Here is a 144,179-nt window from a genome sequence, read left to right as displayed (position 1 = left end):
CACATTATACTGCATCTGCCATGCATTAGCCTCCTCACTCAACTTGTCCAAATCACCCTGAAGCCTCTCTGCATCCTCCTCACAACTCACCCTCCCACCCAGTTTTGTGTCATTTGCAAAATTGGAGATATTGCATTTAGTTCCCTCATCTAAATCATTAATGTATATTGTGAATAGCTGGGGTCGTAGCAACGATCCCTGCGGTACCCAACTAGTCACTGCCTGCCATTCGGAAAAAGACCCATTTATCCCTACTCTTTGTTTCCTGTCCGCCAACCAATTTTCTATCCATCGCAATACACTACCCCCAATCCCATGCGCTTTAATTTTACATGCTAATCTCTTATGTGGGACTTTGTCGAAAACCTTCTGAAAGTCCAAATAAACCACATTCACTGGCTCCCCCTCATCAACTCTACTAGTTGCATCCTGGAAGAATTCTAGTAGATTTGTCAAGCATGATTTCCCTTTCGTAAATCCATACTGACTCTGCCTGATTCTACCACTGTTCTCCAAGTGCTCTGCTATAAAATCTTTGATAATGGACTCTAGAATTTTCCCCACTACCCACCTCAGGCTGACTGGTCTATAATTACCTGCTTTCTCTCTACCTCCCTTTTTAAATAGTGTGGTTACATTAGCTACCCTGCAATCTGTAGGAACTGTTCCAGTGTCTATAGAATCTTAGAAGATGACCACCTATGCATCCACTATTTCTAGGGCCACTTCCTTAAGTACTCTGCGATGCATACCATCAGGCCCTGGGGATTTATTGGCCTTCAATCCCATCAATTTCCCCAACTCCATTTCTCTACTAATACTGATTTCTTTCAGTTCCTCTCTCTCACTAGGCCCTGTGTTCCTCAACATTTCTGGTATGATATTTGTGTCCTCCTTTGTGAAGACAGAAACAAGATATGCATTTAGTTGGTCAGCCATTTCTTTATTCCCCATAATAAATACCCCTGTTCCTTACTGTAAGGGACCTACAATTGTCTTCACCAATCTTTTTCTCTTCACATACGTATAGAAACTTTTACAGTCAGTTTTTATGTTCCCTGCAAGCTTGCTCTCGTATTCTATTTTCCCCTTCTTAATCAATCCCTTGGTCCTCCTTTGCTGAATTCTAAACTGCTCCCAATCCTCAGGTCTGTTGTTTTTCCTGGCAAATTTATATGCCTCTTCCTTGGATCAAATGCTATCTCTAATTTCCCTTGTAAACCATGGTTTGGCTACCTTTCCTGTTTTACTTTTGCGCCAGACAGGGATAAACAATTGTTGCAGTTCATCCATGCGCTCTTTAAATGTTTGCCATTGCCTATCCACCGTCATCCCTTTAAGTAACTTTTCCCAATCCGTCATGGCCAACTTGCGCCTCATACCTTCGTAGTTTCCTTTACTAAGATTCAGGACCCTTGTCTCAGAATCAACTATGTCACTCTCCATCTTGATGAAAAATTCTATCATATTATGGTCGCTCGTCTCCAAGGGGTCTCGCACCACTAGATTGTCAATTATTCCTCTCTCATTACACAATACCCAATCTAGGATGGCCTGTTCAGTATTTATCAACCTTATTTACTTGCATTGCTGTATATATGCTTTAAGTGGTTATTGCTGCTGTTGTTTCAAAAGGTAACATACCCATGGACAAAAAAGTAGCATTCAGAGGAGTTTGTAGCCCACCCAATACAAATAAAATTTAAAGGGAACATTGCCTAGATATGGACAATAGGCCTGTGTTGTCAATGTTGCCCCCATTTTAAGAACATTAAGACAATTTCTTACCCATTCCCAAATTTTAATCTTCCGTTTAAATTTTAAACAATAGCCTTTTGTGCAGAGCGACTTCAAATGTGTTTTGAACGTCAAGGAATACTATGCCAACACCACCTGGCATGTCACTTCCTCTAAAACGTCAAGTGGGTTAGACAGAATCTTTCCCTTCTGAATTCATGTTGGCTGTTCTTTAAATAATTTTTCATCAGCTTGTATTAAAAAGAGCCCAGAAACTATTCAAAAATAAAAACAGTTTTTTTTGGTGTTACAAATGGTGCCAAAGTAGATGTTGAAAACAACCAGAGAAAGCAACAAAAGACGAAGAATCACAGTCAGTAAAAAAAAACAAAAATAAATGAGTAAAGTGCAATATTGCCAACTTTACCTAGAACACAAAATGTGCAATTCTATTTGTCACAGATGAAGGACAAAAGGAAAAAAGAAAATTGCAGAGAAAGTGTGGAACACAACATAAACTTCCAGGTTGCCAACTTGGGAAGGCACACATAAAATGTTGCAAAATATACTAAGCCAGATGTGACAAACTACAGAACTGGCAAAATTGACTACGCAAGCCACTTGAGAAATTTTATCTGCAATAATCAGTTAAAAGAGTAGTTTACCAGTATAGAGTACTGGTAAGTTGCTTGTCCAACTGAAATTGCCTTACCTGTTAGGGTAATGGTTAGAGTGGGTTGAATTCTGGGCTCCAATGATGGATCTGCCTCTTATCAGTAAGCCAGACTTGTTGGTTAAGCATCAATAGACCCCTGGAGTTATGAAGATCTGCCTGATTCAATTATTGAGTTACTGAGTCCAAATGAATTCAAACCTTCAATCAGCAGGCATGTCAACTTGCAGTGACTTCAATTCCAAAGAGACCCTACTTACTTTCCCTACAAGGAGGATAGTCACTAATCACTAGTTAGACAATTGCCAAGTGATGGTTGGAGAAACATCATTTATAGGCATGATCTCAGCTGTCATATGTATGATTACTGCACCTGGTTTTATTTCTCTGTTACCATCCTGCACTTTATGACTTTCACTGTATTGACCAACTGATTAGCCAATATTTCAATCCTCAATGACCAAGGACTTCCTTTATCTCAACATTAGCAAGACAAAACCCATCCTGTTCAGCTTCCTCCAAGAATGATGCACTTTAACATCTGACTATCATCTAGTGTCATGATGTGTAGCCTTGTTGATCCTTTTGAATCTGAGCTAAGCCTCAAACCCAATGTCCTAGCCAGTGCCAAGCCTGCTGATTTCTACCTCCACAATATTGACATTGTTTCTTATTCCCACAGCCCTTATCTATGTGTCAAGCCTTGATTATCCCCAAATTATTTTTCCTGTCCTCCCAGGTTCTGTCCTTCACTTGTTGCAACTTGCCCAAAATTCTGATGGACAAATCCTGCAGTACTATAACTCCTGCTCCCCTATCATCACTGTGCTCATCGACCTTCATTGACTATCTATTTTCCTACACATTGATTTGGAAACTCTTGTCCTCATTTAGCGATCTTTCTAAGGACTTGGTCCTCCTTCCCTCTGCAATCTCATTCAGCATCAAGTTTCCCGCCTCTGCCCTCTGCACTTCCTACTCTGGCCTTCTTTGCAACCTCCGTTCTCAGCAGCAACCCATTGGCCACAGAGCTTTCAGCTATTCAACACCACACTCTGAGACCTGTCTCTCTTATATACCACTGCATGCTACCTCTCCCTGCTCCTTTAAAAACATCTTTGAAACACATTTATTTGATCTCACCTTTAGTCACCGCCGCAACCTGTCTCTTACAACTGCTTGGTGTTGGTTTATTTTCATTTCTGTGCACCATTTTATGATGCTGAACTATATAAGTACAAGTTAGAATCATAGAATCATAGGATACAGCATAGAAGGAGGGCGTTTGGCCTATCATGTCCGGATGCTGGCCCTCCACAAAAGCAAGTCACCTAGTCCCACTCCCCCACCTTTTCTCCGTAGCCCTGCTTATTTTTTCCCTTCAGATACTTATCCAATTCCTTTTTGAAAGCCACAGGTAAATCTTCCTCCACCACATTCTCAGGGAGTGTATTCCAGATTCTAACTACTTGCTGCATAAAAAAGATTTTCCTCATATCGCTGTTGCTTCTTTTGCCATTCACCTTATATTGGTGTCCTCTGGTTCTCGTCCCTTCTGCCAATGGGAACAGTTTCTTTCTATCTACTCTGTCTAGAGTCCTCATTATTTTGAACACATCTATCAAATTTCCTCTCAACCTTAAAATAAAAGCAAAATACTGCGGATGCTGGAAATCTGAAACAAAAACAAGAAATGCTGGATTCACTCAGCAGGTCTGGCAGCATCTGTGGAAAGAGAAGCAGAGTTAACGTTTCGGGTCAGTGACCCTTCTTCGGAAGGGTCTTCCGAAGAAGGGTCACTGACCCGAAACGTTAACTCTGCTTCTCTTTCCACAGATGCTGCCAGACCTGCTGAGTGAATCCAGCATTTCTTGTTTTTGTTCCTCTCAACCTTCTTCTCTCTCAGGAGACCGACTCCAGTTTCTTCAATCTATCCACATAACTGAAAACCCTCATCCCTGGAACCATTCTCGTAAATCTTTTCTGCACCTTCTCTAATGCCTTCACATCCTTACTAAAGTGTGGTGCCCAGAACGGGACACAATACTCCAGTTGAGGCTGAACCAGTGTTTTATTCAAGCTCATCATAACTTCCTTGCTTTTGTAATCTATGCCTCTATTTAGAAAGCCCAGAATCCCATCCGCCTTTTTAACCATTTTCTCAACCTGCCCTGCCTCCTTCAATGATTTGTGCACCCTGGTCCCTCTGCTCCTGTACCCACTTTAGAATTGTATTCTTTATTTTATATTGCCCCTCCTTGTTCTTCCTTCTTCCTACCAAAATGTATCACTTTGTACTTCTGTGCTGTAAATTGCATCTGCCATGTGTCCACCCATTCCACCTTCCTGTCTATGTCCTCTTGGACTCTATCACTATCCTCCTCACCGTTCTTAATACTTCCACATTTGTGACATCTCCAACTTTTGAAACTGTGCCCTGTATACCCAAGTCTAGGTCATTAATATATATTAAAGAAAGGCAGTGATCCTTGTACTGAACCCTGGGGAACCCCAGTGAATACCTTCCTCCAGTCTGAAAAACAACTGTTCATCACTATTCCCTGCTTCCTGTCACTCAGCCAACTTTGTATCCATGCTGCCACTGTTCCTTTTATTCCATCGGCTTCAATTTTGTGTTATGAACGCTGGACTTTGTAACATGATCATGTTTTAAAACCAGTGATTTTTAAAAGTTTAAGATGGTGTCTGACAAGTCAGGTGACTTCGCTTCCTCTCTGCTAAAGAACAAGACAGAAATCGTGGTTACCAGGACAACAGAGAACACAGATCAAAGACATTTTTTGAAAAACAGAGACTGCAGGGGGTAACACCTGAAAACAATGGGTTTCACCCTCCCAGACTTTCAGATCACAAACACGGAATCAGTGATTCTGAGGATACAAATGTACCAGGCAGTTGTTAACACCGGGAAACAATGGAAGGCCCAGGTGGCTCTTTTGGAAGACAGACATTTGGACTTTGCATATTGGAAAAGGACAATGAGATATTGACGTTTGGTTCTGGATAATTTTAACAGATTTTCTGAAGGGTTGCAGGCTGTAAGGAAGACAGCCAGTGGTGCCAGCCTTGAGAGCGAGAGAGAGGGAACACCTGCTAATTCAGCAAAAAGCTGCGCAGACCTGAACCTGTTTTGAAAGTTGAAGTTTGCGGAGAAATAAAAGCCAAACAGGATCACCAGGAATTGCCTGCAGCTTGAACGTGCTTGGAGAAGTGAGTGTAGAGGACATTGATTTTGAAAAGGTCTGGGAGATCCAACCCATGGGCCAGATGGGATTTATCCTAGGATTCTCTGGGAAGCTAGGGAGGAGATTGCAGAGCCTTTGTCCTTGATCTTTATGTCGTCATTGTCGACAGGAATAGTGCCGGAAGACTGGAGGATAGCAAATGTTGTACCCTTGTTCAAGAAGGGGAGTAGAGACAGCCCTGGTAATTATAGACCTGTGAGCCTTACTTCGGTTGTGGATAAAATGTTGGAAAAGGTTATAAGAGACAGGATTTATAATCATCTTGAAAAGAATAAGTTCATTAGCGATAGTCAGCACGGTTTTGTGACGGGTAGGTCGTGCCTCACAAACCTTATTGAGTTTTTCGAGAAGGTGACCAAACAGGTGGATGAGGGTAAAGCAGTGGATGTGGTGTATATGGATTTCAGTAAGGCGTTTGATAAGGTTCCCCACGGTAGGCTATTGCAGAAAATACGGAAGTATGGGGTTGAAGGTGATTTAGAGCTTTGGATCAGAAATTGGCTAGCTGAAAGAAGACAGAGGGTGGTGGTTGATGGCAAATGTTCATCCTGGAGTTTAGTTACTAGTGGTGTACCGCAAGGATCTGGTTTGGGGCCACTGCTGTTTGTCATTTTTATAAATGACCTGGAAGAGGGTGTAGAAGGGTGGGTTAGTAAATTTGCGGATGACACTAAGGTCGGTGGAGTTGTGGATAGTGCCGAAGGATGTTGTAGGGTACAGAGGGACATAGATAGGCTGCAGAGCTGGGCTGAGAGATGGCAAATGGAGTTTAATGCAGAAAAGTGCGAGGTGATTCACTTTGGAAGGAGTAACAGGAATGCAGAGTACTGGGCTAATGGGAAGATTCTTGGTAGTGTAGATGAACAGAGAGATCTTGGTGTCCAGGTGCATAAATCGCTGAAGGTTGCTACCCAGGTTAATAGGGCTGTTAAGAAGGCATATGGTGTGTTAGCTTTTATTAGTAGGGGGATCGAGTTTCGGAGCCACGAGGTCATGCTGCAGCTGTACAAAACTCTGGTGAGACTGCACCTGGAGTATTGCGTGCAGTTCTGGTCACCGCATTATAGGAAGGATGTGGAAGCTATGGAAAGGGTGCAGAGGAGATTTACTAGGATGTTGCCTGGTATGGAGGGAAGGTCTTACGAGGATAGGCTGAGGGACTTGAGGTTGTTTTCGTTAGAGAGAAGGAGGAGGAGAGGTGACTTAATAGAGACATATAAGATAATCAGAGGGTTAGATAGGGTGGATAGTGAGAGTCTTTTTCCTCGGATGGTGATGGCAAACACGAGGGGACATAGCTTTAAGTTGAGAGGTGATAGATATAGGACAGATGTCAGATGTAGTTTCTTTACTCAGAGAGTAGTAGGGGCGTGGAACGCCCTGCCTGCAGCAGTAGTAGACTCGCCAACTTTAAGGGCATTTAAATGGTCATTGGATAGACATATGGATGAAAATGGAATAGTGTAGGTCAGATGGTTTCACAGGTCGGCGCAACATTGAGGGCCGAAGGGCCTGTACTGCGCTGTAATGTTCTAATTCTAAAAAAAAAATTCTAATTCCATTGCAATCAGGCGGAGTTTGGGACTTTTAACCTTAAAGATTTCACCATCAAGGGGGACTGTTTAATGTATAAGTGTAGTGTGAGGTTTTCAAGTATCTTAATAAGTAAAGAAAATAGCTTTCTTTGTAAATTGGGGTAACAACTACATTACAAAATATTATTTAGTTGATAGGGATTTCTTTTAGGTTAGTTGTAATAAAAGTCTGAAAACATGAAATCTTGTTGGCCACTGCTGGGATTGCACCCAGCCGAAAAAGAACCATGGACGCTGGCACCAAAAGGTAAGTGCGGTTATGGGCCTCGTCGGGGACAATACACAGGGCTCTGGTGAGGAGATTGGGGTCGATTGAGAAGGCGGGGGAGGTGCTTCAGCGGGGGTACAAAGTGCCTGACCAGGAGGGCTCCCCCCAGCCTGCAAGGAGGCGGCCAGGTTTTACTGGGCGGCCTCCCCAGGTGGCGAAGTGCCTGCCACCGCTGGTGAGATACCAGCGGCAGCAGGAGGAGGCCTTTAAGTGGCAATTGATTGGTCAGTTCAGGGCCTCAATTAGCCTGGGGCGGGTGGGCCATTTTCAACCTGCCCCACTGCTGGTAAAATGGCATCGGAGGTGGGTAGGTGATGGGAATGGCACCCAGCGCCTTCCACTCGATTTTATGCCATCCTCCTCAACCTCCCAGCCCGCTCCTGGGAGGTGGGGGCGGGGCCGTAAAATTCTGGCCATCATTTCTAAAAGCTTTCCCACCACCGAAGTTAAATTGACTGGCCTGTAGTTTTTGCTGTTTTTCTTACTGTGCGCAACATATGCGTATATGTGGATAATTTTGTTTTTGCAAATATTTGCAAAATTAGTAATGAATACTGCAATTGCTGAGCCTGAACAGCAGTAATTCTGTAGAATATTAACAGTCCAAAATTCTTGTCTGACCCAACTTTGGGGAACAGGCTTGTCTAGCTTTTTTTAAATTTCCAAAATATACTTTATTCATAAAAATCTGTAAAAAATACATTACCAAACAGTTTCAAACAGCACCAAGTCAAAAAATACAAACAGTGCAAAGGAGGTCAGTTTCCTTCAATACAATCATGAGTTGCCTCACAACCCTTCCATTTCATTTGTCATGTCATATACATTTTTACATTTTACAGCAAACGAAAATTTTCCCGATACAGTTCGAGGGGTTTCCCATGGTTCCAGCCCCTCCGTTCAACTTGGTGGGGGAACCTTACACTGTAGTCTTTCCCCATTGAGCCTTTGCTGCGGCTGCCCCAAGCTTTAGTGCGTCCCTCAGCACGTAGTCCTGGACCTTGGAATGTGCCAGTCTGCAACATTCGGTCATGGACAACTCTTTGCGCTGGAAGACCAGCAAGTTTCGGGCAGACCAAAGGGCGTCTTTCACCGAATTGATAGTCCTCCAGCAGCAGTTGATGTTTGTCTCGGTGTGTGTCCCTGGGAACAGCCCATAGAGCACAGACTCCTGTGTTACACAGCTGCTTGGGATGAACCGCAACAAAAACCACTGCATCTCTTTCCACACCTGCTTTGCAAAGACACATTCCAGAAGGAGGTGGGCAACCGTCTCTTCCCCACCACAGCCACCGTGAGGGCATTGTGCGGAGGGGGTGAGACTTCGGGCGTGCAGGAAGGATCTGACGGGGAGGGCTCTTCTCACCACCAGCCAAGCTACGTCTTGGTGCTTGTTTGAAAGTTCTGGTGATGAGGCATTCTGCCAAATGACTTTGGCAGTCTGCTCGGGGAACCATCCGACAGGATCCACCGTCTCCTTTTCCTGTAGGGCCTTGAGGACATTCCGTGCAGACCATTGCCTAATGGATTGGTGGTCAAAGGTGTTTTTCCGCAGAAACTGCTCCACGACGGATAGGTGGTACGGCACAGTCCAACTGGATTGAGTGTTCCGCGGCAATGTGACCAGGCCCATCCTTCGCAACACTGGGGACAGATAGAACCTCAGCACATAGTGACACTTGGAGTTTGCGTACTGGAGGTCTACACACAGCTTGATGCAGTGCACATGAAGGTAGTCATCAGGATGAGGGTGACGTTGGTACATTTTTCCCACCCTTATCCAGAGGTTTGAACATCGTGTCCCTCCGGACCCGGTCCATTTTGGATCCCCAGATGAAGCGGAAAATGGCTCGGGTGACCGCCACAGCGCAGGAGTGGGGTATGGGCCAGACCTGCGCCACGTACAGCAACAACGTGAGCGCCTCGCACCTGATGACCAGGTTCTTACCCACAATGGAGAGAGATTGCTGCTCCCACATGCTCAGCTTGTGTTGTACCTTGGCTACTCGATCCTCCATTGTTTTGGTGCACACCCCGGCCCTTCCGAACTATATCCCCAGCACCTTCAGGTAGTCTGACCTGATGGTGACGGTGAAGGGGCCAAAGGATCGGTCAGCCCAGTTCCCAAAGAACATGGCCTCACTCTTGCTGTGGTTAACTTTGGCTCCTGAGGCCAGTTCGAACTGGTCGCAGATGCTCATCAGTCTGCGCACAGACAGTGGATCCATACAGAAGATGGCAACCATGTACAGGGAGGTTTTAACCTGCGTGCCTCCACTGCCTGGGATTGTCACCCCTCTTATGCTCGCATCCTTCCTAATAGACTCAGCAAAGGGTTCAATACAGCAAACAAACAAAACAGGGGAGAGAGGACAGCCCTGTCTGACTCCAGATTGGATCGGGAAACTTTGGGAGGCAGATTGTCTAGCTGCAGACATAATTTTGGATAGAACTTGATTTTACTGACATGCTGCTGCTTTTTTTTTTAGGTTAACGTTTGTCTCCCACATCATGGAGAAGTTCCTGAGCTATCCCAGGAATTATGCCCTGTACGTTCTTATAAAACATCAGTAGAACTCTCTCCAGCTGAGAGCTGGCATGATCACATTGAAGTCTTCTGAATAGTTCCAAACCTAAGATAATTGATTTCAGAGAGGTCCAATTAGCATAAATTCCTTACACTAAGGTTACCTTTGGAGCTGCAGACATTTTTAGTCTTTGGCCCCTGAGAAAGCTTCTGATGCACCTCAGTGGAGTGACTTTCATTTATTCACCCTTGCAAGTGTCTTATCTGCCTCAACTATATATATCTTCCTCACAATTTGGGAGAGGGTTTAAGCTTCAGGTATAGGTACCTTCTCGCCTGCTCTGCCACACTTCCACTGGCAGAGTGGGTTGGTTAAAATTTTGGCTCCACGCTTGTTTTAAGTAAAATGTTTATAATACTTTTAACATTCACATAATTAGCAGACTGGCTGTAGGGGCCCTCATTGGTATGTTTTAAACCAGTCATGCTGATGCGAACAATAGTCATATAAAATGGATGTGAAATAATAATACATTTAATACAGTTCCTGTTTTAATGGTGGAGCGATTAAAATTGGGGTGCTCAAGAGGCCAGAATTGGAGGAGCACAGATATCTCAGAGGCTTGTGGGGATGGAGGAGATTACAGAGATAGGGAGGTTCAAGGCCTTAGAGGGATTTGAAAACAACGATGAGAATTTTAAAATCAAGATGTTGCTTGACCGGGAGCCAATGTTGGTCAGGGAGCACAGGGGTGACAGGTGAATGGAACTTTGTGCGCGTTAAGACACAGGCAGCAGAGCTTTGGATGACCTCAAGTCTGCAGTGGGAAGCATGTGAGAGACCAGCCAGAAATGCACTGGAATAGTCAAATTTAGAGGTAACAAAGGCATAAATGAGAGTTTCATCAGCAAATGAGTTGAGACGAGGCAAAGTTGTGCGATGTTACGGAGGTGGAATAGGTGGTCTTAATGATGGTGCGAATATGCAGATGGAAGCTCATCTTCAGGTCAAATATGACATCAAGGTTGCAAGCAGACTGGTTTATTGTCGGACTGTTGCTAAAGACAGGGTTGGAGTCGGTGGCTAAGGGCACTGAATTTGGAGAGGGGACCAACAACAATGGCTTCACTCTTCCCAATATTTAGTTGAAGGAAATTTCTGCTCATCCAGTGCTGGATGTTGGATAAGCAGTCTGATAATTTAGCAGTGGAGGAGTCGAGAGAGGTGGTGGTGAGATAGAGCTGCATCTTGTCAGCGTACATGTGAAACTAATGCTGTGCATTTGGATGATTTTGTCGAGGGGCAGCATGTCGATGACAAATAGGAGGAGGCCAAGAATAGATCCCTGGAGGACACCAGAGGTTACGGTGTGGGTGCTGGAAGAGAAGCCATTGCAAGTGATTCTCTGGCTCTGATTAGATAGATAAGAATGGAACCAAGTGAAAGCAGTTCCACCCAGCTAGATGACAGTGGAGAGGCGCTGGAGGAAGATGGTGTGGTCAACTAAGTCAAAGACTGCAGTCAGGTCAAGAAGGATGAGGAGAGAATGTCATTTGGACTATGATAATAGCTGTGGCAGCAGCAGAAACCTGATTGGAGGGATTCAAATATGGATATACTGTAAAATCTTCTATGTAAAAAGGAAATGTTTGGTTAAGACAAATGTGGGTCCATTACAGGCAGAGTCAGGAGAACTTTTTGGGGGGAATAGAGAAATGGCAGAGTAGCTAAATGATTACTTTGTGTTTGTCTTGACTGAGGAAGATACAAGAAATCTCCCAGAATTAGAGATCCAAGGGACTAGGGAGAATGAGGAATTGAAGGAAATTAGTATTAGTAAGAAGGTTGTATTGGAGAAACTAATGGAGCTGAAGGTTGATAAGTCTCTGGGGCCTGATATTCTACATCCCAAAGTGTTGAAAGAGGTAGCGATGGAGATGGAGGATGCATTGGTGATCATCTTCCAAAATTCTATAGATTCTGAAATAGTTCCTGCAGATTGGAAGGTAGCAAATGTCACCCCACTATTTAAGAAGGGAAGGAGAGAGAAAACAGGGAACTACAGACCTGTTAGCCTTAGAATCAGTTGTAGGGAAAATGCTAGAATCTATTCTAAAGGATATGATAAATGGATACTTGGATAATGAATTGATGAATGGGAAATCATGTTTGATGAACCTGTTAGAGTTTTTTGAGGATGTTACTAATAGAATTGATACAGGGGAGTCAGTGGATGTAGTATACTTGGATTTTCAGAAGGCTTTTGATAAAGTCCTTGAACGCAGAAGTCCTCGAGGCAGCTAACATCCCCAGCATAAACACCCTACTGAGCCAGCGGTGCTTGAGATGGCTTGGCCATGTGATCCGCATGGAAGATGGCAGGATCCCCAAGGCCACATTGTACAGCGAGCTCGTCACTGGTATCAGACCCACCGGCCGTCCATGTCTCCACTTCAAAGATGTCTGCAAACGCGACATGAGGTCCTGTGACATTGATCACAAGTCGTGGGAGTCAGTTGCCAGTGATCGCCAGAGCTGTTGGACAGCCATAAAGGCAGGGCTAAAGAGTGGCGAGTCGAAGAGACTTAGCTGTTGGCAGGAAAAAAGACAGAAGCGCAAGGGGAGAGCCAACTGTGTAACAGCCCCGACAACCAATTTTATCTGCAGCACCTGTGGAAGAGTCTGTCACTTTAGAATTGGCCTTTATAGCCACTCCAGGCGCTTCTTCACAGACCACTGACCACCTCCAGGCGCTTACCCATTGTCTCTCGAGACAAGGAGGCCAAAGAAGAAGAAGACTAATAGAATTGATAAAGGGGAGTCGATGGATGTAGTATACTTGGATTTTCAGAAGGCTTTTGATAAAGTCCCCCACAGGTGGTTGGTTAGCAGAATTAAAGCACATGGGATAGGAAGTAATATACTGGCATGGATTAAGAATTAGTTAACAGGCAGAAAACAGAGAGTAGGAATAAATGAGTCATTTTTCATGTTGGCAGGCTCTGACTAGTGGGGTACCGCAAGGATCAGTACTTGGGCCCCAGCTGTTCACAATATATATCAATGATTTGGATGTGGGGACCAAATGTAATATTTCCAAGTTCGCAGATAACACAAAACTAGGTGGGAATGTGTGTTGTGAGGAAGATGCAAAGCGGCTTCAAGGGGATTTGGACACGCTAAGTGAGTGGGCAAGAATGTGGCAGATGGAATATAATGTGGAAAAATGTGAGGTTATCCATTTTGGTAGGAGGAATCGATGGGCAGAGTATTTCTTAAATGGTAAGAGATTAGAAAGTGTAGTTCTACAAAGGGACCTGGGTGTCCTCATCAATAAGTCACTGAAAGCTAACATGTAGGTGCAGCAAGCAATTCGGAATGCTAATGGTATGATAGCCTTTATCACAAGAGGATTTGAGTACAGGAGTAGTGAAGTCTGCTTCAATTGTATAGAACCTTGGTTAGATCACACTTGGAGTACTGTGTGCAGTTTTGGTCTCCTTGCCTTAGGAAGGATATTATTGCCATAGAGGGAATGCAACAAAGGTTCACCAGACTTGTGCCTGGGATGATGAGATTGTCCTATGAAGAGAGATTGGGGAAACTGGGCCTGTATTCTCCAGAGTTTCGAAGAATGAGAGGTGATCTCATTGAAACCTAAAAAATATTTAAAGGGATAGACAGGGTAGATGCAGGTAAGATGTTTCCCCTGGTTGGAGAGTCTAGATCCAGGGATCATAATTTCAAAATAAGGGGCAGACTACTTAGGACAGAGATGAGGAGAAATTTCTTTACCCAGAGAGTTGTGACTCTTTGGAATTCTCTACCCTAGAGGGCTGTGGAAGCTCAGTCATTGAGTATGTTTCAAGAAGAAATTGACAGATTTCTAAATACCAATGACCTAAAGGAATTTGGGGATAACGTGGGAAAAAGGCATTGAAGTGGATGATCAGCCATGATTGTGTTGAATGGCAGAGCAGGCTCAATGGGCTGAATGGCCTACTCCTGACCCTATGTTCCTATGTATCTAAAGAGGCTCAACACCTGAAGAGAAACAGCCATTAACAATATTGGCTAACATGGGTGGTCAGCAGTTTATTGGGAATAGAGTCGAGGGAGCAGGAAGTGGGCATGAGGGGACAAGCTAGAGAAAGATGCAAGTTTAGGGCTAAGGTAGGGGAGCATTAGAGGAAGTTTGGCCAGATGGGCTAGTGAAAGGGAGGGATGTGGCAGAGGCAAATGATCGGATGGTCTCAATCTTAGTGACAAAGAAGTCCATGAGCTCTTTACACTTATTGTTGGAGGTGAGGGCAGAGGGGATGGGGAGAGGGGTTTAAGAAGACAGTCTGCAGTAGAGAAAAGAAGCCTGGGATTATCTTTGCATTGCAGAATGGTCCTGGAATAGTGAGCAATTTTAACAGACGAAAGCAGGTCCCAATCGTGTTTTATGTGGTCCTGCTGGATATGGAGGTAGATGGCCAAACCAGCTGTCCACCATATCCTTTCAAGTCTGTGCCCCTTGGACTTATGGGAGCGGAGAAGAGGGCTGCACCAAGGAAGAGTGATTTTTAAATCCACATCTTACCACTCCACTGCACAATGCATTAATACACTATGCAACCAAGTGCCTACTTTAACAATACTAAACATTATTGTTTCTTCACAGATGACCAACTGTAAGGCAGCCTCTCCTGTGGCTCCACTTTTTCCCTGGCAGGATGTAACACTCTGTCCCTCACCCTTTTTTTATAACCAGGTTTATATAAACCACTGGTAATGTGTTTAAAAGAGAAAAGTTGTTTATAAAGCCAAGCACAACAACAGGTAAAATAATACAATACAGTAGCTCAGCTACATGCAGAAGCAGGAGCGTTCCTTTGGGCCTCACAAGGAAATCTTATGCCTCCCCTGTTGCAAACTCCCCTCACTTTTCTGATTGCGAGACTCGTGAGGGACAGCCTAACCTCCTACCTACCTGAAGGAACAGGTGGGAAGTCCACCTGTCTGAGCTAACTGAGGTCTTGGAGTTCAACACCCGAGGACTAATTTCTGGAGCTGTGGGTGAGTTTCTAATATATATTGCTGGACACCTGCCAAGACTGGCCTGGAGTTAAAATATGGGCAATTTTCGAACTACATACATTACGCCCACTTGCAAGCCAGTTTATACTTTGGTCTCTAAACTGCACAAAACTCCCATAGAAATCAAATTAAGTTTTAGAATTAGAATTAGAACATTACAGCGTAGTACAGGCCCTTCGGCCCTCGATGTTGTGCCGACCTGTGAAAGTAAAGTCTTCATAGTTGCCTCAAATAGAGATTTAAGCTATTGGAGTGCATCTTTATATCCACAGTCCTGTTTGAAAGGTTATCTTTCCTCTGTTTTCTGATCTGAATTCCAAAAGTCCTTCTAATGGCAGAAAATATTGCTGTTAAAATCATTGCAATTGAACAGTTTTCAAACTCATAATATTTTCCAAGTCTTCATTCCCCCTGAATCCCATTGTTTTGAATTTGGATATGTAAAGCACAAAGCCATATTACAAAATTCTATTTCCATATCTATGATCTTAAGAATTACACTTACAGCAATTGTATACAAAAAATAGTAACTTAGAAAAGACTGAAAATTGTTTCTTCGATAGTTATTTTGGAAACTGTTTTGTATTTTCAGGAGCAGCTTTAAAAAACAACAGTTGGGATTTTTCTTAAATCTGCCAGCAACTTCATTAGAATCTTAAGACAACATCTGAACAGAGAGAACTCAAAGGGTTTGTGTTTTTTTTTAATTAATGTCTGGACTAAAACCATGTGGTACATCACCTCAGATATCCAGATTTAACTGCATCACTGACAAAGTTCTGGAGCCACAAATCTAAGCTATCTTTTGGAAAATTTTGTCAGAAAGCCAAGTCATCATTTTGGATTGCAATCCATTGATAGCCTTGGTTACTTCCTGGAGACGGATTTCAGATCCAAACATGATACTGGCTGACTCATTGAGCAGAATTATCCCGGCCTGGGGTGGCTGCCTTGGAGGTGGGAAGGGTCGGGAAAATAGCGGGGAGCTGCATTGGGATGGCTTCCCAATACGTTCTCGCCACTGGGGAACAGGACCGGCTGCCTGCTGAACTGAGGCTGGCAGCCAACTAGCAGATGTAAGGCCCCAAATGGGGCGATTTTGATGGCGCACTGGCATTTTCATGGAGTGGCCACCCCCCACCACCCCACCCTAACTGCATGCGGAGGCTGCAGCTCCATGGAGATGGCCTCCCTGTGGCAGTCTAGTCGGGGGGGGAGGGGTTGGGGGCATCAGAGCCAGAGGCTCCAGGCCCCAACGAGAGGGCCGCAGGCAGAGAAGGCCTCTCCTGCCATCTGGAGGTGTTTCCCCTCCGATTCAAGGAGCCTGCCTGCTTGCACCCACTGAATTTTTATTTTAAACTTACCCCTATGAGGGCATCTCCATTTTGAATTGCCATCGTGGTCTCTGAGCTGCCTCAGCATTGGCCACTTCTCCTGGCTGCCCAGGCTTCAGAGCTGCCCGTCCTCTGACTGAGTGACCTCCTCACCACCCCACCGCCCCCTGTCGTCCGGAATCAGACGGCGAGCTCAGAGTGGGCCATTTAGGAGGCTGCCTCCGTGAATATCCCTATGCCAGTCTGGCTTCCGGCAAGTGCGGCTCGGGACCCCTATTTGGTCTTGCTGTTGGAGTCCTGAAGCTCACGGGAAAATTCAGACCTTTCCGTTTCTAGGCACTAAGCTCTTCACCTCTACTTCCTTTAGGACGCTGCTTAAAACCTCGCATTTTCACAAAGCACTTGATCACCTGTTCTAATGTCTCCTTTTTTGACTCGGTGTCAGTTTTTGTTTGATAATGCTCCTGTGAAGCCCCTTGGGACACTTTACTATGTTCAACATGCTATATAAATTCAAGTTATTGTTGTTGAAAGCCGAGGTCCCCTCCACTCTTTGGAAATGGAGTGAGGTCTTGTAAAGAACTTCAAAGAAATGAGCAAAAGCTCGGTTAACACACTCCTTGTGGAAAGTCTCCCTCCCTAATTGAAATGACAAAGCAGTCTTACTCTTATTTACAGTGCAGGAATCCTATGAAGTGGCATGTCTCCTGCTCACAATCCTTTGTAAGCTCTAACTGTCTAACTCACTAACTGATAGTCTAACTCACTGAGGAAATGGAAAATATTACCATTGCACTATAGAGTGTTGTTTAGCAGACCTACCAAACTCCGTGTTCAGCAGGAGACTTGCTGTCTCCTCTTCTCCTGCTTTAGGATTATGTGTTCATGTTTGTCTACAACATGGCAGTAATTGCTGGTGTTGACTCTTGCTTTCTCCACTGGACAACAAATAAATGGGGGGAAATGCAACTGAAGGGTGTGGTTCTCCCATTTATTCATGGTGGTAATGAAAGCCCTTTATTATAAGTATAGTTTTAATGGAGCTCTTCTACTACTGTTATAGAGGTTGGAATAGCTCCATATTTTACAAACCATATGTTTTCTTTTATTCATTTTCCAGTGACAGTAAGCAAGATAAACACTTGCAAATCCCACACTCAGATTGGCTGTAATTGGAAGAAAGGGACAAATAATAAATAAAAGGAAAAATAAAGAGAGAGGAGTGGGGATAAATGTCAAGGATGCTTTTATTAGAGAACTGAATAATCTCTGGTTTCTTTGAAACTTGGGGCAGGATTTTCCATTGTGGGTGGAACTCCGACATTGGAACCATTTCCAGCTCCTGACCCTGCTCTGGGTGGGGGAAGTAGTCACAGTCTGCGATTTTCCCTTGGGCTGGCAGTTAATTGGCTGGAGGGTGGATTTGGAGGCCAATTAGCAGCAGCGGAAGTGGGATGGAGGTGGGACTCTGAAAGTGTGGACCCGATTTAAAGGCATGACAGCAGCCATTAAAGTGGCAGCTGTCATGCAAATCAATGGAAGGCAGAAGTGAGGAGGAGGAGAGGCAGAGGCCTAGCACCCATGGTAGGGCTGCCCTACAGTTTACTGCCGTAGACCTTGAGGTGATGTTGGAGGCAGTATGTGAGAGGTAAGGGGTCTTGTTCCCACCCAAACTGAGCAGGCCTGGATGAAGGTGGCAGAACATGTAAGCAACGCAGAGTCATCCGGAGGACCTGGGTGCAGTGCTTCAAAAGGTTTAACGATCTTCTTCATTCTGGCAAAGTGAGTGCAACTCGACACCCAGGCCTCCATGTGCATGGTGCTCCTGAACATGGGTGAAATGTGTGTCCAGGGTAATTACTGACCCATCAGCAAGGCTCAGTGCCCCAGTGCTGTTGAGGACCTGGCAACACTGATATACGCAGCTTCTTATTTAAATAAGCTGCTGCCATTGGTGAGAGAGCAGCATTGCCTTATCTCTCTCTCGTTTTTCCTTGCAGGAGAAGAGGGTGCAGAATGCAACGAAGAGGGTGCACACAGGAGGAGGAGTGTCCTAGCTTGCCATCCTGACTGCTATGGAGGAGGTGGCAATGAGCATCACGAGGGTGGCGTCGCATGAAGAAGTAGGCGATGGAGAGCTGGGAATACCTGGAGGAGAGGGCGAAAAGATATTGAATTCTGTAGATGTAGGGGATGGAGTGCACTCCTCCCCATCTGACAGCATGCCAAAGCCTCAGCTGCATTGGGAAGCCTCAGCTCTGCAGAAGCATGTGATGTCAGAGGTGATTTCACATGATTGCCTTCTTATGTCTCCCACAGGGCCAGTCGTGGAGGGGGAGCTTGCCAATGATGCTGCAGCATCACCGGGGGACTCTGACGAAACAAAACCAATGGACCCAGCACCATCTCATCATTCAAGCGCACCCTCCACCAGCGCAGATACACTCACATTGGTGGGTCCTCACACACGATTAGAAAGGGTGGCACTGGGTGAGGGGCACATCACGAGTGAGCAGGAGGAGATGACAGAGGCAGAGAGCAGCAGTGGGCAGCCCTCTCAGAGGATGGGAGACAGACACATCTATGCTCAGCTGGGGCGCAGATGCAGGGCCTTGGAAGTCACAAGCAAGGCGGCTGTACTTTGACCAGCAGCGTGAAATGTGTACCCACATGTGTGAGTTCCCTGAGGCAATGTGGGGTCAGGGGCTGAGAATGGAGGTGTCCATTCAGCTTATGTGCACCACCATGGCTCAGGGCTTTGGAAACATGAGCTCCTCCATTGAGAGAATGGCCAACCTCATAGAGAGCCATAAGCCATATGTTGCAGCACTCTGAGTGTACTGACTTGCACAGAATGCATGCAACCAAGTGACACTGATGTTGCTAAGATGCATGGCATGAATGCCAGTTGTGCCTCAGTTGATAGTGCCCTTCAGTGATCCAGAGCGCCATCAAAAGGCTGAGGCAGCCACCGAAGAGAATAAGGTGCCACCCCTCACGGGGCACCATCATCATCATTGGTCTCCTTGGCCCCTCTGACTCAGAGACCATCTATCCAACAAGACCCTGTCACAGAGGCTGCTCCTGCATTGACGCGGGTGCAGCAGCCTATGGAGGTGCCCCAAGTGGCGCCTCTGGAGGTTCCCCCAATGGCACCTCCATGACGAAGATGACTGCCACCGGCATCTCAGCTGAGCAGGCTGCCTCCACCTCACCTGAGGATACAAGGGGAGCATCATGTAGAAGTGGCCGAGAGCGGAGGCCACAGGGTCAGTCATAGCACTGAGTGGTTTAATTGGATTAATTTCACTTGTGGGTGTGTACATTATCAATTATTAATAATATTAGCGATATTGAGCCATGATCCCAGACGTGTGAGCTTACATTCTATAATAATAGGACAAGAGGAAAGAAGTGGTGAAGGGAAGTAGTGTTCTTTGAACGGGGACACTGAGACCGCTGCAGAGATGTGCACTATACAATGTCGGTAAGAGTGGATCTATTCAAGGTTGTGTGTTTAATGGATGTTTTCTCACAGGCAGATCAAAGTGCGTTCCAGAGCATGCAGTCCTGCTGGATGAGTCGCGGGTCAGGTGAAACGTGCCTTGATCAGATGTGCCCTGGCATCCACGCCATCTTGATGAGACCTTTGACTCCTGAGATGGCCCAGCCACCTCCCTGCACAGCATGCACACTGTTCTGCTCTGCATCTTCCTCCTCCTCCTCCTCCTCCTCCTCTTCCTCCTCTGATGAACAGTGTCAATCTCGTACTTCACCCTCTTCAAGGCCCACACCTCTCTGGAGGGTCATGTCATGGAGAGTGCAGCAGACCACCGCAATGTGTGAGACCCTCACGGGAGAACACTACTGGTTGCCATCTGACCGGTCCAGGCACTGGAGCCACATCATCAGAAGCCCGATGGTGATCCTTGTGAGCAGATGCCTTCGGTTGTAGCGCCTCTGTGTCTCCATCTCAGTGTCATGTAAAGGTGCAAGCAGCCATTTCTTCAAGGGATATCTCTTGTCCCCTAGAATCCATCCATGGAGTTTCGGTGGTGACAGGAAGAGCTGTGGCACCCTGGACTGCTGGAGGATGAAGGCATCATGGCAACTGCCAGGATAGCGATGTACACATGGATAAACTTCTTGTTGTGGTTGAATACCAGCTAAACATTGAGGGAATGGAAGCCCTTCTCATTGGCTGCTTTCCAGTGGTACACTTGATGCTGAGGGTATGGCCTTCGTTGCCTTCCTGCCCCTTGTTTCTCCCCTCCATCCTTCAAATGCCTGGGGCTCTGCATCTGTTCCTGAGGATGTTGCTTCTCCTTGCTACTTGTCCCTATCTCCGAGTACCTTAATCCCACATGCGGCTGTTGCTTTGTTTGTGGTCAGCTGCACTCACATTGCTTACTGGAACCCGCCCTCTGATAGCCCCACGATCCCCGGATGGTCATGATCCCATTCAGTGACCAAGCACGCACAGACCACTTGCTCCACTAACTTTGCTCATCTGAAGACAACAGTTTGCCGATGGCTGAGTGTCCTTCTCAGACATGCATCCTTTTATGGAATTGTGCGGCCATGACTGGCCTCCCACAGTGTTGCCACCTCCTTCTATTTGGATTGTTCCAGATCCTTTGTGTAACCTATGCCCCGCAAACCCCCACCCCCAACAAAAATAGCAAACTGGCCCTTGATGAGCTAACAACCAGCTTGTTGTTACGACCAGATGAGAAAGGTGTCCAGGGTTCCCTCTCAGCTTTCACCTGGTCTTGCCATAACAGGGTTTAATTTTTAACACACTGTGTTTTTAGCTCCCCCTTGGTGAATCCTTGTTCACCGCTTTCCAATTATAAGGCAAATTATTTAGCACAAACCGGTTTTCTTAGATTTAAAGAGAAAAGTTGAAATTTATTAAACTTGAATTTAAACTCTAATTCGGTTGACACCTACAGATACACGACACTCCCACGCTAGCATGCATACATGATACACACATGCAAATAGAGACAGGAAACAGCAAAAGAAAAATAAAATGGAAAAGTTTGAGGCAATATCTGAAGAGTTTTTGTTACGGTTCTTGGAGCTCACGTCCTTGATTGTAGGTAGGTCTTGCTTTTCCTTGGGGCCCAGTATTCTTCTTAAACTTTGTTAGTTGTAGGAGACTTTTCTCTCTTGGGGTTCATGTGTCTTCAGTGGACTCAGAAGCTTGTGAGAAAGAGATAGGAGAAGACAGGAGAGAGATCTTCTCAGCCCAGGTGCAAACAGTCACTCAGAGTTCAAACTGTATAATTCAGAAAAAAACAGGTTGCCAAGCAGCTTAGTCATGTGACTATCTGGTCTGACCACATCTTGGATCGTATCACCTTAGCGGTTTCTGGAATGCTTCTCTTACACACGATACCTGGTGATCAAGGTCCATTGTGGGTTGAATGGGTCAGTGAGTGGTCCTTTGTCCTTCCAAGCACTGTCTGTTTATATGAAAATGTCTTTTCCAACCATGGTTGATCTGTTTAACAAGTCTTTTCTTCACTCCAGTAACAATTTGAAATCAATGTTCATGACAAAATTAATGTGCCTCATTCTTGGCAGGTGGGGGCCCAGCATGACACTCGTTAACAAGCTTAATTGGCCTTTGAACCAAATCGGGCAGATTGCCGTGTTCTGACATTCCTCACCCTTAGCAAATTCACTGACAATCAGAAAGGCAATGGCAAAACGGCAGGATGGTCGGAGGTGTGACATTATGTGTCCGCCTGCCTCTGTTCCTGCCCCAATATCGGGTTGAAAATTACTCCCATAATTTCTGTTATGCAAAAGCTCAGCAGTTAAAGTGTGGAGATTAATGTACCACGTTGTGTCAGATTGGCTTAGTGGAAATATTCTCAGTTTAGAGTCATAAAGTGCATAATCCAGTTTCATACTTCTGCATTGTACTGAGGAAATACTTCATACTGTTGAATGAAGGTGTGGTAGTGTTGTGGTTATGTTACTGGGCATTCAAAGGTTTAGGCCAACAATTTGGAGAATATGAGTTCAAATTCTACCATAGCAATTTAAGAATTTGAATTCAGTTTTTAAAAAAGTCTGGAAATAAGAAACTGCTATCTGTAGCTGTTGAATTGTCATTAAAACCTTGACTGGTTCACCAATGTCTTTTAGGGAAGGAAACCTGCTGTCTTTACCTTGTCTGGTCTATGCGTGATTTCAGTCCCACATGGTTCACTCTTAACTGTCCTCTGAAGTGGTCTCCCAGGCCGCTCCCCTGCATCATATAGACTCTAGTGGTTCAAGGTGGTTTACCAAAACCATCTGAGGGCAATGAGGGATTGGCTATAAATCAAACAGCACAAAAGCAAAACACTGCAGATTCTGAAAATCCAAAACAAAAACAGAAAATGTTGGAAATACTCAGCAGGTCTGGCAGCATCTGTGGAGAGAAAAACAGAGTTAACGTTTCAGGTCTATGTGACCTTTCAATATTGCCAACAATGCCCACTTTTTCAGAATAGAAAGAAGAACTAGTTTTAATAGATTTCTGTAACTCTACAATCCCAGAAGAATATTAAAAAGGAAACAAATAATGGAACACCCAAGGCTTGCAGCAGCCATTCTTTTTTGTCTCCTCCCATGATGGCTCCCTGGTGGAGTTGGGAATTCCTTTGGGAGCCTGCTTAAGCTGCGATAATCTTAGGAATTTAGTCCAAGGTCAGGAGTGGACCATTGGCTGAGATTTTGCAAAAGATATGCTGGGATTCTGCTGAAGTAGAAAATCTCAGCCAATTTATCTTGAGTGGTTTGTAGTCTGAAAACTACTTTGGAAATTAATTCGTGGCACTGCAAGACCCAATATGGTGTGCTATGCGCATTCTGCCCAAGGAGTGCACCACAACCATAGTGTAGTCATCCAGGCACCTGCTTGAAATTGGTGTTAGCCCCACTGCTTATGAAAATCTGGGGCATAATGCCCTTTCCAGGCCCCTTGGTAAAATTTGTTTGTGAGTGACTGCAGCAAACACTGTGCTATATTATGTCCAGTTTACCCAGCAGCCAACCCAGAGATCCTTAAAGGGACTGTTGGAGTCTGCCACCTGAAAGGTAGGTTCACGTACCTCAAAGTAGTGCAGGAATGCTCAGGATAACGGATGTTGGGCCACTGTTCACATTGGACAGTTCTGGGTTTTTAGTATCGACATTTCAGTTACCGAGAAAAAATAGCAATTGATATTTTTCCAAAAAGCACTTTGAATGATTCGATTTTTTCATCAAGGTGGTTACAGTAAAATGTTCACATGTTGATATAAAGTTTGCCCACTATAAGTGTTGACATGTTCCTTTAGGGGTTTTCCATTATAAATGATTACATAGGCAGTTTTAATATTAAATGTTGATATTGAAAGCATGATTCAAGATGTAAGGCTTGTGGACAGGACGTCCATACTTCACACAAGTTTATTAATAGTATATAGATGTGAACATTTTTGGAACACAGGCCTAGAAATTGGATCACGCCCAGATAGGGTGCGATCCCAATGCAGCATTAAGTGCACACACCTAATGAGATGATCAACAATGTTTGTTATCAGAAGCACCTTTGGCCAGGTTTTAAACAAAATTTTAAAAATGCATAATTCACAATAACATAATTAAATTTATGATCTGAAGTATTTTTGTGTCTTTTAATATCTTCATTAAGGCTTTTACTTCAAGGTCTCAGCCTGCTTCAAAAACACTGAACTCACAACTTTCAACCACATCTGTGCTTTCTCAGCATATGCAGACTACTGTCCCAGCACACGATCAAGGTATGTCCCCTCATCCTGGATGCATTTTGTTGCTTTTTCCAAAAGACATTGTAAGAAACTGGAGGCTGAATTCTCAAAGCTTCACTTCAAGCAAGTGAAAACATTCTTTAACAACCGCTGATGAACTGCTCAGGCAAGCAATCAGCAACACCTGCTATCAGGAGCAACTCTGATCAAAAGCATCTTTGATCTTGCTGTCTTTGTTAGTGCACAAAAGAAGGCAAAGATTATTTATCGCAAATGGATTTCTCTTTTTGTCATTCACTTCTTTAGTTATTTAGTTTATAAAAAAACTTGAAAACTGTATGTATAAAGGATGAACTTTTGAGTATTTACAAGGTAATTTTTATTTATGGAAATTTGTTTATTAAATACTATATAGACAAACAAACTTGTGAAATATGCACAAAGCATTTTCTGCATCTGTATTCCTGGTGTCTACTAGGAGTTCATATCTGGAAAGCATACACCCTCAGCTTAAGATTTTCTTGTCCATTAATTTTATGACGTTGAGAATTTGCCATCAAATTCTTTAAAGTGCGAATATCAATAGAGGAACTTTGGGCCAGTGTTCACTTTGGAAAGCTCAATGCAAAAGATCCAGAAAGAATGAGCTGTATTGATGAAGTGAATAAGTAAAAGAAAAACACAGAAAGGTAAGTGATGAGAAGGAGAAAAACAAGCTGAGAGTGTTAAATAAAAGCAGAAATAGAAGTCAGAGAGATGAGTTTCACAAAGTCAGCACATTTAGAAAGAAAGAGAAAAAAAGCAGCATAAGTAGATGATAAACTAAAAGGGAAAAAGGAATGGTGAAATGGATAAAATGATAGCTATAAACTATTGCTGCAAAAACAATTTGTATTAGTTTAATGCAATGTAGTTCAGTGCTTTGCTTAGTTGATATACTGAGCACTCATGTTAACTTGCACGTAAATTTATTTTACTTTTTGTGTCAGCCGTAGTTTAATCAGTAACACTGCTGCCTCTGAGTCAGATGGTTGTGGGTTCAAGTCTCATTCTAGGACTTGAGCATAAAAATCAAGGCTGATACTCCGGTGCAATACCGAGGGAGAGCTTCACTGTTGGAAGTGCTGTCTTTTGGATGAGACATTAAACTGAGGCTCTGTCTGCTTTCTCAGGTGGATGTAAAAGATCCCGTGGCACTATTTCAAAGAAGAGCAGGGGAGTTATCCCTGGTGTCCTGGCCAATATTTATCTCTCAATCAACACCACAAAAACAGATTATCTGGTCATTATCACATTGTTGTTTGTGAGAGTTTGCTGTGACATAAATTGGCTGCTGCATTTCAGACATTATAACAGTGACTACACCTCAACAGTACTTTATTAGCTGTAAAGCACCTTGGGATGTCCTGTGGCCATGAAAAGCACTATATTCACGGAAGTGTTTCCTTTATTTCTTGCACTGAACACTCAACAGATTTATTGCAAGATACGCTTGAAAATCCAGGCAAACATAACGCTTGGCAAATAGACTTGACAGCTTTGAAGAATTGTTTCTTTTGAATATTAGAGCACCTTTTGGCACAGGTGTTGCACACGAAACATTGAGATTAAGCATCTTTTATTGGAAATTATTCAGGTGTATTTATGGAAATAAATCAGAAAGTTTTAAAGGGGAGGCAGCCTGTTTATGTAATGCAATATTCAGTTGTAACTGTTTTACAGAGTGGTAGTTTTGAGTCCAGGTCTGTAATTTCTTATATGGTGTTTTCGCCAAACATTCTTCATACATAAACAAGGGAAATGACTAGTGAGGTGGAGTACAAATGAGATCATTAGGCAAGCATCTGGATCTAGTGAACTAAGTAACAGTGACAGGTCATGGCAGATGACAGAGTGGGATAGTGCAGACTGTAGAAAGTTTGTGATCGTTAGGAACTTTTTCACATAAAGATACTTCCCACTCTCACCCAGAACATTAGGACAGGGGTTCCGAGAACTGTCAATATTTGCAGGGTTCCTTGAAGCTTGGTTAATACTTCCAGGGGAATCCCCATGCAGAAAAATTGAAAACTACACAGTTCGAGGAAGTAAAAGCAAAATACTGCGGATGCTGGAAATATGAAATAAAAACAAGAAATGCTGGAAATACTCAGCAGGTCTGGCAGCATCTGTGGAGAGAGAAGCAGAGTTAACGTTTCAGGTCAGTGACCCTTCTTCAGAACGAGCACATATTAGAAATGTGAAAGGTTTTAAGCAAGTAAAGTGGGGGTGGGACAAGAGATAACAAAGGAGAAGGTGTAGATAGGACAAGGTCACAGAGAATAACCGACCAGAAGGTCATGGAGCAAAGGCAAACATTATGTTAATGGTGTGTTGAAAGACAAAGCATTAGTACAGATAGGATGTTAATGGACTGAAAACTGAACAGCCACAAGCACAAACATGAAAAAAACAGTGGGTAGGCAAACTGAACAAACTGAGATAAAATAAAAGAAACACAAAAAATATATAAAAAAAGAAAAAAGAACTAAAAATAAAAGTAAAATGGGGGGCCCGTCATGCTCTGAAATTATTGAACTCAATGTTCAGTCCGGGAGTCTGTAGTGTGCCTAATCGGTAAAGAGATGCTGTTCCTCGAGCTTGCGTTGATGTTCTTGGAACACTGCAGCAATCCCAGGACAGAGATGTGAGCATGAGAGCAGGGGTTAGTTTTGAAATGGCAAGCAACCAGAAGCTCGGGGTCATGCTTTCGGACTCTTCACGCCCTGCCTCCTGTAAGGACTCCATTCCATTCTCCCAGTTTCTCTGTCTCCGACGCATCTGCTCTGATGATGCTACCTTCCATGACAGCGCTTCCGATATGTCTTCCTTTTTCCTCAACTGAGGATTCCCCCCCACTGTAGTTGACAGGGTCCTCAACCGTGTCCGGCCCATTTCCCGCACCTCTACCCTCACCCCTTCCCCTCCCTCCCAGAACCGCGACAGGGTTCCCCTTGTCCTCACTTTCTACCCCATCAGCCTCCATATCCAAAGGACCATCCTCTGCCATTTCCACCACCTCCAGCGTGATGCCACTACCAAACGCATCTTCCCCTCCCTTCCCCGTCAGCATTCCGAAGGGATCGTTCCCTCCGCAACACCCTGGTCCATTCCTCCATTACCCCCACCGCCTCGTCCCCGTCCCATGGCACCTTCCCCTGCAATCGCAGGAGGTGTAATACCTGCCCATTTACCTCCTCTCTCCTCACTATCCCAGGCCCCAAACACTCCTTTCAGGTGAAGCAGCGGTTTACTTGTACTTCTTTCAATGTAGTATACTGTATTCGCTGCTCACAATGTGGTCTCCTCTTGTTTTTATTTCAGATTTCCAGCATCCACAGTATTTTGCTTTTATTATATGGGGAAAGATTGGATAGGCTAGGGTTGTTTTCCTTGGAACAGAGGAGGCTGAGGGGTGACTTAATTGAGGTGTGCAGAATTATGAGGGGTCTAGATAGAGTAGACAGGAAGGACCTGTTTCCCCTGGCAGAGAGGTCAATTACCAGGGGCACAGATTTAAGGTGATTGATAGAAGGATTAGAGGTGACAATAGAAAAACTTCTTCTCCCAGAGGATGGTGGGTGTCTGGAATTCACTGCCAGGAATGGTGGTGGAGACAGAAACTCTCAACTCATTTAAAAGGTACCTGGACATGTACCTGAAGTGCTGTAACGTGCAAGGCTGTGGATCAGCTGCTGGAAGGTGGGATTAAATTGGGTGGCTAGATTTTTCAGCCGGCGCAGACGCAATGGGCTGAATGGCCTCCATTTGTGTCATAATTTTTCTATGGTTCTAAAATAGAAATACTGCATTTGCTGGAAATCTAAAATAGAAACAGAAAATACTGGAAATATTCAGCAGGTCAGGCAGCATGTGTGGAGAGAGGAAAACAAAGTTCAAGTTTCAGGTTAATGACATTTGTATGGAATATTGGATGGTTTGATTGATAAAGTTGGTTTGGAATTTTTATTTGTGGTGGTTTTTATTTCAGCATTGTGGCCAAGAGGACGCTGTGATGGTCAGTAACAAATGGCAGGTAACGTGTGTGACTGTTGGTGAATGGGGAACTTGCGTTGCGTTCGCTGGTATCGCAATCAGATGAACCCATCACCAATGGCCTGGCTGGAAAGGAAATGTGTTGGTTGCCTCCTCCCTTCATCCATCTCCTCCTCAGCTGCTTGCCGTATTCCTTGTGGCAGGTGCTGTGCCCTTATGATAGTGAGGTTGTGCAGACCACAACGAATTGTGACATGCACTCTGAAGAGTACTGCAGGGCTCCTCCAGAGTGGTCCAGGCAGCAAAAGTGTTACATAAGCACCCCAATAGTCTGCTCAATGATATTACATGTGGCAGCATGACTCTGGCTATACGCATGTTGCCCATGTGTGTGTGAGTTGCACACCAGAGTCATGAGTCAGGTGTCCAACCGATAGCCCTTGTGGCCCAGTAGCCACCCTTTTGTTTCTTATGCTGGCTCAAATGCTGATACTACAGCAGACTGGTGGCCAATAAGGGCTTCATATGACTGCTGGCAGTCTACCAGGCATTGATAAGCATGAAGCACTGAATATTGGCTGTACACTAGCTGGACATTGAGGAAGCAGAACCATTTGCAGTTGTGGTACATCTCTGAATTTACATGCAGCGCCCACAAAGCAAAGTGTGTGTTGTCATTGGCACCCTGCAACACAGATGATGAATGTATTCATCAGAGCAACTGCACCAGCTCTGCAACATGACTGGAGTTTTCTTGCCTTGTAAGAAGCTAATCTCCACCTGCTACTTATAAGATAAAATTCATCCAGGGCCGAGGTGTGGGGTGTGTGGAGGAGCAGTTGGTGGTCGTGCTGTGCGTGTGGAACTGGACCATGGACTCCCTACATCAGGAGTTACTGCTTCCACACCTCATTTGGGACCAAGTGTAATTCTAGAAGATGGTATTCCCAGTGAGATGATGCATACTGGTCTTCAGGTGGGTGCATGGCCCCATCAAGGGGACCTGGACTAGGTAACTGATCTGGACTACACCACACCCCTCCACCTACCTCGAAGATTATTTTTGGATCAGCCCCCTATAAAGGGACCAAAAGAGACATGGCTAGTCTTGGGGGTGGTCTAAATGAACACATTTATTGGTGGGCAGATACCAAATTTTCCACTAAATGGGGCAGAATGGTGCAGATTAGATGCCTTCCTATTGTCCCCAACATTCTGCTGGAGCTATTGCTGGAAGACATCAGCAGGGATGATCCTGGAGTAATCATTGGAGAGCACCTTTTGTAGCTGTTCCTCCCCACTACACCTGACAATGTGGCTATGGATGTGGTGGAAGCTGTATTTACCCTTCATTTATATGTGACTTTAATGGTAGACTGCAACATCTCATTTATTGGGTAACAAATTGAAACAAATGCCAAGTTTTGCATCTGAGTTTATGCTTCTGTTAATCTTTAATATTGTTTGAACAGGTTTAGAAAAACAATAATTAAATGATTGAGAAGCAGCCACTTTCTTTATTCTTCTTCTTTCTTTCTTTCTTTTGGGCCTCCTTATCTCGAGAGACAATGGATACGCGCCTGGAGGTGGTCAGTGGTTTGTATGGAGTGACCTCTCCATGGCGCATGCCTGGGCAAATTTATGGAGGTTGAGAGTTGCCCAGTCGTCAAAACCCCCCTCTCGGCCTTTCTGGTGGGGTCCAAAGGAGTGCAGGACACGACGTTTGGCACCAGTATGGCTGCAGGAACTGCCGGAAACATGCCAAAGGTGACACATGACCGCCTACGGGGTTCCGCTCCGGATTTTCTGTTAGGGTTTACTCCCTTAGCCTTGGTCTCTCCCGAGACGCCCACAAGGCAGTGGGGTTGTTGAGGCCCCTACACAGGTGTAGGATGGTGCCGGTGGGAGGAGGGGATGCAAGGGGGAGGGGTAGAGGGAGGGGGTGGGGGGGGGGTGCAGGGGAAGGGGGTGCGGGGTGAAGATGGTGCGGGGGGGGGCGGGCTGGGACGGGGTTGTGAGGGGGTGAGCTGAGAGGGTGGAGCAGGGAAGGGGACGGGGGTGGGGGGGGGTGGAAGGGGGGTAAAGGGGGGGGGGGGGGGAGTGGAATCTGGTGCAGGTAATAAGCCATTTCCTCAGTGCCCACCATCGACGTCCGGAAAGCTCATCTACGTCCTTCGGGAGGTGAAGCATCATTTGGCAGACTTAGAGGTGGTTACATTTGCTAAGGGTTTTTTTTGCAGTGGTTTAAATAAAGGCATGCAGCATTGCCGACAGTGCGCTGCAGATGCTCTCTGAGCCATCTCCCGCGGGCGCTTTGAAGTTGCGGCCGGGGGGGCCGTTCGTGGATGTTTTGGGTGTTCGGGGCACCTTTTCACAGGACTTCTCTCGGGTCCCGCAGCTCCTTCTTCACCTCAATGGACTTACCGCATGCCGTGGCTGCAGACACTCTGGACTGTGAAGACAGCAGGATCGGAGATTAAAGTATCGACAGCTGTGCTCGTCAGTTTCATCCGGATCAATTTCATTGAGAAAACAAAGAGCAGGTGTGGCTGGGGGAGGGCAGTGGGCCCAGGTAACATACACTAAACTAACTGTTAACTTTTAGATAGGGCTAAAATGAACTGATTTAAAGAGCCAGGAGAATTTAAACAGTTTAAGAGGGCAGATTGGGGGAGAAAACGTTAGGGATGGGAGCAGATGGCCATGGATAGAGTTGATCAGCAAGGGAGCTTCCTAGGGAGCTTCCAGCCCAGGAGCCATCTTGGAATAACCTTTCTTTATTAGCACAACTACAATGAGCTACATTTCTCTGTTTTGCCACCAGTTTTCAGGAGTACTCAGGGCAGCCGGGAGTGCTGGTCGCCACGCCGAAGATCGCGGCGGACCCTCAAGATCTAAGGTAAGTGTATGTAGCTTCAGATTCGGGAGTGGGAAAGGGGCGTTAGAAATTTGTTGATTTAATTTTGGGGGTGTAGGACTTTAAAAATTTAAATTGAGCGGCAGGGCTGGCTGCCCTTTAAAAATGGCGCCAGTATCTGCGCATAGGCAACTGTCATCATTGCCGGGGACGGACAACCCGACCCTCCACGAGATTTGGGGGAAGAGGGTGGGGTGGGCCGCCCCGGATATTTAAATGAGCCACCGTGCTTAAGATCGCGGCGGCTCTTTGGAGTGCGGCCCACCCGAGATCGGCAGTGGGCTCTTAAAATCCAGCCCCATTCGACCATGACGGCACGGTTCTGAAGCCCAAGGGGAAACTCCTGCCCCAAGTTTTCAATTTTTTTAATCTAGTTGTCATAGTGAAGGAAATATATAAGAGGATTGTCCTGCATTTGCTGAATGAAGAATTCTCTGATCCCTGTCCCAACATGCAACATGGTCCTGAATTACAGAGCACCTTTATCCCTGATCATTGGAGCAGATATATTTAAGAAATCTCTCCAAATGAATGTGTGCCGCACATTTTTGAGAGAAAGAATTGCTTTTATGCACAACCTTTGCACATTTGGGATCCATTATCGTGGAAACCAGCAGCTTATGCAAATGAGTGGGGCTGGGCCTAGTTTAGATACCATGCAGTTATCCAAAAATGAAGCCACTGCCCAAAAAATAAAAAAAAGTTTCGGATATAATGGGTAAAGCAATACATTAACTGTACGTTAAAACTGAATGACATTTAGTTCATCTTCCTGTATTTCTTTTATTTTTTTTCTCACCTAATAACATTTTTAGTCAGAAATTAAAATGTTTTTAATTACTTTGTTGTAGAAGAATGAATTTCCTACAACTTAGTGAGCTTAAAATGCCATACAGGTTGACCACCCTGAAAAAGAATTAACACAATAGCTAACTAATCATCAGTTTAACAGCATTCTGGTTAAGATAAACCGTGTAGTTTATTTAATCTGCTAGCTGTCATTCATCCCAGTATTTCCTGAACAACATGACCCTACAAGACAAAGACGACAAGGAGGTGATCAATGAGTCAATGTGAATGAACATTGCTTTGACTGTTTAGTTATTGTAGTTTATTTTTGAGAAAGCAGGAATTCTCTGGTGTGTGCTTCCTATGCCGTTGCTCAGCAAGAACATTTACGGTTTTGGTGCTTAGAATGCTTTTTTAATGCTCATTGCACCTGTATAAACAACAATTTCTGCAATGTGCAAACCCTTGTGCACTGTCTCTCACATAATAAAGTTTATAAATAGGGTCAGAAAAGTCAAGTCTGCAGACATATCCATGGACTCAGTCAATGTCCTTGTTTGTTGATCTGCTCAAAAGGCACGCTTGATCAATTTGCGAAAGAATGATTCCCAGCATGTTTTATCTCATCCAGATGACCCAGCTGAGGTTAGAAGCCTGGCCCACTATGGGAACTCAAGCTGTTTTTATAACTGTTCTTTTCAGCAGGCTGAAGTCCCTTCTTAGCGTAACTATTCTTAACTGGTGTTAGTTCTTTGAGGCCTTGAAATGACATATTGGGCAGAATTCCCAGGAAAGCTTGGGAACTCCTCCAGCTACATCCCCTTGATATAGGAGGCAGACGATACATTTGCCCATGACATCCACCATTAGATTTTTTTTCTAAAGATGTAAATGGGCAGTATCCCATTGGTTCTAGGTTCTGCCACATTGTTCAGTCCCCCGATCATCCTGCTTATGCCTTGACCCCGATTGGAATTTCAGGGTCCAGATTCTGAAATCTGTTAGAACATTATAAAAACAGCTCAGATTCAAACTAACTTTCCTTGTCACAAATTTGGGACGTTTTGCTATGTTGAAGGCACTATACAAATGCAAGCAATTGTTGTTGGACTGGTTCTCACATCATAAAGTCCAGTTTTAACACTTAGTTTTAATGGTGCTTCTGAAAAGCTGTGCTTTTTTTTAAAAGTGTTAATTGTGAGCAATTTCTGATGCTAACAGATAATTCAGTCCGATTGTGCTTGTGTTTTGGTGACCTTCAGTTTTGTGTCTTCTTTAAACTTCGTACTTTAAAAAAAAAAGTCACTCCTAGAAATACCATTGCAGATGCTAAAGGAAAATTTGTGAATTGGTAATTTCCTGGCCAGCCTTGACACAGAACAGACTCCTACAGTGATATGCAGCGATACCACAGATTTCTCGCACATAATAGTCTCCATGATAAACCACACTGCAAATAGTATAGTCACAACCAAGCACTATGGGATTAAAATGTTGTGCATTTGGCTATTGTCTATTTGACTTCCTATCTGTTTACCACCATGCCTCTATGTATGTATGCATCTATTTATTTATCTAACTCTATCCCTCTATATGTCCTTCTTCCTCCATCACTTTTCTTGAATCACAACAACAGTTTAAATTTATATAGTACCTTTAAGGTAACAAAATGCCCCAAGGCGCTTCACAAGAGTGTTATCAAGCAAAATTTGACACTGAGCCACATAAGGAAATAGTAGAGCAAATGACAAAAGCTTGATTAAAGAATTAAGTTTTAATGAGGGTCTTAAAAGAGGAAAGAGAGGCAGAGAGGTTTATGGAGGACATTCCGGAGCTTAGCGCCTTGTTATTAGCTATTACGATATTGAACCAGAATTACTTTAGAATATATTCACTCTTAGCTTTTATTAGCTTATACCAGTTACAGATTAAGTATTACCAATCTCTTATGCAATTCAGTAACACATCAAATGGTATAGCAGTTAAAGAGAAGCTAGATATGTACATGAGGAAGAAAGGAACGGAAGGACATGCTGATAGAGTTAGATGGAATAGAGTGGAGGATAAACACTGTCATAGACCTGCTGTGCCAAATAGCCTGTTTCTGTGCTGTATGCTCTATGTAATTCTGTGTGAGTTCAATATTCATGCACCTGAGTTACCAGCTGTATGTAACAATGTGCAGCAGTTATTGACGAGGGTAATCAAGTGTCAGGATGCATCTCAAAGAGTTACGAAAGGGGAGGAAATGGCTTTTTCCTTATGGAGGCCCCGCTGCAAAGCTCTGGTTAGGGGCCCCCATACTAGATAATGATACTTAATACTACTTACTTAATCTGGTGTTAAATCCACATGCATACAGTCGTGTAAAGGCATATTTTCAATAGGTATTATAAAAATGATAAGGGATGAGCTACCACCTATTGCATAGGTGGCCTTTCAATGGATCAGCTTGGGGCTCTTAACTGGCTCATGACCACGTACAATTTCACGGGTTGCATGTTCCAAACAAGGCCGTTGGGAAAGGGTCCATCCAAGATTCACTACAATGACACTGGGAGTGAAAGGTTATAGCTACAAAAGACTGAAAGGCTGTAGTTTTTTTCATAAACTGGATCTAATAGAGGTTTTCAAAATTATGTATGGCTTTGAGGGGGGAGATAAAGATTGTTTCTATTGTTTAATGAATTGCTAATAAGAGGACATAAATTAGGATTATCACAAGAACAAAGGGGGAAGTTGAATGAAATGTGTTTACACAAAGGATTATTTGATTATGGACTGCTGAGTAACAATTGAGGCAGAGGCTATGACATCAGTTCAAAGGTAACTGGATAATTTTAAAAATGAAAATTATAAAGGGATTTGGAGAAAGGGCCAGGAGAAGTGATTGGAATTCAAGATTTAGCACTGGCTCGGTACAATGGACAAAATGGTTTCTTCCATATTATAAATGCTATCTCTCAACACTGAAAGCTGCTGTTACTTCACTCAACAATACAAATCTCAGGAGCACTCTCCTTTTCCTATTTTTATCTAATTTCTTATTCCATCCCATGTCCTACCCTGGATTTACACACCAGTTTTATTTATAATCCCTCTTTATCGAAGGTCACTTAAATTCCAAGTAATCATAGAAAATTCCACTATTTACTCAATTTGTAATGAAAATCTACTTTATTTCCCACAGAGTAAGTAGCATGTGGAATAGACTCACAGTAAAAGCAATAAACTCTTCATTGATTATCACTCTAAAACACTGGATAAATAATAGAAATGGGTTTGAAGTTTGTAGAGATAATCAATTAATCAGGTACTCAAAGACATCACCACGGTGGTTATTTGTGCTGCCGGAATGGAATTGTCATCTGTGGATAGCAACCAGCCAGGGTTAAACATGGGTTGTGGAAATTAACAGATATTTTGGAGTCTTGCTGGATTAACCTTGAGGATAGGAAAAAATTATGCAGAACTTTTGCTCAAGGGTTAGAGTGGGTTAGAGTGCATGAATGTTGTGGCCATTTCGGAGACATGGGTAGAGCAGGGACAGGAATGGATGTTGCAGGTTCCGGGATTTAGATGTTTCAGTAAGAACAGAGAAGATGGTAAAAGAGGGGGGGTGTGGCATTGTTAATCAAGGAGAGTATTACGGCGGCAGAAAGGACGTTTGAGGACTCGTCTACTGAGGTAGTATGGGCCGAGGTTAGAAACAGGAGCGGAGAGGTCACCCTGTTGGGAGATTTCTATAGACCTCCGAATAGTTCCAGAGATGTAGAGGAAAGGATAGCGAAGATGATTCTCGACAGGAGCGAGAGTAACAGGGTAGTTGTTATGGGGGACTTTAACTTTCCAAATATTGACTGGAAATAGTATAGTTCGAGTACTTTAGATGGGTCAGTTTTTGTCCAGTGTGTGCAGGAGGGTTTTCTGACACAGTATGTAGACAGGCCAACCAGGGGCGATGCCACATTGGATTTGGTACTGGGTAATGAACCCGGCCAGGTGTTAGATTTAGATGTAGGTGAGCACTTTGGTGATAGTGATCACAATTCGGTTAGGTTTACCTTAGCGATGGGCAGGGACAGGTATATACCGCAGGGCAAGAATTATAGCTGGGGGAAAGGAAATTATGATGCGATTAGGCAAGATTTAGGATGCATAGGGTGGGGAAGGAAACTGCAGGGGATGGGCACAATCGAAATGTGGAGCTTATTCAAGGAGCAGCTACTGCGTGTCCTTGATAAGTATGTACCTGTGAGGCAGGGAGGAAATTGTCGAGCGAGGGAGCCGTGGTTTACTAAAGAAGTTGAAGCGCTTGTCAAGAGGAAGAAGAAGGCTTATGTTAGGATGAGACGTGAAGGCTCAGTTAGGGCGCTTGAGAGTTACAAGCTAGCCAGGAAGGATCTAAAGGGAGAGCTAAGAAGAGCGAGGAGAGGACACGAGAAGTCATTGGCGGATAGGACCAAGGCCCTAAGGCTTTCTATAGATATATCAGGAATAAAAGAATGACTAGAATTAGATTAGGGCCAATCAAGGATAGTAGTGGGAAGTTGTGTGTGGAATCAGAGGAGATAGGGGAAGCGTTAAATGAATATTTTTCGTCAGTATTTACAGTAGAGAAAGAAAATGTTGTCGAGGAGAATACTGAGATACAGACTACTAGGCTAGATGGGATTGAGGTTCACAAGGAGGAGGTGTTATCAATTTTGGAAAGTGTGAAAATAGATAAGTCCCCTGGGCCAGATGGGATTTATCCTAGGATTCTCTGGGAAGCTAGGGAGGAGATTGCAGAGCCTTTGTCCTTGATCTTTATGTCATCATTGTCGACAGGAATAGTGCCGGAAGACTGGAGGATAGCAAATGTTGTCCTCTTGTTCAAGAAGGGGAGTAGAGACAGCCCTGGTAATTATAGACCTGTGAGCCTTATTTCAGTTGTGGGTAAAATGTTGGAAAAGGTTATAAGAGCTAGGATTTATAATCATCTTGAAAAGAATAAGTTCATTAGCGATAGTCAGCACGGTTTTGTGAAGGGTAGGTCGTGCCTCACAAACCTTATTGAGTTTTTTGAGAAGGTGACCAAACAGGTGGATGAGGGTAAAGCCGTGGATGTGGTGTATATGGATTTCAGTAAGGTGTTTGATAAGGTTCCCCACGGTAGGCTATTGCAGAAAATACGGAAGTATGGGATTGAAGGTGATTTAGTGCTTTGGATCAGAAATTGGCTAGCTGAAAGAAGACAGAGGGTGGTGGTTGATGGCAAATGTTCATCCTGGAGTTTAGTTACTAGTGGTGTACCACAAGGATCTGTTTTGGGGCCACTGCTGTTTGTCATTTTTATAAATGACCTGGAAGAGGGTGTAGAAGGGTGGGTTAGTAAATTTGCGGATGACACTAAGGTCGGTGGAGTTGTGGATAGTGCCGAAGGATGTTGTAGGTTACAGAGGGACATAGATAGGCTGCAGAGCTGGGCTGAGAGATGGCAAATGGAGTTTAATACGGAAAAGTGTGAGGTGATTCACTTTGGAAGGAGTAACAGGAATGCAGAGTACTGGGCTAATGGGAAGATTCTTGGTAGTGTAGATGAGCAGAGAGATCTTGGTGTCCAGGTACATAAATCCCTGAAAGTTGCCACCCAGGTTAATAGGGCTGTTAAGAAGGCATATGGTGTGTTAGCTTTTATTAGTAGGGGGATTGAGTTTCGGAGCCACGAGGTCATGCTGCAGCTGTACAAAACTCTGGTGCGGCCGCACCTGGAGTATTGCGTGCAGTTCTGGAGTAGGATATTATTAGTTACTATTGCGTCAATGAGTACTTAGTAAATATTTAGTTCTTGCATTCTGTTAAGAATGATTACTTCCTGTTGTGTTCAAGAAGAAAATACTTATTTTTAGTATCAAGCAACTTTGAATTAGCATATAGCATATCATGACATTTAACTGGTTTCTAAACAAAAAAACCAGGGTTGAATTTTAAGCATTTTGTGCTTTCTACCATGAAGCGACCTAATTTGGAGTCAAGCATTAATAATGATTTTGAGTTGTCCCAAGGGATTACAGCCAGGAATTTATGATTCCTTATGGATAAATTGCCTGTTCATTTTCAATAGTTGTCGCCCTTGTGAACTCCTTGCTGGTCCAGTTTCCTAACATTCCTAAGAACATTAGTACATTTTGAATTTTTAACTCAATTTTTGTCATATTTTCATTTCATTTGTAACTTTCTAATGTTCTATATATCTCATATCCATTATTAGAAGTGATCAACCAACCCGAAAGATGAAAGAACTTGTATTTATATAGTGCCTTTCATATCCCAAAGTGCATTACAATCAATGAGCTAATTTTAAAATGGAGCCACTGTTGTAACGTAGGAAACATGGGGTCAGGAATCCGACGCCTGGATAATGTCCGGGTCCTGACCCCGCGCTGCCATTGCGTCACTTACGTGACTCTATCTTTTAAATGTAAATGCTCTAATTGGGATGAAGGTGAGATCAGCACCCAATTAGTGGTGCCGTGTGTCACCAGGAAGAGGGAACTGACTGCAGAGAGCGAGTGGCACAGGCGGACGGCAGCCATGATGGGGCCTGCTGCTGCTTTTCTGAACAGGGCAGGCAGCACTTCAGACGGCCAGCAACCTCAACGAGCAAAAAAGTAGCCAGACAGTCACATGGAAGACCAAGTGCAAGACCCTGCGCTAGAGCTCCCAGTTCCCAAAAACTTTCATCACCAATAAAAAATTTTAACTTCTGCTCGCTTTGATCCCGACAGCTGTGCACTAATGTGCACCAGATTGTTCGGGTTCAGCGTTCCAACCTGTGAAAATTGCCTTCTTGCCCTTCCCTGCCCGTTAACAAGCTCTTCAAGAAGCTTAATGAGCCATTAATTGGAGGTGAGCAGGTTCCCTGGTTCCTCCCTCCCCCCACCCTCCCTTTGAAAATTGCCTTGTATTCCGGAGGTGGTGGGATCCAGTGCCTCTCTCTGGGAACCCGATTTTCAAATTGCGGCCGCACCCCTTCTCGACCTCACCGACAATTGAAAACCCCAGCCGGGTTAACCAATTGACATACAGCAGGCTCCTGCAAACAACAATGAAAATAATGTGTTTTTAGTGGTGTTGATTGAGGGATAATTATTGGCCAGGACCCTGAATGAGCTTTCCTGCTGTTCTTCAAATCGTGCCGTGGAATCCTTTATGACCACGTTAGAGGACAGGCAGGGATTCGGTTTAACATCTCCTCTGAAAAATGACCCATCTGAAAGTCTCTGGAGTGGGACTTGAATACACAACTTACTGACTCAGGGTTGGAAGTGCGAACGTTGAGTCAAATCTGACATATAGGACAAGATCAAATCCAGGTCCTGATCCCGCACTATATTGGGAATAGTCCCTGGACATGATTTTCCAAAGAATGACCAATTAATGTCCCGAGGGCGTGCTCACCATCCAATTAAGGATGATGAGCGGGCTTCCAATGGCGGAAGGCCAATAGAAGGCCCTCTGAGAGAGTGGTAGCCTGCCGATGCAGGTAAGTGAGAGAGGGGGCACCTCAAGATGGAGGTGTCCTCTCAGCACTTCTAAAAGTTTTGAAAATTAAAATGGCCACAGCTGCCAGACCGCCATTGTGGACGGGGGAGCCCCTTTACAGAGTGGCCTGTGGTCACAGCTGTGGCCATCTTTCTGCACTAGCAGCGGGGGGGTCAGGGGGGTGCTTTAAATTATTCTGGAACACTGGACCCTGTTCTGCCGCTGAGAGGCTGCCTCCTTTCACTGGCTTTGTTTTGGCCACTGCGGGGGCCCTCCTACCAAATGGAAAATTCTAGTTGCTTCAGGACACTGGCCTTAATTGCTTTAATTGGCTACTCACCGCTTGTGGGCACCATTGCACATCCGACACAGGGGCGGCACAGTGGCGCAGTGGTTAGCACCGCAGCCTCACAGCTCCAGCGACCCGGGTTCAATTCTGGGTACTGCCTGTGTGGAGTTTGCAAGTTCTCGCTGTGTCTGCGTGGGTTTCCTCCGGGTGCTCCGGTTTCCTCCCACATGCCAAAGACTTGCAGGTTGATAGCTTAATTGGCCATTATAAATTGCTCCTAGTATAGTTAGGTGGTAGGGAAATATAGGGACAGGTGGGGATGTGGTAGGAATATGGAATTAGTGTAGGATTAGTATAAGTGGGTGGTTGATGGTCGGCACAGACTCGGTGGGCCGAAGGGCCTGTTTCAGTGCTGTATCTCTAAACTAAAACTAAAAGACCCGGCCCGGCCTCCTTGAAAATGGCCTGGATGCAGGAAGGTGCTGGCAAAACAAATGAAAGTGGGTCAGATCAAGTGTGGGACTGATTTAGAAGCCCTACAGCAGCCATCACTGAGGCTGCTGGCTGTTCTGAAGAAGACAACTGTGCATCATACTAAAGCTTTCCACTGATACCAGGGGAGGTAATGTCCTCAATTCATTGATATGGACCTGAATCTCATTTTGGAGGCTGTGAGGGATAGAAGAGCGGTCCTTTTCCTGGAGGATGGCTCGAAGAGGCCACCAGCTGAAACCAAGTAGGCCAGGCTCCAGATTGCTGCTGCTGTGAGCATCAGAAGTGAAACAAGTAGAACCTAGATCCAGTGCCAAAAAAAGTTCAGCGACCTTGTATGTTCTAACAAGGTGAGTGAAACCCCCAACCCTCCGGACAGGTCTCAGAGCTTGCAAGCTCCAGCAGACACACAACCTGAGGAGCCTCAGGATGCAGGCTGCTCCTGAGCATGGGAGGGGTGTATGCCCAGGCCACTTACTGACCCCTCAGAATGACTCACAGTCAGAGTTCTTCTGCGAACCTGTCACCACTGAGACATGCAACTCCTAATGCATAGGGCCAGATGACACTGGACGCAGATGGCATCAGTGCCTTATCTTGCTCTATTTTGTTCTTGCAGGAGAAACACGTGCATAATTTTAGGAAGAGGGCCCAGACAGGAGGAGGGGTGTCCTTCTTCTAACAAATAACACACATGGAGCAGACAGCAATGGAGGTAGCAGGATAGTGGGAGAGGAAGCAGCCGAGCCTGGCGAAATGGGAGTGCCTGCTGCACCTGCTGATTACAGAGGGCAAAGTGGTCATGAAGGGGGAGCAGTGCACTTCATCCTGCCCGATAGTTACACTGAGTAACATTGGGTGACCTCAGCACTACAGAGGTTTCTACTCTACTCATCCAGCTTTCATCATCTCTTCTTGTGTTGCTCACAGTTGCAGATGTCCAACCCAAGGTATGTTCTCCCTCTACCTCCGCAGGCCCTGAGCTGCACCAGGAAGAAGTAGCATGAAGTTCAGCTCGACAGAGTACTGCTTCGACAGAGTGGTTAACTCAGGGAATTTGGTGAATGAGGGAATTTTAAGGATTTAGCTCTTTCTAAAATCTAGTCAAGTTTTGCATTTAACATTTAACTTAACTTTAACCTTAACTTTTAGTTTCTTTCACAGAGTTTCTTAATGGTAAACAAGCTGCCTGCTGGTGGCAACTGCACAGTTAGTTAGATGGCTAGTTAGAACTGATTACCTGGTCAGCAGGGACTGACTCAGGTCTTTGGAATTTTTGCTAGAATAAATACAGAAGGCTTTTGCTTCCGCATGAAGTAAGTAACATGGCGTCCAGCTCAATGGAGTACTGCTTTGACCAAATACTTAACTGAAGAAATTTGGCGCAGTGAGAGAATTGACGTAGTTCTGGTCTTTTGCAAAACAGGGAGCCTCCCGAGTGAGGGATGGGGAGACAGAGGCACCTGACCTGGGGGGAGACTGAATGCAGCGACTGAGGAGTTAAAGCAGGGAAAGAGCCTTTAGCAAAATCACTAACAACAAAAGCAACATCTGTAAAACAGCTATAGTGATGTCCCAACCACAGAAGGAGCCAATTGGTGAGTAGCTGGTAAGTGATTCCAGATAATAGTTGAGAAGGTAAAGGCATTGCAGGGAACCTAAGTCCCATAGAATGCACATCCTGTGGGAAATCTTAGACTCGTCAGCTAGAGCAGCTCAAGCTCTGGATTTTGGAGCTTGAGTGGTGGCTGGAGTCTCCATGGGGCATTTGCGAGGCTGAGAACTTGGTGGATGGCATGTTTCTGGAGGTGGTCATGCCATAGCTTAAAAACATGCCGGCAGAGAGGGAATGGGTGACCATCAGAAAGACGAAGAGGACCAGATAGGCAGGGATCCCAAGAGTGCATCTCGCTCTCCAACCGGTATTCAGTTCCGAGTACTGGTGAGATTGATGGTTCCAACATAGGAACCTACGAATTAGGAGCAGGAGTAGGTTACTCGTCCCCTCGAGCCTGCTCTGCCATTCAATAAGATTATGGCTGATCTGATTGTAACTTCAACTCCACATTCCCGCCTGCCTCTGATAACCTTTCCACCCCCTTGCTTATTAAGAATCTGTCTACCTCTGCCTTAAAAATATTTAAAGACTCTACTTCCACTGCCTTTTGAGGAAGAGAGTTCTAAAGACTTATGACCCTCTGAGAGAAAGAGATTTCTCCTCATCTCTGTCTTAAATGGGAGATCCCTTATTTTTAAATAATGCCCCTAGTTCTAGATTCCCCCACAAGGGAAACATCCTTTCCACATCAACGCTATCAAGACCCCTCAGGATCTTATATGTTTCAATCAAGTTGCCTCTTACTCTTCTAAACACCTCATGAGACAACCCACCAATTCCAGTTATTAATCTAGTAAACCTTCTCCGAACTGTGTTATGGTCAAGTGAGGAGGGGTTGAAGGGCTTCCCTCTTTTCCCTCTTCTTGTTTGACCACAACAGGTTTAATTCTTTCTTAAAGTGGATGGACTGGCCAATTCAGTAGGTGTTGGATTACTTACTTGCCATGATCATAACAAGAACCAATCCGACAGGTTTTCTTGAGTTAACAAAGGAAGAGGTTAACTTTATTGTAGCTGAACCGTACTACTAAAATAATAAACAACGCGCCAACTTGCACTCGCCAATGCACACTAGATGTTTACACACACACAAATAGGTTACAGAGTGGGGAAAGGTAGCTTGGTTGAGTTAGAGTCCATAAAAATAAAAAGGTATGCAGTCTGTGAAGTTTGGTGATTCACCTGGCATTTGGCTAAATTCAGTGGTCCTGAGGCTTTTAGTTTGAAGAGATAGATGACTAGTTCGGCGAGTGATGTGGTTGATTTCCTCCAAAGGGGTTTCTGGTTGTAGCTGGAATATGCAAAAGTGGTCAATCAACAAGCAGAATTTGAAAGCTTTCAAGCTGGAATGGAAAGAGAGAGAGGGACCCCCATTTAGGGTCTGCTCATGTCAGAGTCCAGTTGCTTCTCACCAGCTTAAAACCACAGATGGGGAGGGGTTTGTCACATGCCAGCCACTCATTGATTCAAATGTAGCAGTGAGCAGTATTTCTCTGCTTGCTGAAAAGAACAGATGGTTCTTTTTAACTTACTGAGTCTTGGTTCTTGCTGGGAAATACACAGACATTTTGGCCCCCTCCTCACAGTCCTTTGCGATGTAGGTTACAGTGTTGCGAACTATGTGATCATCTTAAGCTGTCAGCAGTTATCCCTTTTGAAAATGTTCTTTTCAAATTAAAAAAATATATAAATTCAGATCGCCAGTCAGTGGACCAAAGAAAATTATCATTCAACAAAACATTTTGGTGTAACAACAGCTTCCAATTCATTTATATTGTCCCTTAAATAAGGAGACCAATACTGTACACGATACTCTAGATATGGTCTCACCAATGCCTTGTATAACTGAAGCATAACCTCCCTATTTTTTTATTCAATTCCCCTTGCCAGAAACAATAATATTCTATCAGCTTTCTTAATTATTTGCTGTACCTGCATACTAACCTTTTGCGATTCATGCACTAGAACATCCAGATCCCTCTGCATCTCAGAGATCTACAATCTCTCACCATTTAGATAATATGCTTCTTTTTTATTCTTCCTGCCAAAATGGACAGTCACATTTTTCCACATTATACTCCATTTGCCAGATCTTTGCCCATTCACCTATCCTATTTATATCCCTTTGTAGCCTCCTTACGTCCTCTTCACAACTTACTTTCCTATCTATCTTTGTGTCATCAGCAAGCTTAGCAACCATACCATTGGTCCCTTCATCCAAGACATTTATATAAATTGTAAAAAGTTGAGGCCCTAGCACAGATGCCTGTGACACACCACTCGTTACCATCTTGCCAACCAGAAAATGACCCATTTATGCCTACTCTCTGTTTCCTGTTAGCTAGCCAATCTTCTATCCATGCCAATATGTTAACCCCGGACAGCATAAGTTTTTATTTTCTGCAATAACCTTTGATGTGGCACCTTATCAAATGCCTTCTGGAAATCTAAGTACAGTACATCCACTGGTTCCCCTTTATCGACAGCACATGTTCCTTCTTCAAAGAACTCCAATAAATTTCTTAAACATGATTTCCCTTTCCCAAAACCATGTTGACTCTGCCTGATTACCTTGAATTTTTCTAAGTGTCCTGCTATAATATCTTTAATCATAGCTTCTGACATTTTCCCTAAGACAGATGTTAAGGTAACTGGCCTGTACTTTTCTGTTTTCTGTCTCCCTCCCTTTTTGAATAAAGGTGTTACATTCGCTATTTTCCAATTTAACGGTGCCTTCCCTGAATCTAGGGAATTTGGAAAGTTAAAACCTACACATAAACGATCTCACTTGCCACTTCTTTTAGGACCCTAGGATGAAATCCATCAGGACCCAGGGACTTGTCAGCCTGCAGCTCCAACAATTTGCTCAGTACTGCTTCCCTAGTGATTGTAATTTTCTTGTGTTCCTCCCTCCCTTCAATTTCCTTATTTACAGCTATGTTACTTGTATCCTCTATAGTGAAGACCAATGCAAAATACCTGTTCAATTCATCTGCCATCTCCTTATTTTCCATGATTAATTCCCCAGCCTCACTTTCTATAGGACCAATGCTCACTTTGTTAACTCTTTTCCTTTTTAAATATCTATAGAAACTCTTACTACCTGTTTTTATATTTCTAACTAGCTTTCTCGCATACTCCAATCTTTTCCTCATCAATATTTTAGTCATTCTTTGCTGTTTTTTGTATTCTGTCCAATCTTCTGACCTGCCATCCATCTTTGCGTAATTATATGCTTTTTCTTTAAGTTTGATAGGAAGGCGAATGGTATGTTGGCCTTCATTGCCAGAGGAGCAAGGATGTCTTACTGCAGTTATACAGGGCCTTGGTGAGACCACATCTGGAGTATTGTTTCTCCGTCTCCGACGCATCTGCTCTGATGATGCTACCTTCCATGACGGTGCTTCTGATATGACTTCCTTTTTCCTCAACCGAGGATTTCCCCCCACTGTGGTTGACAGGGCCCTCAACCGTGTCCGGCCCATTCCCCGCACCTCTACCCTCACCCTTTCCCCTCCCTCCCAGAACCGTGACAGGGTTCCCCTTGTCCTCACTTTTCACCCCATCAGCCTCCATATCCAAAGGATCATCCTCCGCCATTTCCGCCACCTCCGGCGTGATGCCACTACCAGTCGTATCTTCCCCTCCCTTCCCCTGTCAGCATTCCGAAGGGATTGTTCCCTCCGCGACACCCTGGTCCACTCCTCCATTACCCCCACCACCTCGTCCCCGTCCCATGGCACCTTCCCCTGCAATCGCAGGAGGTGTAATACCTGCCCATTTACCTCCTCTCTCCTCACTATCCCAGGCCCCAAACACTCCTTTCAGGTGAAGCAGCGATTTACTTGTACTTCTTTCAATGTAGTATACTGTATTCGCTGCTCACAGTGTGGTCTGCTCTACATTGGGGAGACCAAGCGCAGACTGGGTGACAGCTTTGCGGAACATCTCCGCTCAGTCCGCAAGCAGGACCCTGAGCTTCCGGTTGCTTGCCATTTCAACACTCCCCCCTGCTCTCATGCTCACATCTCTGTCCTGGGATTGCTGCAGTGTTCCAGTGAACATCAACGCAAGCTCGAGGAACAGCATCTCATCTACCGATTAGGCACACTACAGCCTGCCGGACTGAACATTGAGTTCAATAATTTCAGAGCATGACAGCCCCCCATTTTACTTTCATTTTTAGTTATTTTTTCTTCCCTTTTTTTTTTACATTCTTTTTTACATTTTTTACAATCTTTTTTTTTGCATTTATTTCATTTCATCTTAGTTTGTTCAGTTTGCTTACCCACTTTTTTTTTCAGGTTTGCACTTGCTGCTGTTCAATATTCAGTGTATTAACACTTAATCTGTACTAATGCTTTGTCTTTCAACACACCATTAACATATTGTTTGCCTTTGCTCCGTGACCTTTTGGTCAGCTATGTGGCCTGGTCCAATCTCGACCTCCTTTGTTATCTCTTGCCCCACCCCCACCTCACCTACTTATAACCTGTGACTTTTCTAATATTTGTCAGTTCCGAAGAAGGGTCACTGACCCGAAACGTTAACTCTGCTTCTCTTTTCACAGATGCTGCCAGACCTGCTGAGTGGTTCCAGCATTTCTTGTTTTTATTCTGGAGTATTGTGTGCAGTTTTGGTCTCCTTATCTGAGGAAGGATGTTCTTGCCATGGAAGGAGTGCAAAGAAGATTTACTAATTTACTAGGCTGATTCCTGGGATGGCAGGATTGACGTATGAGGAGAGATTGGGTCGACTAGGCCTATATTCACTAGACTTTAGAAGAATGAGAGGGGATCTCATAGAAACCTATAAAATTCTAAAATGACTAGACAGGCTAGATGCAGGGAGGATGCTCCCAATGGCTGGGGAGTCCAGAACCAGGGATCACAGTCTCAGGATACAGGGTATGCCATTTAGAACCGAGATGAGGAGAAATTTCTTCACTCAGAGGGTGGTGAACCTATGGAATTCTCTGCCGCAGAAGGCAATGGAGGCCATGTCACTAAATATATTCAAGAAGGAGATAGATATACTTCTTAATGCCAAAGGGATCAAGGGATATGGGGAGAAAGCAGGAACAGGGTACTGAATTAGACGATCAGCCATGATTTTATTTTGAATGGCAGAGCAGGCCCGAAGGGCCGAATGGCCTACTCCTGCTCCTATTTTCTATGTTTCTATTTATCCCTGGGGAGTGCAGGCACAGCCAAGTCCATAGTACCATTGGTGGCTCAGTTACACAGTGCGGGAGGAAGAAGAGTGGAAAAGCAATAGTGATAGGGGATTCGATAGTGAAGGGAAAAGACAAGCGCTTCTGCAGCTTCAGAAGTGACTCCAGGATGGAATATTGCCTCGCTGGTGCCAGAGTCAAGATGTCAGTGAGCAGCTGCAGGATATTCTGAGGGGGGAGGGTGAACTGCCACAGGTTGTGGTCCATATCGGCACCAATGACATAGACAGAAAATGGGATGAAGTCCTAAAGGCAGAGTTTAGGGAGGTAGGAGAAAGATTGAAAAGCAGGACCTCTAAGGTAATAATTTCCGTATTACTCCCGATGTCACGTGTTAGTGAGTACAGAAATAGGAAGATAGAACTGATGAATACGTGGCTGGAGAGTTGGTGCAGGAGGGAGGGCTTTAGATTCTTGAGGCATTGGGATCGCTTCTGCAGGAGGTGGGACCTATATCAGCCAGATGGGTTGCACCTTAGCTCATGCTATTGAGGAGGGTTTAAACTAGCCTGGCAGGGGTATGGGAACCTGACAGTAGATTCAGAAGGCAGAAAAGAAAAGTTGGAGTATTGGAAGACAGAATATTAGTAAGCATATTTGGAAGGCAGAGGAAACAAAGGAGAGAAAATCAACAACAAGGGAGTTTGACAGTGCTAAATGGTATATACTTCAATGCAAGAAGCCTGGGGATTAAGGCAGACTAACTGAGAACACAGATTGACATGTGGGAGTATTTTTTTAAAATTTGTTTGTGGGATGTGGGCATGGCTGGCTAGGGCAGCATTTATTGCCCATCCCAAATTGCCCTTCAACTGAATGGCTTGCTAGGCCATTTCAGAGGGCATTTAAGAGTCTGGTGTCACATGTAAGGATGGCAGATTTCCTTCCCTAAAGGACATTAGTGAACAGATGTGTTTCTGGAACAATCAACAATGGTTTCATGGTCACCATTAGACTAGCTTTTCTTTTAGTTCTAGATTTAATAATTAAACTCAAATTTTACCCCCATCTGTCGTGGTGGGATTCAAACCCATGTCCCCAGAGCATTAGCCTGGGCTCTTGACTACTAGTCCAGTGACATTATGACTACGTCACTGCTTCCCCACATGATGTTATAGCTATTACTGAAACATGGCTGAAAGAAGGCAGGAATGGTAACTCAACATGCCTGGTTGTAGGGTTTTCAGATGCGATAGAGAGGGTGATAAAAAAGGAGGGGGGTCGTAATATTGATTAGATAAACAATTATAGCTCTGAGGAGGGATGATATGGTAGAAGGATCATCAAATGAGGCCATATGGGTTGAACTGAAGAACAGAAAAGGGGCAGTCACACTACTCAGAGTGTATTATGGAGCCCCCAAACAGTCAGAGGGAAACAAAAGAGCAAATATGTAGACAAATCTCTTCGAGGTGCAAAAGAAATAGGGCAGTCATAGTGGAGGATTTCAACCACCTCAATTTTAACTGGGAACGATTGATTGTGAAAGGCACAGAGGGATTCACAGGACGAATTCTTAAAATGCATTCAGGAGAACCTTTTTAGCTGGTATGTGACGAGTCCAACAAGAGAGGGAGTGGTTCTGCACTTAGTTTTAGAGATCCTGCACTTAGTTTTAGAGAATGAAGCTGGGCAGGTGGAAGGGGGATCAGTTGGGGAGCATTTTCATGGAAGTGATCATAATTCAGTTAGATTTAGCCCAGTTATGGAAAAGGACAAAGAAAAACCAAGAATAAAAGTTCTCAATTGGGGAAAAGCTAATTTTACTAAGCTGAGATTTGATTTAGAGAAGATGGACTGGAAACAGCTACTTGGTTCCAGGAATGAGAGATTTTAACTACAAGGTTAGGTTGGAGATGCTGGGGTTGTTTACCTTAGTGCAAAGGAGATTGTGGGATGATTTGATATAGGTATACAAGATTATGACACATTTGGATAGGATAGACAAAGAAAAGCTGTTCCTATGAGCTGATGATGCAGGCAGCAGTATTTTATCCTGCCCTTGGAGACATGAACAGAGATGGTGGGGGGTGTGGGGTGGGGTGCAAACAAAATGGCCTGATGTTGCCCTGGTCCCCTGCCATTTTGTCCAGTGCAAGGAAGGCTGAGGAGGGCCTTCCCACCCCAGTCCAATTGAGCCCCTTAAGTGGCCGCTTAATGGAGAGGCGGTGGCATCATGGTAATGTCACTGCACTAGTAATCCAGAGGCCCAGGCAAATGCACTGGGGAAATGGATTCAGATCCCACTACGACAGCTGGTGGAATTTAAATGCAATTAATTAATAAAAATCTGGAATTGAAAACTAGTCTCAGTAATGGTGCCATGAAACCATTATCGATTGTTGTAAAAACCCATCTGGTTCACCAATGTCCTTCAGGGAAAGAAATCTGCCGTCCTTACCTGGTCTGGCCTACATGTGACTCCAGACACACAGGAATGTGGTTGACTCTTAACTGCCCTCTGAAATGGCCTAGCAAGTCACAGTTCAAGGGCAATTAGAGATGGGCAGCAAATGCTGGCTTTGCCAGCGACACTCACATCCCATGGACGAATAAAATAAACTGAAGGGCAACCTCCTGCCTCATTCCAATTTTGTGGAAGACTGTTGCATGGAGGCACTTCCAGGTGAGACCTGGCAGCCTCCTAGTGGGGATGGGGCGGTCCCTCCTTTACGAGAAATCCATGGTTCTTGGAGGGCCTAGCCCTGGCAATGATGGCCACCCCCTCGCCCGGAAAGATCTCTCCTACCCTCACCAACCACCCCCTGCCTGACTGGCCCCAGTGACCCTTGACCTCACTCACCTGACTCCTGGGATCTCTGACATCTTTAGCACTGCAGGCCACTGCTTCCGGTGGCCCTGCCGGTACTGAAAGGGAAGTCGTCCCTGACAACTGGCGGTTAAGTTGGCTGACCACTGTTAAATTGCAAAGGAGGTCCAATGGAGAGCCAAGCTGGGTTCTCCCCCAGTCTTATGGCCCACTGCCAGGACCCCTGTTGCCGGAATAAAATCCGGACCAAGGATAATGGGACACAGGCAAGAGGTGCAGGGGGATGCGAGGAAGAACTTTTTTGTGCAGCGGGTGGTAATGACCTGGAACTTGCTGCTGACGAGGGTGGTGGGAGCAGGGATGATGAATGATTTCAAAAGGAAATTGGATGAGCACTTGAGCGAAATAAACTTACAGGGTTATGTGGTAGAGCCGGGGATTGGGACTGATTGGATTGCTCTACAAAGAGCCGGCATGGAATCGATGGGCTGAATGGCCTCCTTCTGTGTGCTTATGACTCCATGGAACACCGAGGGCTCAATACTGCAGAGGAGTATAACTACTGAAGGGATGAATTTAAAAAGGAAATTAGGAAAGCAGAGAGAGGGCATGAAAAAATATTGGCATGTAAAATCAAGGAAACCCAAAAACCTTTTACAAATCCATAAAGAGCAAGAGGATAACTAAAGAAAGAGTAGGACCTATTAGGGACCATAAGGGTAACTTGTGTGTGGAGGCAGAAGATGTTGATATAGTTCTTAATGAATATTTTGCATCTGTTTTCACAAAAGAGAGGGATGATACATACATTGTTTTTTTTCTTTGTTCTGGGATGTGGGCATCGCTGGCTAGGCCAACATTTATTCCCAATCCCTAAATGCCCTTGAGAAGGTGATGGTGAGCTGCCTTCTTGAACCGCTGCAGTCCATGTGGGGTAGGTACACCCACAGTGCTGTTAGGAAGGGAGTTCCAGGATTTTGATCCAGTGACAGTGAAGGAATGGCGATATAGTTCCAAGTCAGGATGGTGTGTGGCTTGGAGGGGAACTTGCAGGTGGAGGTGTTCCCGTGCATCTGCTGCCCTTGGCATTCGAGGTGGTAGAGGTCGTGGGTATGGAAGGTGTTGTCTAAGGAGCCTTGGTGCGTTGCTGTAGTTCATTTTGTAGATGGTACACACTGTTGCCACTGTGCATCGGTGGTGAAGGGAGTGAATGTTTGTGGATGGGGTGCCAATAAAGCTGGCTGCTTTTTCCTGGATGGTGTCGAGCTTCTTGAATGTTGTTGGAGCTGCACCCATCCACATAAGTGGAGAGTATTCCATCACACTCCTGACTTGTGCCTTGTAGATGGTGGACAGGCTTTGGGGAGTCAGAAGGTGAGTTACTCGCCACAAGATTCCTAGCCTCTGACCTGCTTTTGTAGCCACAGTATTTATATGGCTACTCCAGTTCAGTTTCTATTCAATGGTTGCCCCCAGGATGTTGTTAGTGCGGGATTCAGTGATGGTAATGCCATTGAATGTCAAGAGGAGATGGTTAGATTCTCTCTTGTTGCAGATGGTCATTGCCTGGCACTTGTGTGACGCGAATGTTACTTGCCACTTTTCAGCCCAAGCCTGGATATTGTCCAGGTCTTGCTGCATTTCTACACAGACTGCTTCAGTATCTGAGGAGTGTCGAATGGTGCTGAACATTGTGCAAACATCAGCGACCATCTTCACTTCTGATGTTATGATTGAAGGAAGGTCATTGATGAAGCAGCTGAAGATGGTTGGGCCTAGAACACTACCCTAAGGAACTCCTGCAGTGATGTCCTGGAGCTCAGATGATTGATCTCCAACAACCACAACCATCTTCCTTTGTGCTAGGTACGACTCCAACCAGCGGAGAGCTTTCCCCCTGTTTCCTATTGACTCCAGTTTTGCTCGGGCTCCTTGATGCCATACTTGGCCAAATGCTGCCTTGATGTCAAGGAAAGTCACTCTCACCTCACCTCTTGAGTTCAGCTCTTTTGTCCATGTTTGAACCAAGGCTGTAATGAGGTCAGCAGCTGAGTGGCCCTGGTGGAACATCGTGAGGGAAGAAGTATTAAGAGGTTTAACATTTTTGAAAGTGGATCAATCCCCAGGCCCAGATGAAATGTATCCTCGGCTGTTAAGGGAAACAATCGAGAAGAAATCGAGACGCTGACCATCATTTTACAATCCTCTCTGGCTTCAGGTGCAGTGCCAGAGGACTAGAGGATAGCTTACCTTGTACCATTGTTTAAAAAGGGAGAGAGGGATAGTAATTACAAGCCAGTCATCCTAACCTCTGTGGTGGGAAAATTATTGGAAAAAATTCTGAGGGAAGGACAAATCTTCATTTAGAAAGACACAGATTAATCGAAGACAGTGAGCACGGTTTTGTCTGACTAACGTGATTGAAATTTTTTGAGGAGGTAACAAGGATGGTGGATGAAGGTAGTGCATTTGATGCAGTCTATATTGATTTTAGCACAACTTTTGATCAGGTCCCATGTGGTAGGCTGGGCACGAAAGCAAAAACCCATGGAATCAAAGGCAAAGTGACAAGTTGGATACAAATTTGGCTCAGGCAGAAAACAAAGGAAAATGGTTGATGGGTATTTTTGTGACTGGAAGTCTGTTTCCAGTGGGGTTCTGCACGGCTCAGTGCTGGGTCTCTTGCTTTTTATGATATATATCAATGATTTGGACTTGATTATAGGGGATCATGATTAAGAAGTTTGCAGAAGATACAAAAATTGGCTGTGTGATTGATAATAAAGAAGAAAACTGCAAGAAGGTATCAATGGACTAGTCAAGTGGGTGGAACAGTGGTAAATGGTGTTCAATCCGGAGAAATGTGAGGTAATGCATTTAGGGAACGCTAACAAGGCAAGGGAATACAAAATAAATGGTAGGATACTGAAAAGTGTAGAGGAACAGAAGGACCTTGGAGGGCATGTCCACAGATTATTGAAGATGACTAGACAAGTAGATAAGATGCAAGAGGGCATATGGGATACTTGCCTTTATTAGCAGATGCATAGAATATAAGAGCTGGGGAGTTATGCTGGAACAGTATAAAACACTATTCAGGCCACAGCTGGAGTATTACATACAGTTCTGGTCATTGCTCTATAGGAAAGATGTGTTTGCCTTTTGCGGCCTCCTAGGACAGGCAGTCATAGGACATGCTGCTCTCATGGCATGAGCACCAATCAGCCCTGTGCAAATAAGGTGACCTCCCAATGACCCATCATACTCCAGTGGGGTCAGTGATGGAGGTCATTGATGAACACGTTCCCAACATAACTTCTGGCATGTGTCGCTATGGAAATTTGACCCAATGACTCAATGAAAGCTTTGAACTACTTCAATTGCTGACAGACAGAACCCCACACTTCCCAAACAGGGTTGATATCTTGTTTAAAATTTGTCAAGGAATGTGGTTGTTTACAAATCTGTTTCAGTTTTACGTAACCACAAAATGAGCTTCCCACATTTATCATTAAAGTAAAAATGTATGTCTTCTTCTTCTTTGGCCTCCTTGTCTCGAGAGACAATGGGTAAGCGCCTGGAGGTGGTCAGTGGTGTGTGGAGCAGCGCCTGGAGTGGCTATAAAGGCCAATTCTAGAGTGACAGGCTCTTCCACAGGTGCTGCAGAAAAATTTGTTTGTCGGGGCTGTTACACAGTTGGCTCTCTCCTTGCGCCTCTGTCTTTTTTCCTCCCAACTGCTAAGTCTCTTCGACTCGCCACACTTTAGCCCCCCCTTTATGGCTGCCCGCCAGCTCTGGCGAACGCTGGCAACTGACTCCCACGACTTGTGATCAATGTCACAGGACTTCATGTCGCGTTTGCAGACGTCTTTAAAGCGGAGACATGGACGGCCGGTGGGTCTGATACCAGTGGTGAGCTCGCTGTACAATGTGTCTTTGGGGATCCTGCCATCTTCCATGCGGCTCACATGGCCAAGCCATCTCAAGCGCCGCTGACTCAGTAGTGTGTATAAGCTGGGGATGTTGGCCGCCTCCAGGACCTCTGTGTTGGATATACGGTCCTGCCACCTGATGCCAAGTATTCTCCGGAGGCAGCGAAGATGGGATGATTTGAGACGTCGCCCTTGGCTGACATACGTTGTCCAGGCCTCGCTGCCATAGAGCAAGGTACTGAGAACATAGGCTTGATACACTCGGACTTTTGTGTTCCGTTTCAGTGCGCCATTTTCCCACACTCTCTTGGCCAGTCTGGACATAGCATGTCTGTATTATGTGCTAAACACCAGCAGTTAAAGTCATAAACCCTGCACCTTCTGCAGGTTTTACTTCAGTGTTTGGTGTTACAAAACATTTTTTAAGTCTTTATGTGGCAGACATCAAACTTCAGGAAAGAATGGTTTGTTTACAGGAAGTTTTGACACTTTCTTGGCTCTGTGCTTTATAGCATATTGGTGACAAACAGCAAAGGTCAGTGAAACAAATTGTGGTTGTAGATTTATCGCTATGTCCGAAATGAAAAACAAATCCCTTTGTAGCATTTCAAAGTTTGTTTTGGGGTAAATACTAAAAGTTGAAAATGAGACATCTTGTAGTTAAAGGTGGAAGCTATAATAAAAAAGCAAACATCTCTGTCCTGAAAATCTGTAGGCTGGAATCCCTGTCACATCTGTCACTGCTCAGCAGCACGAACACATGTTGCTGCTATATTTGCTAGGCTCCTCTTGTAACTCTTTCATGTCCATATCAGCTGACCCTTTTTCTCAGTGCTCTATTCTATTGCTGTTGTCTAGACCTCCCCAGTGAGACCCATTTGTATCCATCTGGAGGCTGCAAAGCCTTATCTTATTTATTCAGCCTTCCATAATAAATTAAGTTGCTAGTGAGCTGGAGAAGTGGACCTCTTGGTGTGGGGAGTCTTTACCTCTTGGGGTTGCCCCTTGTTGGAACCAACCTTGTAAGGGGTGCATGGAGGTCCTGTCCCTTACAAGATTGCTTGGGATATCTGGGAAACTGCAGTCCTTGTTCTTTCCAGAAGTGTTTTTCCAGACTTTCACCTGACATATGGCAGTCTAATGGAACCCGTAAGGAAACCATAATGTGCATTTGATCATCTGTGAGCATGTTTTTTTTTGTAAAAATACCAAACTTAAAGAACAACCTAACAGCCAACTTGAGCATTCATCAAAAGATTGTCCACAGCTTCCTGTCTCCTGACTTGCCTTCAGTGGGTGAGTTTTGTCACCCATATGAAAGTGAGGTGTTCTATGTAAGCATTGTCGGGGAACAGGAGGAGAGGGAAAATGGAGAAGGGTATGGGACTGATTTGATTGGTTTGCCCTACTCAAGTCTTGCCTCCTGCTGACAGAGTCAGCACTGATGAGGTCCTGTGTGAGTCTGCGTGTTCCTTTCCTGCCAGTTGGAGCATAAAACCAAAAATTCGACGGGTTGGATTGTGGGTGCAAGGATCGCGATGTGTGATTACCCCATGCCCGATTGAAGTGATGCAGGCAGCAGGCAAACTTTGCACTTTCTGCCCAGAGTTAAAACACTCTGCTGACTGGCTGCATGCTCAGCAGAGGGCCCAGGTACAAGGCTGGCACCAGTTAAATGGAGCCTGAGCATCTTAAAGCCAGCCACAGGGATCCAGCCAGCAGCAACCTCATAGCTAGCTGCAGGCAACCTCAGGGTGGGGAAATGGGACAAGACTGCAGGGGGGCCCGCGATCGAGTTCCAGTGCAAAGAAGAAGGTACCCTGTAGCAAGGGAGTACAGATAGAGGATGAGCTACCCCCAGATGTCGGAGCAGCAGTGTCATTGAAGCCTATGCTTTTCCAGAGAGGCCTTCACACATCTTTGTGCCATGATGACAGATGAACCCCATTGGTATTGGTGGTCACCTGGTGCCAGTGCTGGTGAACATTACCATGGCCCTTAACGTCTCCCCCTCCGGTTCATTCCAGGGACCCACTGGACACATGTGTGGCATCTCCTAATCAGCAGCACATCATTGCACCAAGGTGGTGACCGATGCCCTCTTCAGGAGGCTCAGCCAATATATTCATTATCACACTGACCTGGACAGTCAGTCTGAGAGAGCCAAAGGATTCGGAGCCATCGCTGGATTTCTCCCAGGTACAAGGTGTGATAGACTGCAGGCATGTGGCCATCAAAGCTCCCACAGCACAGCCAATGGCCTTCACTAACAGGAAGGAATTCCATTCCATTAGCTTCCAACTGGTCTGCGTCCACTGCCAACGGATCCTGCAGGCGTGTGCTTGGTACTCTGGAAACAGCAACAAAGCCTACGTACTCAGGCACTCCCAGGTGCCTGAACTTTTCTCCCTCTAAGTTTTTTTTTATTCATTCATGGGATGTGGGCGTCACTGGCTATGCCAGCATTTATTGCCCATCCCTAATTGTCCTTGAGAAGGTGGTGGTGAGCTGCCTTCTTGAACCGCTGCAGTCCATGTGACGTAGGTACACCCACAGTGCTGTTCGGAAGGGAGTTCCAGGATTTTGACCAAGCGACAGTGAAGGAACGGTGATATAGTTCCAAGTCAGGATGGTGTGTGACTTGGATGGGAACTTGCAGGTGGTGATGTTCCCATGCTCCTGTCCTTTGAGGTGGTAGAGGTCGCGGATTTGGAAGGTGCTGTCTAAGGAGCCTTGGCGCATTGCTGCTGTGCATCTTGTAGATAATACACACTGCTGCCACTGTGCGTCGGTGGTGGAGGGAGTGAATGTTTGTGAATGGTGTGCCAATCAAGCGGGCTGCTTTGTCCTGGATAGTGTTGAGCTTCTTGAGTGTTGTTGGAGCTGCACCCATCCAGGCAAGTGAAGAGTATTCCATCACACTCCTGACTTGTGCCTTGTAGATGGTGGAGAGGCTTTGGGGTGTCAGGAGGTGAGTTACTCGCCACAGGATTCCTAGCCTCTGACCTGCTCATGTAGCCACGGTATTTATATGGCTACTCCTGTTCAGTTTCTGGTCAATGGTAGCCCCTAGGATGTTGATAGTGCGGGATTCAGCAATGGTAATGCCATTGAATGTCAAGGGAAGATGGTTAGATTCTCTCTAGTTGCAGATGGTCATTGCCTGGCACTGATGTGGTGCAAACGTTACTTGCCACTTATCAGCCCAAGCTTGGATATTGTCCAGGTCTTGCTGCATTTCTACATGGACTGCTTCAGTATTTGAGGAGTCGCGAATGGTGCTGAACATTGTGCAATCATCAGCAACCATCCCCACTTCTGATCTTATGATTGAAGGAAGGTCAGTGATGAAGCAGCTGAAGATGGTTGGGCCTTGGACACTACCCTGAGGTACTCCTGCAGTGATGTCCTGGAGCTCAGATGATTGACCTCCAACAACCTCAGCTATCATCCTTTGTGCTAGGTATGACTCTAACCAGCAGAGGGTTTTCCCCCTGATTCCCATTGACTCCAGTTTTTGCTACGGCTCCTTGAGGCCATACTCGGTCAAATGCTGCCTTGATGTCAAGGGCAGTCACTCTCACCTCGCCTCTTGAGTTCAGCTCTTTTGTCCATGTTTGAACCAAGGCTGTAATGAGGTCAGCAGCTGAGTGGCCCTGTCGGTACCCAAACTGGGTATCACTGAGCAGGTTATTGCTAAGTAAGTGCTGCTTGATAGCACTGTTGATGACACCTTCCATCACTTAGCTGATGATTGAGAGTAGACTGATGGGGTGGTAATTGGCCGGGTTGGACTTGTCCTGCTTTTTGTGTATAGGACAGACCTGGACAATTTTCCACATTGCCGGGTAGATGCCAGTGTTGTAGCTATACTGGAACAGCTTGGCTAGAGGTGCGCCAAGTTCTGGAGCACAGGTCTTCAGTACTATTGTCGGAATATTGTCAGAGCCCATAACCTTTGCTGTATCCAGTGCCTTCAGTCGTTTCTTGATATCACGTGGAGTGAATCGAATTGGCCGAAGACTGGCATTTGTGATGCTGGGGACTTCAGGAGGGGGCCGAGATGGATCATCAACTTGGCACTTCTGGCTGAAGATTGTTGCAAATGCTTCTGCCTTATCTTCAAGGTTGGATTCTTGGCAATAAGGGCAGTCCATTAAAGAGATGCCTCTTAACTCCAGTGAGGAGCTCTCGGATGGAAGAAGAAAAGAAAGACAACACCAGCCATGCAGCAACCTGAGCCCCCATCGAACTGACTATAGATCTCCTGAAGATGAGATTCAGGTGCCTGGATTGTTCCAGTGGGGCCCTTCAATTTTCCCTGTTAGGGTCTCCCAGATTGTGGTGGTCTGCTGTGCTTTGCACTTGGCTTGGTGCTGCAGAGGGGTAAGGCCCTGGCCAATGAGAATATAGTGAAGCGCAAGGCATCCTCGGATGAGGAGGATGATGAAGAACCTGGTGACCAGCTGCAGCATCCTGAAAGACATGTGGAACCGCATGGAAGGTGCAATGACATCGCTGCCAGGGAGTCTCAGAAGGTGCTGGTACATACATGTTGATGACCCTTCCAATCAAATAAAGTTCCATCTTCACTCTCCGCTGTTGCCATTTACCTCAGTTAAAAGCCTAGTCTCCTGTGCCCAGTGTCACCTTGCAATTCTGCATGGTCAATTCGGCGACCATTGGTGCTATGGTCCCTCCCAAACACCCTTGTGGAGAGCCAGGGTTCTCCTGCACTTCCAGAGGGCTTCCAGTAATAGATGGAAATGTCGACATAACGCAGAACACCTTTTATTACAAACATAAGCAGACACAAGCAGTAACTCCGAGACCATCTATTCACCCATGAAGCCCAAATGGGTTTTCTTAACTCTTTTATGAGTGCTCCTTCGTGGTGCTCTCCCTGCGCTGTCAGCTGTGGTGGAGGCAGGATGCTGACCTTTCTGCCCCTTGGCTTGGGATGACCTTGGTGGCCGTCCGCTGGCTGCCTGAGACTGGAGGACTCCAGCATTCTGAGGGACCCTCCTCTGTTGTCTCGACAATTTGAGGCACTGGTGTCACTGACAGAGGGGCTGAGGAGCTGCTGTCTGCACTTGGAGCCCCCTGATGTGGAAGGCAGCCACTCCTCCTCCCTCGCAAGACACACTGTGCATCCTTGTTGACTGAGATGGGTGAGGAGCTGATGGACACTCCACTGGTGCATTGTTGGCATGCAGGTCCCCGTGCATCTCCAGCACCATGACTGGTCTTTTTGGTTTGGCTCTCCATAAGAGCTGCCAGTTTCTTGAATGAGGAGGCAAATTGCACAAAAAGAGAGGGAAATGGCAGCAGTCATAGCTTGGCTGGAATTCTACACTGTCCTGAGCCAGGATGCGCATACCCTGTGGAACCTCCACCAGATCTTCATGCACCTCATGCTGTACATCCAGCATCTGCTTCCTTACTGACAACTCCTGAGGCATGTCATCGGCCTGGAGCTCAGCATGGGCCTGGTCTCCCACAGTCCTCTGAGTGTCGGTGACCTTGGCTGTCAAGCCTCTGACAGCTGGTCAGGAGCATATGTGGTGCTCTCACCAGGTCATGACCCCGAATCTTATTGCGAACGCATTCCCTCCTATATTAGAGTATCTGTGCTGGTGGAGGGTGTGGGGCATGATGTGAGGCTGCACCCTCTGAGGTACCCTCCTCCTCCTCTGAAGTGGATGGCTGTCCCCTGGAGATGGCAATCTCTGTTCTTGTTGATGATCTGTATGACAGAACAGAAAGTTCAAAGTGTTTTGCCTTTCCAAATGAGAGCCTTAGCCTTAGCTGGTGTTCAGGTCGATGTATATACAGAGCACAAGAGCACCATCCTTCATGCTTACCTAGGGCTCCCTTGTGCCCCATCACGAGGCTACTCACCCTCGCTCCCTCACTCCTGCCTCATTGTCTGTGATGGAGTGACTGCCATGCTGCCCTGCCAATTCCAGAGCCTCCTCTTCTATGGGTGTGAGGATGGTGAGAAATGGCATCCTGCCCCAGGTCTGGGTCCTTTCTTTGGTATTGTGGGCTCTCTTCTCCTGCAGGAGCAAAGAAGAGAAATGTTAGTTGCCCGACAATATCAGGCACACACCTAAGTGGGTGGCAGCCTAGCTGTCCAGTTTAGGGGCACTCGAATGCGTCTGGCATTCGGCCACTCTGGAGCAACCTTGCAAGGGTTGCCACTGACAGATGAGCTCCCATTGATCAAGCTGCATGCACTCCTTTTGTAGGAGCTGATCCGGCTTGACTCCATTGCCACTGACTGGGTGGGCTGTTCCTCCCTAACAACTGCACCCTCACACGTAGCCATTTGTAAACCCCTAAGGAAACTGAGGTGTGGTGTACTTACCTTGGTGGAATGAATAAGGCCATTCACGCGCTTGCGGTACTGCTACCAGGTTCTGTGGACAACTCAATGGTTCCCAATCTCCTCTGCGATCTCTGTCCAAGCTTGCTTGGTAAGGCAGTGAGATCTCCCCTGCCTGTCTCTGGGGAAGAGGACCACCCGCCTTTTCCAAGTAACCTGGAGGAGAACCTGCAGGGAGTCATCACCGAACTGTTCCAACAAGCGTCCTGTTCCTCCGGCCCTCATAATGCCTGCTTTGCCGACCAGTAGACAGGCCTGGACGGCTGGCTGGGTCTTCAGGGAATTCTTCACCTGCATTCCGGAAATGCTGGCAGCCCTTTAAAAATGTCGCCAGCACATCCATCAGTGTCACCTGATGCCATGGCTGCTGCCTCAATGCCCACCTCCATCCTCAGAATGGTTGGCCCCCTGCCTGCCATCAGTTAATTAACCATCCAGAGCAAGAAAGTGGTGCGTCAGGGATCGGATCATGAGTGCCAGCAGCACCCACCTCCCGTCCCGGCGGCCGCCCCTTGGCTTTCCATATAAAATCCTGGCCAAGATGTTTTCTTCTGATAATGCCACTGCATCATTTACATCCATCTGAGATGGCAGATAGCATCTTGCTATAAGATCTCATCTGAAAGACAGTACTTCCATCAGCACAGTGCTTAAACATCAGCCTAGATTGTAAGCTCAAGGGCAGGAATTTACGCCCCCACTGCAGCCGGGACAGGAGGTGGGCAGATGCTAAAAACAGTCCCACTGGCCAGCGTGCTGGCTTCCAGCTCCATCTCACCCCGTGCCATTTTTACAGAGGCATGATGAGGGGATGGACAGCAGGGTTGCCTACCCACCTGCAGCAGGTAGCTGACAAGCCTCATTAAGAAACTCGTGAGACCAATTAAAGGAGGCCGACTGGAAAAGTCAGCCTCCAGGTCTGCACAGGCAGCAGAGGCCAGTTTAAATGGTTGGAGCCCTGTAGGCCCTCCATGCCTCCCTGGGTATAGCAGCATCAAGCCCCCCACACCACCACCCCTCCTCCCCACAGTAGTGGTGGCTTGGCTACAAGATCCTTTTTTTAATTTAAGTTTATAAAAGCAGACGAGCGGGCACCTCCATCTTGAAGCCTCCTCTCCCTTACTTACCCTCTATTGCAGCCTGCTGCTCCTTCCATGTTCCTCTTATTGGTCCTCCGGCTTTGAGAGCCCTGTCTGCCATCCTTCATTGTATGGGGAGCCCATCTCTAGGCCAATTAAGGGGGCGTACCTGTGAAAATCACAATGTGTGACTGTTCCCCCCCGGAGTGGGTTCAGGACCCAGAAACAGTCCCGACATCTGTTTCCCGCCCCTGGAGGGAAAATCCTGCTCCGTGTCTCTGGAGTGGAGCCTGAACAATGAACACACAATCTCCTGACTCAGAGGTAAGGGTGACGTCATAGTAAAACAGTGGCCTGATTTCTGTCAGCAAATGTTGACATGCTAACAGGGCCCCCGAAACACTGGCTGCCAGTATGAAATGCTGATGATCAGCTTGTATGAAGCCAAATTTCCAAGCAGCCTTTCTGATGTCTTCATTTTGTTCCAGTCTTTCAGTCCATCTGAGCATAGTGAAGGGCTGGCTCCAGGGGAGGAGGCTCAGGAGGATGAAGAAGCTCAGGAGACTTCCCCACAAAACTGTTTATCAGTTGCCAGGGAGATTAGTCAGCTACTAATTCAGGTTTTCCATGAACAGCAGAAGAATCCTTGTCTTCCCACTCCAAAGACAACCTCTAATTTCAACTCCTCTGCTGCTGCATAAATCAGACCCTGGATATTTTAACTCCCAGGGCTCATTAGCATACCACTGGTCTACTTTCTGCCCAAAATGACGAGAAGCAGCTGTCTGCCTGTGGAGAATCGGGCAGCCATGTGGGGGTGGGGAGAAAGGGTTTTCGGAGGATTCCACAGAAAGGAAGTTGGGGTGGAGTTTGGGGCAGAGAACGTCTAAACTTTCCTCATGGGGCCCAGAGGAGCACTCCTGCAGGAGGAGAGACATCCTGTTCCCCTCTGTGCTGGTGGTGAGGTGGAGGTGGGGTCAGAAAGCGCCCACAGCAACACCTCCACCATCAGTGGGAAGAGGTTTGAGGAGTAGATCAATACTAGAAGCTTAGGTGTCAGGAGATGGTTGCGATGCAGAACAAAGTTTAATGACCTCACCAGAATTCTTAACGTAATAATCTTATTTCTCACCTCAACTACTCTCTTGTTGTTACTTATTGTAACCCTCACTTCTCCACATCTCACATCTTCCACACAAAATACAAACTATTCACATACAACAGGCACATTCTGCCTCCTGAGGCAGCCACTAACACTCGCTTTCTTGCAGGAGAAAGTCACGCACAATATAAGGCAGGCGGGCGTCGAACAGATGAGTCAGAGCCCACCTGCATCCACTTACCACTCTGGAACAAGGTCTGCTGGCCTTCATAGTTGGGGTAGACTCATGACTGTGATGAGTGGCAATACTGGAGGAGATGTTTTGCAGAGTTTTTCTCACCTTTTCCTCTTTTTCCCCATCTAATCCTACAGACTCTGCTTGAAAAATTACAGCTACTTTTACTCTCTCTCTATAGTCTCTCTTTTTTCTAAAAGCTAACCCTTGTCCCTCTCCTTTTTTTCAGGTCCTGGAAAGATAAATGCCTTTATGCAACATCAGGAAGTTGTCATGCTCTGAAGAAGTCGTGATGAAATAAACAATGAAATTGAGAAATTATGAAATAAAAAATTAACTGTTAAACTGAACCACAAGAAAATGGTCTCATTTGTACCACAGACAAAATGGAGTAGAGGTCAGGTGACCCCTCCTGTACTCTCAATAAACAAGCCTGTCTGCAAAGATGAAACTCATTAACTGCATCTGAATTAACTCTGGGAAAAACCCATTGAAATTGAAAAGAGCCCATTAAACGTTGATGACTCCTATCTACAGGAATGAACTAACAGAGGTTCTGTAGACAGGCTGACTTCACAGCCCAAACCAAGATGAATAGGTGTGAAGTAGCACCATTGTAACAGAATGCTCACCATCCAGATTTCAACAGATAGCAATTGTTTCCATATCCTAGACTATTGTGTGGTTACACCAGGGGAGAGTGTCCTATGTCACTTGACAGAGACTCAAATGTGATGGATTTTTACCTGAAAAGGTAGCCCTCTGGAGAGAGAAGGAAGATCAAGCAAAGCCAACAGCAAGCCAGTTCCAGCCAAAGGCTGTGAGATTGGACCAACTAAGGAAGAAGCCCTGCTGCTGATACTATACTTCAACTTGCTGTAGCAGAAAGCTTAATAAGTGACCACCGCTTCTGGACTGAGGTTTTATCCACCAGAAATCTACAACAACTCAATAAGTTTACGACTACAAACATCCAGGCCTGCACCTCTGAAAAGACTTTCCTCCTTAGAAGATTCAATAGGTTTCTACGAATCACAAACTCTTACATCACTTGGGACTTTAACTGCATCTTACCATTTGCCTTCCATCTATCTATCTTTATGTGTGCATGTGTATGTGAATGCATGAGTGGGTGAAGGTTGCGAATAATTCGGGTTTTGCTGTTTAATTAAAAATTTAACCTTCCTTTTTCTAAACCTGTCAGAAAACCTGTTGTTTGTTTATATATTTGACCCTAAAAACACTCAGGTACTGACACACCATTTTTAGCAAAATACTATCTGCTCTCAGTTGGGAAGTGAAAAGTGAAAGCCACCCACACCACTTACCACCTGTCCATAATAAAGTGTAAGTGAGCCTTCCTGCAGATTTAGAATAACTTGACCTGGTCCAAGCAAACACCAAGTCAGAGACTGGCACCATTTGTAATTTAGAGGTTAGGTGAGTTGATGGGTGTTCACATCGTGAATTAAAGGCCACAAGGATGGAGGAGCTAGGGCAGGGGTATAGGATGCCCCAGGTACTAGCTCACTGGAGGGTGAAATACTAGCTCTGTTGTAGAGGACTCAGTTGCTGACTAAGGGTCTAGTCTACCTTCATCTTGTTATTCCGCTTAGGGTCACATTTGTTCAATTACTAGCCTTTGGTATTTATTCTATAACCTGTGAGCTTTGGAGTATGTCCTTAAATGAATTCCATTTATCCTCAACTGTTAAAAATGTCATTGCCTCTTTTTCCTTGCCTCCATCCGACTAGGATGGCCACCAGCCCTTTCCAACCTGTTATATGTAAAATACAACAGGGAGGCAGGGTGCAGCTAACTTGCTGCATTTCTCTGTCTTCTGCTGAAGCCCCTTTTAGAGGGAGAAGTCTCAGTAGAGGGCAGCTCCCTTGGCCAGTAGGCCTCATCTTCGCCTGAAACTGATAGGCCCTCTTGGATCTCTGAGCTCCTCTGCTTCTTTAAATGTTCCTGCTTGGCAGCAGTGGCCTCCCTCTTGCTGGAGGAATCCCACTAGCAGAGCTAATGACCCCAACCCAGGAAAATATTTCGGAGTCATGGCAAGGTTGGGGCAATATCCAAAAACCCTCCTGGGTAGATCACGGAAAATCAAACCCACTCTTTTCCCTTCTAACTTTACTGATAGTAAGGTCACCTTGAATATGCCAATCTTATTTAACTTTAGATTTCTTAGGCAATCCCAGTTGCTTACACAGCAGCTTCTCGAACATGGATGGCCGTCTGACATTCCTTGAAATATATGCTGCTCTTTCTTGAATGAGGTATGAATCTTTGAAGATCCTCATGTAAGACAGATTAATCAAAAATAATGGTACCTGGGGGCTAAACAATGTTCAGTTATTTAACTTTCTGTTGTTTAACCTTTCCTGAAATATGAGCGGTGTAATTATCTTTACTGCTGAGGTTAATGAGTGTGGATGTGGGGAGGGGGTGGACTGCAATGTGCTGGGGCCAGTGTGTTACTGGTAACACCATGATGGAGCAGCTCAGTCTAGGCCTGTAGAACTGCAGCAGCATGCCTTTCTGAAATGTATTTGATCATGTCTGTCTGTATTAATTCTTATAGTCGTCAGTGCTTTTCACAAGCTTTTATTTCATAAATCCATTAACTAGATATTAACTACTTTAGCTTTGAGTACATTCCTTATTGTCACAATTTTGTATGGGAAAAATAATCTAATCTCTAGCTTTGCTTGAAGCTTGTTAATTTTATATTTTGTCTAGATTTGCGTAAATAGTCTGCTTGCATCTATCTTATCCATGCCATCCAGCAAGTCTTGAATCATGTCTCTCTCAGCTTTATCTCCAGTAATAACAAGTTGAGTTTTGAGATTTAAAAATTTTTTTTTATTACTTCTCTTAACTCTCCCTACTGCACCAATATCGATTTGAAGGCAGGAATCATGTAAAAACACTCAAATATTTGTCATTTTGCATTTTGTTAATCATACACACCTTGGGCTGGATTTTACCAAGCCCACGACGTCGAGCTCTGTGGGTGGGGAGTCTGGAAGACGGTTGTGGCAGCAGTCCACCACGGAGGCTGATGCCAGAAAGGCCCGGCCCGATCCTCCCAGTGGTGGCGAGGCTCTGTGTCGGCACCCGCCCCCCCTCACCCGCTGCTGGGCAACGGGACCTGGATTTAAATATTTAAATTACTGACATGCATAAATTTAAATAAACTTATTTTAAATCTACTGGGTCCGCTGCAATCTTAGGCGCGGCGACCAGCACTCCTGCGCCTTCAATTCCCTGTCTGGGGAAAGCCGGCGTGACACTGGTATGTAGGGGGGAGGGGTTAAGATTTTCAGTGTGGGGACGGGGGGGTGACATCAAATAAACGTAATGGGTGTAGGGGATATTGGGAAGGGGTGTACTTTAAACTTTGTGCAGTCTGGGAGGGGGAAGGTCAGATTTAAAAGGTAAGTGGTTTGGGGGGGGAAGGGCAAATAGTTAGTGTAATTGTTATTGGGGGGTGGGAAACAGGCGTTAGAAATGTATTTGATAACTTTGGGGGGTGGTGTAGCTTAAAAAATTTAAATATGCCGGCAGGGCTGGCTGCCCTTTAAAAATGGCGCCAACACCTGCGCACAGGCAGCTAACGCCAATGCTGAGGACAGACAGCCTGCCCCCTCCACAAGATTGGGGGAAGGGGCGGGTTGCCCTGGGAATTTAAATGAGACATTAAGCGGGAGATTGTGGCGGCTCTTTGGCGTGTGGCCAACACATGCGGGCCGCCAATTTTTGAGCTTGCCGCCGACATCAGCGGCAGGGTCTTAAAATGCAGCCCCTCATGTTTCCTTTTCCAATGTATATTATAGCTACATTAAGTTCATCTGTCATATTTAATCCATTCACATAATTGGTTAAGATCGCTTTAATATTCACAACCTGCAGACATAGCAGGGTGTCATAATGACATTTTTAGAACATTAGTGATCTCTCACGGTTTTGTCATGATTAACCAGGTGATATGCTGTTTTATAACCATTGAGGTGTTATGACATGCAATGCACAATATTATTATCCAGGTGAGGTTACTGATTTTTTGATGATGGGTGGTCCTGGGTTTGGTAAAACTAAGGTGAAGGATCTGGAGTTTAACAGCATGGCAGTGGTCTTCAGCTTCTGCAGCACTGAGAAGAGATATTGGAGTTTGGGAAACGTTTTGGAGTTTAGGAGCATTCTGGAGGGGGAACCTTAGCGTGGCAGATCGTGGGGAATGTTAGCTTTATAGGAATTTAGGAATGTAAAGACCATTTTAATCCATAGCCCCAGAATTCAAAGGTAAAACACACAATTTACTCAGTTAATTTTCTCACCAAGTGCTTGTCCAACTCTTGAAATTGCTGAAGTTGTCAGCATTGTTTATCTTCCTGAGCAGTGCATTCCAAATTTATAACACTTTCACATGGGGCTGTTGAATATGACCAGTCCACCTTGCTGATTTTGAATTGGATTGCAGAGGAAAATCCCCACAAAAGAATTTTAACATATTATTTAGATGGAAACTATTATAGCAGAATCCAGATTTTGAAAAGACAACAGGCTGCTGTGCCTTCCCATAGCATTGGTGAGTCTTCTGATTTTGATAAACTCCTTGTGCGTGAGAACTGGGTGCAGGAAATCTGTTCAGTAGTGTGATTGGTGGAGGGGGAAATCCAGCAAGGAAACAGATCTCAAAGGGCTTAAATGGGGTGGTGAGTTTTGTATATAAGGACTTTTGTGACCATTGATTTTAACAACAACACCAACTTATATTTATATAGCGCCATTTAACATAATACAATGTCCCAAGGTGCTTCACAAGAGCATTATAAAACAAAGTATGACACTGAACCACAAAAGGAGATATTAGGTCAGATGACCAAAAGCTTGGTCAAAAAGGTAGGTTTTAAGGAGTGTCTTAAAGGAGGAAAATAAGGCGGAGTAGTGTAGGGAGTGTATTCCAGAGCTTGGGGCATAAGCAACTGAAGGCGTGGCCACCAATGGTGGAATGATTAAAATCAGGGATGCGCAAGAGGTCAGAATTAGAGCAGTGCAGTTATCTTGGAGCGTTGTGGGGCTGGAGGAGATTACAGAGATAGGGAGGAATGAGGCCATGGAGGGATTTGAAAACAAGGATGAGAATTTTAAATTCAAGACATTACTTGACCGGGAGCCAATGTAGGTCAGCGAGCACAGGGCTGAATGGGACTTGGTGCAAAATAAGACATGGGCAGCAGAGTTTTGGATGACCTCAAGTTTATGGAGGGTAGAATGTGGGAGACCAGCCAGGAGTGCATTGGAATAGTCAAGTCTAGAGGTAACAAAGGCATGACAGGGCAAAGTCAGATGTTATGGAGGTGGAAATAGGCGGTCTTAGTGATGGCGCAAATATGAGGTCGGAAGCTCATCTCAGGTCAAATGTGACACCAAGGTTTCGAACAGACTGGTTTAATCTCAGACTGCTGCCGGGGAGAGGGATGGAGTCAGTATCTGGGGAACGGAGTTTGGAGCAGGTTCCAAAAACAATGGCTTCAGTATTCCCAATATTTAATATTTCTATACTGAGAACCTTATTAATATAATCTGCATATTTTAATGAGGTCTGTGTGTGATGACTCATGAGGATGCATGTGCACACATCCTCAAAGTCTCAATTTAACTGCTAGTTGAAAAAATTACAAGCAATGTTGGTTAGTTTAATGGAAAAATGCTAAAGCAGTGTGATTTCTTTGTAATTATCAATACTTTTCAATGACATTTCACATTGCTGAATGTAAGCCACTCTATGGCTTTCGTGTCATTTCTGTAATCTTTTTCTTTTTTCTTTCTTTTGGGCCTCCTTATCTCGAGAGACAATGGATACGCGCCTGGAGGTGGTCAGTGGTTTGTGAAGCAGCGCCTGGAGTGGCTATAAAGGCCAATTCTGGAGTGACAGGCTCTTCCACAGGTGCTGCAGAGAAATTTGTTTGTTGGGGCTGTTGCACAGTTGGCTCTCCCCTTGCGCCTCTGTCTTTTTTCCTGCCAACTACTAAGTCTCTTCGACTCGCCACAATTTAGCCCTGTCTTTATGGCTGCCCGCCAGCTCTGGCGAATGCTGGCAACTGACTCCCACGACTTGTGATCAATGTCACACGATTTCATGTCGCGTTTGCAGACGTCTTTATAACGGAGACATGGACGGCCGGTGGGTCTGATACCAGTGGCGAGCTCGCTGTACAATGTGTCTTTGGGGATCCTGTCATCTTCCATGCGGCTCACATGGCCAAGCCATCTCAAGCGCCGCTGACTCAGTAGTGTGTATAAGCTGGGGATGTTGGCCGCTTCAAGGACTTCTGTGTTGGAGATATAGTCCTGCCACCTGATGCCAAGTATTCTCCGAAGGCAGCGAAGATGGAATGAATGAATAGGGTGCCCAAAACTGCAGCCGGTACTCCAACTGTGGCCTAACCGATAGTTTGCATGAATTCATGATGATACAATCCAAAATTGTATTAATTTTTTAAATAGCTTTATCTATTTTACATTTTCAGGGAGTTATGGGCTAGAAATTGGCAGCCCAGTCGCATTGTTCGGAAGCCACGTGATGCAGCCAGCCTGCTTTTCTTAAAGGCAGGCTCTCCCACTTAAAGGGAAGCTGCATTGAAGAATATTGCTGCAATATTTACATAAGCCCAAATTATTCTACCAAGATACCTCCGAACACATTCTGAAAATCCATATTGTTACAAGAGTTTTGTTTTGGCATTGAAAACTTAGAATTATATGTGTGTTTAAAAACTGTGGAAAGGATTTTTTCTGTGAACATTGCTGAACTGAGTGAAATGCACAGACCACAAGGCACCTGTTTCCAAACAACACAGCAGGGGAATGACAGGTCAAGATTTATGATTGTCATATGACTTGATTGTTGAAGTTAGTTTCACTTTTGGATTGGGAAAAGCCAATGAGTTGGACAGGGAGCAGGCAGTTTGAAATCTGTCTGTAGCCTGGAGACTGGGGTAAAAGACCTCTCTCTGGAAAGGAAGATTTGCATCTCTTGAAAAGAAATCCTACATTGGAAATGTGGCTGTGATCTGCCTGGAGAGAGAAAAAATACCCAGGAGAAAAAAAAGAGTTACTAGAGGTAGCAGATTCCTATTGTCTCCAGTCTTTGAAGAATCCCTGCTTCAAGAGTGGTTCCTGTTGTCTCCTGTGTTTTGGGAGATCCTGAAACCTCAAGAAAGCTTCCACTGCTAAACTGCTGCTTTCAAACCCAAGCAGACCTGTTTCTACACCATTGTTGAAAGACCTGTGTGATGCCTTCTGTAGACAAATTGCCTTGAATGCCTACCCATCACAGACTGTTCATCAACCTCGCCTGGAGAAACTTTGAGTGGCATCTGAATATTCGACACTGGGATATCTCACTGTAGCGGAAATATTCTACCAGAACATGATAAACTCCATCATTTTATTTTTTCCTTTCTACTCCTAGGAAACAGCTGTAAACCAAAAAATCCTTTCCCCCCTGTTAACCGTTTTTAAAAAATGTATGTGTATGTGCATGAGGGTTAAGGAAATAAGGAGTTTTTCATATTGTGACGGAAACCACATTGGCCAAATGGAAACATATTAATTTCGTCATGTAGAATGCTGCTTGAACCCTTTTTACTGGACGTTGAATATGACTTGTTTAAAAGGACCACAGAGCTGAACAGCTAAAACATGGTTGCACATTTGCATTCTGAGAGACAGTTGCATAGAGAGACAATGGGAGTGGCTCCCTGATTCAATTAGTGAGATGGGTTTTGTCGATAGTGATGATCAAAAGACATTGAGAACCACTGACTTCGTAAGAGACAAATCTCCACACTCCCCACCCCACCACTGAATGTGGCTGGAGAACTTTTGAAATCAACAATCCTCGCAGACGATGCTGCTTCAAACAAAGAGCTGCTCTAATGATGAAACTACTGGACAACCTGAGGACGTCTTGAATTGTGCCATACAGAAAGGGCAGACTGCAATTCAAAGATCAAAGAGAAGGAAGGCTCCTCTCTCTCTCCCTGTCTGTCTTTGAAGCAAAGTCCCGGGGACCCACGGAAGCAGTTTAAGCCTCAAGACAGAGGACCTGTTCAGCCTTCTGGTACCAGTGAAACAAGTTTGAAAGTATGCACTGGGCCCCAGCGAGAACTGCAAGATTTAACTCCAATCAAGGACTTTACATCCAAACTAAAGACCGTAACTGAATTCCATTTACTACTCCAAATCCCCCCCCTTATTCTTTCTCCCCCTCAGTTTGTGTGTGTGTTTATCTCGTATGCATGCTAGCATGGTTCCGTCGCGTATTTTAGTAATTTTAACTGAGTTAGAGTGATAAGGTTAATAAAAGTACATCTTTCTTGTTTAAACATAAGAAAGACTGTCTGATTGGTTCATTTACAATTACAATTAGAGAGCAGTGAGCAAGAACTGACTGTGGTGAAGCAAAAACACGGTGTTTTAAAAAGTTATACCCTGTTATGGTCAAACCAGGAAAAGGGCAAGAGGAGAGCCTGAGACCCCTTCCTCACCTAGTCGCAACAATGTATAGAGATTTGTCTCATTAGTAGTTAAGACTTATTATTTATTTTCTAATAAATAGTTAATGTTATTGCTTAAATAAATCTGGTTTGATGTGCTTTATTCTGGGGGACAAATCAAGTTTTTAATTTGGCTATTCTTTGGGAGGTGGGAAACTTTATTTGATATGCTATGGCCTGTGGAGTAGTGGGACTGAATTAACAGTGCATTTCTCCCGCCTTGGTTGTAACAATATATATTACACTTGTTTTATTCATTCATGGGATGTGGGCATTGCTGGCAATGCAATTTTATTGCCCATCCCTAATTACCCTTGAGAAGGTGGTGGTGAGCTACCTTCTTGAACAGTTTAGTCCTTGTGTAGGTATACCCACAGTGCTGTTAGGTAAGGAATTCTGGGATTTTGACCCAGTAACGATAAAAGAAATGGGATATATTTCCAAGTTGGGATGGTGTGTGACTTGGAAGGGAATTTGCAGGTTCCCATGTGCCAGCCGCTCTTGTTCTTCCAGGCAGTAGAGGTCGCAGGTTTGGAAGGTGCTGTTGAAGAAGCCATAATGAGTTTCTGCAGTGCATCATGTAAATGGTACACTTGGTAGTTTTGGTGCACTGTTTTCTCTGGATGTTTTTGTTTGTTTCCACTTAAAGATCAGCCATGAACGTTATCATCATGAACAGTGAAGACAAAAATGGCAGGAAAATGTCAACCTGGTGAACAAAACTCATATATTTTGCACATTATCTCTATTGACCATTCACTTATAACCTTCAAAACCTCTGTAAGAGGCATTAAATATGATAAGTGGATTTTACTGTTTGTATCTGTATATGTTTGTGTAAGGTACACTTGACTCCTAAGGATTCCCGGCTTCACCATCACAAATTATAAGGACGGGATAATTTGTGAAATCCTGATATTTTTGGGTCACCTTCCTCCAACTATCTTAAGTTTTAATGGGGCAAGCTCAATAATTGGATTTCAAAAAATAGATAGAATAAGTTTTATTTCCAAAAGTATTGTTCAGTGTAGTTTGTTTCCCCTAACTATACCTGCTAGGTTGCAGGCCCTTACAGTCCTCATATTAAGGTCTTGCTCTACCTCGATGTTCTGATACCTGTGTGTTTGCAGCTGACTCAATGGCTGGAATTTTACGCCCCCCAAACGAGCGGGCTGCAATTTTATGCAGGGGCGGCAGTGGCAAGAAGCGGCCCACCCGTCCCAGGTCAATCAAAGCCCTTAAGTGGCCAATTAACTAGCATTTAAGGGCCTCCACCCGCCACCGTGGGTATTTTGCCCTTGGTGGCCGGACGGCAGAAGCTTCAAAAACCCGTCTGGTGAAACCAGGCACCCTTCGTATGGGCTGGTAGGAGGCCCTCCTGATCGTGTACCCCATGGAGGACCTCCCCCAAAGCCACAACCACCCCCAACACACCCCTTGCCCCTCCCCCAACCAACCTCCCTTGCCTCGCCGGGGCCCGACCGAGTGTCCCTGGCAAGGCCCTAAAAACCTACCTTAGTTCCTGGGCCATCCTTCATCTTACTTGCAATGGCTGGGTGTAGTCCCAGCAGTTGCCACCGCACCCAGTGGCTCTGCTGGGTCTAAAAGCTGCTGGCCCGCTGATTGGCCAGCAGCTCCATTAGGTGGGACTTCCTGCCTCAAGGAGCTGGAAGGAAGCACAAGACCAATTAAAGGCCTGGGGAGTGAAAAATCCCGGTCTGCCTCCTCAGGCGGATGCGGCTCGCCACCGACTTTTCAGCCGGTGAACAGGGCTTCCCGCCCAACGAAAAATTCCGGTCAATGTTTGCTTCCAATCTCCAAAACCTATGAGCAGCTTCAGCCTAATGTCTATATAGCCCACAGCATTTGCAAGAACTTAACTGGTGTGCCTCAATATTTTCTTGACCCTGTACAGTACAATGTAGATCCTGTTATGCTCTTCCAATTTCAGAACCTCAGTAACATGCTGGGCCTTCCCAATTTCTTTAATCCCTTGTTCTCTCCTTTTCTATTCCCATAGCTCCTGTCTGCTGGGCGCTCCTTGCAGACCTACAAGTCCATATACAGAGAGAAATGTGTATACTCTCTCCAAATAACTGAGGGGTTAGGCTTCTGGCCTGTAGTGCACCCAACTGTTTATGTTTCAGGGCTGATCCAATGAGCTGTGCACAGTTAGTCCTTAGGTAGGCGGCAAAAGCTATTAGAAACTCTTGGCATTAAAAGCCCCCCGTCAAAGCAATTTTGCTCCAATGATGGAGAAAAATGCTGTCCCTTTCCATTGGCTGGTCTCAATTGTATAAACAAGCTCAGTTCACTAATCCTAATAACATTGCGTAACCACCAAAGCATAGATATACCATTTTACTTTTGAGATAAGGAAGCTGGTTTTAATAATCTAAGAAGAAAGAATTGGTCCTCTGCATTTGTTGAGTCATTTGCTCCATAGAAAAATGAAGCTCGGCATATCAACAGAAAACTCTCCAGTCTGAATATAAAGATTTTACACTCTGCAAACAGAACATGGTTCAAGCATTTTTTTAATTCATTGGATGTGGGAATCATTGGCTAGGCTAGCATTTATTGCCCACCCCTAATTGCCCTTCAACTGAGTATCCATTTCAGACAGCATTGTCAACCACATTGCTGTGGGTCTAGAGTCATATGTGGACAAGCAGATTTCCTTCCCCAAAGAACATTAGTGAACCAGAGGGGTTTTTACAACAATTGACAATGGTTTTATGGTCACAATTAGACTAGCTTTTTAATTCCAAATTTTTATCAATGGAATTCAAATTTCACCATCTGCTGTGGTTGGATTTGAAACCACATTCCCAAAGGATTAGGTGTGATTAGTAGTTTAATGACACTACCACTATGCCACTGTCTCCCCTAAACCCTTGAATGTTCCTGATGTGGGATCCTCCAACTGTGAGACAGGAATCCACATATCACAAAAAAAATGGATATTTTTGTCCTTAGAATAGAATCATTGAATGGTTACAGCACAGAAGGAGGCCATTCGACCTGTTGTGACCATGCTGTTTCTCTAGAGCAATTTAGTTAGTCCCACTCTCCCACCCTTTCCCCCTGTCCCTGTAAATCTTTTCCCTTCAGATGCTTATCCAATTCCCTTTTGAAAGCCATGATTAAATCTGCCTTCACCACACATTCAGGCAGTGCATTCCAGATCCTAACCACTCGCTGTGTAAAAACATTTTTCCTCTTGCAACTTTTGGTTCTTTGCCAATCACTTTAAATCTGTGTCCTCTGGTTCTCAACCCTTCCATCAATGGGAACAGTTTTATCTACTCTGTCTCCACTCCTCATGATTTTGAACACCTCCATCAATTCTCCTCTCAACCTTCTCTTCTCCAAGGAGAACATTCCCAGCTTCTCCAATCTATCCACATAACTGAAGTTTCTCATCCCTGGAACCATTCTCCAAAATTTTCCCATCGCCTTTTCTAAAGTCTTCACGTGGTTGCTAGAGTGTGGTGCCCAGCATTGGACGCAATACACCAGTTGAGGCTGAACCAGTATTTTATGAAGGTCCAGCATAACTTCCTTGCTTAATTTAAGAATTTCCTCTTTGTATTGCATTTTTAGCTGAAAAGCGCATTTTGCAGATACTATCCTTAAAATAACATGCAATTGCATGCTGGGTAATCAGCTTCTAGTCTTTTGACTCTACATTAACGATATTTGGAAGAAGCCAGTGAAGCCTATACTATTGATTCTATTTCCAGATGTACACACATGCTAGCAATCACTGGGCTAATAAATCACAACAAAATCTGATCAAGACAGTTTCAGCACGATCAGCACCTGTCACACACCATGGGGGAGATATTAACTCACAGCCATAGTAACAGTAAAATGGATGCTGGGCCTCTGAATTTTGTGTGGTGATCTAACGCCTAATGTCTGCCAAAAGTACCCTCAACACCACCTGGATGCGATGTAAATGAATCCTGACCATTAAAATGGCCTGGGACTCCCACTGCAGTTCCTGAATTGGTGTCCCATGTGCCCCAACTGCCTTAAAACTCATGATTGAAACTATATTGAATAGTGTGTTGATTATACACAATAATAGGGGGAATATGAAGAAGCATTTTTTTACGCAGCGGGTGGTAATGACCTGCAACTCGCTGCCCACAAGGGTGGTGGAAGCGGAGTCAATCAATGACTTCAAGAGGAAGTTGGATGGCCACTTGAGGGAAATAGACTTGCAGGGCTACGGGGATTGAGCAGGGGTGTGGGACTCACTGGACAGCTCCACGCAGAGCTGGCATGGACTCAATGGACCAAATTCAGAGCAGAGAACGGGAGGCAGAAAATTAGCGAGTGACTCTGAAAGACAGAAGAAGCAAAGGCTAAAAAGTGTGCAGCACAGGAATTTGGCATTGTTAAAAGGTACTTATTTAAATGCAAGGAGTATAGCAAATATGAGCTGATGGCATAGATAGACATATGGCAGCATGATATCATTGCTATAACGGAAACTTGGCTTAAAGATGGCCAAAAATGGCAGCTCAGCATTCCTGGATATAGAGTTTTCAGGCAGGATAAAAAAGGGAGTAATAAGGGAGGGGGTGTAGCATTATTGGCTAAAGAATCTATAACAGCTGTGAGGAGGCGTGATATGCTAAATGAGTCATCAAATGAAGCCACGTGTGTTGAGCTCAGAAATAAAAAAGGTGCAGCCACACTACTAGGGGCTGAATTTTACCGGCCCCTCAATGCCACGGTTCATGGTGCGGGAGCTGGTAAAATTCTGCAGGGAGAGGCCCGCCTCAACCCACGACGTCGAGTAGGGCCCACTGCAAATTACCGGCAGCAGGGGGACCTCGGTGCAGGCCCCTGCTACATGGCAGCGGCACCCCTATTAGAATATGTTAAATGGCACTTACCTCTGCAGATTATGCAGCCCGTCGCATCTACATGGACACTTCCTGATTTTTCGCTGAACGGGCAGCTGTCATATGCCGTCCTGTTCACGATTTGAAAAGCTGGCGGGTCCTCAGAGGCAGAAGTTGTCGCCAGTGAAGGTAAGTTCTGGAATTCAGGGGTCTCACTCTGCATTACTGAAGGGAGGAGGGAGGGGGGACATTCAGTGGTTTTACTCTGCATTACTGAAGTGAGCTACTGAGATTCTGCCCTCCGTAATGGTTGGCAGCTCTGTACTATTGACTGTTTCTGTCATTGAAGGAGCAATGGCACTCAAGTCACCCTGTATGTGGGGAGAGTGCTCGAGACGGTAGGTGTGTGAAGCTTATATGTCTTGTGGGCCAATCGATGCAGCTTGTTCAATCTTTATGTGGTCGTGTGGTGCCACTGTTAGTGGGAGCTAAGATAGGCAATGTCATGACATACCACACAGCTGCTGCATTAAAACACCTGATGTACCACTCAACATCAATCTCTGCCCTGTCAGGAACCTTTGAAGAATTGAAGGAACCGAGTTGAATTGCAACTTGAAGATGAGGATGATTCACCCTATATTCATTGATGCGCTTCTTGAGAGGATCCATATGCGCTGCAGGCAAAACTAACAGGCAGTTGCAGCACACACAGAGGCCCCGGGTTGTGAGCAGCAGCACCCTTTGAGAGCTCGCCACTACAGATCGTCGCGCATCTACAGGTCCCACATGACATACCTGCAGACATCAGAGCGCCAGTGTCAGAGGTGACTGCGGATGTCGAGAGAGGCGGTGACATATCTCTGTGTCCTGCTGAATGATGATCTGCAGCCCAGGGGATTCAGGGGACATCTTATGCCTGTGGCCCTCAAAGTGACAGCAGCTCTCAATTGTTATGCCACTGCATCATTTCAGGAGCCCACTGGAGACCTATGTGGGGTCACACAGTCAGCAGTGCACCGCTGCATCAGGGAGGTCACCGATGCCCTGTTCCGGAGGGCTGGTGATTATATCCACTTCACGATGGACCCTGAAAGCCAGGCCCAGAGGGCCACCGGTTTCAGCTCCATCGCGGGATTCCCACAGGTGCAAGGGGTCATAGATTACACCCACGTGGCCATCAAGGTTACCGCCGGACAATCAGCTGAATACATAAACTGTAAGGGCTTCCACTCACTGGAAAAGCTGCATGCAAACCTGTGTCCGCTTTCCAGGCAGCTGCCATGATGCCTTCATCCTACGCCAGTCGCAGTTGCCATTGCTGTTCTCTGAAATGGCTCAGATGGAGGGGTGGCTTCTTGGAGACAAGGGCTACCCCTTGCATACATGGTTCCTGACACTGGTGAGACATCCAGTACTGCTGCAGAATAGAGATACAACGCCAGCCACGGAGCTACAAGAGCCACCATTGAGCAGGCGATGGGCATGCTGAAAACGTGATTCCGCTGCCTCGATAGATCAGATGGTGTCCTGCAGTACAGGCCAGAAAGGGTAGCTCGCAGCGTTGCTGTTTGCTGTGCTCTGCACAACTACAAAGTCAATGGGGGGAGGCCTTGCAGGATGAGGAGAGACATGAGCAGGACCAATCCTCGGACGATGAAGATGCTGAGGTCTTACAGCAGGGAAAGCACATGGGAGGACAGAGAACATCCAGGCACCGCATGCAGGGCGAGCAGTGAGATAGGGATGCAAGGCAGCTCCTCATTGATCAAAGGTTCTCCACACCATAGGAATCACCATGGGCTCTACATGCCACACAGTACCCTCATTCACCTGTTGAGCAGCAGTCTGCATCTGCAACATCTTTGCGTCCACCATTACTGGCAGCAGAATACTGGGCCATTGTCCATATTACTGCATCCGTGGAGATACTGGCATGGCAATGATGCTATTCCATACATTGGCAGTTCTGGAAGGCCAATGATGTAATGGGAGGAGCCACGATCAGTTCATGCTGGCACACTTCATTCACACAGTAAAAGCAACGTAATGTTAGTGAAGACGATTTTGTTTCCGGCTTTTCTAGAGTATTGTGTCACCCATGCAGACCCATCTGTGTCAGGATGCTTTTTGGAAATGCTTGCAGATTCTCCAACACAGTGCCACGTCTGCACTAGCAGCCTGGCTGTTGGAAGGCTGCTGCTATGATTGCCCTTTGGCTGTGGATGAGTTTGGCAGTTGTACCCTGTGCGCATGAGGCCTAGAGGGCTCCAGCTTGCTGGGAGAGTTATCGTTCATCCCCTTCCGGTATTGGACATCTTGACGCCAGATACCACCATGGCTACTCACCTTCTCTGCCACCTCCAGCCTGACTGCCTTGTTCAGGCGGGAGGGCCTCTTCTTACCATCGCTGGTGAAAAGGACCTTCCGCTTTGCCCACACAGCCTGGAGGAGAGTGAGCAGGGAGACTTTGCTATACTGTGGGGCCATCCTAGAGCACCCCTCTGCCACCCTCAGCTTTTGGTGTGGTCCTTTAAATCCAAAGGTGATACCGCCGTGTAACTGCTCTGACTTCTGCCTGCAAGGTTTGTCTTGCACCTGTTTGAAGATCTATGCAGGACTAATGAGGAAATCTGTGCTGTTGTCATGGTTTTTCAACTATTACACATTGACGCATGTTCACGAACATTTGCTTCTGCAGCAGCTGATCATATTTATTGGTGTAATACTATTAGTTGGCAATACACCTAGAATATGAAGAATATGAACATATTTTCTTGTTTTTTTAACACAGATTGTTTAATTGCAGTTGCATGCATTTTCACATAACAGTTGGCAGTGAAGTGAATACAGATTCCAAATGCATATTAGTCTGTGGCTTTTCAGAGTCAGATGATTAGAAGCCCATAGTATGTAAATAGTCTTCAATTATGGTTTTATTTCTGTCGTGTATTTGCATTTTGTGGTAGATTTAAGTCTCACGTCCTGGAATGTACAAAATTAAGATTATTCACCCAGGTGCAGCATGCCTACAAGAAGCAATGTAACACTCAAATGGAAGAGGAGGATCGCAACTTCACAGGACACTGGGACAGAGCAGGGAATGTGGTAGCAAAGCAGCAAGTGCTGGAGAAACTCAGCAGGTCAGGCAGCATCTGTGGAGAGAGAAGCAGAGTTAACTTTCAGGTCTGTGGACTTGGTCAAGTTAACTCTGCTTCTCTCTCCACAGATGCTGCCTGACCTGTTGGGTTTCTCCAGCACTTTCTGCTTTGATGCCAGTTTGACAGCAGCCCCACTCTTCAGCAGTGAGGTGAGTATTTCTTTGACAGCTATCGGGAAGCAGGTGCTGGGGCGCTTTAAATAGGGCCCCAGCACCTGCTCCACAGCTGTCAAAGGGTTCCTCACTGCGCCGAATGTCCCACCTCTTCCCAAGTAATATTGGGCAGGGGCTCGGCACAGTGATATCAATGAACCCCTGCGCGTAATATCGCGGGGGCTCTGTTCCGGCCGCTAAAAGCGGACACCCTGCTGAGTTTAAAGGGCACTGCCGTGAAGCATGGTGCCCAGATAAAATTCAGCCCTAGGAATGTACTATCGACCCCCAAATAGTGAAAGAGAAATAGAAGAACAAATATGTAGGCAAATTTCTGAGTGCAAAAACAATAGGGCAATAATAGTTGGGGATTTCAACTACGCTAATATCAACTGGGATACAAACAGTGTGAAGGGCACAGAGGGCACAAAATTCTTGAATTGCATTCAAAATAACTTTTTTGGCAAGCATGTAACAAGCCCAATAAAAGGGGACACAATTCTAGATTTAGACTTAGGAAATGCAGCTGGGCAAGTGAATTAGAATTAGAACATTACAGCGCAGTACAGGCACTTCGGCCCTCGATGTTGCGCCGACCTGTGAAACCATCTGACCTACACTATTCCATTTTCATCCATATGTCTATCCAATGACCACTTAAATGCCCTTAAAGTTGGCGAGTCTACTACTGTTGCAGGCAGGGCGTTCCACGCCCCTACTACTCTCTGAGTAAAGAAACTACCTCTGACATCTGTCCTATATCTATCACCCCTCAACTTAAAGCTATGTCCCCTCGTGTTTGCCATCACCATCCGAGGAAAAAGACTCTCACTATCCACCCTATCTAACCCTCTGATTATCTTATATGTCTCTATTAAGGCACCTCTCCTCCTCCTTCTCTCCAACGAAAACAACCTCAAGTCCCTCAGCCTTTCCTCGTAAGACCTTCCCTCCATACCAGGCAACATCCTAGTAAATCTCCTCTGCACCCTTTCCAAAGCTTACACATCCTTCCGATAATGCGGTGACCAGAACTGCACGCAATACTCCAGGTGCAGTCTCACCAGAGTTTTGTACAGCTGCAGCATGACCTCGTGGCTCCGAAACTCGATCCCCCTACTAATAAAAGCTAACACACCATATGCCTTCTTAACAAACCTAATTACCTGGGTAGCAACCTTCAGGGATTTATGTACCTGGACACCAAGATCTCTCTGTTCATCTACACTACCAAGAATCTTCCCATTAGCCCAGTACTCTGCATTCCTGTTACTCCTTCCAAAGTGAATCACCTCACACTTTTCCGTATTAAACTCCATTTGCCATCTCTCACCCCAGCTCTGCAGCCTATCTATGTCCCTCTGTACCCTACAACATCCTTCGGCACTATCCACAACTCCACCGACCTTAGTGTCATCCGCAAATTTACTAACCCACCCTTCTACACCCTCTTCCAGGTCATTTATAAAAATGACAAACAGCAGTGGCCCCAAAACAGATCCTTGCGGTACACCACTAGTAACTAAACTCCAGGATGAACATTTGCCATCAACCACCACCCTCTGTCTTCTTTCAGCTAGCCAATTTCTGATCCAAAGCTCTAAATCACCTTCAACCCCATACTTCCGTATTTTTTGCAATAGCTTACCGTGGGGAACCTTATCAAACGCCTTACTGAAATCCATATACACCACATCCACTGCTTTACCCTCATCCACCTGTTTGGTCACCTTCTTGAAAAACTCAATAAGGTTTGTGAGGCACGACCTACCCTTCACAAAACCGTGCTGACTATCTCTAATGAACTTATTCTTTTCAAGATGATTATAAATCCTGTCTCTTATAACCTTTTCCAACATTTTACCCACAGCCGAAGTAAGGCTCACAGGTCTATAATTACCAGGGCTGTCTCTACTCCCCTTCTTGAACAAGGGGACAACATTTGCTATCCTCCAGTCTTCCGGCACTATTCCTGTCGACAATGACGACATAAAGATCAAGGACAAAGGCTCTGCAATCTCCTCCCTAGCTTCCCAGAGAATCCTAGGATAAATCCCATCTGGCCCAGGGGACTTATCTATTTTCACACTTTCCAAAATTGATAACACCTCCTCCTTGTGAACCTCAATCCCATCTAGCCTAGTAGTCTGTATCTCAGTATTCTCCTCGACAACATTTTCTTCCTCTACTGTAAATACTGATGCAAAATATTCATTTAACACTTCCCCTACCTCCTCTGATTCCACACACAACTTCCCACTACTATCCTTGATTGGCCCTAATCTAACTCTAGTCATTCTTTTATTCCTGATATACCTATAGAAAGCCTTAGGGTTTTCCCTGATCCTATCCGCCAATGACTTCTCGTGTCCTCTCCTTGCTCTTCTTAGCTCTCCCTTTAGATCCTTCCTGGCTAGCTTGTACCTCTCAAGCGCCCTAACTGAGCCTTCACGTCTCATCCTAACATAAGCCTTCTTCTTCCTCTTGACAAGCGCTTCAACTTCTTTAGTAAACCACGGCTCCCTCGCTCGACAACTTCCTCCCTGCCTCACAGGTACATACTTATCAAGTAGTAGCTGCTCCTTGAATAAGCTCCACATTTCGATTGTGCCCATCCCCTGCAGTTTCCTTCCCCACCCTATGCATCCTAAATCTTGCCTAATGGCATCATAATTTCCTTTCCCCCAGCTATAATTCTTGCCCTGCGGTATATACCTGTCCCTGCCCATCGCTAAGGTAAACCTAACCGAATTGTGATCACTATCACCAAAGTGCTCACCTACATCTAAATCTAACACCTGGCCGGGTTCATTACCCAGTACCAAATCCAATGTGGCATCGCCCCTGGTTGGCCTGTCTACATACTGTGTCAGAAAACCCTCCTGCACACACTGGACAAAAACTGACCCATCTAAAGTACTCGAACGATAGTATTTCCAGTCGATATTTGGAAAGTTAAAGTCCCACATAACAACTACCCTGTTACTCTCGCCCCTGTCGAGAATCATCTTCACTATCCTTTCCTCTACATCTCTGGAACTATTTGGAGGTCTATAAAAGACTCCCAACAGGGTGACCTCACCTCTCCTGTTTCTAACCTCGGCCCATACTACCTCCGTAGACGAGTCCTCAAACGTCCTTTCTGTCGCTGTAATACTCTCCTTGATTAACAATGCCACACCACCCCCTCTTTTACCATCTTCTCTGTTTTTACTGAAACATCTAAATCCCGGAACCTGCAACATCCATTCCTGCCCCTGCTCTACCCATGTCTCCGAAATGGCCACTACATCGAGATCCCAGGTACCAACCCATGCTGCAAGCTCACCCACCTTATTCCGGATGCTCCTGGCGTTGAAGTAGACACACTTTAAACCATGTTCTTGTTTGCCAGTGCCCTCTTGCATCCTTGTAACCTTATCCCTGACCTCACTACTCTCAACATCCTGTACACTGGCACTACATTTTAGGTTCCCATTTCCCTGCTGAATTAGTTTAAACCCCCCTGAAGAGCACTCGCAAATCTCCCCCCCAGGATATTGGTACCCCTCTGGTTCAGGTGAAGACCATCCTGTTTGTAGAGGTCCCACCTACCCCAGAAAGAGCCCCAATTATCCAGGAAACCAAAACCCTCCCTCCTGCACCATCCCTGCAGCCACGTGCTCAACTTCTCTCTCTCCCTATTCCTCGCTTCGCTATCACGTGGCACGGGCAACAACCCAGAGATAACAACTCTGTTTATTCTCGCTCTAAGCTTCCACCCTAGCTCCCTGAATTTCTGTCTTAAATCCCTATCTCTCTTCCTACCTATGTCGTTGGTGCCTATGTGGACCACGACTTGGGGCTGCTCCCCCTCCCCCTTAAGGATCCCAAAAACACTATCCGAGACATCACGAACCCTGGCACCTGGGAGGCAACATACCAACCGTGAGTCTCTCTCGTTCCCACAGAACCTCCTATCTGTTCCCCTAACTATGGAGTCCCCAATGACTAATGCTCTGCTCCTCTTCCCCCTTCCCTTCTGAGCAACAGGGATAGACTCTGTGCCAGATAGCTGTACCCCATTGCTTACCCCTGGTAAGTTGTCCCCCGCAACAGTATCCAAAATGGTATACCTGTTGTTGAGGGAAACGGCCACAGGGGATCCCTGCACTGCCTGCTGGTTCCCTCTCCTTCCCCTGACGGTAACCCATCTACCTACTTCTTTTACCTGAGGTGTGACTACCTCCCCATAACTCCTCTCAATAACCCCCTCCGCCTCCCGAATGATCCGAAGTTCATCCAGCTCCAGCTCCAGTTCCCTAACGCGGTTCTCGAGGAGCTGGAGTTGGGTGCACTTCCCGCAGATGCAGTCAGCAGGGACACTCTTGGCGACCCTTACCTCCCACTTTCTGCAGGAGGAATATACAACTGCCTTAACTTCCATTCCCTCTATTCTAAATTCCCAACAAATCTACTGAAAAACCAAAAAAATGTCAAAACTTGTAAGATTAGCAATCCAACGGACAGAACTTCTTAAATAAAAAGCTTACCTTATCAACACAACAGAGTCCTTTTTTTTTGGTTAGAGGAGGAGGGTGGGTGGGAGACACCACCCAAATATATAGTTTTTACTTACCCAGCAGTCCCTGGTCCTCTGAAAACAAAAGGGAATTAACTTTTAAACTTCCACTGAAATTGACTTCCCAGCTGTAAGCTCGCTCTCGCACCTTCGCTACTGTCAAAGCTGCAGTCACCAAAACTAAAAGAAAGAGATTTTAACCCACCCAAATATATAGTTTTTACTTACCCAGCAGTGAATGAAGTAACAGTGGGTGACCATTTTGGAGATGGTGACCATAATAATAATTTAGCATTATTATGGAAAAAGACAAAGATAGAGCAGGAATAAAAGTTCTAAATTGGGGGAAGGCAAATTTTATGAAGCTGAGATGTTAGAGCAGGAATAAAAGTTCTAAATTGGGGGAAGGCAAATTTTATGAAGCTGAGATGTAATATGGCGCAAGTGGACTGGATACAGCTACTTGAAGGAAAATCAATGGCAAACCAGTGGCATTCAAAAGTGAGATTCTACAGTGTAGACATGTCCCCACAAAGAGAAAGGGTGGTACTGCCAAATCTAGAGCCCCCTGATTATCTAGAAGCATACAGGGTAAGAAAAAGCAGAAAAAGAAAGCTTATGACAGTGTTATGGTCCTGTAGTTTCTTTTTCCTGGAAGAATGTGGTGTGCCTTTAAGGCTGGAAAAGGAGCAGTACTGCTTTAAGGCAACAAGCTCCAGAGACTGAGTCAAAGAATGCATTCTCATTGCCTCGGGATGCAGCCACTCAGAGACTGTGATTCAAAGAGTGCATTCTGGTAAAGCCACTCAGAGACTGAGGATCGCGAGATACATTGTTGCCGATTGTCATTTGAAACTAGTTGAAAAACTGGCTTTTGAGACACAGTTAACAGACAGACACAAACTGTCAGCCAGCATATACTGAAAGAAAAGAGAGTTCTCTCTCAGTTTATTTAAACCCTATTTATTATACTCTTAGAATTCTGATGTCAAGCCAGATTAATTTCTTAAAAGAAAATAATCAATTCCTTTAACTATTGAACTGTAATTGTTGAAATTCATCGCTGGAAAAGAAGAGCTTCAATTCAACTGCTGAACTAGACTACGGACTGTTCTACTGTTGAAGAACCATTTTTTTCTCCATTGGATGGCTGTGAGGACTTCAAGCAACCTTGAACTATTCCACATTGAAAGATTTCACTTTGGCAGGAATGTAAATATGCAAGGACACTAATTTTTTCTATTTTAAATGTTGTTTATATCTTAGTAGTGTTTAAGACTTTAGTTTTTCTAATTAAACAGTTAATTTGTTGATCTAAAGACACCTGGTTTGATTAGTCTCATTCAGTGGTTAATAGATGGTACAATTTGGCTGAGTTTTTCTTTAATTTGGAAAGTTTAAAAATTATATGTTAGGTGATCTGTGGAGGGACAGGACTGACTCAACAGTATGTTTCTCCCACCAGAATCAGAATCGTATATTTGATTGGGGGCTTTGACTTGAGTGATCGGTTGTAACAACAGTCACAAAAAACTTTTAATAACTTTAGAAAGCCTCGAGGAGTATATAAAGTGCAGGGGTGAAGTAAAAAATGAAACTAGGAAAACAAAGAGAGGACATGAAAAAATATTGGCAAGTAAAATCAAGGTAAACCCAAAGATGATTTATCAGTACATTAAGAGTAAGAGGATAACTAAGGAAAGGGTAGGGCCAGAGAGGTACAATGTAACTTATGTGTGGATGCAGAAGATGTGGACAGGGTTCTGAATGAGTACTTTGTCTCTGTCTTCACAAAGGAGCAGGACGATTCAGACATTGTAGTTAAAGAGGAGGAGGGTGAAATATTAGATACAATAAGCATAATGAGAGAGGAAGTACTAAAGGGTCTGACATAGATTTGGCAGATGGAGTTTAACGTGGATAAGTGTGAGGTTATCCACTTTGGTCAGAAGAATACAAAGGCAAATTATTATCTAAATGGAGAGAAACTTCAGAATGCTTCGGTGCAGAGGGATCTGGGTATCCTCGTGAATGAATCACAGAAAGCTAGTATGCAGGTGCAGCAGGTAATAAGGAAGGCAAATGGAATTTTGGCATTTATTGCTAAAGGAATAGAATATAAAAGTAGGGAAGTGCTGCTGCAACTGTACAAGGCATTAGTGAGACTGCACCTGGAGTATTGCGTACAGTTTTGGTCCCCTTACTTGAGCAGGGATGTAGTTGCATTGGAGGCAGTTCAGAGGAGGTTCACTAGATTGATTCCAGGGATGAGGGGTTTGTCTTATGAAGAGAGATTGAGCAGTTTAGGCCTTTACTCTCTAGAGTTTAGAAGAATGAGAGGAGATCTAATTAAGGTATATAAGATGATTAAGGGGATTGACAAAGTAGACGTAGAGAGGATGTTTCCTCCGGTGGGGCAATCTAGAACGAGAAATCATAGTTTTAGGATAAGGGGTAGCAGATTTAAAACAGAGATGAGGAGAAATTACTTCTCTCAAAGGGTAGTGAGTCTGTGGAATTCACTACCCCAGAGTGCAGTGGATGCCGGGGCATTGAGCAAATTTAAGGAAGTGATAGACAGATTTTTAATTAGTAAAGGGTTGAAGGGTTATGGAGAATGGGCAGGAAAGTGGAGTTGAGGCCGAGATGAGATCAACCATGATCGTATTGACTGGCGGAGCAGGCTCAAGGGGCTGAATTGCCTACTCCCGCTCCTAGTTCTTATGACCTTATGACATCCTTGAAAGTGGATAAATCACCAGGGCCAGATGGATTGTATCCCAGGCTGTTAAAGGAAGCCAGGGAGGAAATAACGGATGCTCTGAGGATCATCTTCAAATCCTCACTAGATGCAAGTGAGGTACCAGAGGATTGGAGGTCTGAAAATCATGTACCATTGTTTAAAAAGGGTGTGAGGGATAGGCCAAATAATTATAGGCTGGTCAGTCTAACTTCAGTGGTGGGCAAATTATTAAAATCAATTTTGAGAGATAGGATAAACTGTCACCTAGAAAGGCATGGATTAATCAGGGATAATCAGCATAGATTTGTTAAGGGAAGGTCGTGTCTTCCTAACTTAATTGAATTTTTTGAGGAAGTAACAAGGAGGATTGATGAGGGTAGTGCAGTGGTCGTTGTCTACATGGATTTTAGTGAAGCATTTGAAAAGGTCCCTCATGGCAGACTGGTTAGAAAAGTAAAAGCCCATGGGATACAGGGGAATGTGGCGAGTCAGATCCAAAATTGGCTCAGTGACAGGAAACAAAGGGTAATGGGTGATGCATGTTTTTGCGAATGGTAGGCGGTTTCCAGTAGTGTTCCACAGGGCTCAGTGTTGGGTCCCTTGCTGTTTGTGGTATATATTAATGATTTGGACTTAAATATGGTAGGCATGATTGGGAAATTTGCTGATGGCACATAATTTGGCTGTGTGATTGATAGTGAAGAAGATAGCTGTAGACTCCAGAATGATATCAATGGTTTGGTTGAGTGGGCGGAAAAGTGGCAAATGGAATTCAATCCTGAGAAGTGTGAGGTAATGCATTTGGGGAGGACAAACAAAGCAAGGAAATGCACAATAAAAAGGAAGATATTTGGAGGGGTTGAGGAAGTGAGAGACCTGGAAGTGCATGCCCACAGGTCCCTGAAGGTGGCAAGATTGGTAGATAAAGTGGTGAAGAAGGCATATGGAATGTTATCCTTTATTGGCCGAGGTATAGAATATAAAAGCAGGGATGTAATGCTGGAACTGTATAAAATGCTGGTAAGGTCACAGCTGGAGTACTGCGAACAGTTCTGGTCACCACATTTCAGGAAGGACATAATTGTTCTGGAGAGAGTACAGAGGAAATTTACAAGAATGTTGCCAGGGCTTGAACGTTGAAGCTATGAGGAAAGATTGAATAGGCTAGGGTTGTTTACCTTAGAACAGAGGAGGCTGAGGGGGTGACTTAACTGAGGTGTACAAAAGTATGAAGGGACTAGATAGACAGGAAGTACCTGTTTCCCCTAGTGGAGAGGTCAATTCCCAGGAGGCACAGATTTAAGGTGATTGGTCGAAGGATTAGAAGGGACATGAGGAAAAATGTTTTCACCCAGAGAGTGGTGTGTGTCTGGAATCCACTGCCCAGATCGGTGGTGGAGGCAGAAACCCTCAACTCATTTAAAAGGTACCTGGACATGCACCTGAAGTATTGTAACCTGCAAGGCTACAGATCAGGTGCTGGAAGGTGGGATTAGATTGGGCGGCTAGTTTTTTCAGCCGACGCAGACATGATGGGCTGAATGGCCTCTTTCTGTGCCGTAACTTGTCTATGGTTCTTTTCTATGGTTCTATGGAATGGCATCCTTCTGCGCCGTTAATGCCTCTATGACTGTATGACATATTTATTTAATGATCGATAACAATATAGATGCATATTTTTGCACACTGCCAACTGTGGATCAAATATCTTTGCTTAATTTTGCACTATTCATATTACCTGCCTGGAAACAATGAGGGAGAGTGAGGAAGAGATGCCACCATTCCTTTACATCCTTCCCAATCAGACTGCCAGCCTTTTAACCCTCATTGCTCTAAGCCTTCCCCACAGGAAGTGGGCCAGAATTCACCTGTATCCTTATCCTAGGCCATTCCTAGGCTAACCCCCTCATATCAATGATGACTGCATATGAGTCTGATAAGTGAATCCAAATGACCATATCCAGCATATATGCCAAATTTTTATGCAACATAGTGACTGATCCAAGGACTGTGGTGAGCTTCTCACACAGCAACGCAGGCTTCTGTTCCATCCGAGTTGACATATTTCTGAGACAATGTTTGTAATAACTTGTTATATCCAGCAATCTGTAACAATATTCTCTGCCCAATCAATCATAGAATAGAATCATAGAAAGTTTAAGGCACAGAAAGAGGCCACTTGGCCCATTGTGTCTGTGCCGGCCGAAAAACGATCCACCTATTCTAATCCTACCTTCCAGCATTTGGTCCACAGTCCCACAGATTACAGCACTTGAGGTACATATCCAGACTCCTTTTGAATGAGTTAAGGGTTTCTGCCTCAACTACCCTTTCAGGTAGTGAGTTCCAGATCCACAATCGTTAATTCATTAATTAATTAACAATCATTGGTCTACTAGTCCATTTATCTGTCATTTGGGCTCTTGTTCTTCATTGCAGCAGGCTTAAGGATTTGTACAATTGTCCTGTGTAGTGGCGTAAATGCAGTTGTGAAGAGTTTGGCCACTAAGCAGACTGCTAAGTACCCAAGTTCCGAAGAAGGGTCACTGACCCGAAACGTTAACTCTGCTTCTCTTTTCACAGATGCTGCCAGACCTGCTGAGTGGTTCCAGCATTTCTTGTTTTTATTTCAGATTTCCAGCATCCGCAGTATTTTGCCTTTATGCCAAGTACCCAATATGGCAGACAGGAAGCATGTGCACATATTACTACAGGAGGTTACACAGGTTGCAGGAATGCTAAGTAAAGAATAATTTATTTAAAATATTGCTTCATGCAGGTTGTGTCTTCCATTTTTGACCCCCTCCCCACAAGTGTTTCATTTGATGTTTGCTGACCTTATACAGTGCAACATGGCACTAACTGGCAGGAAGCACAGTTTAAAGAACTTGTAGGTTAGTTGCTGCTTTAGTATTGGTAGCTATGGCTTGACTTTTAGGCATGTTTTGATGCGCTGTGGCACTCGGGAAAGTTTACTTTGTCTGTACAGAGAGAAATGTTTTACTACTGTTGTACTGTTGTTGCTCTTTGCTTCACAAAGAGTCTGACTGCTGATATAGGTGGTCTCACCTTTGGGCTGGAGGTTGAGAATGAATAGCAAGGCAGATATCACAGAGCAGGAGAAGGCCCAGAAGAGCCCAGAGGATGAGGGCATTGAATAGGAAGACATATCCACAGAGGCTCTTCTGGGAGCACCTCTCCTTTATTGGCTGCCACTGAGCTGTGTCACTGCTGCAGCTACAACTACGGCATCAAACCAGGGCAGAGATAACATTTATGCCACAGACTCCTTTCAGGCTGCAGTAAGTGGTATCAGCAACATCTCACAGTTCACAGTACACTGATGTATCAGGGAGGTCACCAAGGCTCTCTACACCAAGAGAAATGCTAACATTTCCTTTTGAATTGACAGAACAAAGCAGGACGAGAGAGCACCAGGTTTAACATGCATGGCAGCCTTTCCCAGGGTATAGGGTGTGCTTCCTATCAGCACCCTGGCATCTTTTATCAATCAAAAGGGGTTTCACTCCCTCAATGTAAGAACTGGTTTGTGATCACAGGCAGGCGTCAGTGATTTGATGCAGTGGTGTATGGACGTCTGATTGCCACCAGTGGTGACTTGAAATGAACTCTAGCATGAGAATTCAATGTGGCAGCGATGCTGACCCCAACAAGCAGAACTGGCTTTGTGCTGGAGGTAGTTGGCAGGTCACATTGCAGTAGACAACTCAGTGACTGCATTCCTCCTGAGTCATAGACGGCAAAAGCAAATCTCTTCCAGTCAGCCTAAGTAGTTGTGCCTGGGGCACATTATCTAAGCTTCGGTTTGGGTTGCATGAGAGTTGAGAGATGTCAGATGCCTGACATGCAAAAGCATCTGCCATTCCTCTCTCTGCTTTAATTCCCCTTCTTTTCCAAATTCAGGATACCCAAATCTTACAGCTGAGGGTGGCAACTGGTGCAACACAAATGCTGCTGTGTGAGATTTGCACCAGAGGAGTGCTGTCATGCAGAAAATCAGTGGTAATCAGCAGAAAATTGAATATAGCAGTTTGAGGGCACAATGTAATGTTAGTCAAGGTAAAAACAATAGGCTAAATGCAACCCTCATAAAGGTGAAACTGTAGTTTGAAGTATTGGTATTCTGGATCAAATAGCATGTAGACTTTCCACTGCTTGTTTCTTTTGGGTTCTCACCAGCTGAGAAGCTTTGCTGCAGAACTTTACAGAGAACTTGTGAGACCCATTATAATGCAATTAGAAAATTTTGCCAAGTCTGATGAGGCCAACGCATACATGTATTGCTGCCTTAAAAAAAAATTGTCCCATGCAATGGGGAATTTAACATCAAATGCACTGAGGCCAAGCTACCCTCGTGTGATCTCTAAACTCAGCATCATATTTACTGGAATAATCTAAATCATTATTTAGGCACCACATCAAAGAATTGCAGTAGGTTTGCAAAGCTTTACTTCTCAAACCATGTTGGTAGCTCCTTCTGGTACCTGTGCTCTATAAAGCATTGTTTATAAACAACAACTTGCATTTATACCTTTCACATAGTAAAACATCAAAGGAGCGCTCTCAGACAAACATTGACAAGAAGCCAAAGGAGGAGATATTTGGACAGATGATCAAACACTTGGTCAAAGAGGTAGGTGTTTAACAGCATCTTAAAGGAGGAAAGATGGATGAAAGGTACGCTGATGCTTAGGGCCTAGACAATGAATGCAGGTAATTTTAAACCCCTCCCACATGGGAGAGGAGGGTTGGACTGGCAATGAAGCTGACCACAACCTGCTGAAAACGTGTACCTCCGGTTTAATTGCAGCAGGGTCATCCGAGTTACCCGATCTGGAAAGGTGGGTCAGTAATTATAATATTTAAATGAGGCTCTGTGCCTCAGGTTTGGGAGCTATTTGCATTTAATGGCTGAGGGCTGGGTTTCCCAAGTCTCAGGGAAACATGGCAACTAATGGAAGGTGGAAACTTCCAGATCCAACAAGTAAATGCTTTTCCAGCACTACTTGTGGACCGGAGTGCACCCCCGGCCCACCCACCCCGGGTCTCTCAAGCAAGCCTGCTGCTGCTATCACTTCCGCCTGCAATCTCTGCCCCGACTCATTTGATCTCCCCTTGCTGTTTCTCCTGCCACTTGCCATCTCTCCTGCTCCCTGTCTCTTTTCCCCCTGCCGTCTCTGTTCCCCCCCACCATCTCTCTTTCCCTCCCACAGACTCTCTTTCCCCCATCATCTCACTCCCATCTGTTGTCACACTTTTCCCCCGCCGACTCTCTCTACCCCACCCATCTTGCTCCCCTCCGCTATCTGTCTTTGCCCGCCATCTCTCTCTATCCCCCACCGTCTCTCTTCCTCCTGCCATTTTCCCCCCCCTCGCTCTTCCCTTACCATCCCGGCTCTCTCCCTGCCATTGCCCAGTCTCCACGCTATCACCTGCTCTCCCAATTCTCAACCTCTCGCTCACTCTTTGTCCTCAACATCTCATTCTTTCCTCCTCCCTGACCTTTCGTTCTCTCTCCCTTCCTGACCTTTTGCTCTCTCTCCCTCTCTGACCTGTCGCTTCCCCTTTTGGCACTCAATATGGCAGGCTGCTTCGCAGGAAACAGAGCATAAAATTCTAATGAAAAAATCATGGCATCATAAAATGGTTACAGCACAGAAGGAGGCTATTTGGCCTGTCATGTCTGTGCTGGCTCTCTGCAAGTTCAACTCCCCTAGGCCCACTTGCCTGCTCTTTCCCCATAGCCCTGCAAATTTTTCTCTTCAAATAATTATCCCAATTCCCTTTTGAAAACTGAATCTGCTTCCACCACACTCTCAGGCAGTGCATTCCAGATCCTAAGGCACTCGCTGCATAAAAGGTTTTTCCTCATGCCTCCGTTGCTTTTTTGCCAATCACCTTAAATCAGTTTCCTCCGGTTCTTGATTGTTCCACCAATGGGAACAGTTTCTCCCTGGCTACACTGTCGAGACCTCTCATGATTTTGAACACCTCTATCAAGTCTCTTCTTAAACTTTTCTTCTCCAAGTAGAACAGCCTTATCCATGCAACTGAAGTTCCTCATCTTTTCAGCACCCTCCCTAATGCCTTCCCATCCTTCCTAAAGTGTGGTGCCTGGAACTGGACGTAATACTCCAGTTGCAACTGAACCAATTTTTTAAATACAGGTTGATCAAAACTTCCTTTTGTATACTATTCTCCTTTTATAAAGTCCAGGATCCTGAATGCTTTATTAATGACTCACTCAACTTGCCCTGCCAACTTCAATGATTTGTGCGCATATATCCCCAGGTCCCTCTGCTCCTGCAACTCCTTTAGAATTGTACCCTTTAATTTACATTGCCTCTCCTCGTTTGTCCTACCAAAATGAATCACTTCACACTTCTCTGCATTAAATTCCATCTGCCACTCCTCTGCCCATTCCCCCAGCCTGTCTCTGTCCTTTGAAGTTTAACACTATCCTCCTCACAGTTCACAATACTTCCACGTTTTGTGTCACCCGCAAATTTTGAAATTGTGCCCCTATACACCCAAGCCTTCTTCTTTGGCCTCCTTATCTCAAGAGACAATGGGTAAGCGCCTGGAGGTGGTCAGTGGTGTGTGGAGCAGCGCCTGGAGTGGCTATAAAGGCCAATTCTAGAGTGACAGACTCTTCCACAGGTGCTGCAGAAAAATTTGTTTGTCGGGGCTGTTACACAGTTGGCTCTCCCCTTGCGCCTCTATCTTTTTTCCTGCCAACTGCTAAGTCTCTTCGACTCGCCACACTTTAGCCCCGCCTTTATGGCTGCCCGCCAGCTCTGGCGAACGCTGGCAACTGACTCCCACGACTTGTGATCAATGTCACAGGACTTCATGTCGCGTTTGCAGACGTCTTTAAAGCGGAGACATGGACGGCCGGTGGGTCTGATACCAGTGGTGAGCTCGCTGTACAATGTGTCTTTGGGGATCCTGCCATCTTCCATGCGGCTCACATGGCCAAGCCATCTCAAGCGCCGCTGACTCAGTAGTGTGAATAAGCTGGGGATGTTGGCCGCTTTGAGGACTTCTGTGTTGGAGATACGGTCTTGCCACCTGATGCCAAGGATTCTCCGGAGGCAGCGAAGATGGAATGAATTGAAACGTCGCTCTTGGCTGACATCCAGGCCTTGCTGCCATACAGCAAGGTACTGAGGACACAGGCCTGATACACTCGGACTTTTGTGTTCCGTGTCAGTGCGCCATTTTCCCACACTCTCTTGGCCAGTCTGGACATAGCAGTGGAAGCCTTTCCCATGTGCTTGTTGATTTCTGCATCTAGAGACAGGTTACTGGTGATAGTTGAGCCTAGGTAGGTGAACTCTTGAACCACTTCCAGAGCGTGGTCGCCAATATTGATGGATGGAGCATTTCTGACGTCCTGCCCCATGATGTTCGTTTTCTTGAGGCTGATGGTTAGGCCAAATTCATTGTAGGCAGCCGCAAACCTGTCGATGAGACTCTGCAGACATTCTTCAGTGTGAGATGTTAAAGCAGCATCGTCAGCAAAGAGGAGTTCCCTGATGAGGACTTTCCGTACTTTGGACTTTGCTCTTAGACGGGCAAGGTTGAACAACCTGCCCCCTGATCTTGTGTGGAGGAAAATTCCTTCTTCAGAAGAATTGAACGCATGTGAAAGCAGCAGGGAGAAGAAAATCCCAAAAAGTGTGGGTGCGAGAACCCTGTTTCACGCCACTCAGGATAGGAAAGGGTAGGTCATTAATATATATCCAGAAGAGCAAATGTCCTCCGAAAAACAACTGTTCACCAGTACTCTCTGTTTCCTGTCACACAGCCAATTTCGTATCCAAGCTGCTTCTGTCCCTGTCATTCCACGAGCTGTCACTTTGTTCACAAGTCAGTTATGTGGCGCTTTATCAAATGCCTTTTGGAAGTCCATGTTAACCACATTAACCACATTACCCTCATCCACCCTCTCTGTTACCTCATCAAAAACTCAAGAAAGTCAGATAAACATGATTTTCCCTTAACAAATCTGTACTGAATTTCTTTAATTAATTCACATTTGCCATGTGACTGTTAATTTTGTCCTGAATTGTCATTTCTAAAAGCTTTTCCATCACTGAGATTAAACTGACTGGCCTGTAGTTGCTGGGCTTTTCCTTACACCCTTTTTCGTCAAGGGTGTAACATTTGCAATTCTCCAGTCTTCCGGCACCACCCATGTATCTAAGAAGGATTGGAAAATTATGGCTCGAGCTTTGCAATTTCCACCCTTACTTCCCTCAGTATCCTTGGATGCATCTCATCCAGTCCTGGTGACTTATCAACTTTAAGTACAGCCAGTCTATCTAGTACCTCCTCTTTAGCAATTATTAGCCCATCAAGTGTCTCAACTACCTCCTCTTTCATTATGATATGGGCAGTATCTTCTTCCTTAGTAAAGATAGATGCAATGTATTCATTTAGTACCTCAGTCATGCCCTCTCTCTCCATGCATAAATACCCTTTTAGGTCCCTAATTGGCACCACGCCTCCTTTTACCACCGTTTTACTATTTATATGCCTGCAGAAGACTTTTGGATTTCCTTTTATGTTAGCTGCCAGTCTCTTCTCAGACTCTCTCTTTGATTCTTTTATTTGTTTTTTCATTTCCCCTCTAAACCTCCTATAGTGAGCCTGGTTCTAAATTGTATTATCCACCTGACATCTGTCATATGCACCCTTTTTCTGCTTCATCTTACTCTCTATCTCTTTCGTCATCCAGAGAGCTCTGGATTTATTTGCCCTACCTTTCACCCTTGTGGGAATGTACCTTGACTGTACCTGAATTATCTCCTTTGTAATGGCAGCCATTCTGGTTTTGCCTGCCAATCTTTGACTTCAATTTATCTGGGCCAGATCTGTTCTCACCACATTGAAGTTGGTCCTCTCCCAATTATTTATTCTTACTCTGGATTGTTCTGTGTCTTTTACCACAGCCAACATAAATCTGATGATACTATGATTACTGACCCTTAAATGATCCCCTAATAACACTTGATCCATTTGACTCATCTCGTTCCCCAGAACCAGATCCAGCAGTGCCTCCTTCATCATTGGACTGGAAACATACCGATGTAGAAAATTCTCCAGAACATAGTCTAGAAACTCTTGCCTCTCTCTGCCCTTTACACCAATGCTATCCCAGTCTATATTAAGATAATTAAAGTCCCCCATTATAACTACCCTATAATTCTTACACCTCGCTGTAATTTCCTTGCAATTTGTTCCTCTATAGAATACACCCAGTATTATAATGATACCTCTATTGTTTCTTAACTCTAACCAAATAGATTCTGTCCTTGACCCCACTGGGACATCCTCTCTCTCTGTAATGTTCTTCTTAATCAATACTACTACTCCTCCTCCATTCTTTCCTATCCTACCTTTTCTGAACACCTTGTTTCCAGGAATAAAAACAAGAAATGCTGGAAATACTCAGTTGGTCTGGCAGCATCTGTGGAGAGAGAAGCAGGGTAAACGTTTCAGGTCAGTGACCCTTCATCAGAACTGGCAAAGATTAGAAATGTAATAGGTTTTAAGCAAATAAAGTGGGGGTGGGGCAAGAGATAACAAAAGGGAAGGTGTTGATAGGACAGGGTCATGGGAAATAACTGACCAGGAGGTCATGGAGCAAAGGCAAATGGTATGTTAATGGTGTGCTGAAAGACAAAGCATTAGTGCAGAGACAGAAAAATGAACAGCCCTGGGCCAAAGCACAAACATGAAAAAAACAGCTGGCAGGCACATGGCAAAAAAAAAAATGATGAATCAAACTAAAATAAAATAAACAAATAAAAAATAATAAAAAAGAAAAAAATAACTGAAAATAAAAAGTGAGGCTTTTTCATGCTCTGAAATTATTGAACTCAATGTTCAGTCCGGAAGGCTGTAGCGTGCCTAATCGGTAAATGAGATGCACACCATTAACATACCATTTGCCCTTGCTCCGTGACCTTCTGGTCAGTTATTCTCTGTGAGGCTATCCTACCAACACCATCCCTTTTGTTATCTCTTGCTCCACCCCTGCTTTATTTGCTTAAAACCTATTACATTTCTAATCTTTGCCAGTTCTGATGAAGGGTCACTGACCTGAAACATTAACTCAGCTTCTCTCTCCACAGATGCTGCCAGACCTGTTGAGTATTTCCAGCATTTCTTGTTTTTATTTCAGATTTCCAGCATTTGCAGTATTTTGCTTTTATTTTATTGTATCCAGGAATATTTAGTATACTGTCCTGCCCTTCTTTAAGCCACAACATCAAATTTCCATATGGCCACCTATGCCTAGAGTTCACCAACCTTATTTACCACATTCCACGCATTAACATACATGCATAGTAAATCTAATTTAACCCTCATTACATTCCCTCTTACTCTGAGCTCATCTAATACTTTACTATTTCCTACTCTGGTGGTATCTGTCTCTCCCAATTCTCTGTGCACTTTGGTTTTCCTCTCTAATATTACCTCCTGGTTCCCACACCCCTGCCACATTAGTTTAAACTCTGCCCAATAGTACTAGCAAATAGCGCCTCAAGGAAATTGGTCCCGGCTCTGTTCAGGTGCAACTGATTGGACCTGAACAGCTCCCATCTCCCCAGAATGGGTCCCAATCTCCCAGAAATATAAAGCCCTCCCTCCTGCATCATCTCTCCAGCCACACATTCATCCGCTTTATCCTCCTGTTTCTATACTAGCGTGTGGTACTGGGAGTAATGTGGAGATGTCTACCTTTCAGGTCCAACTTACTAGTTTCCTTCCTAGGGCCCTAAACTATGCCTGCAGGACCTCATCCCTCTTTCTACCTACGTTGTTGGTATTGGCATGAACCATGACTGCTGGCTGTTCACCCCCTGCTCCCCTGCCAGAGTGTTCTGACATCCTGCTGTTAAATCCAGCTGGGCCTCTACCTTCCTGTCCCTCCCTACCTCCCTTTAGGGGGGGGCCATCAGGGAATCAGACAGTATCATGCTTGGAACTGAAATATGAACATACAAACATACGAATTAAGAGCAGAAGTAGGCCACTCGGCCCCTCGAGCCTGCTCTCCCATTCAATAATATCATGGCTGATCTGATTACTCCACATTCCCGCCTACCCCCGTTAACCTTTCACCCCATTGCTTATCAAGAATCTATTTACCTCTGTCTTAAAAATATTTGGATTCTGCTTCCACTGACTTTTGGGGAAGAGAGTTCCAAGGACTCAGGACCCTCTGAGAGAAAAGAATTCTCCTCATCTCTGTCTTAAATGTGTGACCCCTTATTTTTAAACAGTGAACCCTAGTTCTAGATTCTCCCTCAAGTGGAAACATATTTTCCACATCCACCCTGTCAAGACCCCTCAGGAACTTATATGTTTCAATCAAGTTGCACCTTACTCTTCTAAACTCCAGCGGATACAAGCCTAGCCTGCCCAACCTTTCCTCATGAGACAACCCGCCAATTCCAGTTATTAGTCTAGTAAACCTTCTCCAAACTGTGTTATGGTCAAGTGAGGAGGGGTTGAAGGGCTTCCCTCTTTTCCCTCTTCTTGTTTGACCACAACAGGCTTAATTCTTTCTTAAAGTGGATGGACTGGCCAATTCAGTAGGTGTTGGATTACTTACTTGCTATGATCATAACAAGAAACAATCCGACAGGTTTTCTTGAGTTAACAAAGAAAGTTAACTTTATTGTAGCTAAACCGTACTACTAAAATAATAAACAAGACAACCTTCTCATTCCAGGTATTAGTCTTCTCTGATCTGCTTCCATTGCATTTACATCCTTCCTTGAATAAGGAGACTAATACTGTACACAGTACTCCAGATATGGTCTCTCCAATGCCCTGTATAACTGAAGCATAACCTCCATACTTTTGTATTCAATTCCCCTCGTGATAAACTATAACATTCTATTAGCTTTCCTAATTATGTGCTATAACTGCATACTAACCTTTTGCGATTCATGCACTAGAACACCCAGATCCCTCTGCATCTCAGAGTGCTGCAATCTCTCACCATTTAGATAATATGCTTCCTTTTTATTCTTCCTGCCAAAATGGACAATTGCACATTTTCCTACCTTATACTCCATTTGCCAGATTTTTGCCCACTCACTTAACCTATCTATATCCCTTTGTAGCCTCCTTATGTCCTCTTCACAACTTACTTTCCAACCTATCTTTGTGTCATCAGCAAATTTAGCAACCATACCTTCAGTCCCTTCATCCAAGTCATTTATATAAATTGTAAAAAGTTGAGGCCCCAGCAATGATCCATGCGACAAACCACTCGCTACATCTTGCCAACCAGAAAATGACCCATTTATGCCTACTCTGTTTCCTGCTAACTAACCAATCTTCTACACCATGAGCTTTTATTTTCCACAATACCCTTTGATGTGGCACCTTACCAAATGCCTCCTCCTCCTAATTCGTATGTTTGTATGTTCTGGAAAGCTAAGTACAGTACATCCACTGGTTCCCCTTTATCTACAGCACATGTTATTTCAGGGAGTAACCAATGCAAACAATGGATTGTAATCTAAAAAAGGTGCCTGGGTGGCTTGGCTTTCTCAAAATATCTCAGATTTATGGCTCCAGAACGTTGCCAGCAATGCAATTACATCAGGGAATCAGGAGCACTACTGGATGTACCATATGGCTTTAGACAAGTCATTAATAAAAAGCCACAAACCTTTTGATTTATATCTGTTCAGATGCAATCATATGATTCTAGCAAAGTTGCTGATCAGAGAAAAACTATTTGCACTGTCTGGCAGTCTTACTGAGAAATCTGCAGTAACACATATCTATAATCTCAACGATTCTTCATCTGCTTTCTATAATTCGAGACATCCATGACTCTTAGGCACTTGTCCAGCTTCATTTTGAAAGACTAATGAAACCATACTTGCCATGTGTTTAGGTGATCAATAACTCTCTTTGAAAATAAATATTTCCTGGCATCTAACCTAATTCTTTGCTTTCATATATTATACTCATGTCCCTTAGTTCCCCCATCAGATCCAAACATTTATGTCGAAAGAATCAAATCTCTTCATTTTAAAAGCCTCAATCATATCATCTCAAAACCTACACTTCTGCAATGACAAACACCCCAATTTCTCAAACCTATTCTGAAAGCTAGGAGCCCTAAGACTAGGGGCTGAAATTTCCCAGCCCATTGGGGTTAGACTGAGAGGCGGGACGGGTCGCAATATCAGGACAGAAGGTGTTGGGACGGAAGCCTGATGTCCTCACGTCGTAATCGGATATTCCGTGGGGCAGCCGGCATGCTGAGAGGACCTTGCGCTCACAGACACGAGAAGGTAATTAAGTCTGTTAAACAGGCAATTAACAGTAATTTCCCCGGGGGTTTTCAGCTTTTTCCAGGACTGCACGGGAATCACGGGGCTTCAGAGCCTCACCAGGTATAAGGAGGCGGTGAGTTAGCAGGAGGTCAGTTCTGGGCTGCAGACGGCAGCCATCGTGAATCCCAGCATGCCTTGGCAGGGAGGGTAGGACAGTGTGGGCATTGGCACTGTCAGTCAGGAGAAGGGGAAAAGTTGCCAGAACTGTGGGGGCATACCACCAGAGTGCCATCTCAGAGCTGGCACTTGTGTGTATAAAGCAGGTGGGGAGAAGAGGTCCTGGAGACTGAGTTCATCTACCTGCCATGGGCCTCATTCACTCATGTTTCAACTCCTCCAGTAAGGAGGAGCATCAGAGCAAGAGAGAGCTGCAGTCAAAGGCATTGGGATAGCAGCCGCTAGAGAGACAGCAGGAGCACCAGCACCGGGGTGGGGCATGGGGTGCAGAGGGGCACACAACCAGCCTCCAGTCCCCCCACAGAGGGACTACTGACCGAGGCTCAGCTGCCTTCAAATATCGGAACAGCAGTGTCTCCGAAGACTTCACCTCTCCAGGGAGACTGTCACAGAGCTGTGTGCCATGATGGAGGGCTGTCTTCTTGGTGTACCAGTCTATGATTCCCAAATGATTACCATGTGTCCAATGTGAAAATCCAGTTAAAGTTAAGGTGCCTGCTCGAGCACCTCTGCTCTATCACTCTAATTGGTACATTTTTGAGGTTCATTTAACCCAAAGATGGCAACCCTACTTTTTTAATATTCATTCTTGGGATCTGTGCATTTATTGCCTATCCCTCACCTGGAGTACTGTGTGCAGTTTTAGTCCCTTTACATTCAGAAGGATATTATTACCATAGAGGGAGTGCAACGAAGGTTCACCAGACTTGTTCCTGGGATGGCGGGACTGTCTAAGACGAGAGATTGGGAAAACTGGGTCTGCATTCTCTAGAATTTCGAAGAATGAGAGGTGATCTCATTGAAACCTACAAAATACTTAAGATGTTTCCCCTGGTTGGGGAGTCTAGAACCAGGCGACACAATTTCAAAATAAGGGGGAAGCCACTTAGGACAGAGATGAGGAGAAATTTCTTTTCTCAGAGGGTTGTGAATCTTTGGAATTCTCTACCCCAGAGGGCTGTAGAAGTACAGTCATTGAGTATATTTAACGCAGAGATTGACAGATTTCTAAATACAAATGGCATAAGGGGATATGAGGATAATGTGGGAAAAAGGCATTGAAGTGGATGATCAGCCATGATTGTGTTGAATGGCGGAGGAGGCTCGATGGGCTGAATGGCCTACTCCTGCTCCTATGTTCCTATCTCTTGTTGCCCTGAGAAGTTGGTGGTGGTTGGCTGTCTTCTTCAATTGCTGCAGTCCGTGTGGTAAAGGTATTCCCCCAATAATGTTAGATAGGAAGTTCCAGGATTTTGACTTAGTGTCAATGAAAGAACAGCAATTTGCATCCATGTGAGGATGGTGTGTGTCTACGTGGGGAATTTGGAAATGGTGGTGTTCTCATGCAACTGCTGCCATTGTGCTAGGTGGTGGAAGTTGGGGGTTTGCAAGGCACTGCCAAGGTAGCCACTGCATTTATGTGGCTGCTCCAGTTAAATTTGTGGTCACTGGTGACCCGCAGAATATTGATGGAGATGGTCATTGTCTGGCACTTGTACAATGCAAATATTACCAACCACTTATCAGTCCAAGCCTGGATGATGCTTACATCCTGCTGCATGCAGGCACGGACTGCTTCACTGCCTGAGGATTTGCAAATGGAACTGCATGCACACTGTTCAATTATCAATGAAAAGACCCACTTCTGACCTTATGATGTTGGGAAGGTCATTGATGAAACAAATGAAGATAGCTGGGATAGGTGAGTTCTGATGAAAGGTCACAGACCTGAAACATGAACTCTGTTTCTCTCTCCACAAATGCTGCCAGATTTGCTGAGCATTTCCAACATTTTCTGTTTTTATTATTATTGAAGATAGATGGGCCTTGGAAACTGACCTGAAGAACTCGTGCAGCAATGTCTTGAGTCTGAGATAATTGGCCTCCAACAACCATAGCTATATTTCTTTGAACCACGTCTGACTCCAGCCACTGGCGAGTTTTCCTTTGATTCTAACTGATCCGCAACTGATCTGTGTTAGCCACAGCTCAATTGGTAGCGCTTTTGACTTTGAGTTAGAAGATTGTGGGTTCAAGTCCCATTCCAATAACTTGAGCATGTAAGCAAAACTGACACTTCAGAACATTACTGAGGGAGTGCTGCACTGCCAGAGGTGATGTCTTTCAGATGCGATGTTTAACTGAGGTCGTCTGCCCTCTCAAGTGGATGCAAAAGCTCCCATGGCTCTATTTTGAAGGAGAGTGGGGCTCTCTTCCTGGTGTACTCGCCAATATTAATCCCTCAACCAACATTACTAAAATGTACCATCCTCAGTGAGGGTGAAATTGGGCTTTGTAGTGGTCCTTTTTCGGGCGCTACTAGGCCCCTTAAACATTGAAAATGGCATCCACGCCACACTCTCACACTTCCAATGGGAAGTGCACCTGATGCCATCTTCGTAGAAAATGGAGGCTGACAGGAAAAGAGGTGGAAGATCAGGATGCAAATCAATTTGCACTATTGATTAGATGCAAGCACTGCCGACCACTTTGGAGCTGTGTGCTCCAGCCTATGCCCTCTCTTAACCTGCCACATGCGTTTAACAGCATGAAGGACCCCATCCCCCACCAGTGCTATTTAAAGGGATCATCAAATACTTATAGGTTGGGGGGTTGCTGGATTTTTTTTCTGGCTGTTGCAGCAATTCTACATGTTTGGGTGCTTTTCTATTGTCCTGCAAACACCCACCTGCCAAAAATGCAGCATATTAATTTTGTCATATGAACATTGATTTTAAACTGTTGCTGGAGTGAAAAAAGGACTTGTTAAAAAAAAAATCACCAGACACTTGGCTGGAAAAAGATTTGCATACTAACAGACAGTGCTCGGAGAGATAAAGGACTATTCCTTGGTCCACTTAACCCAAAATGGACTGTGATCACCAGATATTGAAGGTGAGGGCGCTCACGTTCCAGGATGACTGCTAAGATGGCAGAATCCACAAACAGAAGTGCTCAAAACAGCTAGTCACATGATTAACCTGCTGGGCAACCTGGGGTTTTTTGACACAAAAACAAGAAATGCTGGATTCACTCAGCAGGTCTGGCAGCATCTGTGGAAAGAGAAGCAGAGTTAACGTTTCGGGTCAGTGACCCTTCTTCGGATTTGTGCCACAGAGAAAGAGGCTGAAGGCTGTTTGACCTGGAAGCTGGAACAAGGAATGCTCCCTCTCTCTCTCTCACTTTTTCCAAGCCACTGGACCCACGGAAGACATGTAAACCTTAAGAGAGAAAAGACTCCAATCTTGAAACAATTTGAAGCGTGCACTGGGCCCCAACGGATTGCAAGTCTGACCAGCACCAAAGACTTCACAGCAAACTCAAAGCACAGTAAATAGAAACCCATCTATTGCCTCAAACTTTTCCCCTTTATTCTTTTCTACTTTTCTGTCTCTATCTGCGTGTGTGTTTACCACGTATGCATGCTAGCGTGGTCGCGTCGCATATTCGTAGTCGTTATCCGAGTTAGAGTTTAAGATTAATAAACTTCTACTCCTCTTGTTTAAAATCTTAGAAAATCTGTCTGAATTGATTTCTTTGCCTTACAATTGGAGCAGTGAACAAGGATTCACTGAAGGGAAGCTAAAAACACCGTGTTTTTAAAAATTAAACCCTGTTACGGTTAAACCAGGCAAAAGCTGAGAGGGAACCCCTAGACTCGTTCTCACCTGTTCATAACATCCATACTTATTAAAAGTTTCAGTAGTCTGACTTCTGACTTTATCGGCTTGTGAACAATCTAGTTGCTTCCAGAAATGGGTGCCCTCGTAGGCCTTCCTCTTAGCATTGAACATGGCTGGGAGAATGAACAGAGGCCATGTGGAGAAGGACAAGCTGCTATAAGGGGGACAAAGGGGAGAAGGGAACACAGCAGAAGGCCAAATCTGCAGAAGTTCTTTCGGGAACCGATCTGTTGGAGAACAGTTGCTAGACTGCTGTAAGGCCCTGGAAGCTCCTTTCTAAATTGATATCCAGAGCCACAATAGTAGCAGACTGAACTTCTATGGTGGCAAGCTGAGATGGCATGAGAGCAGTCTGAGTTTCCACTGCGGCACCCAGACCTTGGTGGATGTTGATTGTGCCGCAATGGAAGCTGAGACATTGACCATTAGATAATACATCATGATTGTTTCCATGGGTTTGCTGCTGGAGGTAGCCGCCCATTCCATCTTAGAAAGGCTGGGCTCCAAGCTCTGCACAAAGCCCTGTGCCAAGTTGGTGCTGGACTCTTCTATACTCCCTGGCATTGAACGCAAGCTTTCTAGCAGGCTTTCCAGTGCTCCAAGCATTTGGGTGTGTACACCCATCATCCTTCCTCTGTAGCCTGGCCCATCAAAGGCATCATCTGAGTCCTCTACAGAAGAAATAGTATGCGACCTTGCCAACCTATGAACTTGCACTTGTGCTCTCCTTTCTCCCTGCCCTGCCTGCAGCACACATGGGTCCAGTGTCTTGCTATGTGCAGATCGTGCTGCTATCTTGCCCGCTAAATTACGTGCAGTGCCAGTATCTGAGCTGGTGATTGTGACTCTGTAATTGAGTGACAGTGTGTTTTATTTTCACTGTCTTCTGCTCTTCCTCCACTGCCTGGACAAGTTGCAGTTATTGGGTATTTGAAAGGAGAAAGGGACAAGGGCAGGGTTGTGGTGAAGGGGGAGGTGAAAGTAAGAAGTGTATGCTTACACCATGAGCAGCTTCCCAGTCAGAGGAGATTGTGGGATGACAGGTGGATTAGGTATATGGATACCACATCTTCAACCACTTCAGCCCCACCAATGGTCACAGCCTCAGCAATGGCCCTTCCCTAGTGGCCAGCACCACCTTCTCCATGGGGTTTAGCACATGCAGGTGCACCTCTTCCCCTTCATTTAGTTCCTGCTGCCTCCGGATGTGTGTTACTTTCTTCTGCAAGAGAGAGGGAAGTGTTCCAGGGAATGTCATGTTTTGATGATGTGGCTGTCATTGTTGAATAACTGCCAGTGTGTGCAAGCTCTGAGATGTGGGTTTGAGACTTGCAACAGTTATAAATGCGTGAGGATAATGTGAAGCATACAAATATTCGGTATAGGTCCTGGTTGATGGAGATTGTTGTTAGGTAAGTAACTGAGGTGTGGTGAATTAAGCATTGTCTGAGGCTAATGGTGCAGGTGGTAGGATGTGGCATTTGAAGAGGCATTCACAGACCTTGACCACATGTGTGAGATCCTTAAACTGAAGCAGCCTGTGTCTATATGCAGCAGGACCTGGACAACATCCAGGCTTGGGCTATTAGTGGTAAGTAACATTCGCACCACACAAGTGCCAGGCAATGACCATCTCAAACAAAAGAGAATCTAACCATCTCCCCTTGACGTTCAATGGCATTACCATCGCTGAACCCCTCACTATCAATGTCCTGGAGGTTACCATTGACCAGAAACTGAACTGGACCAACCAAATAAATGCTGTGGCTACAAGAGCAGGTCACAGACTGAGAATTCTGTGGCGGGTAACTCACCTCCTGACTCCCCAATACCTGTCCATCATCTACAAGACACAAGTCAGTAGTGTGATGGAATGCTCTCCACTTGCCTGGATGGGTGCAGCTCCAACACTCAACAAGCTCAACACCATCCAAGACAAAGCAGCCTGCTTGATTGGCACCCCATCCACCACCTTCAACATTCTTTCCCTTCACCACAGTGGCAGCAATGTGTACCATCTACAAGATGCACTGCAACAACTCACCAAGGCTCCTTTAACAGCACCTTCCAAACCCATGACCTCTACCACCTATAAGGAAAAGGGCAGCAGATGTATGGAAACAACACCACTTGCAAGTTCCCCTCCAAGCCACACACCATCCTGACATGGAACTATATTGCCGATCCGTCACTGCCGCTGGTCAAAATCCTGGAACTCCCTTCCTAACAGCACTGTGGGTGTACCTACACCCCAAGGACTGCAGTGGTTCAAGAAGGCAGCTCACCACCACCTCCTCAAGGACAATTAGGGATGGGGAATAAATGCTGGCCTATCCAGCGACGCCCACATCCCATGAACGAATAAAAAAAAGCCCCTAAGGAAGTTCTGTTTCATTGGAGATTCCAGCCTTCAGTTGAGCCATGAAACCAAGGGTATTTGTCTGTTCAAGTACCCATTAAAGATCAGTGACACTACTTGCAGAAACATCGGGAGTTCTCCTGATGTCCTGACCCATTTCTCCTCAACCGGCACCAGTAAAAACTGAGTACTGGTCATGACTGGCTGTTTGTAGAATTCTGCTGTTTGCTTTTAGGACAACAGTGAATGCACTTCAAAGTGGTTCACTGTATGTCGTGCACTTTGGGATTTCCAGAGAGATGTGATAAAGTGCCATGTAAATGCAAGATCTTTCTTCAGACAATAATACAGTGAAAGTTGAGTGAGAATGTAACATCTGATTTGGCTAGTGAATGGTATAGTTAAAAGGAAAAAGCATTTCAAATATAAAATTCAGAAAACTATTAAATCTTTTAAAATTTAAAATAGTTCAATAACCATTTCCAAAACCTCTAACTAATAACAGATAGTTAAATCCCTTATGTAGCAGTTTTTTGTAAGTGAGGCGAACAGAGCACTCTTTAATTGCAGGGGCCAATTCCAAATACGTGTAGCAAATAAACACCCTCTTTTTTTCTCTCAGTGTTTAATGTAAGGCAGATGACAATTTTTATTTGTTGCGACATGTGTTCATTTGATCCATTACTGGAGGTTTAATAAGGTATTCATAAGGTATCAGCACATGCCATTCCACACTATACAATTTGTGGAACCATAGCAAAGAATGAGGCTTAACGCAATCTTCAAGTGATACACTATTATCTGCAACTTTGACTGCAAATGGATCATTATTGTTTAGTTTAAGTTGCATTGTTTCCTTCATATGACTTTGCTGTTACAAATAAGCTATTGTGGCTGACTTGGCTCCTTACTAATGTATGGCAAATGGAATTTGGCAAAGTAGGTGGCTCTCTCAAATGATTTCAATACACAATGTTTAAACACCTGTATTATGTTGTCAATAAAGTCCAGCTTCAGATGCTTCATTCCTCAGAACTGTTATCCAATTGCTGAAAGAAGATAGTTGCTATGATTCCTATCTCTTTTACTGAATTTTCTTGTCTAAAATAAACTGATCCCTGGCAACAGCCTGAGAGTATATCAGTCTGTTCGCAACCTTGGTGTCATATTTGACCCAAGGTGGGCTTCCGACAACATATTCGTGCCATCACGAAGACTGCCTATTTCCACCTGCTCATCTGCTGCTGAAACCCTCATTTAAGCCTTTGTTACCTCTAGACTGATGATTCAAATGCACCCCTGGCTGGTCTCCCACATTCTACCCTTCATAAAATTGAGGTCATTCAAAGCTCTGCTGCCCATGTCTTAACTCATACCAAGTCCTGTTCAACTACCACCCCTGTGCTCACTGACCTACATTGGCTCCCGGTCAATCAACTTCTTGATTTTAAAATTTCATCCTTGTTTTCAAATCCCTCCATATCCTCCCTCCTACTCCTCTTTCCCCCACCCCCCATCTTGTAATCTCCTCCAGTCCCACAACCCTCTGAGATATCTGTGCTCCTCTAATTCTGGTCTCTTGAGAATCCCTGATTTTAATTGCTCCACCATTGGTAGCTGTGCCTTCAGTTGCCTAGATCTCAAGCTCCGGAATACCTCTCCACTTCTCTATCTCACTTTCCTCCTTTAAGACACTCCTTCAAATCTACCTCTTTGACTAAGCTTTTAGTTATTTGATCTAATTTCTTATTTGGCTCTGTGTCATATTTTGACTTATAATGCTCCTATGAAGTGCCTTGGGATGTTTTATTATGTTAAAGGTACAATACAAACAGACATTGTTGTTGTTGTTGTTATAAGCCTTAGTTCCTGTCAAACATCTGGGCCCTGTGATTTCATGAAGGTTCTCCTTGTCCCCCACCATAACTCCAGTGACAGACTGGTAGAACTTCCAGAGAAATGCCCTCAATAGTTAAAAACGGCTGTTTATGATATTTCACTCAAGGTCTGCAATTCCAGTGGAAGACTGAAAGATCAGCCAATGACTTTCATCTCCATTGTCTTTACTTTCTCCTTTTATATATAATGGGGTAATGTTCCTGCTTTGGATGTAGTTGGGAAATTGTGGCCAAAATGTGTCCAAAATAGCGCTGGTTAGATTACAGTTTCAGTTTCCACTAAAATGCATTTGCTTAATCATAAACATAACATTTTTCATGAACCAGTGCAATCGGGCAGCGTAATAGAATGTAATGTTCTTTTTTCATTGCTGTATTTAAGAATGGTAACTTGGAGTAGTTTTATTAATGGAAATGGTTTTAACACAAAAACTAAGCAATTTAATAGAGTTGTCAATCTATGCGTCATCTGATTTTAAATAAGTGAAAATTACTGGGAAAAACTATACTGTATCATTTATTACTTTCATTGGTATATACTAGTAAATTAAATCTTTTTTGTTATGTAAAATCTTTTAAAATGTGTCCACTAGTGCTTGTGCACCTAAGAAAATGAATGCAATTTGAAACTTGCAATATCGACCTTGGGGGTACGGCCTGATCATGGCAAATTGAATTTTAAACCAACGTAAAAATTTGTGGGAAACCCTAAACTAAGTGGTTTTGGGCATAACTCACTTATGTTTAAAATTTACATTTAAAATTCCCAGATCTTTTTCCGCTGGTTCGGTCAAATACGCTGGAATCTGGATGCAAAACTAATGGAAAGAAGCAGAATCTCTAACCTGTACATCAAGGCATGTACGATAAATGGAACCATTTTGTGCTTAATTTTTACATCTAGTAAAGAACCTCCAGGTTAGTTATGAAGTGGGTCACAGGTAGAATACAGTTCTCAGTATTTTGCCCCAGCAATAAGCTTTAACCCTAGGCTTAAGCTCAAGAGAGGATCCTCCTTATTCCATTCCAACATGACATTACTATTTCCCACACCAGCCACTGTCAGGGCATCTATTAGTGTGATTGCTATTCCAGTGTAATTACAGCCGTGCCAAATTGTGGTCAGATGTATTCTGTTCGTCAGCATCCTCTAGGACTGGGTTGAAATTGCCTCAGATTCATTTTCCATTTCAACCAATACTGCAACTGCTTTTTAATAGATGCATAACATTGAGATTATCCAAATACAATTTGATGGCCTGACTGGAGTGTTAATGCACAAGAGGAATAGGCGTTGATGGGATGAACTGCCTTTTCTTATCCCTGACTTTTCTGAATCCTGATTCCTATGATCTTCCCCACCCAGCAGGTTTTACTCCTGCAATAACAAAACTGGGAGAAAAAGGTTCAGTGATGGTGCTTAGCCAGACTTTCTCTAATAGATAAATATACTTGGAGAAAGTTTAATAATAATTTATATTTAATAGCTTCACTGAGCATATTTTACTGATATATTGCTATATTGAGGAATGGGGAATGAGTGCTGCCTTTGTGAACTAGATTCATATCCTTGGCCATAAAATTTCCTTCTGTAGTGTCTGGCGCTGTGAGTGCCGTTTTGCCTCTAAAATGGTATCTGCGACACATGCGCACACGTCTGGTGCTAGCCACGCTGGACGCCATATTGGTGATGGCCTTAGAGCATGTGCGCACACACATGGAGAATCCACTGGAAGTATGTAGAGCAGGCAGATTGTGATGTCAGTTAGTTTTACATACTGAGTTGTCACAGCATTGTCATTTTGGAGCTCAAAGCTCCTGCTAACTTCCTCTCTTAAACATGCACAACTGAACATGCATTCAGCAACAGGGAGGATCCCGAGCCAACAATATTTAATGTGATCATCAACTATTTTCGGGTTAGTTGCTGAATGACCTCTCCTGGTTCTTGCCGTGATCGTTGAAATATTCAGTTATTTCATGTTGTTGAAGTGTACAGGAAGTGCTGAAGGACTTTGTCCTGACTTCAAGGATTCTGCACAGACCATTTGCTTCCGATCATAGGTGCAGTAGTTTGCATCTCCCTTGGACTACAGCAAGACAGGGAGAATGAGTAAGGATGCCACAGTGCAGGACAAGCTGCTGGAAGATGGAGGAGGAGCAAGAGGGAGAGAAAGGCCCTCAGCTGGAGGCCATATCTGCCCAGGATGTTCAGGAAACAATTCTCCGACCTCAACCTCAGTGAGGAACATGGTAATAGATGTCGCTACTGAAATCCTTCACCAACTATAGCCTCAGAACATGGCAAGGACAGTATTGCCAGTGGCTGTGAAGGTGACTGTGTGCCCGGATACCAAGGGATTGGTGATGCTGCCAGTCATAATTTTTCTAAGTTTTCCAAACAAGGGAAGATGAAAGCATTGTATGACAGGCAAGCAGGACTAAAATTAGCTCGATTGTGAGTAGGACAGAAGGTCAGAGTCCTCAATCATGTGTCAGGAATTTGATATCCTCAGAGATTGCTAGGATATGCGACCAACCTAGATCGTATGAAGTCCAGGCACCCAATGTGCGATTCTCAGATGGAACCTAAATCAACTAAGAGAGTTGTACAACAATACTACATGTGACAACCCTGTGGCCTCGCGGACACGTTCAAAGACAAATTCTGAAGATGAACGTACAGAAGCTATGAGCACAGAGGAAGAACATGCAAACCAGAGTTCTGAGTCACCAGAGTCTCAGAGGAGTCATCAAGACGAGCTCAGCTCTGGGAAGAGGCTTACAATAACAAGATCAGGACGAATAAGAAAACCTCCTCTACGTTTTAGAGAGAGTTAAACTTACCTACCTGCAAATAACGTTTTATTTTAATCATGTATGGTTAGTCCGAACCACAACATTATTGTAGGTTGTACATATGTTTTTATCTTTGGAAAAAAGTGGGATGTTGTGGGATGACCTTAAGAGGACTACCTTAAGAGCTGTAAATGAAGGTCACCTGAGGTACTGATGTCATGACACACATGACCAAGGAGTTGTGGGTGGAGCTCAACAGAGTTAGACATCTGTAGGTGTGCACGTGCAGTAACTGTTTGTATATAGATATGGTCTAGTTAAGTTATAATAAAACCCACATTTTCTTTGGAAATTACTTGTAGCCCTGTGAATCTTACAATAGTTCACATACCAAAGGGACAAGTTATATTATACCATCTGGTTCACTAATGTCCTTTAGGGAAGGAAATCTGCTGTCCTTACCTGGTCTGGCTTATATGTGAAGCTAGACCCACAGCAATGTAGTTGATTCTTAACTGCCTTCTGAAATGGCCTAGCAAGCTACTCAGTTGTCAAAGGGTATTAGAGATGGGCAACAAATGCTGGCCTTGCCAGCGATGCCCGCATCTCATTACAGAATTAAAAAAATCTAACTGTGCAACTCCTTATTTTGAGACTGTGACTCCTGTGTTCTAGATTCTCCGCAACAACCCTGTCAAGCTCCTTGAATATTTTATATGTTTCAATTAGATCGCCGCTCATTCTTCTAAACTCCAGGGAATACAGGCCTTGTCTGCTCAATCTCTCCTCACAGGACAATCCCTCATCCCAGGAATCACTCTAATGAAAATTTGTTGCTCTCCCTCTAGGGCAAGTACATCCTTCCTCAGGCAAAGAGACCAAAACTGCACACAGTACTCCAGGTGTGGCCTTACCAATGCCCGGCACGATTGTAATAAGACTTCTTTACTCTTCTCTTCTAATCCCTTTGTAACAAAAGCTAACATACTATTTGCCTTCTAATGGTTTGCTGGGATTCATGTACAAGGACACCCAGTTCCCTCTGAATGTAAACATTTCCCAGTCTCTCACCATTCAAAAAATATTTTGCTTTTTTATTTTTCCTATCGAAATGGATAACATCTCGCTTCACCACATTGTTTTCTTGCCCACTCACCCAACCTGTCTAGATCCCTCTCTAGTCTCTTTGCATCCTCCTAACTGCTTCCTTTCCCACCTAACTTTGTATTGTCAGCAAATTTGGATATGTTACACTCAGTCCCTTCATCTAAGCCATTAATATAGATTGTAATAAGTTGAGGCCCAAGTACTGATCCTTCCGGTACCCTGCTAGGTACAGCTTGCCAACTCAAAAATGTCCTGGTTATTCCTACTCTCTGTTTTCTTTCCATTATTCAAACCCCTATCCATGCTAATATATTATACCCTCAATCCCATGAGTTCTAATTTTGTGTAATAACCTTTTGTGTGACCCCTTATCGAAGGCGTTTTGTAATTCCAAATGCACTACATCCACTGGCTCCCCCTTATCCATCCTACTAGTTAAATCCTCAAGAAACTCTAACAAATTTGTCAAACACAAATTCCCCTTCATAAATCTCAAGGGCAATTAGGGAAACACAATAAATACTGGTCTTACCAGTGCTGCCACATCCCATGAATGAATTAAAAAAAAGATCTGTGTTGACTCTTCTTAATCATATTATGATTTTCTAAGTACCCGATTACCATGTCCCTAATTATAGATTCTAGCATTTAGCCTGCTACTGATGTTTGGCTAACTGGCCTATAATTCCCTGTTCTCTCTCTTCCGCTTTTCTTAAATATCAAATTTGCTACCTTCCAATCCTTGGGAACTGTATGGAACTGAAGGAAATCTGGAAGATCAAGACCAATGTATCCACTATCTCTGCAACTACCTCTTTTAAAACATTAGGATGCAGGTTGTCAGGACGTCAGTCTCATTATTCTGCCGCCATTAGTTCCATAAATTTTTCCAATACTATTTCTTTACGTATACTGATTTCCTGGTTAGACACTTGGTTCCCCATTACTTCCAGAATGCTTTTTGTGTTTTCTACTGTGAAGACAGATACAAAGTATTTGTTTAATGTCTCTGCCATTTCTTTATTCCTCATGATAATTTCAATGAGCCCTCAGATGAGCCCACGTTTACTTTCTCTAATCTCTTCCTATTTACATTCCTATAGAAACATTTACAATCTGTTTTTATGTTTCTTCTCATATTCTCATTTCACTTTCCTTATCAATTCATAGTCCTCCTTCACTGAATTCTAAAATCTTCCCAATTCTCAGGCTTATTACTCTTTTTGGCAATGTTATAAGCATCTTCCATTGATCTATACATCTTTAATTCCTCTTGTTAGCCATGGTTGAACCATTTTTCTGCTTTTTTTTGCCTTGAAATTAATTTGTTGCAAATTATATATTAATTATTTAAATGCTAGCCATTGTTTGTTTATATATTTTAATGTGATTTCCCAAACTACCTTAGCCAACTCACCCCTCATAGCTACATAGTGCACTTTGTTTAGATTGAAGACCCTAGTTTTGGACTTCTGCAAATCATTTCCAACTCAATATAAAATTCCATCATATTATGGACACTCTTCCCGAGTGGCTCCTTTACTACAAGGTTATTAATTCAGCCTTTCTCATTGGACAATACAAGATTGAAAATAGCAAGTTCCCTCATTGGTTCCTCAACATAATAATCTAGAAAACTATCTTGTATACATTCCATGATTCTGGTGTCCAACCAAAGCACACATGCACAGTATGCATATATCCAAAACTTCCTTGCGACACAAAATGTAAGAGGACAGACCATTGGGGTGCTTAAACAATGCTTCCGCTGCCTAGACTGCTCTTGAGGAGGCCTGCAGTACTCGGCAGTGGCTGTGTCAAGATCCACGGTGGTCTGCTGCATGTTGCACAATCTCACCATCTTGAGGACACAGCCCTTGCCACCAGCTATACAGCGACCTGCTGTGGAGAAGGAGGAAGGGAGGAGGCAACCAATATAGCCCATTTTTGGCCAGGCTGTCTGTGATCAACTCATCCGTCTGTGATACCAATAAATGCAACAGCAATTTTCCATTCACCAACAGTCCCACATCTTAACTTCCCTTGATGCCTAGTGTCCTCTTGGCCACAAAGCAAAAATAAAAGCCACCATAAAATAAACATTCCAAACCAAATTTATAAATCAAACCATGCCATAGGGCGGCACAGTGGCGCAGTGGTTAGCACCGCAGCCTCACAGCTCCAGCGACCCGGGTTCAATTCTGGGTACTGCCTGTGTGGAGTTTGCAAGTTCTCCCTGTGCCTGCGTGGGTTTCCTCCGGGTGCTCCGGTTTCCTCCCACAGCCAAAAGACTTGCAGGTTGATAGGTAACTTGGCCATTATAAATTGCCCCTAGTATAGGTAGGTGGTAGGGGAATATAGGGGCAGGTGAGGATGTGGTAGGAATATGGGATTAGTGTAGGATTAGTATAAATGGGTAGTTAATGGTTGGCACAGACTCGGTGGGCCGAAGGGCCTGTTTCAGTGCTGTATCTCTAAATCTAAATCAAAATCAATATTGCATATAGACGTCAACTACTCACCCTTGTACATTCCCTTAGTGCCTGTCTTCTGTGTGCCTTTGCCTATCCTAGTGCTCCTATATAGTGCTATCCCAGTGCCTGCAGCATGATTGGTGGAAGGCACTGACTTTCAGTGAGGAAACTGCAGATGACGTAGGACAACCTCAAGTGCTCTGGCCTTAGAAGGCTAGGCTTTGGACTGCATCAACTTGGCATGGGAGGCAGCAGTCTGGACTGGCTGGCTGATGGGCAATTGAAAGGGCACTGGCAGAGTGGCAGTGGTGGGAGGACAAATGCTGTCATCCTGAGAGAGAACAACAGGTTTGTGCACCATGGTCCAGCTGCCACTCCTCTGGGGTAGCACCTAATGTGTTGGCTGATAGATTGCTGAACTGCTGTGACATCCTGGAAACCCCCTTTGAACATTGGTTTCCACAGCTATGATGGCAGCTGTCTCAGCTTGCATGGCAGCAAGCTGAGCTTGCATGACTTCAGTTTGAATGACTAATACAGCACCCTGACATTAGGTGGCTTTCACTTGTGCTGCAATGGAAACTGTGACATTGGCCATCAGAAGCTACATCATGTTTGGATCTGGAAGTACGCTCATGGAGAAGGTGGGCTCTAAGTTCTGTGGAAAGCCCTTGCTAGGTTGATGCTGGACTTCTCCATGCTCCTTGACATTGACAGCAGGCTTTCAGGCAGGCATGTCAATGCACCAAGCATTTAATTGTGCATTCCCATCAGTCTTCTTCTGTCGTCTGCCCTACTAAAGCCGTCTTCTGAGTCCTCTGCGACAGAACCCTCTGGCAAGCTGGCACCTGCACTACCCTTGCCCCTGCCCTGGCTGCAGGCCACTCATGCTCAGCGTCTCACTCAAGCAGTTTCCACCTCTAAGCTAGCCTCTAAAATCTGTGCAGTGTCAGTATCTGAGCTGGTGACTGAGTGATGATGTTTCTTCTTTATCAGTTCCTGCTCTTCCACTTCTTGTCATTCTACTACTGCCTGACCAAGTTGCAGTTCTTTGGTATCTGAAAGGGAAAAGATACAGGGTAGGGATGTGTTGAGAGAACTATGCACTTGCACCATCTTCAGCTTGTAAATCAGAAGAGATTGCGGGGTGAAGGGAAATGGGATATGAGAAGGAAGATTAGGTAATGAACATACCATCGTTTTCAATAGTTTCAGCTCTGTTGTTGGCCAAGGCCTCAGCCCTGATCACTACAATGGTGGAGAGTACTCCCTCCTCCATCGGGGGTTAGGACATGCAGCCATGCCTGTCCCCCACTGGCTAGGTGCTGCTGCCTCCCGTTGTGGACCACCTTGTCCTGCAAGAGTGAGTGAAGTGCGTCAGTGAGAGAGTTACAATGTGTTTAAGTGATGTGGCTGTCATGGTTGAATATCTGGCAGTGTGTGCAAGCTGTGAAATGTGGATATGAGGCTTGGAGCAGTGTTAAATGTGTGAGGGTGATGTGGAGCTATGGATGTTATGTATCAGTTGTGATTTGATAGAGATTTTTGATAGATGAGTGATGAGGGTGTGGTGCTTTGGGCAGTGTGTGAGGCTAATGATGTAGTTGATGGAATATGACATTTGAAGAGACATTCACTTACCTTGATTGCATGTTTGAGGCCATTGAACCTCTTACAGCACTGCATCCAGGACCTCGGGGCTAGACTCCTAGCATTGACCACCACAGCTATCTGGTCCCACAGTTCTCACAAAGTTTGTCTGGAGGGACTCCTGGACCCCTGTGGAGAGATGACATTTCTCTTTCTCTTCACCTCCTGCACCAAGGCCTCTTGTGCAGTGTTGGAAAATCTGTCCTGTTGTGTCATTTCTGTGTCTTTCTCATGTCAAAATCACTATTAGAATGACTTCCAGCTAGAACATGGCTACCCGACCCGAACCCGACAGGACCCGACGACATGTGTCGGTTTCGGGTCGCTCTTCCAGGTCTGGCATTCGGGCTCTGGTCAGGTTGGGTCGGACACAGTGGCAGTGCTGCCTTTTGGTCAGGGAGGGAAAGGGAAGTAAGAGTAAGCGTCATTAATTTCCGGTTGTCGGGTCACGTCAGGTTTTGCGGGAAAAAACCAAAGGACTTGGGCCCGGGTCGGGTTCGTGTTCGATGTGGTCGGGTCGGGCCCGGTATGGGTTCGTGCTCGATGTGGTCGGGTCGGGCCCGGTATGGGTTCGTGCTCGATGTGGTCGGGTCGGGCCCGGTATGGGTTCGTGCTCGATGTGGTCGGGTCGGGCCCGGGTCGGGATCGTGTTCGATGTGGTCGGGTCGGGCCCGGGTCGGGCTTAAATTGTATTCCCGAGCAGGCCTTTACTTCCAGCTGCTGCTTCAGCCAAAATGCACCTTCCCTTTGAGGTTAGCTTTAAGTAATGCAGGCTAGTTTGAACTTGTACTAGCCTCTCACGATTTTACACCCTCGCCTCAGGCATGCAGGCACTCAACAACACACTTAGCACTGACTGCACACTACAAACATTTAAATGAGCAGGCAGCATGAAGTTTGTGTGCTATCTGCATTGGGAGCAACGGCTTGGTTTAATTGCGCATCATGATCTTTGCAGCTATTTTCCAGGGTTATCAAGTTTAGCGGCCCTTGTTTCTGGTTCTATTCCATCGGTTTACAAGAACAGGATCAGTTTCCATGGTTGCTGTCTATATCAAAGAACTCCCCTGTGATGCATGCCACTTGAACTTCAGATTTATTTGTTGTACTAATTGCCCATTTGTAATGATCAGTAGTGTTATCAGGAGAAAAACAGATCTGATAAAGGGTAATTGTCTTTGCTGTTTACAAATGTAGTTGTGTAGTTCCAGCTTTGTCTGATATTTGTGTTGTCAGTAGAGTGCAGGCAAGACTTTGAATTAAGAAATGCAATTCAATTACCTTCTATTACTTCATTCATCTCTCCCTCTTAAAATAAAGCAACATATAGATTTGAACCTTGCAGACCAATAGCAAACGCTGAGACGTTTCGCTCTGTTTTTCCCCTCCATCGAGCGCTGTTTCCAACATTGGTCGGACTGAGGAGTCAGGGGAGGTGGTGGGAAGCCGAGGGAGCTTGGGATGAGCTGGGGGAGTCGGGGTGGAGGTGGAGCTTGGGGAGCTGGGATGCCAGGGGGGAGCTGGGGAGGAGGGGGTGGGGGAGCTGGGGGGGAGGGGGTGGGGGAGCTGAGGGGGAGGGGGTGGTGGTGCAGGGGTGGGGGGAGCCAGTGGGGAACTGTAATTAAAACTTATATACAGCTACATTGCTGCCTAAAAATTAAGAACTGTTCAGATATTCCAAATAATTGCATCAACTTAATCTTTCATGCAACATTCCCTGGGAATAAAACCATCTGATTTGTCATAGTTACTGATGCTAGATAGAAATAATACCACTTAAGTGGATTATTATAACCTCCTAGCTATCTGCAGCCAAATAGGTTTTTATATGATTTGATTTTTTGTCATTTCTTCCTCCTACCAATACTTTGAGGTTTTAAAACTATCTCCCATTCTTTTTCCTCTAGCAATCTTCATGAAATGCAAATTCTGCAGCTTGTTCTTGCGATCAGGCACAGTGAAAAACACAATCTTAAGTAATTACCACCATCAAATAAGAAATTATTTCAATTCCAAAGAATTAAGAAATATTTTATTCTTGCTGACTTGTACCATACATTTATCTCCTAATATTACTTTGTTGCCAGATACAATCCTTATTGCTTAATATTAAAAATCATTAAAAAAAACTTAGCTGTCATTGAACTGAAAAGAGATCTCAAGAGAGGTCTTCAGCTGGTGATGTCAAAAGGGGGTACGGCTTCACCGGCAATCCGCCGCGGTGGGAGCCCACGCTGCTTGTCCTGATGGTAGGTCCTGCTGCCGGAAGAAGAGGACGTTCTCCCCGCGAACTTACGTTTGTACTTTTTTGTGCAGTCAGTGGCGTACGCCACAGCTTCGCAACTGACAGGAAGATCCAGGACATAAAAGTTTGCAAGGGCATTGTCCCTGATCTCTTAGCCAATATTTATCCCTCAATCAACATCACTAAAAACTGACTACCTGATCATTATTGCATTGCAGTTTAAGGGACTTGCTGTGTGCGAATTTGGCTGCTGTGTTTCCGATATTACAAAGATGGCTGCAAATTTCATTCATTCTTTTACATTACAACAAAAATTGTATTATCTCTAATAATTCTTACAATAAGTTGCAGTATGTATGGACAGAAATGTTAGTATCGTTTCCAAAGGCTTCTAATGTTTTAATGCCTATTTCAGCCTTTGCAAAGGCTTTTTGCATCACAAAATTGGCTGGCTTAATAAGTGTGGTGGCAGGAAGCTAAGCCACTTGCCAAAGGATAGAATGATGCAACATTGAAACCCTCTATTTAATCATTGCCAGAGTGGAGATGGTGCTTCATGAGGTGAGTGGCAGGAGGGTGGCCTTCTTTGCCACTCTAGGGCACCCTGTCCTGCAGACAGCGTTGTAACCTACCTAAAAGGATGCACAGGCAAAGAGGGCAGAAGTGGCCATCATTGTGACTGGCAGTGCCAGACCAATGATGCAGACATCTTTGCAACAGATGGTGAAATTCTGCCACTCCATTCTTGGTAATTCAGAACTTCGCCAATCAGAGCTCCTGTAACAAATCCGGGTAGATGTGCTTCAGCCGATAATTGTGGAAGGAAGGCTGTGGGCAGTCTGCCTCTGTGTTCATTTTAGAATGGATGTAACTCTGGCATATCTGACTTCCCAAATTTGGGAGGCAGTGGCGTAGTGATAATGTCACTGGAGTAGTAATCCAGAGCCCAGCCTAATGCTCTGGGGACATGTGTTTGTGTCCCACCAGGGCATATGATCATCTAATGGTGACCATGAAACCATTGTCGATTGTTGTAAAAACTCATCTGGTTCATAAATGTTCTTTAGGGAAGAAAATCTGCTGTTCTTACCTGGTCTGGCCTACATGTGACTCCAGACCCACAGCAATGCGGTTGACTCTTAAATGCCCTCTGAAATGGCCCAGCAAGCTACACAGTTCAAGGGCAATTAGGGTTGGGCAATAAATGCTGGCCTAGCCAACGATGCCCACATCTCACAGATGTATAAAAACAAATTCTGGCACAGAAATAAATAGCTGCCCAGTGCTGCATTACTCAACTTGCTCCCACACTCTGACACTCAAGATATGCTGATAGCGGTATAGGTACTAAGCAACAATATTCAAATGAGGGAGCCTCTTCAGATCCTGGATATTTTAGCAGAGTTTACTAGTAGGTGCTCCCTGACTCTTACATCAGGTAACAGGTTTGCAGATTTTGGGCTCTTCATATGCATCTGTCCTTGGACAGGACAAAGAAGGAGCTTTGCTTAAGTCAGTAATCAGATGTTTAGGATGGTTGAGAAGAAACTGAGAAGCATGCAGAAAGTAAAGGAAATAGTTAAAAAAAATTGATGCTCTTTAAGCAGACAAAGCACGGATCTGGACAATATCCATCTATGTGTTTTAAAGGAAATGGAAATAGAAATTAGAGATGTTTTAAATAACAATTCTAAAAACTCTTCAGATTCAGGAAAAATCATTGAGGCTTGGAAAATGACCAACACAAATAAATAGCAAAATTTTAGAAAACAGTGAGCAGACACAACTTAAAACTATAGGGAAAGCCCTCGAGCAGTCAGGGTAAGAAAGCAAAAAGTACTCACTGATATTTTCCTTCTTTGTTGTGTGGAGGTTCTTTGAAATGATTTAAAGAGATGCAGTGACAGAGTTCTTTTGAAGAATCTTTGCACTTGTGATGATGTTCAGCATCTGTGTGTTTTTCCTCCTCAGTGAATACTTACAGAAAGCAATCAGTCACTAAGGCTATGATTTTCCCTTCATTTTTACTTCTTTTCTTCAGAGTGCTAACTTCCTCCATAGCCATCTTTTTTAATGTTTTAGTATTGCGAATAATCTCTTTTGCGATGCCCATCTCTAATACTCTTATTGTATTTTAATGTTTTTAACCTGTTTTAACATTTCCTGTACTCCTCCCAAAGAAACAGGGAGGTAGAAAGCAAATCAAGAGAGTCTAAGGGGTGAAAATTCCATGGTCCTGCTGATGGGCTGGGCTGGAATTTGGGGTAGGAACTGGGGAAGCCAAATCCCGAGCCAGTTTAGACCATCACAATTTTTTGCACATTTGGAGAGGGTTGCATAATGAATTTAAACATTATTTTGCCATGCAAATGAGTGAAATATGTAAAATAATACTTTTCCCTTTATTTGCACTCTAGCAATGTTGGGTGCAAGGGACAATTTTGTGTGTTATTGACATCTAGCATTGTTAAGGTCCTGGGAAGGAGATTTAGGGCTAAAAATTGGATAGTGCCAGTTTTTGGGCCAGGGGATCACTATGAGTGATTATCCTCTGCCTGGTCAATCTGATGCAGGCAGCAAACAAACCTCATGGGGTCTGCTCATTGGCTTGATTGTGGTGGGCAGGCCAATGCTGAATGCGCTGCTGAGTGGCTTCACACTCAGCAGGGGGCCCAGGTGCGTGCGTGTCTAGTACAAGTCACAGTTAACCTGCATCTCTTAAATGGGAAGTGCATTCAGGCTGCAGCTGCTGGTGAAACTGTCTCCAAAAGTGTTTCTAACAAGCAATAAAGTGTAGCAATGGAGCAGCAGACCAGAGAGAGAGAGAGTTTCCAGGTTCGCTGATGAGGTGTTGGAGGCTTATTCCAGGAGGTGGAAAGCAGGAGAGAGATCATGTTTCTGCAGAGTGCCAGCAGGCCCTCCAGGCACATGCTGCAAAGGGAATGGGAACAGGTAGCCACAGAGGTCAATTTAAGGAGTGTGGTCCCGAGGACCTCGTTGCGTCACAAAAAAGTTCAATGACCTCACACGGGTGGTCAAAGTCAGTGAATTCATCTTCAAATGCCATCTCCTACCCACTGCATCATCACCCTCACACTCTGCTCAATGTAGCGCACCCCCAACAGCAATCTCTAGCAATCAAAACTCATGCCTAACATTCAGATGCTCCATCTCACTTTCACATATTTACCAATGCTGCAAGCTTACACCTACGTCTCACAGCTTTCACATACTTCCAGCTATTCAGCAATGTCAGGCAGATCAACCAAACACCTTGCAAGGCAATCACTGATGCTCTTTTCACTATGTCAGCCTGGCTCAGTTGGTAGCACTCTAGTCTCTGAGTTAGGAAATTGTGGGTTTAAGTCCCACTCTAGGACTTGAGCCCAACAACCAAGGCTAATGCTTTAGCCTGTGGGAGTGCTGTCTTTTAGATGAGACATTAAACCAAGGCCCTGTCTGCCCTTTGAGATGAGTGTATAAAGATCCTAAAGTGTTATCTTGAAGAAGAGCAGGGGAGTTATCCCTGGTGTCCAGGCTAATATTTATCCCTCAAACAACATCACACAAATTATCTGATCACATTGCTGTTTGTGGGAGTTTTCTGCATGCAAATTAGTTTCTGTGTTTCCTACATTACAACAGTGACTACACTTCAAAAATTCTTCATTTGGGACGTTTGGTGGTCATTAAAGGCGCTATATAAATGCAAGTATTTCTTTTTTCTTTCGCTCTTGCAGGACAAGGTCGTACATAACAGGAGGCAGCAGTGTAGAGCCAGTGGGAGAGAGGCATACCTGTATCCTTTGAGCCCATTGGAGGAGAGGTTGCTGCGAGTTATTGGGCCTGCGTGACTGAAGCCTTTTCAACTGGTGCACTGAGAACATCTAGGATGATGGTATGTTCCTGCCTTATGCACCTTCTTAAATCCCACTTCAGCCTTATCCTGCTATCTTGTATGAAGTACAAGCTGCACATGGTGTGATCATGGACCTCTCGCTTTTCACTGAATGCCCTTCTCTCACTGAAACCCTCTCCATGTGCATTTCTGCTTTCAGATGCTCAAGACCTGCCACCTGGCCAGCCAATGCAGCTTCACCCTGAAGGGCATGAGCAAGAGCAGACGTCTAATGAAGAAGCACCGTCATTTGATTTGACAGTGACAGCTACCAGCTCAGTTACTGGCCCTGTGTGAACTTTAGAGGGTAAAGTCTGAATCAGCAGGTGGTGAGTCACTGGACATGACTGGGCTGCAGCCAGGCCAGGAGGAAAGGATAGCACTGCAGCCAGCTCCCCGGAGGATGAAGTTGCAGATGTGTTCTGCTGCAGAGGACTCCAATGAGGACTTCAATGGGGCGGCATACAGGAGAATGTGGTGAGCTACTCCATCAGAGCAGTGGTGCACCTGAACATGGTGCAGCATCAGGGGGCCGATGTCTCAGCTTCCATTGCAGCACAGGAAGAAGCCACCCAATCTCTGAGTGCTGCAGGTGAAACTCAGACTGAGGCCATGAGATCCATGCTGGTTGCCATTCAAGCCCAGCTGGTGCAATGCAGACATATACTGCTCCCATCATGGCTGAGAATAACAGTGCTCAATGGAGCATGCAGGCTCTCATTGCAGTTCAGCAATCAGAGCTCCAGCAGATGCTGCCCTGGGGGAGTGGCAGTGACTCTGTGATGAAGTATCAGGAGGACGGCAGACGTAATTCCACCACTGCCACTCAACAGGTGCCCCTGCTGATGCCTGCTCTGACTGCTGCTCTCATGCCAAGGTGGTGCAGTCTGAAGCTGGGCTCTTAAGGCCGAGAGCTGCTTGAGAGCATCCTGCTGTCTGTCCTACTGAAAGTCAGCAACCTTCCACCAGCCATGCTGCAGCTACTGGGGTAGCGGTGTGTAGAAGCACTAGAACTGGCAAAGGCAGGTACTAAGAGAATGCACAAATGTGAATAGTTCAGTTTTGTAAATATTATTGTAACTGTTGTTGGATAAAGATGTTATGGAATGGTTTTCTTGAGATGTGTTTTATTTCAGAATTGTAGCCAAGAGAATGCTGTCAGTGGCTGAAGGGTGGATAGGTGGTGAATCTTGGAGCAGCAGTGATGTGGAGATAATTTTAGGGAACAGGAGTCTAATTAGCCGCTCATGGACAGCTCGTCTGGAGTGATGGGGTTCCGGATGCTTCCTCCTTCTCCTCAACCTTTTCCTCTTCTTCTTCCTCCTCCTCCCTCATGACACCCAAGTTGTACAGACTGCAGCAGACCACCATGAATTTGGAGACACACTCCGGCGAGTATTGGAGGGCCCCTCCCGGGTATTCCAGGCAGGAGAACCGTTGTTTTAGAATGCCAGTGGTTTGCTCAATGATATTCCTGGTGGCAATATGGCTCTCTTTATATGTGTGCTGTCCAGGTGTGTTTGGGTGGTGGAGGGGGTCATGAACAACCTGTAGAGTGGGCAGCCCTTCTTCCCAAGCAGCCACTCTTGGGGTCCTTGTGGGTGGCTTGTATATGGTAGGAACTGTGGACTGTTGCAGGATGAAAACATCATGGCTGCTGTCAGGATAGTGGGCATTCACGAATATGATGCTCTGTGCATGGTTGACACCAACTGCATGTTAAAAAACTGGTACTCCTTGTGTTTCTGGGGTATCTCCCTGTTGAGATGCTGTGCCCACAGAGTCATGTGCTTGCAGTTGATGGCTCCCTGCACCATTGGGAATTCTGCTACTCTGGCAAAACCATGTGCCCACTCCTCCAGTTTCTCTCTGGTTAGAGAGAGGAATATGAAGTCCCCTCTCCTCCTGCACAAGGCCTCTGCTACCTCCCTAATGCAGCGATGCATGGTGAATTGTGAAAGATTGGCAATGTCCCAGGTTCTAGCCTCGAAGGGTCCGCTAGCACTGAAATTGAGGGCCACAGTGATTTTGACGACCACCGGCAGAGCCGCCCTTTCCCTGCTGTGCGGCTGCAGGTCTGGTTGGAGAAGGTGGCACAGTTTAGTGACCACCTCCCTGGAGAATAATAGCTAATGTACTTGGAGAAGAGTAGAGTAAGGTAATGCATGCAGCTATCTTCATTCATGGCAGCTTCCATAAGTTGACCTGTGCCTCCTCTCATCGAAAATTTATGTCTTTGTATGTGCCTGGCCTTAAATGAGAATAGCATGCTACAAAGGGGCAGACAGAAATTCCATCCTTTACAAAGTACTTTGGAAACTCCCAGAAAAGGAAAGTACACGTAACTTTGGAGGTTTTGCATTCTCCTGCTGGGAGAATAATGAAAACTCTGAACAATTTTAGGATCTATTATTTTGAAAATCTGAAACTGATTTATTCCCGCTAGAATGTTTGTTTCAACTTCTTCCAAAAAATTGCTTTGAGTATAATCCATCAAATGATTCTGGCTCTCCCCACAAAGAATGTTATGTAGCTGAGTAAAAGAGTTAAGCAAAATAAAAGACAACAGACAATAAGGCCATGACATTTCAGGTGAGAAATTAGTCTGTGCCGTTTCTTGGCTTTCGGGATTGGGATTTGTGCTCTGCCTGTGCCTGTCGAGGTGGAGGTGGGCAACATGCAAATTGTCACTTCATTTAACTGATTTTAGTGTTCAGTCAAGTATCTCCCACGTTGCTGGCTGCCTTCGCGCTCAGGAGAGAGTTGAGCAGTGTGTGCAAATAGCAACACGTGGTACAACAACCTTCTGTTCTTAAAGGCAGGCTGTCCTCCTTAAAGAGAAGTGCACTGAATTACACAAGGCTGCTGAATACTATTGCTACAATTGTAAATGCGAAAAATAGAAAACCAGGGCAGAGTGATGCTGGTTAACACTATTTAAAGGTGAATGGGATGTAGCTGGTCTTTCTGTTGCTGGAAATGGTCATGACCTGCCATTTATGTTATGAAAATGGTACTTGATACTTGTCAGCCCTAGTTTGACTATGGTCCAAGTCCTGCCATGCCCATCTTCCCTGTAATTCAACGTTTGAATTTCTCAAAGCCAGGTTTCCACCACACTGCAGTACCAAAATGGCTATCTGGTCATTATCACATTGCTGTTTACGGGAGCTTGCTGTGTGCAAATTGGCTGCCATGTTTCCTACATTACAACAGTGACTATACTTCAAAAGTACTTCATTGGCTATACAATACTTTGAGACAGTAGCATAGAGGTAATGTTATTTGACTAGTAACCCAGAGGCTCGGACTAATGTTCAGGAGACATGAGTTCAAATCCCACCATGGTAGCTGGAGGAATTTAAATTCAATTGTAATATATCTCGAATAAAACGCTAATATCATTAATAATGATCATGAAACAACCTGATTGTCGCAAAAACCCATCTGGTTCACTAATGTCCTTCAGGCCGGGAAATCTGCCATCCTTACCCAGCGTGGCCTACATGTGACTCCAGACCCACACCAATGTGGTTGGCTCTTAATTGCTCTGTGAAATAGCCACCGAGCCACTCAGTTGTAGGCGTCTCACCACCACCTGCTCAAGGGCAATTTGGGATGGGTATTAAATGCTGGCCTTGCCAGTGACATTCACATCCCAAGAACAAATTTAAAATAATCCAGTGGTCATGAAAGGTGCTATATAAATGCAAGACTTTCTTTTTAATCAAGGTCACAAATAACATCCTATGTGACAGTGATAAAGGTAAACAATCCCTCCTCATCCTTCTCCACCTGTCTGCAGCCTTTTACACTGTTGACCACAACATCCTCCTTCAATGACTCTTCACCGTTGCCCAACTGAGTGGAACTGCACTTGCCTGGTTCCATTCATACCTATCCAGTCATAGTCAGAAAATCACCTGTAATAGTTTCTCTTCCTGCTCTCGCATTGTTACCTCTGGTGTCCCCAAAGGATCTATCCTTGGCCCCCTCCTATTTCTCATCTACATGCTACCCCTCGGCTACATCATCCAAAAGTACAGCATCAGTTTCCACATGTATGCTGATGATACCCAGCTCTACCGCATCGCCATCACTCTCGACCCCTCCACTGACTCTAATTATCAGACCAAATTTTAGGAAGACCAAAACCATTGTCTTTGGACCCACTTCAAATTCTGTTTCCTAGCCACTGACTCCATCCCTCTCCCTGGTAATTGTCTGAAGCTAAACAAGACATTGGTGTCATATTTGCTCCTCAGATGAGCTTGTGACCACTTATCCACTGCACCACCTCTAAGACAGCCTATTTCCACCTTCGTAACATCACCTGACTTTGCCCCTGCTGTAGCTCATCTGCTGCTAAAACCCTCATCCATGCCTTTGTTATCTCTAGACTTGATTATTTCAATGCACTCCTTGCCAGCCTTCCAGTACTATCAGTAAACTTGAAGTAATCCAAAACTCTGCGATCCTAAATTGCACCAAGTCCTGTTCGTCCATCAACCCTGTATTTGCTGACCTACATTGACTTCTGTTTAAGAAATGCCTTGATTTTAAAATTCTCATCCTTATTTTCAAAATCAATCCATGGCCTCATCCCTCTCTATCTCTGTAATCTCCTCTGTTTTATAATCCTCTGAGACAATCTGCGCTTATCCAATTCTGGCCTCATGAACATCACTGATTTTAATTATTCCACCAGTGGTGGCCATGCCTTCAGCTGTCAAGGCCCTAAGCTGTGGAATATCCTCCCTACACCTCTCTGCCATTATACCTCCCTTTAGGCACTTCTTAAATCCCACCTCTGATCAAGCATTTGATCATCTGCCCTGATATCTTCTTACGTGGCTCAGTGTCACATTTTGTTTGATAACTCTCCTGTGAAGCACCTTAAGACATCCTGCTACATTAAAGATGCAAGTTGTTGTTACTACTGCAGGGTGGCACGGGCAGTTTCATTATTGGAAGAGTTGTGAATGGAGCTGAAAACTGAAATCTTCAGCAAACATCCCCACTCCTGACCTTATATTGGAGAGAAACTCTGTGATGTAGTACTTGAAGATGTATTGGGCTGAGGACGTTGCCCTGTGGAACTCCTGTACCTGTGATGATTGTTCACAAACAGCCACTTTCCTGTTTGTTATATAGAAATACAAACTCTGAAGGATTTTTGATTTGACCCTTATTGATGTCAGCTTTGTGCGGGCTCCTTGATTGCACACTTGATCAAATATTACCTTGATGTTTGGGTATCTACTCTTTCTTCTGTACGGGTATTCAATTCTTGTGTCCATGTGTGGATCGAGGGCTGTGTCAACAAACATGCTATGCCAAATGAGGAATTTTAATTCATCGGTTGGAAACTTACATTAAACTTAAACAAAGGAAAGCTGGAATATTACAGACAACTTTTACAAAGACATGGCCACAACTAAAAATGGCCGCCACCTTTTGCATTTGTGCACCTTGCATATTCCAATGCATCAAAGAGAAGACACGCGTCTGATTAGCCTGTACCCAAAACAATGGCTTGCTCTATTGATTGAACTACCTGAGATTGTTTTCATTAGCAAGACATTCAAAGCCATCCTGGGACATTAACATTGAAAGGGCGAACTCCTCCAGGTGTAAACATTACCACCATGAGGCTTGAGAGACTGAAATTCCTAAACTTGAATCTCATTAGAAGGTACCAGAGAATACACTGAGACAGTTGTGTCACTGTCCATCTCTGTGAAAGCTGGGAGTTTTCCTTGGACAAAGGAGACAAGCCAGAGACTCAAAATGTGCAGAAGCCAAAAGGGCCGTCTGTCTGTCTCTCCCCAGAAGGCCTGATGGGGTATGTGTAGCCTAGCTGCCGGTTGCTAGATCCTAGACGAGGACACCGAGAAGGAAGCCATCTGCACAACTGCCTCCAAGAACAACTATCAAAGCAGAACCTCAGGACGACAAATTCACCTGCAAGACCACTAAAGCTCCCAGGCACCACAGACTGTTTTTAAAAATTTGTTCTGGTATCTAATCCAATCCAAAATCTATTGCTCATCACTCTGTAGTCTATTTGTGTGTGTGTGATTCTCATGTGTGTGTTTGAAAGTGTAGCGTAACTATTTTTTTTAGATTGGATTTAGATTGTTAAGTATAATAAACTCAATTTTTCTTGTTTAAACTCAAGCAAACCTGTTCGATTGGTTCTTTTATAATCACAACAAAGGTAAAAGGTAAAACATTCACTGAAGTGATAAGCACATCCACAACTTTAGAAGGAATAAACCCTGTTGCAGTTAAATAAGAGGAAGGACAAGAAGGGAGCCTTGTGAAACAAAAACAAGAAACGCTGGAACCACTCAGCAGGTCTGGCAGCATCTGTGAAAAGAGAAGCAGAGTTAACGTTTCGGGTCAGTGACCCTTCTTCGGAGCCTTGTGACCCTTCCTCGCCTTGTCGTTAACAGCTGTAATGAGGTTTGGTCAGAAAATAACTATAAGGGAATTCTAAGGTTTGGGATGACAGTTGCTCAAGGTGATACCTGCAGCCTGAATTTTGTATATGTGCTTTCACGTCCAGGTTTTGGCAGCTATCTTAATTGAGGTACAGAGAGGCATGCGGTTGTTGCTGAATGTCTCCATCCTACCAGCATTCAATGGTTTATTTACTATGTTAACAGTGTTATATAAATGCAAGTTGTAGTTGTATGGTGTGTATCCCTGCTTTGGTTAGGTGGAAGGTGTGTTATACTTCTCAGTATGCTGCTTGGGAAGAATCCTTGCTGTCCGCTGTCTGTTTAATGAGGGTTCACATCTCTATATGCCTGCTATGTAATGACCATTTAGTGGTTACTTTCTTTGGGTAAAGTTGAGTTGGCTCCAAAATAACACATTTTGCACCGATAGAAGTGGAACTGAGTTCTCAGTAGCAAACTTAGTGAACAAGAAGGTCTGCAATTTCTCATACTGCTTTGATTGATCTGCTAGCTTGGCTTACTGATGGGACCTGGAAGGTTACCTGCCACGAATGATTGAAATTCTTCCAGCTTGGCTCCAAAAACTTTGTAAACTAATGGAGCTGATTTATTACTTTAATACTTGGGTATACAGCATCACCCAGTTGAATGGAAAATGAGGTAGACTTTGCTACAGACATGCGGTTCTCCTTGTCACATTTTCCTCTTCGAGCTCCACCAAGGCAATAGATTAGACTCAAGCAATAATGTGGAAAATTGGCCCCCTGATCTTCAGGGATTCCCATTATATACAGTTAAAGTTGCTTACCTCAGTCATTGAGCATACTGAAGCCCAGGACCAACTCTGCATACTCAGCAAGTTATTTCTGTTAAGGGTTTTATTAATTCAACAGCTGTGCTCATTTCATACTATATATGTATGTACAAAATGTAAATGTACACAAAAATAACCATAACCATATTTTCTTTCAGTTTTGTATGGAAATTAACCAGCTCTGTTTGATATGACGCAGACTCCAGAAGTATTGTTTTGAATTTTCTTACTTAAAATTGTACAAAAAAATTCAGACGGTGGTGTCCACAAAACTTTCCAGTCGAACCAGTTGAAAAATAATTTAGCAGAGTGGAGTTAGTTACCTTTTGTCTTGCTTGCAGAACTGGTAAATTGTTGCTTATTTCAGTCCATGAGCAGAAGTAGATGATGATTTGCCAGCCTGAAGTGGAAGATGTGGAAGTGGCTCCATGCTTTTGCTATTCATTCTTATAGGTTTTGTGGGATCCACATAAAAGTCTGCAAATGGGCCACATTGGAGGAACCCTGGACTAGTAGGCTGAACAAACAGCAAAATGCTTACAGGTGCTTTGTACTGGTATATTGCAATGTTACTGGTTGCAACTAGGGCGGCTCAGTGGCGCAGTGGTTAGCACCGCAGCCTCACAGCTCCAGCGACCCGGGTTCAATTCTGGGTACTGCCTGTGTGGAGTTTGCAAGTTCTCCCTGTGTCTGTGTGGGTTTCCTCCGGGTGCTCCGGTTTCCTCCCACATGCCAAAGACTTGCAGGTTGGTAGGTTAATTGGCCATTATAAATTGCCCCGAGTATAGGTAGGTGGTAGGGAAATATAGGGACAGGTGGGGATGTGGTAGGATTAGTATAAATAGGGGTTTGATGATCGGCACAGACTCGGTGGGCCGAAGGGCCTTTTCAGTGCTGTATCACTAAACTAAGCATAAACTACATCACCACCCCTATACACGCTTAGGGATCCTTAAATTGTGGCTATTGTCACAGGGTGAGTTAAAGCTGGCTCGGGTCTGCAAATGAAACGCAACCTGAGCCCGACAGAACCACATCTGACCCGAGTCCTTTCATTTCTTCCCGTGCCCGACCCGACCACCGGAATGTTCAGTTAACCTAGCTTCCGTTTTTCACTTTTTAAGCTCGAGCAGATAACAACGAAAACTGTAACTGAACTTGAAAGTTTGTTTAAAATGTACATTAAGATTGGAGCCACATACCAGAGGTGGTGATAGAATGTGCCTGACCTTACCCAAGCCCGGATGAGTGACCCGACCCGAACCCGACCCATTGTTGTCTGGTCTCGTTGGGTTCGGGTCGGGTAGCCATGCTCTAAGGTGAGTACTCCATATCCAGCATATAGAAGATTTAAAATCAGCTTGATTTGGAGATTCTTAGTGGATATCTCTGCATGCCAGGTTACTGGCTGACAAGAAGAAAAGCAATCCCTGCTGGATCAGTGAGACAATATTTTGTTTTCTGCATCAATCATTCTGTGATCTTTATGAATGAGATTGCCTGTTTATATCGAATTAAGGGTGATTTTGCTGTGCTCCATGCAGTGTTGCCAACTTTCATGATTTATTCACGAGTGCATTAGGATTTGTAGATGTTTGCACTGAATTTCCTTGTGGGTTCTGTTTAGACTCTCACCGTAACTCTGGCAAAAGTTAGCTCAGACCCTCTGGAAATTAGCAGGTACTCAGTTGTCCCAGATTCCCACCTGGGATTTCCTAATTGACCTAAAAAAGGAAAGAAATCCATTTACAAGGCCAATGACTTAACAGAACAGCCTCAGAGACTTCAAATGCTGGGAATTCCCATTTTTCCAGCTCAGTAAGTAACCGGCAAGGGAGATGAGGCACTCTGGCCTGTACATGGGTACAGGTGGGCCCCACTAGTAGAGTTCAAGTAAGGGGAGTGGTCTGGGCTTCCAAAGAAAGGGTAAGCCAGTTTCGTTTTTGACTCTTGCACAGAGGGCTTGTTGAGGAGTGGGTGAGTCTGGCAGGAAGCACTATGGTGTCCATGGGGGCTGGAAAAATGGCAGATGAGCATTGTATTTTCTGGCTGCATGGGCAGGTGTGCCCTTAATGATGGACAAAGTCCAGTTCAATACAGACGTGGTACCATCCTGTTGACTTGGCACACTCTAATGAAATTGACCCTTGAGGGTCCTGTTCCAGCAAATCTTCCCTTTTCATTGCTCTTGGTTCACAAAGGGAAGTTAAACATATAGAAAATTCCCATGTGTATCATAAACATTAAAAAAAACTTTACAAATTTCAGGACTTGTAATACTGTAACTGAATGAGACCACTTCAACTCATTTTAAGCAGGATTGCACAGCTCACAGAAAGAAAAGATTTTTATCCCATATGGGCTGCATTTATATCTAGGTACTAGAGGTGAAAGACTAAACTAGCATGAGGCATTGTTCTGTTCGCTACCATTTTATGTTGGCAAAATGTATACATTTGGTTTCAGTAACTCATGGAATGTTTGATATGTTCAGCAAACCATGAGGAAATCATTGACTGCTGGATCAACTAATACTTAAAAAAAATTGTTTTTCCATAAGCTATTTCTTAGCTGTGATTTTCTTTTAAAGGAATCAAGAGGTAGATTCTAAATTCAGATAAAATTGTAAAGTACCAATAATTCTGTAGATTTACACCATGGCAGGCATCTGAGGTGCATACCAAGTAGCATAGAGCCCATCCAATTTAGGTAACTCGATTCATCATGCTCTCTCTCCTCTGAGTTCACTGCCCTCTTATCTGCCCTAAGTCTCTCTCTCCATATAAACTCCCAAACCCATATTCACAGCAATCTCCTTGCACATCTCATGTGACCTTGTTAGTCCCATTGTGTCAATCACAGATAAGGCCATCTCTGATCACTTCCTTGTATCACTCTCCACCCACAACCTCCTTCCATGTCCCAACCCTACCTTCTTCTGTATCCATCCCTGGAAAAATCTATCCCCATTTCACTTACAATGCACCTTCAAAATCCCAACTGTCTAGCCTTAGGTTCTCTGTTTGCCACAACATTTCTTGAACCGTACTCTCACCTCCACTTTTGATGACCTGGTTCCCAATAAAACCATTACTGTCTCTCACACTGGCCATTCCCCCTAGTATGGTCCTCACCTCTGGTTCCTTAAGTCTAAGGGACACAGACTTGAAAGGTTAATGCAGACAACTGGTTGAGCTATTCACCACCAGAGCTGGCTGCACCACATAAAACACTATTGTGTCCTGCTTTCGTCTGCTAAAATTGCTCACTATTCCAGGACCATTCTAGAATGCAAAGAAAACCCCAGGCTTCTTTTCTCCACTGTAAACTGTCATCTTACACCCCTCTCCCCTGCCCTCACCTCCAACAATAAGTGCGAGGAGCTCATGGACTTCTTTGTCTCTAAGATTAAGACCATCTGATCAGCTGCCTCTGCTGCGTCTCTCCCTTCCACTAGCCCACCTGGCCAAATGTCCACTAAAGCTCCTCTCTGCCCTAGCCCTGAACTCCCATCTTTCTCTAGTTTCTCTCCTATCTCCCCTCATACCATCTCTGAGCTCATCTTGTTCATGAGACCCACCTCCTGCTCGCTCAACCCTATTCCCACTAAATTGCTGAGCACACAACTTCCCCTCCTGGTGTTCACGTTAGCCAATATTGTAAACAGTTCTCTGACTTCAGGCATTGACCCTCTTGCCTTTACATCTGCCGGCATCATCCCTCTCCTCAAAAAAACTAACCCTTGACCCCACAATGCTTGCAAACTACCATCCTATCTCCAACCTCCCTTTCCTCTCCAAAGTCCTTGAATGTGTTGTTGCCTCTCAAGTCTGTGGCCATCTTTCCTGGAACTCCATGTTTGAATCCCTCCTATCAGGTCTCTGCCTCTGCCACAATACCAAAACAGCTCTTATCAAAGTCACAAATGACATCCTATGTGACTGTGACAAAACTCTCCCTCCTTGTAGAGGTATGCGAAGGAAACCTGACGCGAGCCCGAATTCTGGACCCGGAAGTCCGACCCGACCTGACCCGAACCCGACACATGTCGCGGGACCCATCAGGGTCGGGTCGGGTGGCAGGCCTTTGCATCAATACATGGGTAAAGGCCTGCTACCCGACCCAACCCCGACGGGACCTGACGGCATGTGTTGGGTTCGGGTTGGGCTTCCGGATCCAGCATTTGGACTTGGGTCAGGTTTCCTTTGCACACCTCTACCTCCTTGTCCTTCTCGGCCTGTCTGCAACCTTTGACATGGTTGATCACACCATCATCCTCCAACGCCTCTCCACTGTCCTTCAGCTGAGTGGGATTGCTCTCACATGGTTCCTTTCTCATCTATCTAATCATAGCCAGAATATCACTTGCAACGGCTTCTCTTCATGCTCCCACACTGTTATCACTGTCCCCCACAACCCACCCACAAGTATTTATCCTTGGCCTCCTCCTATACCTCATTTACAGGCTGCCCCTCATTGACAAAGGCAAAAAGTTTGTTTTCACATGCATGCTGACGACACGCGGCTCTACCTCACCACCACCTCCCTTGACCCCTCCTCTGTCTTGAAATTATCAGACTGCTTGTCTCACATCCAGTACTGGATGAACAGTAATTTCCTACCAACTAAATGTTGGGAAGACTGAAGCCATTATCTTTGGTCCCCATTTCAAATTCCGTTCACTGGCTACCGACTCCATCCCTCTCCTTGGTAATTGTCTGAGGCAAACTTGGTGTCTTAATTGCTCCCTGAGATGATCTTCGGACCATATATCTGCACCATCACTAAGACTGTCTATTTCCACCTTAGTAACATCACCTGACTTCACTGTCTCAGCTCATCTGCTGGTGAAACCCTCATTCATGCCTTCGTTACCTCTAAACTTGACTATTCCAATGCACTCCTGGCTGGTCTCCCACATTCTGCCCTCCGTAAACTTGAGGTCATCCAAAACTCTGCTACATGTGTCTTAGCTCGCACCGAGTCCTGTTCCCCTATCAACCCTGGGTTCGCTGACCTACATTGGCTACCGGTCAAGCAACATCTTGATTTTAAAATCTTCACTCTTGTTTTCAAATCTCTCCATGGCCTTGTCCCTCCCTATCTCTGTAATCTCTCCAACCCCACAACTCTTCAAGATATCTGTGCTCATCTAATTCTGGCCTCTTGAACATCCCCGCTTTTAATCGCTCCACTATTATTGGCCACATCTACATTTGCCTAGGCCCTAAGCTGAGGAATTCTCTCTCCACCTCTCTACCTCACTTTCCTCCTTTAAGACACTCCTTAAAATCTATCTCTTCAACCAAGCTTCAGGGCATTTGACCTAATATCTTCTTATGTGGCTTAATGTAATATATTGTTTTATGATGCTCCTGTGAGGCGGCTTGGGACATTTTTATAAGTTAAAGGTGCTATGTAAAGACAAGTTTTGTTGTAAATGAGATGACCTTCCACAAACACTTCAGTTTTTCGAAAATATTTAAAGTAATTGAAAAGATTTTAAAGAAACTAGATCATTTTAATGTTTTCACAAATAGAAGAGGGTAGACATTATAAGCATTAGGGGTGAAATTGGGGCGTGATTCTGGCAGAGGGGGATGCAGCTGGGCTGGAATTGCTGGATTTTGGTTCCTCTTAGGTGGTTGAACAAATGACGCTCTTGGGGGTGGAAGGGAGATGAGCACTTTTTAGGCCCAACTTTGTCATGTCATATAGGAAATTTGGGGATGATGAGGCATTCCCAGGGTACCCCCAGGAATTCCACCCACCTTGTAGCTCTCAGAAAGACCAATTATCTTCACGAAGATTTTCCCGTCTGTACCTTGAAGGGAATTTGAACCTGGGGTGCCTCATTTACATTCCACTTCCCAAACAGGCAGGTCCCTCTGTTGAACTGCTACAGGTACATTTGTGCACCCAAAATACTCAATGACCCTGTAAACTGGGATTTGGGATGTGGTGAGCATTTGGGCAGGGCAGTGGGCGGTAGACCCACTTGAGACACTTCATTCCTTCAAGTGTTTGCAGAATTTCTACACTGAGAAGGCTAAAAGGCGGAAATTAAAACCCATGCTGATTTTTGTCAGTGAATGCTGACAAATCTTCTCTGCCTGTCTAACAGCGACAGTTGACATACATGTGAATGACTGAGACCAAAAGTTGGAAAAATCTCTTCCTCAATTGGCTGCAACTGCTCAGACTGCCGCACTTTTGGAATAAACTAATTATTTTGAACTTTTTCTCATTCTAACCAGGATGACACTTCTGATTGCTTCAAGTTATATCTGTAGGAGTTGTTTGATACCATTTCCACACCACTTTTCTGACAGGGAGCAGACCCTATTTTGGCAATGGCTAGCTAATTTTATGGAAGAAATCGGAATGCATCTCAGCAGCAATCCAGTGTACAACAATTGTAAAGTAATCCAATGCTGTGAAGTTGATCTGAACTAGTGGTATAATCATAGACTTAGTTTATCGTGGCAAATAAGAGCTGAATTACTGAAAAATATTTGTGATTCAGCTCTTAACATTTACCATGAAACATATGTTCCAAATTTAGGCTTTTTTGATGAAAATTAAACTATTTTCCTTACATTCTAAATGCAGAGCTCCTGCCAAAGTAGGTACCAGCTGAGTCTACAATCCAATTTGTGGCAGTGAATTAACATGACTATGTCAAATCTGTGTGACTGATGCTAGTCCTCTCATTTATCTCAGCTACTTTTAAAGCAGGTACCTGCATTCATTCATTTTACACAGTGGGTGGTAATGACCTGGAACTCGAGGGTGGTGGAAGCGGAGACCTTCAATGATTTCAAAAGGAAATTGAATGAGCATTTGAAGGAAATAAATTTGCAGGATTATGGTTTTTCAGTGGGGGAGTGGGACTGACTGGATTGTTCCATGGTGAGCCAGCACAGGCTCAATGGGCCGAATGGCCTCCTTCTACGCTGTAAATTACTCCGTGGGCAGAATTTTATGTGTCGGCCACTCATCACCATGTCACTGCGATCTACCGCGTGGTGGTGCAAGATAATGTGCCGGTCAGGCCGCTTCTCCCAATCATGTGGTGGGACCGGGCTCTGTGACATTGGCAACAGCATCAGCTGTTTTTAAAGAGCAGCCAGACATGCCACTAAATTTAAATATTTAAAACCGTATTCCCACCCCAAGTACACCGCAATAAAAAATATTGCCCATTCCCCCTCCCCAGTAACACTTGCGGATAATAGTTGCCTTCTCCCCCTACAAAAGACTTACATGCAAGACTTGACCGCCCTCCAAACTGTTTAAAGTGCAGAGGTCTCCCCTTCCCCCACTCCCCTACACTATTAATGCACATTGACCCTGTACTTCCCCCGCCACCACACTGAAAATCCTATATACCCCACTTCCCCATCTCGGTGGTGCCAGCTTTCCCTGGACGGGAAAGTGAAGACGCAGGAGTGCCAGCCGCTGCTCGGAAGATCCTAGGCCGGAGGTAAGATAGGTGTGAATTTTATTTAAATATATATATGTTCTTAATTTACATATGTAAAGCTGGGTTTCATCGCCTAGTGGCAGGGGGGCCACCATGGAGCTTGGCTGTCGCCGGGAAGATCGGTCCCAGCACTCCCGGTGTCGGACTCCATGGCAGGCTGCTGCCGGTACAATCTTTGGGCGCCCCCCGTCATGGGATCCCGACATTGGGACCTCAACAAGATCCAGCCAAATGACTCTCTATGGATCTTTGTGCTATTGTAAAATGGAACTGCAAACAATCACCAAAAAAATTAAAAACCTTTGCAGGTCTTACTCATTTTACTGTTGTTCTCTTTCTTCTTTTCAGTCTTTTACCTGTTTAAGGAGTCTATCTCCTGGCTAAGAACAGAAGGCAAGATTTTCTATTCTGGACACAGTGACAATGCCCATGTATCTGCAATCATGGATGCTGAGACTGGACCTCCTGACCAGCACATTATCTTGCACCACCACGCGGTAGATCGCAGTGACATGGTGATGAGTGGCCGACACATAAAATTCTGCCCACGGAGTAATTTACAGCGTAGAAGGAGGCCATTCGGCCCATTGAGCCTGTGCTGGCTCATCATGGAACAATCCAGTCAGTCCCACTCCCCCACTGAAAAACCATGGTAGGATTTGAACCTGTGTCTTCAGAGCATTGGCCTGGGCTTCTGGATTACTAGTCCAGTGACATTAACACTACGCCATTGTCTCCCCTAAAGAGCCAGCCTCCCATTGGCCAGGAATCGAACCCAGGCTTCTTGCTTGGCAGGTGAGAATTCTTGTTTTGAGAGGCACATTGATGAACTGCAAAGCTCAGGAAACAGTCTTCAAAATTTTCTTTCTGATAGTAGGAAAAAGAATCTCATAATTGAACAGATAGACAAACGGTTGTACATAACGTTGGTTAGGCTGCATTTGGAGTACTGTGTGCAGTTCTGGTCACCGCACTACAGGAAAGATGTGATTAAGCTAGAGAAGGTGCAGAAAAGACTCACAAGGATTTTGCCTGGTTTGGAGGGCTTGAGTTATAAAGAGAGATTGGATAGGCTGGGTCTGTTTTCCCTGGAGCGAAGGAGGGACATGATAGAGCTACATAAAATTATGAGAGGCATAGATAGGGTAGAAAGCCAGCGTCTGTTTCCCATGGTAGGGGTGACTGAAACTAGAGGGCATAGATTTAAGGTGAGAGGGAGGAGGTTTAAAGCGGATCAAAGGGGTAAATTTTTCACATAAATAATAGTGGGTATCTGGAATGAGCTGCCAGAGGAGGTGGTGGAGGCAGGAACAGTAGCAACATTTAAGAGGCATCTGGACAGGTACTTGAATGAGAAAGGCATAGAGAGATATGGAATTAATGCAGACAGGTGGGATTAGTATAGATAGGCATTATGGTCGGCATGGGTGCGGTGGGCCGAAGGGCCTGTTTCTATGCTGTACGACTCTATGACTCTATGACAAATAACTGGCAGGGGTACACCCAACCCTAAGCCTCCAACCCTTTTCGAGGAATTAACCTTTTAATTTCTGGAGTGAAGAGTAGCATGGGGATGACCAATCTGCGTTTCCAAGCTAATACCCATCTATTAATTTTCATTAACTCAAAGGTTCTGAGATTTGGAAAGTTAGTAGATGCACAGCATATGAGTGCAATGTGTTAGATGGAGAGTCTTGTTGATAGCAGTAAAAACTTCTTCCTATCTGTCTCAAAGGAACGCTTGAGAACAGGACCTGAAGCTGCAGGGCATTTACCCCACACCACACAGTATCATTCTCTCCACCTGCAGCAAGTATCAGCTCAGGAATATTCACCTTGAGGGAATCAGAGTAGAGGTAGAGCTGAAGTGGGAAGCATCAGGTGAAACCTACAGCAAGAGTGATGAATAACAAGTGCAGATGGTTGCAGAGAAGTTGGAAAGGGTTGATCAGAGGCCTTGCTCCAAGAAACCTTTAAATAATGATGCCATTGGTGCCACTCAGCACTCACCTAGAAAAGAATACTTCCTGAGGACCATTAAATAGCTGAGTCAGTTGTGAGTTTGCAATACATCCTGCAAGTTGCAATAGCAAGTATGGAGGAGTTCACTACCCAGATTTGTGTGGTGTATTTGACTTCTTTACAGAATTATATTCCACTTTAGGAGAATGTGGCACCTCCAGCAGCATCTGAAGAACTGCTACCCTATCCCCATGCACCCCCATCCCCATGCACCCCATCCCCAAACTTAAGTCCAATGCACAACTATGGGTTCTCAAAGAAAATATCATATCTGATATGATAGACATCATAGACTTCAAGTCAGCTCTTCCACCATGTTGGGGAGGAAATCATCTTGACTATACCCTGACTTGGGGCTTCAATAACCTCATTGTGGCCTTGAGGTCTACCTCCGTACAGATGGCAGAATATACTAAAGGAGTGTTCAACAGCAGAAGATATAGCAAAGCTCTTGGAGATATCCAGTAGTCAGCAACCACACTTTCTTCTTCCACAAGCAAAGCACATAGAGGAAGCAATAAATTAGGTAGCAGGGGACACTGCACAGTCATTCTCTGATTCTGACTCTAAGGTTCTATATTACTGTTCATCCTGTGATGTCTGGATTCTTATTTCAGAATATTTAGAAAAAATAGAATGAGTCATAGTTGTTTAGTTTTTGCAGCTTCTAATAATCCCATTCTGTCTAATAATAGAGTTCCTGTGATTCATAATTAGTTGATCCATGTTAAGCATGTTTTATCCTTACTGATTTATTGATGTGAGAGACTATATCAAAGTATTGTTATGAATGCTGCAACGCAGATACAATGCTAAACCAAGGCCCAGTTAGTCTATTAACAAAATATTAATATTAATTAATGTTAATAAAATATCGCATGACCCAATTCAACAAAGAGCAGAGGATTTCTCCCAGTGTCCTAGCCAACATATATCCCTCAAACAACATCACCGAAAAATATTAATCAGCCATTTATCTCATTGCTGCTTGTGGGACCTTGCTGTGCACCATTAGCTGCTCTACTTCCCGACACCTCAAAAAGTGCTCTATCTTCTGAGGATGTTAAAAAGTACAAATTATTTTCCTTAATGGTTATCACAGACCAGATTGGATCACCTATCCATGGATGCAGGTTTCTGCTAACTTGCAATTTCAGTTGAAAGCGTTTAATTCATTCATGGGATGTGAGCATTGTTGGCAAGGCCAGCATTTATTGTCCTTTCCTAATTTCCCCTGAGAAGGCGATGGTGAGCCACCTTCTTGAACTGCTGCAGTCAATGTGCTGTAGGTACTCCCACAGTGCTGTTAGGGAGGGAGTTCCAGGTTTTTGACCCAGCAGCAGTGAAGCAACAGTGTTATAGTTCCAAGTCAGGATGATGTGTGACTTGGAGGGGAACTTGCAGGTGCTGATATTCCCATGCATTTGTTGCTCTTGTCCTTCTAGGTGGTAGAAGTTGTGGGTTTGGAAGGTGCTGTCGAAGGAGCCTTGGTGAGTTGCTGCGGCGCATCTTGTAGATGATACTGTGTGTCGTTGGCGGAGGGAATGAATATTTAAGGTGGTGGATGAGATGCTGATCAAGCAGGCTGCTTTGTCCAGGATGATGTTGAGCTTCGAGAGATCTACACCCATCCAGGCAAATGGGGAGTATTCCATCACACTCCTGACTTGTGTCTTATTGAGTTACTCACTGCAGAATTCCCAGCCTCTGACCTGCTCTTGTGGCCTGTCACTCACATCCTTACTCAATGGCTTAGAAGTGATATTTAGCATTGACTGACTTTCCTAATAACTTTATTGAGGACTTTCAAGTATTAAGCAGCATGTATTAACACTCACTTAACATTCACCTCATGATCTTTATTTGGTACTTTACAGAAATGCCATTTGCAAAATTCAGTTATATGACAATATTAATTTGAACAATCTCAAGCAGTAAGCAGTTTTTAAAGTCTGACATCTCTCCTATATGTCAAAAGATTGGCATTAACTTGGCTCCAGCTAAACAAATTATACTAAAAGCTCCAAAACACCATCTTCTATTCAATTAACTACATACCGATATCAGCTCACCTCCAGCATAATGAAATGCAGTATTGGCTCGAAATCAGAAATCCTTTGGTAAATGGAGAAGATCGGATAACTAACAGGATAGGAAATCATATCTTTATGATAAATTCCATTTCAAAAAAATTCCATCAACAGTAGGAATCACAGTTCATTATGTACGGAGAGATATTTCAGAAAGTCTTACACGTTTGCGGATAGTGAAAGAATATTAAACAGCGGCTCACCACCACCTTCTCAAGGGCAATTAGGGATCAGCAATAAATTCTGGCTTTGCTAACAACACTGACATCCCAAAGGACGAATTAAAAAAAAGAAATGGAAAGAGGGTCGGTAGAGGACAAAGAGTATAAGAGGACACAGTCTTAGTGTTGATTCTCTGGGATACAGGAAGCCAGTGGATCTCGGTGAGGGGCTGACATCAGTGAGTCAGAAGTAGAGGTCTGCAATGTGCCATAAACTGCAGATCAGATTAAAAAAAACTGATAGGATGAATCAAATCGGTTTCCTTCATTGCGTCCAATCTCAATACTTTCTGGGAGTCAATTTATAGGTTGAGTATAAGAAAAAGCATGAGAAAATGGGGACGTCTTATATGCTGGGTCGACTTATACGCAGTGATCTATGGTAACTCAGCAGATACTGAGGATCAAATCCATGTCCATCCACATCACCAGGATTTGGTTTAATATTGAGAAGTAAAACAACCAACTGGATCGCTGGGGAAATGTTCCGAATAATTATAAAGATAATATCACATGCCACAACTCTGTGGATAAAATGGAACTGTTGAACACACTGGTGGATATATTACCCTATGGTTTTCCTAGTGAAGGCAATTCTTTCTAGCTATACCAATCAGAGGAAAGCATCATGACTCGCATTTACTACACACAGCAATCAAAGTAATTTTTCTCCCCGTTTGAGGAAATGTCACTTGAAATTCAAGGTCTTGTATTAAAGTTTTAATTAATGTCCAACAACTTAATTAGCTGAATTAAGATTAGGCATAATTGAGAAAGATTTTAAAGAACTACTCCTGAAAGGTTTTCAAAGCTTTGTCTGAGGAAATTGCTGGTTCTTAACTTATCTATTTCCTTTTTCAACATGTGATGAGAAGTAAAAAACAAAGGTGACTGTTCTAGGTGCCTGAAATGTTGCACCTTAAACATCTAGAAGCAAGACTAACTCTGAGCTTGACTAAGGAGCAACAGAAAACAAGAAAGGCCATAGGATCAAAGAAAACCCTAAGGCTTTCTATAGGTATATCAGGAATAAACGAATGATAAGAGTTAGAACAGGGACAATCAAGGATAGTAGTGGGAAGTTGTGTGCGGAATCAGAGGAGATAGGGGAAGCGTTAAATGAATATTTTTCGTCAGTATTTACAGTAGAGAAAGAAAATGTTGCCGAGGAGATTACTGAGATACAGCCTACTAGGCTAGATGGGATTGAGATTCACAAGGAGGAGGTGTTAGCAATTTTGGAAAGAGTGAAAATAGATAAGTCCCCTGGGCCAGATGGGATTTATCCTAGGATTCTCTGGGAAGCCAGGGAGGAGATTGCAGAGCCGTTGTTGTTGATCTTTAAGTCGTCATTGTCGACAGGAGTAGTGCCGGAGGACTGGAGGATAGCAAATGTTGTCCCCTTGTTCAAGAAGGGGAGTAGAGACAGCCCTGGTAATTATAGACCTGTGAGCCTTACTTCGGTTGTGGGTAAAATGTTGGAAAAGGTTATAAGAGATAGGATTTATAATCATCTTGAAAAGAATAAGTTCATTTGCGATAGTCAGCACGGTTTTGTGAAAGGTAGGTCGTGCCTCACAAACCTTATTGAGTTTTTCGAGAAGGTGACCAAACAGGTGTATGAGGGTAAAGCCGTGGATGTGGTGTATATGGATTTCAGTAAGGCGTTTGATAAGGTTCCCCACGGTAGGCTATTGCAGAAAATACGCAAGTATGGGGTTGAAGGTGATTTAGAGCTTTGGATCAGAAATTGGCTAGCTGAAAGAAGACAGAGGGTGGTGGTTGATGGCAAATGTTCATCCTGGAATTTAGTTACTAGTGGTGTACCGCAAGGTTCTGTTTTGGGGCCACTGCTGTTTGTCATTTTTATAAACGACCTGGATGAGGGTGTAGAAGGGTGGGTTAGTAAATTTGCGGATGACACGAAGGTCGGTGGAGTTGTGGATAGTGTCGAAGGGTGTTGTAGGGTACAGAGGGACATAGATAGGCTGCAGAGCTGGGCTGAGAGATGGCAAATGGAGTTTAATGCGGAGAAGTGTGAGGTGATTCACTTTGGAAGGAGTAACAGCAATGCAGAGTACTGGGCTAATGGGAAGATTCTTGGTAGTGTAGATGAGCAGAGAGATCTTGGTATCCAGGTACATAAATCCCTGAAAGTTGCTACCCAGGTTAATAGGGCTGTTAAGAAGGCATATGGTGTGTTAGCCTTTATTAGTAGGGGGATCGAGTTTCAGAGCCACGGGGTCATGATGCAGCTGTACAAAACTCTGGTGAGGCCGCACCTGGAGTATTGCGTGCAGTTCTGGTCACCGCATTATAGGAAGGATGTCGAAGCTTTGGAAAGGGTGCAGAGGAGATTTACTAGGATGTTGCCTGGTATGGAAGGAAGGTCTTACGAGGAAAGGCTGAGGGACTTGGGGTTGTTTTCGTTAGAGAGAAGGAGGAGGAGAGGTGACTTAATAGAGACATACAAGATAATCAGAGGGTTAGATAGGGTGGATAGTGAGAGTCTTTTTCCTCGGATGAGGATGGCAAACACGAGGGGACATAGCTTTAAGTTGAGGGGTGAAAGATATAGGACAGATGTCAGAGGTAGTTTCTTTACGCAGAGAGTAGTAGGGGCGTGGAACGCCCTGCCTGCAACAGTAGTAGACTCGCCAACTTTAAGGGCATTTAAGTGGTCA

The sequence above is a fragment of the Heterodontus francisci genome, chromosome 6 (assembly GCF_036365525.1).
Source record: "Heterodontus francisci isolate sHetFra1 chromosome 6, sHetFra1.hap1, whole genome shotgun sequence".
NCBI lineage: Eukaryota > Metazoa > Chordata > Chondrichthyes > Heterodontiformes > Heterodontidae > Heterodontus > Heterodontus francisci.
Note: the sequence above shows the minus strand (reverse complement) of the source record.